We start from the raw sequence: 121,896 nt of genomic DNA on the forward strand, positions 1-121,896 counted from the left end.
GCTATCAATTTCACCATCATCCTTGGCCTCCAGCGCTCCTCTCTCCCGGGGTCAGTTTTTATTTTTATTGAGCTGAAATTCACATAGTAGACGCCGGTTTTGGGATGTATGCTTCTGACTCCGAATCCCCACTCCTCGGACATCCAACCCCACCCCACCCCCCGGGCCCCCTGAGGTCCCCGTGGCTCCTTTTCCCCGTGTTTCCTGCCGGTCTTCTTTCAATGCCCGTGGGCACATGGTCCTCTCTGCACCTGCTTCTTGTTTGTCCTCACTACAAATGTAATTCGACACATCGTCAGAATGAGGGCAAGGGTTTTGGTCTGTCTCGGTCACTGTGGTGTCCCCTGGTGCCTAGAGCAGCCTGGCACACAGGGCTTGGTGGGAAGTCAAGATGTCACCAAAGAGCCCTCCAGGGCCATCCAGTCTACTCCTCCGCATTACAGTTGGTGAAACAGAGACCTAGCAGGGGGAAATATCTTGCCTAAAGGGACACAGCGAAGTAAGATGAGAGTCCCTTTTGTCTTTGAAGGGTGGGGGGGGCGGCTTGGCTGGGAGATGTCTGACTGGGACTCTGCAACTTGCCATCCCGTGGTTTTACGGTTCGTCAATCCTCGGCTGGCGCTGTTCTGCCGCTGGCAGGTCCTCCAGCCCCAGAGGATCAAGGATAATAATAGTGTTGGTGGAACATTTATTGAGCGCCTACTGTGTACCAGGCACTGTGCCTCACATACATGACCTCTTTGAACTCTCACGTCGCTGCATGGTCAGCACTCTTCATACGTGCGCATTTCACAGAGCAGGAAAACGGAGTCCCGGCAAGGGGAAGGGATTCATCCAAAGGGGAAGAAGAAAGAGAGGGCGAGCAGATAGGAGACATGGCTCATGCCCAAGGCTCACAGCCGGGTCTAGCAGAAGGTGCACAAATTCAGGAAGAGCCACATTCCCTGGGGGTTGACTCCGAGCCAAGTCCGGGACTGAAGGCTCCCACACGTGGTCCTGATGATCGTCCAAGAGCCCAGGAAGTCCGTTTGACAGGTGAGGAAACTGAGTCTTGGTCTAGGGAAGTGATGCGCCCAAGCAGAGAAGCAGATCTGAAGGGGGGAGCAGAGGGAGGGGCTCCAGGTGAGAGGCCCGGGGGCCCATCTGGCCAGGAGGGAGGGAGGTTCTCTCACTCACGGTCCACATCACGGAGAGGTGAGGGTGGATCATGATAAATCTTCCCGCATCCAAAATTAATAGGGAGACATTTTATCTCAGCGGTGCGTGGATGCACCTCTTCCTTCTCTCCCTCCTCTGGGCCCCGCACAGGGTAGGGTGGGGGGATCTGAGAATAGGGAACGAAGAGGGAGCCCAGATTCACCCACGTATGGGATGTTCTCACTAGGACGGCAGAGAAGAAAATAGAGTCCCATACTCTGGTGGAGGGAGGGGAAACTGAGGCACAGGGCAGTGGGCACAGACTCACCTCACCTTCCCGGTGCTACCGACAGGGTCCTCCATGTGGTGCCCATTCATTCAGGTCAAGCCCGTGACCTTGGCCAAGCCCCCATCTCCAGACAGAGACTCTGACCCTGGATGAGCCCCATCTCCAGTTTTGCACATAGTCACCAATTCAGTGGATCTACTTGTTAGGACAATCACACACACACACTCACACACACACACACACACACACACACACACGCCAGTTTACATGGGAAGAGACTGGCCCAGGAAGCTCAGGTGGGTGACATGCCCAAGGTCACTCAGCTGGGGGTGGTTGGCAATCTGGTTGGCTGAGACCAGAGCCTGTAAATTTTCAGCTGCATGTAGCTCTCTCTCTCTCCCTCCTTCCCTCAGAACCATTTAAACGATTACAAAGATGCTATTTTTATCTCAGGGAAAATTCAATTATAGACATTGACCTTTACGTGTTTTTCCCAGGCTGACGTGCTGCTGGCCCGGGGTGCAAAAGGCTTCCGTGAATATTCTCAGAAGAGAAAGTTCCTCAAAGTCAGAAACCTGAGGGGTGAGAGGGGGGTTCAGAGGCCAAGGGTGGAGGTCCAAGTCCATGGAACGGGAGGTACGTCTCAGGCCTCAGCCCTCTGGGAGAGCAGGGAGGGCAGGAGTTGCCTTCCGCTGCCACATTTGGGGGCTGAGGTCAGGAAAGTCTGGTCTACACTGGTCATGGGCTTACCCACCTGTCCCCAATAGTGTTTTCTCTTTTCCTGGACACATCTTCCAGGGTCTGGAAATAGTGGATACTTATTCAATGCGTTGGGACTTCCCTTAAGTATTTAATTATTCAACAAATATTAACTGCGTGTCAGACGCTGTCCTAGGTGCTGGGAGGAAATGGTAAACAGAACAGAATGAAAATCTCCGTTTTCAAGAGCTGACGTTGTACTAAAAAGTAAACAAGTAAAACAGACAGCGGGTCAGATGGTGGTGAGGGCTAAGGGGAAAAAATCAAGCAGCAAAGGAGGATGAAGATTTGTGGGGAAGGGCTCACCACTGAGACTTAAAACAGAGTAAATCTTAAACAGGGTGGTCAGGGGAGGCCCCAGCGAGAGGGTGGCATTTGAATAGACACCAAAGGAGGTTGGGGCGTGGGAGGAAGGCAGAGCGCACAGCCTGTGTAAAGGTCCTGGGGCAGCACTGTGCCTGGCTTGTTGGAGGAACAGTGAAGAAGTCCATGTGTCTGGAGCAGAGAGATGGAGGAGGAGGGAGGGCAGGGAGGGCACAGGGCAGGTCCTTCAGCACCTCGGGGACTGCGGGGAGGATTTGGACTTTTCCCCCAGGGAGGTGGGAATCCCTGGAGGTCTGTGGGCAGAGGAGGGCAGGACCTGACTGAGCTGCTCACAGGCGCCCTCTGGTGGCCGCTGCCGGGAGGGCCGACTGTCGGCGGTGAGGCCGGGAGTCTGGGACTTGAGTGGATGGGACTGCGTGGGTCCAGGCTGACAGTGTTGGAGCTGCACCAGAGGATGTAGACGAGGGAGGAGGAGGGGCACCTTCTGGATAGATTGTGAAGGCAGAGTCAATGGAATTTTTTAAGGAACTGGTTGTGGGATGTAGGGAAAGGAAGAGAGCCGAGGACGATGCCAGGGTGTCTGCCCTGGGCACCTGGAAGGGTGGAGTTGCCATCAGCTGAGATGGGGAGGGTGGAGGAGGGGTGGGCTGGTGGGGGCGGGGTCAGATTTGAAGTTTGGCTTTGGCTTGTTATTGGGCACCCACATGCGGATGTCAAGGGGCCCTCTGGACATTAGAGTCTGGAGTTCGGGGGAGCGATGCCCTCTGAAGACAGAAATCTAGTGGTTCATGATAGAAGAAGGTATTTGAACCCATGGGGATAGACTGGGGGGGGGTCAGGGGGGAAAGGAGATGCCCAAGGGCTGTCCTGTATTTGGAAACTGAGCAGCAAGGGGGAGAAGCTGACAGAGAGATTGACGGGGTCCAACAGAGAGGACAGGGGGAAGCCAGGTGAGGTGTCGGCTCCAGGAGGAGGAGGGACTGGCCAGGTGCGACGCTGCTGGGAATGAGTGCAGGACGGGGGCTGAGAAGTGATTGCTGGATTTGGACAATGGGAGGTCACCTTGGCAAGGACAGTTTCAGGACAGCAGCAGGAAGGGCTCTAACTCTCTGATCCTCAGATGCCCCAGCTGCGGAGTGAAGGTATCAGTCTGAGGACTTGGTGGGGTCATGTGCTCAGTATGCACTCTGCTTGGTAAGGCACAACCAGTGGACTACCATTGGCTATTATCGTTACAGTTAAGACTGCTGTCTGTTCATCCAGCCATCCGTCCACCTACCCAGCCAGCCAGCCGTCCAAATACTTTACTCCCCGTCCACTCATCCATCCAGCCATCCGTCCAACTACCACTCTGCCCATCCACCCATCCCTGTAGTGTCTACACATGCGGGGTCCTATGCTCTGCTCCTTCTCAGGTCTGCCCTGCTCCCTCCCCTGCTCCCTCTGGTTATTCTCCTGAGATCCTCAAAGTAGTGCTAAGGTTTGCCTCCATAGTTCCCTCCCCCATTAGCCTTGCTCACCATCATCAACCTGAGTTTATTGAATGGACCAGAGCCAGCCAAGCTGTGCCTTCCCGCTCCCTGGCTGTGGGCCATGCTCAGGGTTGGGCAGAGCTCCATCCAACTGAGCCCTTCTATGATGGATCGGCTCTGGGGTTCAAGTCTTGCGGCCCACAATATTCACGTCAGCTGAAAAAAATCCCTTCAGGGGGCTTTTCTGGCCCTGGGGCAAGGTTGGAAAAGCCAACCACCTCTTGCCCCATAAACTCTGCTCCCTGCCATTCTCCTTGATCAGAAGACCCCTTAGCACCCGTACCAAACATTTCTTTGTTTGAACTGTGACTTATTTCTGTGTCTCTCATTCCCCGAAAAGCGGACAGAATTGGACAGTTGGGGGATGTCGAAACCCTCACAGAGACACCTTGTCCCAGCTCTGCCCCACCATATGCTGTGTGACCTTCAGACACGTCCCCTCTCTGGGCCTCAGTTTCCTTGTCTGTACAATGGGGTCACCATCACCCCCACCTCAAGACTAAATGAGTTCTGCACCTAAAGCATGGAGCACTTGGTAGTTGCTTAATATGTATTATTATCAGATTACTATTATTTAATTAGTAAGTTACAAGTGTTATGTAAAGTTTTATATAATTATTATAAAACATTAATAATACTTATTCTTTACATTGCAGCTGTAGGATGTGACCACTACGGACATTGTGGTGTGTGTTCCTCACACGCTTTGCTATGCATGGAAGTAGAGTTTGGGGATCACAAGTGGGGTCATATTTAAAACCACTCTCTCCCAGTGAAATAATTAATCACAGCCACAGTAACTCCCAACAGCCCTAGAAAGGAGATGATTTTATTAGTCCTCACTCACAGAAGAGGAAGGGGGCTCACGGCAAGAAGAAAGTCTGGATGGGAACCCAGATCAAGCTGAGTGTGGAGGCTGAGTGGGCAGTCCAGGCCAGTGGCTGGTGGGAGGGGGAACGGGGTTCCCCCTGGGGCACCCCAGGGCCAGACTCCACCCCAGACCACAACTTCCTCCTGAAGTCATGGCAACCAGCTCCTTCAAGATACTAATTAAGGCAAATAGGAGCCGATTCCCACCCTCAACCCTCCTCTGAGGACAAAATGCCAGGAGGGCCCTCCCTCTCCCCATCCCCTGTGCAGGCAAGGTGTTGCAGGAGCACCTGTGGCCAGAGGGAGTCGGTTTCCCCGGGTTGCGTCACTTGCTCTAAGTCTGGGTCCCTGGAGGCTGAAGGTGGGAGCAGGGAGGGAAAGGGGTGAGCTCACCAGCTCAGAGATTGCAGATGCCAACCATGGGCTGGGTGCCAGGCACTAAGCACTCTCCACGCACCATTCAATGTTCAAAAAAATTTAGTCTTGGCGCACCTGGGTGGCTCAGTCGGTTGGGCGTCTGCCTTCGGCTCGGGTCATGGTCCCAGGGTCCTGGGATCGAGCCCCTGCATTGGGCTCCCTGCTCCGCGGGAGGCCTGCTTCTCCCTCTCCCACTCCCCCTGCTTGTGTTCCCTCTCTCGCTGTCTCGGTCAAAAAATAAATTTAAAAAAATTAAAAAAAAGAAGCTAAGTCTTCCAATCTTTTCATTTAAAAAATTTAAAAAAAATTTAGTCTTATGGATTTCTTTGTTTGGATTGGTCAGGATGGAACAGGGTATACAAGTCAAGAACAATGATTTGATGGCACCTGCCTTATGCCAAGGCCTATTTCCAGCACCTGATTGTTGTCAATTCATTATATCCTCATCTGAACAGCCCTCTGAGGTGGGTCTCACCATTCCTGTTTTGTAGGTGAGGCTACCAAGGCACAGAGAGGTTAAGTGACTTCCCCAGTCACACAGCGGGTGTTCTGCCTTTCAGACTGCAAAAGGGTTCACAGGCAAAAAAAGAAATCCTCCTCCCCACGCTGGCCCCAGTCACCCAGCCCCCAGCCCCAGAGGCAGCCACTGTTACAGATCCCTATGTGTGTTGCACGGACCACACATGCACACGTAAGTGCCTACGATTTTCCCTTCCCTACCTGCTGTCCTCAAGCACGTGCGTGTGTACTCACATGCTGTCCTGTGCTTTCCTCGCTATCATTCAGTGATCCGCCTTTGAGAGAATGTCTTATGGGTACATGATTCTTACTTTTTCTGCGGCTGCCTACCACTCCTCTGAGAGACCAAACCACGCTTTTTTCTTTTATTGTGGTAAAATACACATAGTATAAAATTCACCATCATAACCATCTCTAAGTGCACAGCTCAGCGGCGTGAAGCACACTCACACCGTCCTGCAGCCACCCCCACCCTCCGTCTCCAGAACGTTCCATCTCCCCACACGGAGGCTCTGTCCCCACGAAGCGCGGACTCCCCACCCCCTGCCCCAGCCCCGGCTCCCACCCTCTCCTCTCTGTCTGTGTGGACGGGACTCCTCTGGGGACCTCCTGGGACTGGGGTCCTCCTGCGGGATGTGTCCTTCTGGGTCTGGCTCCTCTCGCTGAGCCCGGTGTCCTCGGGGTCCCTCCGCGTCGTGGCGGGTGTCGGGATTCCTTCCTTTTTAAGGATGACTAATATTCCTGTGTGTGGACGGACCGCATTGTGTTTATCCAGGCCATCTGTCAGTGGACATTTGGGCTGTTTCCACCTTTTGGCTACTGTGGATCCTGCCGGTGGGAATATGCGTGTACAGGTTTTTGTTGGATCACCTGTTTGCAATTCTTTGGGGGTATTAAAGCCGACTGTTGGAACCAGTCCCTGGGGATGGACATTTAGGTTGTTTGCATTTTCGTTCTGTCACGCAGACAGCACATCTGTATACAACCTGCCCAGCTCTGGGCCTCAGGCAAGACGCCGTTCCCTCTCTCAGCTCATCACTTTCCCCACCTGGAACGTGGGGCTCAGAACACTCCCCACCCTATAGGACTGTGGGAGAATTAAATGTGGAGACCGGAATAAAGGGCTTGGAACAGGGCCCGGTATACAGTAAGTGCTTAATTAATGTTCGCCCTCTGGGGACGTTTGGATGAGCCTCGCCCTTCCACCCAGATCCAGATCAACTGTCCCCTGGCTGACAGCATGTGGGGAGGCGGGGAAGGAAAAACATGCAGGGGGCATGTGAGTTGGTAGTTCAGGGGGGCGGGGGAAGGGGCAGCCCAGGCACCAGCATGCTCGAGGGACCAGTCCCATGTGCTCCCACATGTGCCCTCTGACGAGCGGGCAAGGCGTGTGCCCACACAGGGAGTCCCTGGACATCATGGGATCCACCTGTCTCTGCTCACAGGCAGGAGCAAGACACACTTGGGGGACACAGATGCCTTGTGCCTCCTTACTCAGACCCATCAGCCCCAGAGAGACGGAGCTTGGAGAGGCGGCCAGAGGGGCCCGGCAGGATGAAGTTGGGCCGCCCACTTGGTCTGCTTGTTCATTTATCCTTTCATGTGCTGGGCACCTACTGTGTGCCAGGCGCTGCTCTAGGTGCTGGGACACAGCAGGGAACAAGGTGGCCAATTGTGGGCTCAGTGTCCGGTGGCTCATACCCTCCCCCTCTTGACAAATCAACAAACTAAGGTTCAAAGGAAGGCAGGGGCTTGCCCAAGGTGACACAGCTCTTGCAAGAGAGATGTACGTTGAACAGGTAAATAATTCCTGGCAAATGCAGGGATTTTTACCAGATGGGGGTTGGAGGTAAGAAGGAAACGGACAGGGACAGAGAATAATTGAGTGTATTCTCAGGGCAATCAAGGAAGTCTTCTCAGTGGAAGTGACATTTAGGCGGAGGGTTCAGTGATAAGGAGAAGCTGGGAGCTCAGCCAAGACTTTGGGAAACTATCAGCCTGACACAGCACATGCAAAGGTCCTGGGGCAGGACCATGCCTGGTGTGTTGCAGGAGCAGTGAGGAGGCCTGGGTAGCTGGAAGAGAGTGAGAGAGGGGGAGAGAGGTAGGAGGTGAGGGCAGGGAAGGGATGGGGCATGTCCTGCAGGGCCGTGTGGGCAAGCAGGGAGGAATGCAGACTTTATGGAGAGAGCATTGGAGACCTATGAAAGAGTTTGGTTCAAGAGAGCCTTGATCTTCTGAGTCAAGTTTTAAAGAAACCTGGCTGCCATGCGAAAAAAGGGCTGACAAGGGCAATTCATTCATTCATTCATTCATTCATTCACTCACCCATTCATTCTGCAGTCATCCACTGAAGGAGCCTTGCCTGTAGCCCCTCTCTACAGATGAGGAAACAATCTGAGAGAGCTAGAACCCCAGATCTAAAGTCACGTGGCATGTGGGTGTCACCCCCAGGATTTGAACCCAAGCCTGGCAGGCAGACCTTCCCTCAGCCCCAGGTCTGCATCTGAATCATGGGGACCCCCAGGGAAGCAACTCCTTAAGGTGACGGGAATATCACTGAAGAGGCACACGTGAGCGGGGAGCACAATGGGCAGTAGGAGATTCGATGGCAGCCACACAGGCAGCAGCAGGAGCCCCAGGCAAGGGCATCAATGGGGCTTCCTTGGAGAGGTGACATCAGGGCTGAGACCTGAAGGTTGAAGAGCCAGCCAGGTGAGAGGGGGAAGGAAGAGTATTGGAGTAGAAGGAACAGCATGTGCAAAGGTCTGGAGGTGAGACCAAAGATGGCCCGTGTGTGGGGAGCTCAGCACAGAAAGAGGGCCAGACAGGGTGGGGCAGTGGAATGAGAAAGAAGAGGGTGGCTCAGGGACTGGGGGGTACCTCCTAGGCAGTGTGAAAGCTTGGATTTAGCCTGGGGACGAGAGAAGCCACAGATGGAACTAGGCAGCCCAGGGACAGAGTAGGCTTTGTGTTTTGAACTGTTCCCTCTGGCTGCTGAGTGGAGGATGGGGTGTCGAGATGGGAGGCAGGAGTGGGAGTTGAGGGGCCAGGCAGGGCCTGGGGAAGCTGGGAGAGGCCACCTCTGCCTTCTGGTCCCCAGATTGCTTCACCTCTGTACCATCCTCCACACGCATTGCTTTCCAAAGTCACCCCTGGGTTGGACACCAACCAGATGCTTTTGAGGGGTCCCCCTCTTCACGATCCCCCGAGATCCCTGCAGTCCATGCCAAGTAACAGAGGAGGCAAAGCGGTCCCAGCCACCTGCAGACATAAACACCGATGATGGCACAGCAGGCTAAGAGCTGGGGGGCGGTCAGTTAGAGGGACAGTCCCCACTCTGGTTGGCAAGGAGCACCCTCCCTGGCAGGCCCAGGTTGAGGGAAGCAAGTGGAGGCCAGGTGTGAGACCCACCCCCCCCCACCCACATACACAGTGGAGTCCAAGGCCCATCTGTCCCTGTGCCCACTTTGTTCTGTGTACGCCACCACCAGGTGGGGGTATGATGGTGGATGGTGGACGCCAAGGCTCTGGCAGTTCTGGAGACAGAACCCAGGTGCAAGATGCAGCCGAGGGGATCTGCCAGGTCTGGAGGGCAGAGTTGGAACCAACCCTGGAGCTGGGTCTGGAGATAAAACTGATTTGGTCTCAGACCCTGGGGTACAGCAAGGGGGTCTGGGGAGGCCGACATCAACCGTGGCCGAGCCCTATTGCATGCCGGGCAGGTCACACATACCACTTCATACAGTCCACAGCATAACTCCTGGAGGGCAAGATTTCTGTTCCTTCTTTGCAGAGGAGGGATTGAAGCTCTGTGGCAGGGAGCAACTTAACTAAAGTCAACACAAGGAAGAAGCAGTCCAGCCAACATTTGAACCCTGCTCTGAGTCCAGGATCTGTCCTGCTGTCATTGCCAGAAGGGTGTGGAGGATTTTCTGTGGGCAGAAGCACCCTTTCACTCTGGGATGGCACACACATAACGCACAGACCAAGACAGTCTGTTCCGCGGCCCGTGACAGGCATCACTAATCAACAACAGAACTCTTTCCCCAGGAGGCAGGATCCAGGCATCACTAATAGACTGCAGCATCTCTTTTCACGGCAGAACTGGGACACAGGCTCAGAATCTTTCTCAACACAGCCCCCAAGCAGCAACTCCCCATCAATGAGCAGGTGTGCAGTTGGAGTTGTGGGGTAAACACAGGCTGACTTCTCTTTTCAGGGAACACTGCTCCTTCATCTTCCAGAATGACATTTTTAAGCCACAAATGTAATCCTTTCCCTGTTAAAAATCCCTTCAGTTTCTTTTCATTACCCCAAGGATGAAATCATGAAATCCAAACTCCCGCCCTACCTTTGCCCTTGCTGCTCGCTCTGCCCACTACGGCGTCTCTTAGCTCTTCAGGGAGATCTTCTGCCTCCAACCACACCCTGGCTAAAGTCCCCCCAACACCTCCCACTCCATTGTGTTACCACGCTTTTATTTCTTTGGAGCAATTGTTGCGATCTACAATGATCATCTCTGTTCTTCAGTTTGCTTGTCCCTCCCACAAGGCAGGGTGTGGTCTGCAGGGTCTGGAACATGCAATCAGCGCTTTGGGGTCCTCTCTCCAACCCCCCAGAGCAAATAATCTGGTTGGCTCAGCCTGTGCCCCCGTCCAATCTGTTAAGACAGGAGGGTGGGGTCACACTGCGAACGAGGCCGGAGGCGCTGTGTTAGTGGGGCAAAGGGTCAGGGGCAATTCTTAGGAAAAGCACATGGGCTGGGCAGCCACCCCAGAAGAGGTATTATAAAAGCAACAATAAAAAATAAGTAGAGTGAATAATAATAGCCAGTAATGATAGCTAATATTAAATTTTCAATATTAAGTATTATCTATACGTGGCAGGTGGGGAAACTGAGGCACAGGGAGGCATGCAACGTGCACAGGCTTACACAGTAAGTACCCGGGTTTTCACTAGAAACTTCCCTCCCCAGGAGGATAAACATCCGCACAAGACCAGACCGAGACAAGACCCCGTGTAGGATTGACAACAGGACATGAGAATCCCTTCTCCCGGGGGCTGTGGCCCCGCTCTTCCTATCTTCCTCCCAAGGACGATTCTTTCCCCACAGCATCTCACATCCTCTGTGACCTTCATTCAGTCTTGGCATGGCTCCACGAACACGAACACGTAGGGCTTTAACTCCGGAGCAATTACGTTCTCTTTGTGGTTGCCCTGCCCCAGCCTCTCTCCAGGGCCTGGCACCCACAGCTGTGGGTGAAGTTTGCGTGTCGAGGACAGGAAGTGTCTATCTTTATATTCTGGCATTAACTGAGCCTCAGTCTCATTGAAATGGCATTTTCTTTCTTCTCCTAATAAACGAGAATGTATTTTTTTTTTTTTTAGCTCTTCCGCCATCACTTGATTCTCAAGTCTGAATTGTCTGAAGGCTTAAAACACTTCTGACTACATCAACACATTTTAACATTTTCCTCTCCTGAATGAGAAAAGCAGAAAAAGGGGGGTGGGGGTGGAAAGTGAAAACATTTTGATTGTATTAACAGGAGTATAGAGTGTAAAAATAGGGAGGTGACTGTGCCACATTCTCTGCTTGGAACCTCACCAGGAGGAGTGTATTTAATTCAGAAAACTCTGATAAACTGGAGCATAGGGAAGAAGCAGGAGGACTTGGTATATAACATGTGTCATTCATTTCTTCATTCACAAGCATTTATTGAACACTTAATGTGTGTCAGGTGCAATCCAAGGTGCTGGGGACACAAGTGTGAACAAGCAGATAAAAAGCCCTGCCCTTGTGGCACACAGAATGTGTGTGAAGACAGATGTTATGCAGTTAATTACACAGTTAACTATCACAGTTAATGATTTAAACACAAACTGTTGCAGGAGGCAGGAAGCCGGGAGGAGGACGCCATCCGACTTCTTAGCTACCGGATGAAGCAGGGGAAAGCCAAGTGCCTGGGAAGAGCATTCCTAGCAGAAGGAACAGTACCGGTAAAGGCCGTGAGCCAGGAAGGACCTCACTGTGGAGAAGGAGAAGACAGAGCAGGGAGAGGTTGGCTGGGCCTTGTGGGTCCTGGAGATGGAGGGGATGGAGAGTCACCCCGTGGAGCCCTGGGAGACCTTCTTGAGAAGGGTCAGGTTTGGAGCGTATGCAGAATAATCAATGGACCAACACTTGAATGGGAAAGCACTCATTTGACAAACATCGATGGAGCATCTGCTGTGTGAGCTGGGTGCAAGGCCACAGGGGCAGCCAAGACAGGGAATATTGCCCTTATTTATTTATTTATTTTTAAAGATTTTATTTATTTATTTGACAGAGAGAGACAAAGCGAGAGAAGGAACACAAGCGGGGGGAGTGGGAGAGGGAGAAGCAGGCTTCCCGCCGAGCAGGGAGCCCGACGCGGGGCTCCATCCCAGGACCCTGGGATCAGGACCTGAGCCAAAGGTAGATGCTTAACGACTGAGCCACCCAGGCGCCCCTGCCCTCTTTGTAATAGATGGGGAAATCGAGGCTCAGAGACATTACATGACTTGCCCGGGGCCGCGGAGCTGCCAAGTGGCGGGTGTGTGGTTCCAAAACCTGGGATGCATCTGTTTTCCAATCCAGCTCCTGAGAAAAAAATCTGAAGGGCTGCCTGGAGGAGGAGAGAAAGGGGGGAGGGAGGAGGGGAGAGGGAAAGAGGAGTTGGGGGAGGAGGGAGACCTTCTGATCACCCTCGAGGCAGCAGGACCAGGGCCGGGGAGAAGATGTAGACCAGCCAGATTAAAGGAAAGTAGCTCTTAGCAATGCCCCAAACAAAGGTGGCTCTCCCAGATGGGGAATGAGGGTCCCATCACTGGAAGTGTGCAAGGCCAGCCTATGTCAGAGAGGGATTTCTGCTCTGGGAAATCCACCGTCCTCCAAGGCCCCCTTGACTCTCTGGGAGCCTGCGATGGGAGGGCAGAGGGCGCCCAACCTGAGACCCCAAGGCAACCATGGCTTAGCTCTACTCAGTGTCACCAAGACTCAGTTTCCAATTCCAGCTCTGCTGTGCAGGCCTGGGCTGGTCCTCAACCTGTCAGTGCCTCACCTGTTAAATGGGGTCATAACAGTCCAGACCTCCCAGGGTGGCAGGGGGCCCCCGGGAAGCACAAGGACCGTGTCTGGAACAGACAGTGCACTCAGGAAACATGACTTCTGGTGAGATCTCTAACTCTGGCCATCAGTGGGACTGTGGTTGTCACTGGGGCCTTGGCGGGGCCTGGCACACGCTGGGAGTGCCTGGCAGCATCCGACAGGCCACTAGGATCGATGGCATCCGTGTCTCCAGCTCAGCCCTCTGGGGACTCCTGCTCAAATGCCCAGGGTGGAGCGGGCGCCCCTTCACTGAGTCATAGGGCCTAGAGTGGGGGGGGCTCACACACCTCAACCTTGTCTCCTAGCACCTGGGCCTCTGTCATCACCCACCTGGATCAGCTCCCGCTCTCCCTCCTCCGCCCCGTGGTCCTCCCCTCAGCAGTCAGAGGGCACCTGTGAACACCTGAATCAGGAGCCGCCCTCCTCTGCCTCTGCCCTCAGCCCTCCTGGGCTCCTTCCTCTCTGGAGTAAAAGCATGAGCTGAAAGCCCACAAGGCCCTGTGTGACTCTTCCCGCTCCCTCCCTGCCCTCCCCTCCTCTTTCTCTCCCCATCTCTCACTTTGCTACAGCCAGAGGGGCCTCTTCCTCCAACATGCTAGGCCCTGCCCTGCCCCAGGACCTTTGCAGAGCTGTGCCCACTGCCTGGGATGCTCTTCACCCGCTGCCTTCAGGTCTCTGTTCACACGCCATAGTGAGGCCTTCCCTAACCACCTTATTCATTCATTTATTTAAAATTTTATTTATTTATTTGACAGAGAGGGACTCAGCAAGAGAGGGAACACAAACGAGGGGAGTGGGAGAGGGAGAAGCAGGCTTCCCGTGGAGCGGGGAGCCCGATGCGGGGCTCGATCCCAGGACCCTGGGATCATGACCTGATCCGAAGGCAGACGCTTAATGACTGAGCCACCCAGGCGCCCCATAACCACCCTGTTTAAAAGCACACCCCCAGCCCTTCCCCTTTCCTGCTTCATTTTCTGCCCTAGCGCTTCCCACCGTAAGTTTATTTGTCTGATATCATGTCTGTCTCTCCTATTAACAAGTCAGCCAGGGATTGTTGCCTATTTTGTTCCCTGCTGTGTCCCCAGGGCCTGGCACACAGTAGGTGCCCAATAAGTATCTGTCAGATGCATGGATGAAACAAGGAATGAGCAAAGTCAGACGTGGGGCCCCAAGCCCCGCCCCGCCTCCCCCAAGCCCCGCCCCGCCTCCCCCAAGCCCCGCCCCGCCTCCCCCAAGCCCCGCCCCGCCTCCCCCAAGCCCCGCCCCGCCTCCCCCAAGCCATATGAATGTCAGTGCCCCCTTTCCCCTCTGAGCCTCGGTTTGCTCTGCTGTAAACAGGGCAGACATCAGCAGTCCTCTAGCCAGGTGCTCATCAGATGGAAGTTTCTATTCTCTTGGGTCGGTGACCTTCCCCCTTCCCTGGGCCCCCTGCTTCCAGCTCATGAACGTCCCAATATTTCAGGTTTTCTTTCTTGTTCCAAGAAAAGTCATGACAATATTGGGGGAACGAGGATAGTGACCACAGGCTGGGGGGCCCATGTGCAGCGTCTTGGAGCTGCACGGGTAACTGGGACGCCAGGCGAGCAGATTTATTTAGCACTTCCCGTTTTATCTTGCGCAACATCTTCGCTGCCAGGACGATCCCACTCGCAGCCGCGTGGTCGGGTGGGAGCTTGAGAGAGTGGCAGAGAGAGCGCTTCGGAGGTGAGGTGTGAGCTGGCAACACCACCACAGTCTATCAAGTACCTACTACGTGCCAGGTGCTTCCATTTCGCAGAAGGACACAGCACCCGAACTGCAGACTAAGACTAGCTTTGCAAGTTTCCGAAAGGAAAAACATATTTCTAAAGGCCTGCACTCCACCGGCTGGCTTGTCATGGGGAGAAAGGTTGGCACCCTGACCCACCCCACCGCAGTAAGGGTGATCTGTGCCTCATCCTGCCCACATGCCCCGGCTCAGAGCCTTCTCTTTCCAGCCAGAACAAACCCTATCCCCTTCATCTACCTGTCCAGGGCTAGCCTCCACCCCACTGCAGCTGGGCCAAAGCCTAGTCCCAAGATGCACCTGGGCATGGTATGCAAATGAAGTGAGTTAATCCTTTTACACAAAGGGGAGGTCCCACATACTCAGCGGGTGTTCAGCTACACCATGGTGGGCTTGGCTCTGTGGGATGGGTTGACGAGCCCCCCCCCCACCCAGCCAGCTTTCATAGAGACTTCCATAAGTAAGTCATAAGTAGGACGAAGGGCTTGGACTGGAAGGGTCAGGAGGGCAAGCCTGGCAGCCGGCAGATGCAGGGAAAACGTCCAGAGGCAGGACTGGCAGGGAAGAAAATGTTATGGCTTCTTGCAGTCAGGCTGGTCTTTGTTCCAATCTTCTCCCTGAGCCGGTGATGTCACCTCCTGGAGCCTCAGTTTCCGCATCTGTAAAATGGGTCTCAGGAAGGTCCATCCTGCCTGGGCATCACCAAGTTTCAACAAGATAATTCAAGCTGTATTTGGACTTCAGCGCCTCTCAAACAGCAGTCTCTGGCTAGTGCTTGACCACTGGTTACTTAGTATTTTCCTTAAATCTGCTTGCTTCAGGGTAAGTAAACTTACCTCTCCAGCCAAGTGAAGGGATACACAAAGGCAAGTAAAAATAACAAGTTAAAGGAGTCAGGCTGAAGTTTATAGAGACAAAAAATGAACTTAACAAATGTTCATGAGTGAAATTATCAGATTGGAGCAGCCGCCTGGGTTCTCCTGCAGAGACTGCGGGCCAGGCCGGTCCTCTCCTTCTTGGGAAAAATGCTGAGCAAATATTAGCAGGCAGGCATTCAGGACCCACCTAGCACCCGCCTAAGACATTCTCCTGGAAAGAAAATACAGGGGAATAGCTCTGGCAGTCAGTGCTTCCGTGGTTTTCCATGCTCTGTGTGAAGCACCTAAAACACCCCGTGTCCTCCCAGAGGTCCAGGTGCGAAGCGTGGGTCCTGTGATAAAAGTGGGGGGAGACCCCTGGCTTGGCGTCTGGATGGCAAGGTTGGGTGCGTTCCTTGGACCCTGGATGCTGCCCTAGGGCAGCCCCCCACCACACCCCGCCCCGTGGAAAATCCAGGACCCTGTCCCTGAGAACATGTAAGACAGGACGTCTGTCTGCTCCGGCACCTGGTAGGACATGACCGAGGCCAGTTTTAAGAACTGTCATTGTGTCCCCAGGGAGGTGGTGCCATAAAGGCCCTTGATCTCTCCATGTGCCTGGCAGTTATGGGGTCCCCCAGCCTTCCCCAAAGCCCCAGAGCCTGGATCTCTGGGTGCTGATGATTTAATGGTCCGGGGTCCGGCGTCTCCAGTAGCGTGTCTCGGGGATGCCAAGCCCCTTAATTATCCAGGAGCAGCAAAGCGCTAGATGAGTTTAAGCTGACTCACCTTCTGGGCAAGGTTCCTTACAGGTTGAATTGTGCCCCCCTAAAAGAGATACGCTGGAGCCCTAACCCTCCTGCCACCGCAGGGCCTCAGAATGTGATCTTATTGGGAAGTCGGTTCTTTTCCACAAGTCATTAAGTTACAATGCAGTCGTGCACATGAGCCCTAATCCACTATGACTGGTGTTCTCATGAAAAGGGGGAATCCGGATGCAGAGAAGAGGATGGTGTGAGTGATCCAGGGGAGAGAAGGCGGCCGTCTAAAAGGCCAGGGGAGGGGGCCTGGGACAGACTCTCCCTCGCGGGCTCAGAAGAAGCCAGCCCTGCCCACAGGGCTCTGACTTAGGGCTTCCAGCCTCCAGCGCTGGAGACAGCACATTTCCATTGTTTAGCAGCCCCAGGAAACAAATAGAGGCTCCCAGTGCTGGGTGACATGCGGGGTCTGGACCCTGAGTCCTGGGCTCCACCCTGCAAATGCCTGCTGATCTTCCTGCTCCAAAGATTTAGGGCTGCCTCAGTTTCTTCTCTCGCTAACTGTCCGTAAGAGCATACATGGAGAATGGTGGGGTCTGACGGAGAATTAGGGAAAGCAGCTCACAAGGATGATGTGAGTCGGAATATGGAGCCTGGTATTGTTCACAGGCACCAAAAATCAGAAGCAACATTCATGCCCAACCACGGGGAGCACCCTGGACACACACAGTGTGGGGTGCTTCTTCGCCTTTAAATATGCTCCTTTAAAAACACTTGATTTTGAAATGATTCTGGATTCAGAAAGAGTTGCAAAAAATAGTACAGAGGCTCGTGCACCCTGTACCCAGCTTCCCCCGATGGTCACATCGTCCAAAATCGGAGAACACCATCAACATCAGGAAATTGGTGTTCTACAATCCACCAACCTCTTTCAGACTTCTGAGGTTTACATGTGTGTGTCATTCTTTACCATTTTGTCACACAAGCAGCTTTATACGACCATTACCGCCATGGAGATGCACAACTATTCTGTCACCACAAAGACAGAAAGATGCCATTTTAAGAAAGAATTGTTTGCAAGACCCATCAATTCTACTCCTCATTTAATGTGGATGGGGGTGCTGACCTGGGTTTATAAACATGCAAATATATGCTTTTGCTCATGTTAAAATAATGGAAGAATAAGCGGAAAACTTCGATAAAATGTAGAACATGATCATCAAAGCTCTCCACTTGCACCTGTCACTAACAAATTATCCTGGAGATCCTTCCCCATGGGTTCATGCTCCTAATTCTTTTCCATAGCTGTATGCTACTCCACCATGGGGTTGTACCTGATTAATTCAAACTTGTTCCCTCCTCTGGGATATTTAGATTCAATTATTTATTTACACTTCCCAAAATAATTCCCTGTGTCATGGCTCTGGTGACCCTCACAAAAAGACTGAGTGAGATCGCTTCAATTATACCTAATTTCAAGACAAAGAAACTGAGGTTAAAGAGGGACATATGTGTGGTTTGTTCACAGTCATATGACACAGAAGTGGCATAGCCAAGAATTTTATGACAGTTTTATTGAGATATAATTTACCCTCCAAACAATTCACCCATTTGAAGTGTATTAATTCAATCATTTTCAGTATATTAACAAACCATCATCATCACCACCCACCCACAATCTAATTGTAGAATATTTTCATCACCCCAAAAGAATTCATTGTCCAATCCAAGATTATAGAGATCAATGCCTGTGTTTTCACCCAAGAGTTTTAGCTCTTATGTTTAGGTCTATGATCCATTCTGAGTGAATTTTTTTATATATGGTGTGAGGTAGGGGTCCAAATTCATTCTTTTGTGTGTGGATATGCAGCTTTCCCAGGACCACTTGCTGAAAAGACCATTCTTTCCCTCACTAAATTGACAACCTGGTTGAAAATCATTTGACCCTGGGGAGCTTTGGTGGTTCAGTGGTTAAATGATTGATGCTTGATTTCGGCTCGGGTCGTGATCTCAGGGTCAGGCTCCCAGATCAGCAGGGACTCTTCTTGGGATTCTGTCTCCCTCTCCCTCTGCCCTTTCCCCCTCATTCCCCCTCAAATAAATAAATAAATAAATAAATAAACCTTTAAAAAACAAAGAAAAAGAAAGTCAGTTGACCCTACATGTTTATTCTGAGCCCTCAGTTCTATTCCATTGATCTGCATGTCTATTCCTATGCTGGGATTACAGTGTCTTGATGAGTGTAGCTTTGTCTTTTGTTTGTTAAGTAGGCTCCATGCCCGCTGTGGAGCCCAACACAGGGCTCGAACTCATGACCCTGAGATTAAGACCCGAGCTGAGATCAAGTCAGATGCCCAACCGATTAAGCCACCCAAGGGCCCCCAGTGACTGTAGCTTTGTAATAGCATTGGGAAATTGGGAAGTGTGAGCCCCCGCCTTTGTTCTTTTTCAAGATTGTTTTGGTTATTCTGGGTCCCCTGAATTCTCATGTGAATTTTAGGATCAGCTTGTCAATTTCTGCAACGAGGCCAGCTGGGATTTTGCTAGGGATGAGATCGGAATCTGCAGTTCAATTTGGGGAATATTGCCATTTTAACAATAGTAAGCCTTTCAACCCCATCCACAAAGGAGCTGTCTTTCCTTTATTTAAGTCTCCTTTAATTTCTTTCAGTAACACTTTGTTGTTTTTATAGTATAAGTTTTGCATCTCTTTTGATAAATGCGTTCCTATGTATTTTATTCTTTTTCATCAGTTGTAAATGGAATTCGTTTCTTCACTACATTTTGTTTGTTCATTGCTACTGCATGGGAAGTACAATGGATTTTTGTGTATTGATCCTATGTCCTGCAGCCCCAAGGAACGGGTTTACTAGTTTTAATACTTTCTTAGTGGATTCCTTAAGATTTTCTAAATACAACATGATGTCACATGCAAATATAGCTAGTTTTACTCCTTCCTTTCCAAACTGGGTGCGTCTGATTTCATTTTCTTGCCTAATTGCCAGGTTTTCACTTCCAATACCATGTTCAGCGGGAATGGCGAGAGCAGACATCCTCGTCTTGTTCTTGATCTTGGGGGGAGGAGATCCAGTCTTTCACCATTAAGTTATGATGTTAGCGATAGATGCGCTTTGTCAGGCTGAGGAAGTGCCTTCTATGCCTTGAGTGTTTTTATCACACAGAGATGTTGAATTGCATCAAATTCCACAGCCAGGATTTGAAGCTATGTTTCTCTGACTCCGGAGCACCAGTGTTTACCTGATATACTAAATTAGTGGACACCCAAAGGAGCCCCACATGGAACCCAGTAAAGAGCAGGTGGTCAGCAAATGGAGTGTTCCCATCTGCCCCTTTTCTCTTTGGCATTTGAGGTAAACCTACAGAGAGAGAGAGAGAGAGAGAGAGAGAGAGAGAGAGCGCGCATAGGCACAGTGTTTAATTGGAGGGGATGTAACACCACGGTGAAATTGCTGGCATAGGGGCAAAGTTGCTGGGGAGATGTTTTGGACCTGTCTTGTAGGGATTTAAGGCTGGTTCTGTGCAGACAATCCTGAACTTGGCATGAGGAGTCCTGTTTATATACAGTAATGGACAGCTGATGGTTCTCTTGCAGTTGCCTCGACAAAAACACGACGGAGCTAATTACCAGGTTCTGGGAGACGCTGGGGCAGAGGTTGGGCTGGCAGGGAAGGAGGAGGCCCTCCCCACCCGCCTGCAGAAGAAGGTGGAAGTGTTCATGGGCTGAACTTTTCACCCAACAAACAATGAGTCACACCTACAGCATGCCAGGTGCTGGGGTCTGCAGACACGAAAGAGACCCAGAACCCCCCAGGCCCCACCTCCCAATCCTACCGCTTTCCACAGTGTGGAGCTTTGAGGCTTAAGCCATGGCCCTGGGGAGAACATTCCCTCCTGGTTCTCTTGGAGCTTTGGCTTACGGGAACTCTTGGTTTGGTGTTACTGAATCCTTAACACCTTCCTGACACTTGTCAAGCTCCTGCGGCTGCCAGATAGCTGTGACAATATCAGACTAGAGTGTTCTGTTCTCCTGGTATTGATTTTTCGGTCACCTAGCTAGCTACCCTGGTTTCCCCATTTCCCATGGCCCCATTTATCAAGAAACCCTCTTCTAGGTTAGGTGTCAGGTGTTTGACATGATGTAACTCATTTTTCCCTCCCAACGGCCCTGGGAGATAGAGACCATTACTACCCCCCAATTACAGATGGGCAAATGGAGGCACAGCTCTCATGGGGAGACAAACAAAAACAAGCAAACTGACCAACATATAAAGTCAGTCCAAATTGGAATAAATAAACTGGTACCGAGATGATGATGAACGTTAGCAGGATGGGCAGGGAGGGTCTCTTGGAGAATTGAAGGAAGAGGGGGATCCGACCTTGGGAAGAGCAGGAGGAACAGTGTGCTAGGCAGAGGGAACAGCCCATGGAGAGGCCTCGAGGCTGGACTGCGCCATTTGCAAGGAACAGTGAAGAGGAGGTGTGGGTGGAGTGGAGTGAGCAAGGGGTACAGCCGGAGGTGAGGACAGGGAGGTGACAGGGGCAGGTTGTTCAGGACCTTGTAGACTGTAGGGAGGACTTGTGTTTTTACCCTGAGTGAGATATTATCTATCTCCTTCACTGGATTGTTAACTCCTGGAAAGCAGGAGATTTTTTAGCCTGTTTTGTTCACTTCTGTGTCTTCAACACTTAAAACAGCACGGCACACAGAGTGATGGCCTGAATGGATGCGTTTCCTGGGCATATGCTGCGCTGGATCTTACGCCCTTGCCTCTGCTGGTCGCAAGAACTCTGAGAGGTAGATGTGGTTGCCCCTTTTGTAGATGGGAACAGTGAGGCTGGGTGGCTCTTTCAAGGTCCCTCCCCTAATAGGTGGCAAGGTGGGGGTTCCTGACATATCCAGCCTTCCAGAGCTAGCAGTCTCATTTTGCTCTGCCTTCATTGGGCACACACAGCTTGAATATCTACTATGTATGAGAAACCATCACCGAGATGGGGTTGGGTCTCCATTGTGGCGATAAGAAAACCAAGGCCAGATTGTCAATGATTAGGTCAGGGTCATGCAGCTAGGAAGGGGAACCAGATAGGCTCCTCCAACCTGGCCGCTGCACTGGCCACCAGGAAACTCCGAGCTTAATTTAGGTTCCTTGTTTAATTATTCATTCTTTCCTCTCTCTTCTCCTATTCATGACTTCCGCCTTCTCATTTTGTTCCCGGGGTTAATACTTTTTGTTTATATCTGCATCTTTGGCCTGGAATGAATGAATCAACGATTTTGGAGGAAAAACCCCAAATTCTAAACTTGTGTCCTTTTGTGGGCACAAAGCCGTCTCCAAATACATACCTTGGCGAAATAAAATAACTTCAGCGTGTTCAGAACTCATCTGGAAGTGTGCAATCTTGTTTGGCGTCTTTGAGCCCCCCAACCTCCTCTGTCTTTTTTTCTCATCCCATTTTCAAGCACCAACTACAAGCTAGGCAGCACATCCTCAACAGTTCATCCTTACACTCTCTATCTTGCCCCATTTCACAGACAGGACACTGACCCCCCCCCAAAGGGGCAAGCCCACTTTGCAGGTGGGAAAAACTGAGGCTCAGGGACCTACACAGCCAGTCAGTGCCTGAGCTGGGGTTCCTAAGGTGATTCGTCCCGACTCCAGGCCAGTAAGGAACGGTAATGAGGTGGGATGTTTGTAAAGTGCTGACTCGGTAGGAAATGCTCCCTCATCCATTCAACCCATACGAAGGGATGGACAGGCCCTTTGGAGTCACACCCTAGTGTGACCAAAATAGCATGATGGATTAGAGAATGGAGCATCAGTGGCGGTGATCAAGGAGGGCTTTTTCCCAGGAGCTGCCACTTGAGCAGAAATCCTAAGGAGAAGGGAAAGATCTCGGGGGAGCACTATTCCAGGTGAGGAACGGCAGAGGCAAAGGCCCCGAATGAGGAGGGAGCCGGGGTGGAGGAACCGTAGAGAGCCAGCTGGGGTGGGGCATGGGCACCCACCGGCAAGTAGTGGCTGCAAATGTGGATGCATTCGAAGGGCGCTGGGGGAGCCAGCGCAGAACTGAAAGCAGCGCCTGGCAAGCACCACACCCTAGGTGCGAAGTGTCCTGCGTCTCGGACGCGGAACCGTGGCCGGAGAAGTCCCTCGCGCAGACGCCACCGCCCACGCGTCCCGCATATCCCAGAGCCCCGCGCCCCACGTGCTCTCGCGGCCCTTTAAACTCCCCGGGGCCACCTGACCAACCCGCGCCGTCTCATTGGCCGGGGGGCGTGGCTGCCTCGCGGCTGCGCAGTGACGCGCGCGGATCGGCCCCGCCCCGGCCCCGCCCCCGGCCGGCGGCAGCGGCGGCGGCGCTGGCGGAAGGGATGACGTCACCGGCTGGGGGGGCGCGCGATCCGGCGCGAGGGGAGCGCGAGCCGCAGTGAGTGTCCTCGCGCCGCCCGCCCGGCAGCCCGGCCGGCGCGCGCACGCCGCGAGCCGCTGGCTCTCGGGCTCCGCTCGAATCCCATGCAACAGCCAGGATGTGAAGCGGGGCAGAGCCGGGGGAGCCCAGCCCAGCCAGCCTTCAGGTAAAGGGGGGGAAAAAAACCTGGTGAATTCGATTAAAAAACAAATTGCAGGCGCTCCAGTGGGGGTCTCGGAGGCAGCGGAGTGGGCAGCGCGCCGGCTTTGTGCCGGGAAAGCCTGCACGGCCATTGTGCTCGGAGGATGCTCCGCTGCAGCCGGCTGCACGCCCAGCCGCTGCGCCTGGCTAGCGGCGTCCGAACAATGCCCCCGAGGGGCTGGGCCGGTGTGGGCAGGGGCCGCGGGGAGGGCTCTGCGGGCGGGGCTGGGGGGGCTTCGCCGCGGCGGGGGAGGGGGCTGGGCTGGAATCGCCCGGAGCGCGGCGTTGGAAGCTGCCCAGCGCCGCCGGCTGCACCACCCCAGGCTGCGGGCGGGGCAGAGGCGCGGAGGGGGGACGCGCGTGTGTGCGGAGGGGCTGCTGGCCCCGGCGGCTCCCGGCCAGGCTCCCCGGGCGGGTCCTGGAGGCAGGGGGCGCTGTGCTGGGGGAGGGGGGGCTCGCGGGCGCCCCGGAGTGGAGACCAGCCCCGGACGGGTGGCTCCAGATGGGAGCGAGGGTGGACCGGCCGGTGCGCCCAGGGCGGCTGCTCTGCCCGCCGCCTTCGCTCTCCAGTCCCCCTCCCCTGGAGACCTCCGACTCAACGCCGTCTCACCCTAGCGCCCTCCCGGCCTCGTCGATCCCCGGGGAGGGGGGCCGCCCCTCCAGCACCCTGGCTTTGCCCCACCCTTCTGCGGCCCCGGCGCCCCCTCCCAGCCCCCCAGGCGGGGCGAGGCTCAGCCCCTAGCCCCAGGGACTCTAGTGGACAGACGGACTGGCTCGCGCACCGGGCACCCGACCTCTCTTCGGCGCTGGGGGCCCCTTGGGGATCCCGGGAGAGGGGAAGCCGCCCCTTGAGCCACCAGCCCCGGGGGTTTTGCGCGCCCCGGGAGCCCCCTTAGGGACGGGGGGGGGAGGGGAGATGACGTCATCCGGGGGGGCGGAGCCGTCGGAACCGGGTGAAGGGGGCGCTGGGGGGGGCGTGCCCTGAAGAGAGCTCCCGGAGTTAGGGTGCCCGAGCCCTGGGCGCAAGGGTTTCGGCCAGGTTGCGACCAAGTTCACAGTTCCTTATGGAAATTTCTCCCAAATTTAGGATTCCCCCTTAGCACCACCCAAGTCCTGGACACTTCCCTCCGTGAAACCCCCCTAAATCGGAGAGGTCCCCTTCAGCTGCTTTTCTCCAGAATTCTCAAATCAGGGAACGCTTTCCGCAAACTGGGGTTTTTTTTTCAGCCACCGTCCGCACCGCCCCCCAATCTGGAACCTCTTCCTTGGTGACTCTTCCCCCCATTTCAAATTCTCCTCTGGTAGCCCTGTAAATGGGCTTGAGAATACGCGTTCCTGAAATTTAGCCACCCCCTAGGGACCTCATCTCCCAAATTAAGAAACCTCCCCAGCGCCTCCAACTGGGGGATACCTCCCCTCCCCTTCCTAAGGCTCAACTGGGATTCCCCTGTTCCCCCCATCTCAACCTAGGGGAGTCCCCATTCTGAGCATGGGCCCTTCTATCACTGGCCAAACCCCTGAAAAACCAGCCTGGCCAACATAGCTAGCGAAGGGGGGCGGTGTTTGAGGTGTCCAGGTTGTGTCTTAGCACTCTAAGAAGCTCGGACAAAGCTGGAGGGTCCCCGAGAGTCCCCAGGACAGGGACCCACCTGCTCTGAGCCCCCAGCGTCCTCCACCCAGACTTTGGCTGCTGGGGTTCTGGCTTTCCCTCCACGTCCCCCATCACTACTGTTCCTGGGGCACAGGGGCAAGGGCTCCTTTTGTTTGGGGCACCCTGCTTCCCCCTCAGAGCTGCCTCCCACCCAGGAGAAGAGAGAGCCAGTCCGCGCCTCTACTCCTGTGATACCAGCTGCTGCTGCTGGAGCTCTTAGTAATGGCCGAGGGATTCAGGCGAATCTGCCATTTGCATAGCTCCCCTCCCCCTCCCAGGGTCCCTTCCTTTGTGCCCCCCTCCTCCTGCCAATCTCGCCCGCCTTCTGTCCCTCAGCTCTCTTCTTCCTCTGCCAGCTGACACTTTGGCTGCGGAAGGAGGCAGCTGGGGCTGGGGGCGGCTGCTTCCCTCCCCCACATCCCAGAGCCCACCAACTTGGACCTGAGTCCCCAGCTGCAGCCCCCTGCCCTCTACAGTGCCCTCCGCCCAGCCTCTCTTGCTCCCTGCTGTCTGTGTGTGTCTCCATTCTTCTTCTCCAGAAAGCTTCGTCCTGCCCCATCCCCTGGGCCTGGGGAGCACCTTCACCATGACGGTGCACTTCTGCTTGGGGCCTGGGCCCCCCACAGCCCCCTGGGGGATGCCACCCGCCATACTCAATTGCCCTGAGGCTTGGTATAATTGGGCTCAGGCAAACAAAACGTCGCGGGAGACCCGGCCTGCCTGGTGAGCTCATGCGCTTTCCTATTCCTGTCACCCCAGCCGATGACATCGGCCCCCCAGGGGGTGACGGGGGTTGGTGCTGTCATGCTAGTGGCTGTCCTGAGAGGGGAGAGGCAATGGCCTGGCCCACTCCCCACCCCCTGCAGGAGACCGGATGGGGCATTCTGGTGTGGCCGGGTATGGCCTTGGAGGACGCTTCCCCCGGGGTGGTCGCTGGGCTCCCTGGGGGATCCATCCTCCCCCCAGGATCCCTTCCAGGCCCCTGAGCTGGGCATATGCTGGGTGCAGGGAGAAGGGGTACCGAGAGCCAGGCCCCCGTCTGCTGCCTGCACAGGTCATGGCCCGTGGACCGGTGCTTCTGTTTCTGTCCCCTCCAGCGGAGATTCCGAGCGCCTTCCCTGCTTCCCAGGGAGTTCCGGGTGTCTCCATGTGTCCCTGGGCCACCCTTGGAGACTTGAGGCATTTTTCACCCAACACCGGGACCATAGCTCTGGACCAGGGTGTGAGGAGCGGGTGCAAGGGGGAGGAGCTCCCCGGACGTCAGGGACTTAGTTGTGGCATCTGGGTGGGCAATTCTGGAACCACCACCATCCACCCATTTGCTTCTTCTTTGGGTCACACAGAGCTTGGGGCTCTGCCTGGGGTTCCCTGGACCCGGGGCCGGTGACGGAGATGGATCTGTCTCTGCTTGTCCACTTTCGGGGTGTGACTCGGTTTCCCCTCCTGCCTTCTGGGTCAGCACCGAGGAACGTGTCGCAGGGGTTGGAGTGCAGCGCTCCCCTCGGACTGCTGCTTCCTGGAGCGGGGTGCCAGGAGACCTGTGGCTCTGCTGATTACTCCAGCAGCCGAGTGGCCCGAGTGATGGTCAGCGAGGTGGCCCGGGAGGGAGGAGGGACGAGGGATGGGCGGGGATGCTGAGGCTCCAAGGCGCAGTGTGGCATTTCCACCCAGGTGCCCTGCAGCCCTGCGTTCACCTGCTTTCCGTGACTTTAGTACAGCCGCCATGCGTGGGGCGCAGGGGGGGGCGTGTAGAGAGTTCGGGATTGGGAGGAAAACCCTAAAAATAAAGGTGGATATTTATAAACCCAGCGGGTTTGGGGGATAATTGACAAAGCTTAATGTTTTCAACTGAGAGTGGTTCCCCCCCCCCCAGACTACATTAGTTCCATTTGTGAAGTCATTTGGAGACAGCGGAAGGTTCTTGAAGTGTAGTGGGCTCCGTGGGCAAGTTGTGGGCTGTGGTCCCTTTCCAGGGCTCTTGTGCTTCTGGAGGGAGGCAGGGGGCCCAGGCAGGGGTGCTGAGACTCCGGAGGCTCCAGCTTCCCAGTGCATCCAGAGCAGCCTCCCAGCATGCCCTCCCACGGGTGGGCATCCCATTTCCCAGAATTTGCGAGAAGGAGGCCGCCCCTCTCCTGCGACGCTGGTACACGTTGCCCTTGCTCTGTCCTTCCCCGCAGCAAAAATGCCCGGGTAGGTTATTTGGAGAGACCCCAGCTGCCTGCCGGGCAGGGTGGCTCAGCCTCCGGTGGGGACAGCAGGGGAGGAGATGAAGGCATCGCTGCCATGCCTGTGTGGGATCCACGTGCCGATCCAATGGGAAACCTGCCGTGGGTCCGCGGACAGAGTTCCTCGGACAGAGTCACACAATTGCCCGAACTGGGAGGGGGCGGGGGAGGAGGGTTCACGGGCTTTTCAGATGTTTTTAAAATTTTGTCTTCTCACCTGACTTTGGTCTGGAACGAGAAAGCTGCCGGCTTGGCTTGCAGGGTGGAGGAGAGAGGGTGCTGGAAGGGAATGGAGGTTCAGGTGCGTGTCACCCTGTCACAGGGAGGAGGGACAGCCCCGGGACAGGCCCATCCTAGCTCTGAGATGCACAGCAGGTGCTGATACCCGGGTCTCTCAAGCCCTCAGTCCGGGGTGTCACCCGCCTAGCCTTCTAGAAGCTCCAGGTATCAAGTGTAGTATGTGGGTTTTTTTTCTTTAAGGAAAGAAAAGACACTCAGGAAAAAAAAAAAAAAAAGAAAAAAAGAAAAAAACCCCGACGTACCATTTCTGTCTTGTCTCTGGCTGATATTTCAGAAGCGTGGGGGGGGTTGTGCGTGGGGAATATGAAAAATCAATTGGCTTACACTTCTGCAAAGGCGAAAATTAACGAGCGGGCGGGAGTGACTCATGGACAGGGCCTCGACTTTCTCGCACTGCCTCATTTTCGTCTTTCCTTTCCCCTGCCCTCCCCCGAGGAGACGCGGGTGCCCCCACTCCTCCCGGGGCCTGGCGAGGCCGGACGTTGGGGTGGGGGGATGCTATTCTGAGCTCCCAGGAATTCCCTCTTCTGTTGCCCGGGATCTAGGTGTCCTCAGTCCTGCGGAGGCCAAAGGGATTCTGTACCTGAAAATACACCCCGGGTCTTGCCTGGCATTTGTGTTTTCTGATCATTCCCACAGATTTCACCCTGGTGTTGGGGGTGGGGGTGGGGGTCTCGGAGCTTGGGTCTAAGGATTGCAGTGACCCCGCCCCCGAAAATGCCTGAACTGGGGCTCCATCGCAGTGTTTTTCTTTCTTTCTTTTTTTTTTTTTTTGAAGGGGCTGAATTTGTCGTGAACTCCCCAGGTGGTGTCTGCGGCTTTTGAGTTTTATATTTGTTTGGTTTTTTAAATCTTTGCTGTTAGCCGCTTTGAGGAAGGTCAGAGGTGTCCTACTGGGAGAACTGAAAATCCCAACTCCTCCCCCCACCCCCCACCCCGCCAGGTTTTCTCCTTTCTGTCTCCCTCTCTGGGTGGCCTCACCTCTGCCCTCTACCCTCTCCGTATGGGAGCCTCCTTGCTTGCAAGATGAGGTTATGCCTTTGGCTTTGGGGTCCTGACTTTTGCGCCCCTCCTCTGCTGGAGCTGTGCAAACTTGGAGGTTGCTTGGCCTCTCTGTTTCTTCATCTCTGAGATCAGGACCCCTTCATGGCGAGCCAGGACACGAGATGCTTCTGGTAAAGCACCTCCCTTGGGTCTCGGATGTGACCGCTGCTGGCTGTGCATGCCCCGGGACACCCACACCCCATGTTGTCCGCCAGCCACAGCCCCAGAGGCTTTTAGAGGCCTAGGACTCTGGGATGGAGGCAGGCCGGGTGCACAGAGGCTGGGAGGATGCTCTATTGTCATGCTTTTGCGTGGGTAGAAGTTCAGGGGTTCTGGGGAAGCGAGGTCGACGCGTCTGTGTGTGTATAATTTAATGCCGCTTATAATTAACCCCGTGATCAGCAAATGAGGGGATGTCGGAGGGGAGATGATAATAGCCACTCCGCCTTATTTGGACTTGGCACCCGTGCCAGGCCCTGTGCTGAGCAAGCATATGAGGAGCATTCTCATCTCCTTTAACCTTCACGCCCCGCCTCCCGCCGTTTGTGCAGTGTTCATGCATGGAGCCCCATTTTGCAGAGGGGGAGACTGAGGCCCAGGAAGGACCTTCACTGGCCTGAGGTCACACAGTTGGGTGACAGAGCAAGGAGTCTCATCCGGGGCCAACAGACGCTAGAACCTGAGATCTTAACTCCTGGGGGCAGGGACCTGGCTCTCTGTCCAATTGTCCAAGAAGTCGTTTTGGTGCTGGTTCACCTGCTGGGGCTGCTGAGGGTCGCTGTGGAGACACTGGGGCTCCCAGCTGCCTTCCTCGAGGGTGAGAGCTTGGGGCTCGCATCCCCTCTCCGGCTGTGTGATGGGGGCGAGTTGCTCAACTTCTGTCCTCCCGTTTTCTTGTCTACAGAATGGAGAATAATGGTACCCCTTGCATGGCATTGTTGGGGGGATTAAGTGAGTGAATACATGGAAAGCGCTGCGCTGATATGTTGGCTAGACCCGCCCGGCGGGGGCTCCCCAGCAGCCCCCCGATGGGGTCCATCATGGGAGGGATGTCAGGATGACTCAGCCACTGCAAACTGGGGCGTTCCCCGTCACTGGCTGTCTAATCAAGGCCGCCCCACTTCTGCGGCAGGATCGGAGCCACAGGAGGCCTGGCGAGGCAGGTGGGGAGGGCAGGCAGCTGCCAAGCGAGACTTGGGCACTCCTGAGACCCCGGGTGGTGGCCCCCCGGCTTCCAAGGCCCAGGGTGGGTCTGAGTGAGCGCCACCCCCCCCCCCCCCGGGGAGGTCTCAGCTTTGATGGCGGCCCCGCAGAGAGGTGCCCTGGAAAGGGGTCAGTGTGCAAGGTTGGCTCCGGGCCATTCATTCATTCACCAATTCATTCATTCAGTCAATTAGCCTTTGTTGAACACTGGCCGCTAGAGAATGCAGGAGCCAGACTCTGGGTTCGAATTGCATCCAGCTCTGCGACTCACTAGCTGTGAGGTCTTGGGCTAGTTCTGTAGCCGACCCGTGCCTCAGTTTCCTCATCCGTAAAATGGGGGCTTTTGCACTGCCTCACTCACGATAGGGGTATTGTGTGGGCTCTAGGAGCTAAGATCTGCCTGGTAGACAGAAAGCTCTGTGTACGTTTTTTTCCTTTTATTTTTTTAGATTTTAATTATTTATTTGACAGAGAAGACACAGTGAGAGAGGGAACACAAGCAGGGAGAGTGGGAGAGGGAGAAGCAGGCTTCCCACTGAGCAGGAAGCCTGATGCGGGACTCGATCCCAGGACCCTGGGATCATGACCTGAGCCAAATGCAGACGCCTTATGACTGAGCCACCCAGGCGCCCCCTTTTTTTTTTGTTTTAAATGAAAGCAAATTGAATTTAAATTCTGGGGATATAGCAGTAAACCAGGCAGGCTTGGTCCCGTGTTCCTTGGACCCTGCAGCTCATTGGGGGAGGCAGTGAGTACATAAATAAGCAAGGTAGGGTTGACTGTGGTCGGTCCTGCTGAGACCGGAAATGCGGGCAGGACCTGGCAGGACACTGGCCACTCTTCTTCTGTCTGGGGGGGACACGGAGGGCCTTTCTGAGGGGCCAACCCCTGAGCTGAGACTTGAAGGCAGTCAGATGTGCAGGCACTGGGGACAGCAGTTCAAAGCTGGGAGGGGCCTCCGGGAGGGGAGGCGGGAGGTAAGGCAGCCCGGGCAGACCGCACGGGCCCTGACACTGAGCAGTTCCTACTGTATTTTAAACATGTGCGGCCAGAGTTTGCTGGAAGGCCCCCCTCACCACGCCGCTCCGAGCTTGGGTGTGAGTATCGTTGCCGACAGAGACCCCTGTGGGGAGATGGGGAAACATCACTTGGAACAGCCATCAGGCCGAGGCCCAGAGAAGGAGAGGAACCAGCCTGAGACCACACAGCCACGCCTGACTGCTGGGCAGGGCCGGGCCTCGACCTCCCACCAGCCCAGAGCAGGAAACTGAGGCAGGAGGATGTAGCAGGAACGTCCTTCTCAAACCCCAGTGCCCATTCAGGCTGGGCAGGTAATGCCTGTAGGTGATGTTCCCCAGGCGGGACCCCCTGGCCAGATCAGAGAAAAAGCAGAAAATCCCGATTTTACATGAAATTGCCCCATTTTACCTGCTTAGAGCATTCTTTTCCTGAAAACACCTGCCCTTGCTGGGTGTGACCTGGACCCCTCCTTTGCCCTTCCCTGAGCCTCAGTTTCCCAGGCTGTCCCATGGGTTTGGGAGTCACTGCCACCTGGACAGGTTACTCAGGGGCCCTGGCGAGAGAACTCACGGGGAGGGCTGAGGACGGCCTGGGCCAGTGTCGCGCTCGATAAACGTTGGCTCTGATTATATTAATATTGGTCATAAGATAAACTTGACTTAGATGAAATGCCGCACGGAAGGGAGCATGCTCGTCCCGAGGGGCAGGGATGTGAATTATCTTCTGGCTGCAGGACCCGTTCCTCAGACTCTCGTCTTTTCCGGAACATAGCTCTTTGCGCTTGGGCCGGGCCACCGGTCACAGGCATTATCTGGAGAGTTCGTTGTAGTGGTTTGTAACCAGGGGCGGGTTTGCTCCCCCTGGGACACAGGGCCATGTCTGGGGATGTCTGTGGTTGTCAGGACCGGGGGTGCTCCTGGCATTGGGTGGGTCGGGCCAGGGATGCTGCCCAGCCCCCCACAGTGCCCAGGATGCCCCCCGAAAATGATCCAGGCCTAAATGTTAATAGTGCTGAGGTTTAGAAACCCTATTCGTGCTCCAGACCTGTGGCGGCCGCAGAAATGAGGCAGGATGGCTTTGGCTTGCCCATGACCGTGCGCCTCCCACGCTAGCCGGACTGGAACGCCGGGATCACGGATGGGATCCCGCCACACACCTGTCCTGGCCCCGGTGCCCAGTTGATTTTCAGAAGTGGGTAATTGCCCCTGACGTGTGGCTTCTGGAAAGCGTGGCCGGCTGGGGTTTCTGGCGGTGGTTCTGGGTCTGGAGCATGGAGGGGCTGCCTCGTCCAGACCTTTTTCCTTCTGTTTCACCTGGCCCTGGGAGCCTGCACTCTGTCCCCACAGGAAAGGGCTTCGGGAGGCCTGAGCACCCAACGTTGGAATCCTGGCACAGGCCCTCCCGGCTGTGTGAGGTGACCCGTTATTCTCCCCCACCCCGAGCCTTGGTTTTCTCATCTGTAAAATGGGGGGGACACATCTTGCCTGCTGTGTCGTGGGGATTAAATGGTGTCATGTTGATGCAGCCCCGGGCGGCCAGGTTGCACACGTAGGGGCTCAATGACTGTGCCCTCCCACTGGTCATCATCATGAGGAATTGGAAGACCCCAAACCTTCAATTTCCCCGACAACTGCCACAGAGGGGACATTGCCCAAACAGGCGTTAAAATCCCCGTCACAGGGCCCAGCCTCACGCCCGGCCCTCCAGCTCTGCTCCCCTTTGCTCTGTTCACCCTGAGAATGGCCCCCAAAGGGGTGGCAGCCATTGCTCCCATCTTGCAGATGGGGAAACTGAGGCCTGGGGTGGGGATGAGAAGCTGTAACTGGAGCCTTTTCTTGGGGGTTTCGTTTTGCACTGGGCCCTACAGTGATGGAGCAGGTACGTAGCCAGAAACCTGCTTCTCCCAGTGACCGGGAGGAGAGAGAGGTACATTGCTGTTGGCCAGTCTGGGTTCCAGATCTGTTTTGGCCTCTCACGAGCTGTGTGACGTGAGGAAATTTGCTTCACGTCTCTGGATGGCACCCCCAAACTCCCCTTTTGCCAGCCCAGCCCCTGCAGGCTTCTACACCCCCCTCCTGCTTCCGTCTCCCTCACTCATTCCACACCAGCTACGGGGACCTTCCTCGCTCCCACCTCCAGGCCTCGGTCCTTGCTGTTCCCTCTGACAGGAGCTCCGTTTCCGGCCAGGCCGGCCCTTCTGCCCATGTCCCCAGCGCTCTTGGTTTTCCTTTCTCAGTTGCTATTGTGTGCTCTGCCTGCCTGCCCTTTCCGGAATGGGGGTTCTACCGGGCTCTCCCCGGACCCGCCTGCCTGGCTTTTGAGAGCCACTGCCATCCCCCACGGGCATCAGCATGTCTAATTGTCCAGACTGGGCAGGTCATAGGGGGCGAAGCTCCCTCCCTGGGCAGGGGGGCTAGGAGAGCAGCTCCCTAGTGGAGATGCTGTGTTACTTCGGCCACTTGCTTGCCATCTCTGAGTCTCTGCATGTCTCAGTTGTCTGGCACAGAAACAGCGATGAGGTGGCTGTTGAGAGCCAGGGGTCCTGAGGATGGGTATCAAGGGGTCAGGAGACCCTGAGATAATCTGTAAGGTTTCCTGTCTCCTGGGGAGAAGGTAAGAAGTTCAAAGGCCAGGGACCCCCAAAAATGCATGGTAGCTGGGCCAGGGGGGTTTTAAGGCTCAGCTGGCCCTGATGTTCATTTGATACCCTGTGTTCATTTGATACCCTGGCCAGATGGGTAGAGAAGTTGCCAAAGAGACCCCAGGAACAGGCCAGGCTTTCTTTTGGGGATCGTATTTGGCATTTTGGAACCCACATTCAGGGCTTGGCTTGGCCTCATGAGAATTGTGTCCCTGGGCCGGTGGATTCACCTGCTGGGGGCTCTGTCTCCTTGTCTGTCAAATGGGAGTGAGCCGGTTTCTTGGGAAGGGTCCCTAGTGAGCGTGTTTGGAAAGTGCTGGCATGTCAAAGGCCCCCTCCCCCCCCCATACCTGGCTAAACATTATCCAGTACTCTATGATGATTAATACCTTCTGGGAGCAAACTGGGGGAGCTGCATACAGAACTTTGCTGGACAAAGGCTCTGGGGTTGCTGGAAGGTGGTTGGGCTCATGTCTGGCTTCTCCCAAGGGTGTCGAGTCAGGCCTGGAGCCTCCCCGCTCTAGTGCCAAGAGCAGGCTGGTGAGAGCTGGGGGCAAACCCTGGGCAGATGTAACTGATGTGGGCAGGAGGCTGCTCCAGGACCACCTGAGCCGCGGTGGGACAAACCCATCACGCCAGCTTGGCCGGAGCCCTTGGCGGGCACGGGGGAATGTCAGTGCTGACCTTGTAGAGCTATGTTTTGGTCACCCTTCAGGTCGCATCGAGATCTTTGGACTCCCTGGCCAGTGATCCGCGTGGCACCACCCAGATTTCAGCTACCCACTGTGATGTGTACCTTTAGCTCCAGCTGCCTGGTCCTCCTGATGATTGTTTTCTTTTAACCCGATCTCTTTTAAAACTCAAAAGAGAAAACTTTGTCTTACTCTCATGAATGGGGAACCTGGTATGTCCTTGACATAAGTAGGTGGAACCTTAAAAGTAAATGTGATGAGAGGTAAAAAAAAAAAAAAAAACACAACCTGACATTAAATTATCCTGCTGCCTCTGCAGGCTTACACAGAGGCCAAGGCCTACTGAGGCGTTAAAGCTGCGTTAGCGCCCACCGGAGACTTCCAACCTTCCGAAGGCCGGAGGGAGCCGAGGACAGGGGGGCCCCCATGCTGGTGGCATCAGCGTCCCTGAATTTGGCGGAACGGCGTTGGGGGGGGTGTCTCCCGGCCATGCTGGGCGGCTGAGTCCCTTCCCACCTTCCGACAAAGGTGCTCGGACTTGCCCATGGCATCTGAGTTTTCTTTTCCAACGGCCTGGGGAGAAGGTTATTTCTCCTTGAATTCAATTAATGAGCCTATTAAAAACTATTTATTTTCCCTGACAGTTGTTTACTGAGGAGAAAGAGATGGATTGGCCAGGTGGCCTCCCCGCAGGCACGAGGCAGGATGGGGGAGGCCGGGGGCCTCGGGCCCTGGGGCTTCAGGAGTGCAGACCGTGGGTGGGGTCCTGCTTTTGGGGAGCTGTGGAACGCAGGGTCTGAACTTGGGCTCTGGCCGCTGTTTCTGACCTTGGAGTCGTTGGGGAGGCAGATTCAGGGATGAGTGAAAATCATGCCGGTCGTGGAGGCAGGGGGCTGGCTCCCATGACCTTCCTCTTCTCCATCCAGGCTAAAGTCTCTCGGATGCACTTGTTTGAAACCTAAGGCCTAGGCCTCACCCCCTCGGGCCACATGTTTGTGGTGGGGTCTCCCCCTACCCCTTCTCCTCCCGACCAAGGCAGTTGAATTCTATGACTTATCTGGGCACATGGACACCTGGTGGGGGAAAAAAAGGAAAAAAAAAACACCTTTCCCGGTATACGTTGCTGCGGTCTGTGCTCCATGATTCAGTTCCATCCAGTGGGATAGATGAATGGCATTTCCCAGAAATGCCTTTGAAGGGAGTAGCACATGACCCTTCTACCCCCCAGCTGGAATATGGAGGTGATGGTAGACGTTCGGGCAGCTGTTTTGGACCATGAAGCAGGTATCATGGGCTAAGAATGGGGGAACAAAAAGATGAAGGATCCTGTGTCCCGAAGATTGTGAGGTGGGCCAAATAGCCCTGAAAGGCCAACCTGGGAGCTTCCTTTACGTGAAGAGAGAAATGACGCATCTCCTGTGAGTTTTTTGGCACCCGAAGCCCAACGTGGTCCTAATAGTGGTACTACGTGAGCCTCCAGACACATACTGTCCTTCAGGTCTCTGCTTATTGCGAAGTGAGGCTTTCTTGACCTCCCTATTATTAAGATTTGCAGAATTACTATTTGCAAAAAAATCAGTAAAATGATCACTTGCAAAATTTGCCTCTCCCCCACTCCCCATCTGTCCCCTTACCTGCTCTGATTTTAGGTGAAGCACCTGTCCCCGGCTTCACGCTGTACGCATCTTACTTATCATCTGCCTCCCGCTCTGGCTGGGACTCCCCGGGGAGGCGTTTTTGGCCTGTCTCCTCTGCTGTGTCCACAGCGGCACCTGTGCGTGCACAGTAGGGCTCAGTGCCTGTGTTTTGCCTAAACAGGTCTCTGTTCACAGCGGGAGACATGAGGCTCCCGGACGCCCGAGGTTTTCCAGCTGGCTGGTGGCTCCCCAGCTCTCCCCTTTCATCGCCACCCCCCAGAGTCGGTCAGTTCACCGGCAAGTCTGTCCCGGCGTCCCAGCGGCTGCTCCTGATCCTTCCTCTCGCCCCCGTGTTCTCACCTCGCCTCCAGAAATAGCCCCTTTAAAATAGCCGTGTCCCCGCGTCCCCGGGCCTCTGCCTGCCCACGGTTGTGACGCCGTGCTGACGGGCCGGCCTCCTTATTGCTGTGGGATTTTTTAAAAATATAGTTGGTGTTAGGTGTTTTTTCCCCCCTTTTATGCCTAAAGATGCCCAGCCATCCACAGGGTTGCTGCCGCATCCCCGACGCTCGTCCTTTAGGTTTTGTGCCATGTGTCACCAGGGATGCTCCCTTGAGCCACGGCTCCCGAGGGGTTTGTGCAGCTGGGGGCTTCCCCTGCAGGCTGACACCAGCCAGCCCAGGTGGCCCTGTGTGGCCCATGGTTCCAAGTCTGGCTGGGAAGCCCCAGGTTGGAGTCCCAGCACCACCTCTTGCTGGCTATGTGACCTTGGGCAAGTAGGAGACCTTCTCTGAGCCTCAGTTTGCTTTTTTGGAAATGGGACATGTCTGGGGTTTGGTCAAAAGGAACTTGTCTGAGCCTCAGTTTACCTGCCTGTGACATGGGGAGGTCTCGGGGCTTAGGCAGATGGCTGAATTTCTCTGAGCCTCAGTTTATCCATCTGCAAATGAGACGCCTGAGGGCTTCCCCTCGGGGCCTGGCCCACTGGGTTTTCTCGAGATGTGAGCCAGCCTCGTTACACCATTCAGTCCCTCTGGAATGACCGCCACCATCCCTCTGAGGGAAGGATGTAGTGAATTTAGCGCCAGCTCTGGGCCTGCCACTTCCGGGAACCCTCGGGAAACCACTTCCTCCCCCCGGGGACTCGGTTTTCCTCATCCTTAAAATGGGCCCATTTCACCAGCATGTCTGCCAGGAGGCAGCTGGGAGAGGAGCCTCCTCCGCGGTCCCCCTCGCCTCCTGGCTGAGTACACAGCACATGCTCTGGAGACATCACAGACGCTTTCCTGCCATGTTTATTCTTGTCACCGACTGAGACCGTGGAGACTGTGGTTAAGAACCAGACGGCCTGGGTTCGAGGCCCAGATGTTTCTTGGCCTCTCCCAGCCTCAGTGTCCTGCTGTGTAAAGTGTGGATACTGATGACCGTGCCCTCCCAGGGTCCTTCGGAGTGGCCAACGGGTCCGTGAGGGTGAAGCCCCAGGGCAGTGCTGGGCTCCTACAGCCGGTGATGTGGACTTCATTCACTAAAGGCCAGGCACCTTCCACGTGCAGCGGTGCCTGGGGGCGGGGGCGGGGAGAGGGAGTCTTCTCTAGTGCATCTGTTTGTGTGCCTGGCTTCGGGGTCCTGACTCCACCCCTGGGCCCTCCCGCCCACCGGGGCTGGGATTATATGGCCCGAGGGACGTGCCTGGCCCGGGCCACGGGCGTTGCGGAGGCTGCCTCTGCTTCCTGCATTCGCTCAGCAGGTGTCGGGCTGCCGGTCTGGATGGCACAGAACGGGGCTGGCGGCTCAGGAAAGGGCAGGGGGGCAGCGTCCAGGGATGGCTCAGAGATGGGGACAGGAAAGGGGCCCCCTGGGAGGAGGCGTGGAAGCTTCCGCTGCCGGCCCCTGGTGGCCCCGCGGCTGGTTCAGCTGTAGCTCTGCCTCCTTCGTGTTTCTGCCCTCAGTCATCTGGGCAGGTTTCTCGGACCCCTCCTGGGTGCCGGGCTGTCTCCGGGACCCAGCATGGGAGGAAGTGCATGCTTTTGTGAGACTCAAGGTCTGATCGGGGAGATGCAATAAGCAAAATAAAATACTTGTCACATTAGATGGTGGTAAGAGAAAGCAAGGAGAAAAGGGATTGGGGAGTGGAGGAGAGAGGGTGGTCATTTAAGCGGGGTTGTAGGGATGGCTTCACGGAGGAGGTGACAGTTTGAGAAAGCCCTGATGGAGGTGAGGGAGGGAACCGAGTAGATACGTGGAGGAAGAATGGTCTGAGGGCACAGTCCATGCAAAGGCCCTGGGGCAGGACCAGTCCTCATTCATTGGAGGAGCAGCAAGGGGGCCCGTGTGGCTGGAGCAGAGTGAGCTCTGGGGAGAGAGGGAGGAAGGGAGGGCCTCGGGGACCCCAGGTTGGACTTGGGCTTTTACCCCATTGAGGCGGCAGGCCTGGAGGGCTGTGGGCAGAGGAGGGAGGGAGGCTCTGACTCGGGTGCTCACGGCGCCCTCTGGCGGCTGCTGTGGGAGGACCGACTGGGAGGGGTGGTGTTTGAGTTGGCCTTGGCGGGGAGATCCTGCTGCTGGACCAGGTAGAGACAGAGGAGGGGGAGGAGTAGGCAGATTTGGGGTAGAGTTTGAAGGCAGACTTCGTGTTTTTCATCTTTACGGTAGCTCAGTGAGGCACTCCTGTTGCCATTTGACAGGTGGGGACACTGAGGCCCAGAGAGGTCAAGGCATCTGCCTGGTGTCGCACAGCTGGCTGTCACGTGGAGGCGGGGTGACCTGTGGGGCCGACTCACTGCTGGGATGCAGCCTGTTCCCCAAGCACTGACTGGCCATCACTTTTTCCTCATTTATAGATTTGACCACATGCGTTTAAAGGCTTGTGTGAGTTTGAGTTCTCTTAGTGGAGCTGTTGGGGTGGGGGTCCCTGCCCCGCCCTATTTTGGGAAAATACTTTGTCAGGGCTGTCAGCTGCGTGAAGCTTGGGGACACTGGGGATTCTGTTAGATATGGATCCGGGTTGGAAATCTGCCCCCACCTCTTACTGAGCTGTGTGATCTCATGGCTGTTGCCTGACCTCTCTGAACGCTCATTGCCCGTGGAAGCGGACTCAGCTGTTCGTTCATACCGGTAATGTCTGCTGCATGCCTGCCGTGTGCCAGGCAGTTTTAAGCAGACCGGTCATTCCTGCCTTGACCCCTGCAGCCCCCAAAGTGTCAGGCGACAAAGCACAGGCTTCGAGCCACATGAGGCTGGGTGGGAGTGCACTGAGGGGGCGTCAGCTGCTTCGAGGGTCGCCCATGGAAGATGCTAGGTTCTGGGGCTTGGAAGCCCAGAGACCCGTGCTGTGTGCAAAACCGCAGCCGGACAAGTCTGGGGTGCAAAGCAACTCAGAAGACCTGGGCTTGGGACACAGAGGAGTTTCAAGTCGACCCTTATATTTTACTGACATTTCCCACTTAGCTAAGTACCTAGTTTGGGAGAAAAAACATGATCAAAGTCTATGTCTAACGAAGTTTAGAAAGCTCTTTCGGTTGCTATCAGATACTTCTCTGTGATAAAGGAGTTGTGTCCAAATCAGCTGGTGCCATGTTTTCCCTGCCTTGATACTTAAAATAACAAAGCATCTTAAACTCAGTTTAAGAAATCACCAGACCCGGAACTGGGACAGGGGAGGGGAAGAGAGGACAGGAGGCTCTGGGAGTGAATGATGGGAGGGGAGGTCAGGGAAGGCTTCCTGGAGGAAGTGGTAGCAGATCTAAGATGTGGAGGTTGAGTAGGGGATAACCGGGTAGAAGGGATGGAAGGGTGTCCAGGCAGAGTTGAAAAGTCACCTTTTCGAATATTTTCACCTTGTGCCTCGCACTGGGCCTAGCCCATAGTAGGTGCTCACTAAATGGATCATGGTAAATGTTAGGTTAATGGGTCCATAATAGGCATTCAGTTGATGCTTCTATGATAGGTGTTCAGCAAACAGGCACTCCCCAAAATCCCTGATCTGGATGATGCCATGTGGGTGTCACTTTGTGGTGACTGCATTCTGGAAGACCTGGGGCCCAGAGGTCCCAATTTCTGTTGAGCAGAGCAGGAATAACCTTCAAGATTTCTTTCTTATCCTCAGCTCCCTGCCTCGCTCCTGATGAGGCCGCATTGTTGGGTGCACAGTGGGCCTGCAGCTTGAAAGGAGGAGAAACTCAAGTCAAGCACATTATTTAAAAAGCAGATGAACTGATTGGCTCTTATAACTGAGAAGGCTGATGTTAGAACAGCTTCAGGCATGGCTTGATCCGGGGGCTCAAACAAGGCATCTTTAACAGATGAAAAAAAGCAGACCCAGGTGGCTTAAACCACTTGCCTGAGGCCACACAGCTAGGAGGAGGTTAAGCCACAGTTCAGACTCAACGTTGCTCTGTATCTAAAGTCCATGACTTGGGAAGGTTGTCCCAGGGCGGTGACAACTCCCATTTCCCAGATGGGAAAACTGAGATTCATAGAAGGGAAATGACTTGCTGAAGTAAGCAAGGAGCAGAGCTTGGGAGCGAATTCAGGGTGAAACTCATGGTCTTGGACCGCACACCACGGGGTTCTCCATACACACAAGTTGAAAGGTGGGTTGGTCCAACCGAGGCAGAGGAGGAGAACAGGTTTACCATTGACCTTGGGCCAGCCCTCCCCTCCCCACCCAAGAAGCACCCACTCAGGTCCCTCCTGCCAACCTCCCCGGATGGTCATGACGTTCTCCTCGCTCCTGATGAACACATCATGGGTGACAGGTGGGGAGGTCCCTGCCGACCCTGGCTCCGCGCCAGCCGTGGGCCCCGGCCAGGCCTGCCCAGCTCCGTCCAGCTCTGTCACAGGAGGAAATGAGATTGGCAGCCAATTGTTTTCCAAGCCAGCCGCCTCGTTCCCCGATGCCCAGTTTCCTACATGTTGGCACTGATTGCTCGAGCCCTTGCCCCTTCCCCCCCATGGTCGCCTGCCTGGCTGCTCGGTACCTCCTGCTGTCTCCACCTGGGCACAGCCCTGCCTCTCCTGGCTTTGTCCTTGGGCATCGTCAGGGCATTTATTGGGAACCCACTGTGTATCGGGTGTTACGCTTGGCTACTAGCCGACTTTGTCATCCCACATCTCTCCCTCTGCCACCTCCAGCCTGTGACCTTGAGCAGGAGGCCCGACCTCTCTGCGACTCAGTTTCCTCATGTGTATGATCGAGAGAAGTAGGCAAGGTTGTGCGCGTGAAGCACGTTGAAGGGAGCGGCGCCTGGCACACAGTCCGTGCTCTTTAATATTAGCGAGTGTTACCGCTGTGACTGTTTTCGCGTTAGTAAATATAGGTCCACGGTTCTCCTGTCTCCCTTTCCACCCAGCCCGCACCTGCTGTCCCATGCGGTGCCCTTCCGCTAACAGACCCCGTGTACACAGCTGGCACCTCCTTTAGATCGGAAACTTTCTTCCCGGTGCCTGAGAAGAGCTTTTGAGTGTTGAGAACGATCATAGGGTCTTTCTGGGACACTCACCAGTGGATGTTTAGTGAGCGCCTTCTGTATGCTGGGCCCTGATCCATGCGCTGGGAACCGAGTGGTAAGAAGACAGAGCTCCAAGCCCAGCCCTCGTTGGAGTAGAGCGGGGAGAAGGACAAGAAACAGATAGAGGGATGAAGGATGTAATTAGGGCTTTGCACGGAATGCCATGCTTTTAAGAGAATGAAAATTTTAAGAAAATGAAGCCAGGGAAGGGCAGAGATGATAAGTAGGGGTTAATTTAACTGTGGAATCAAGGCCGGGCTCTCTGAGGAGGTGACCTTTCAGTAAAACCAGCAGGAGGTGAGAGAGTGAACCCTGTGGCGTTCTGGGGGAAAAGTGTTCCTGGTAGGGGGAACAGTCTTGGCAAAGGCCCTGGTGCAGGACCAGGCCCGGTTCACTGGAGGAGCAGCAAGCGGGCCCCTGTGGCGGGAGCAGAGTGAGCCCGGGGAGAGAGGGAGGCAATGGGGCAGCCCGGAGGTGGGAGCCCTGGAGGGCTGTGGGCAGAGCGTTGACCTGACTCCGGTGCTCATGGGCGCCTTCTGGTGGCCGCTGCGGGAGAGGGACCGTGAGGGGCGTGAGGGTCAGAGAGGGGGAAGGGCCACGGCATTTGTCCAGGTGAGCAGTGATGGGCGCGGGACCAGATGGAGAAGACAGTGGGAGAATGGATGGATTCTGCAAAGGATTTTTAGGAGAACCAGTGCAACTGACCAAACAGTGGATGCAGGGTGGGGTTGAGTGAAATTAAAGGTGATAGCTGGTTTTCCAGCCCCAGCATCCAGGACAGGAGGGGCAGGTGAGGGGACTCCCATGTTACTGAACACTCGCAAACTTCCCAGAAGGCAAAGGGGCGGGCTCTTCCTGGAGGCATTGGATAGGTCCTCCTGGAGGTGGTGGCTCCTGGCTCGGGCAAGGCACATGCTTTGTTTGTTCAGCCTTCTGCACAAAGCGCGTGGAACAGGGGCCAGCTATGCACAGGGAGTTGGATGCGTGTTGGATGCGGCTGGGATTGGAGTCGTGCCAGCCCCGAGTTCCACCCGGGTCCTGGGGTTGAAATTCGCTGGAGGCCTACAGGTGGGATCAGAAGCGCAGAGAAATTAAGGTGCTTGCCCAAGGGCGCACAGAGCACGCGGCGGCGGCAGCGGGACCCCACTGCTGGGCCCACGCTCCTCCCGGCTTTTCCCTTCTCTTTCCGTATTTCCCACCCCCGGGACTGCCAGCTTCAGTTCTTGGTGGTTTCCAGGCTCTTCTCAGCTCTAGGTAGGCACTCACCTCCCGCCTCCACGCACCCGAGGCCTGGTGCTATGGGGGTTTGACGGACAGGGGTCTCGGGGAGCACCCTCCTCCCTTATACACCCAGGGTTTCCTCTGCCCCTGCCCCCGCCCCTCCCCCCACGCTCCCGCTAATGATGGACGAGGAATGGGAGGGAGGAAGCGAAATTATATACACACGTACATATAAAAATTAGTTTAGGATCTGGGCCAAGAACCACTTGCGCTTGGCCGGGCATTGTGGGTAATTCATCGCCGATTACCATAAAAGCCAGAGCCTGGCTGACAGGCGGCTGCGGGGCTTTTGTTTAAGATTCTGATGAATATATAATCCCTCTCCCAGCCTGGAGCCCGCGGTCTCCCCCACCCCCGCGTCTATAGGACCCCCCTTCCCCTGCCCCCCACTGCTGAGCGCAGGCGCCCCAGGAAGGCTGTCAGGTCCATGGGGTCCATGGAGGACGCTGCCTCGGTGGAGCTTGGCTTGGCATTCGATGCCCACCGCCATCCCCAGTGACCCCAGGCCTTGTGATGCCGCGTGGCCCTGGGTGCAGTTCCCTCAGCCCTTCCTCCGTTCAACATGCATTTATTGGGCGCCGACTCTGCGTGACCCCACGTGGGTGCTGTGGGTGCCGGGGATGCACCGCTTTCAGAGTCTGGGGGGCTCACGGCTGATGAGTAGACACGCATTTATCCACATTTTGAAGATTCCCCCATCTCTTGCCCAGGACATGCAAATTAAAACAAGATCCCATCTCTTGTCCATTCGCGTGGCAAAAAACGGTCTGAAGCTTTTGTAACATCCAGAGTGGCCACGGCAGAGGGACCATGCCCTCTGGGCGCCACCAGCAGGAGAACGCATGAGCATCACCTCTTTGAAACATCTTTTCTTTTTCATTTATTTTTCTGGCCAGATAGCACCTACATGTGGGACACAATTGAGGAGACATCCAGAAGAACGCATAGTGGAGGGTCTCTGTACCCCTCCCCCAGATCCTCAGTTCCCCTCCCCTCCTTCCCTGGAAGCAGCCACCAACCTCCTGCTAGGACAGGGGTTGTAGATAGACGTTATGCGAAGAGCCAGACAGTAAATCATTTGAGCGCTGTGGGTTGGAGGTCTCTCTCTGTTGATACTACTCAATTCTGCCATTGTAGCGTGAAGGCAGCCAAATTCAATAGGTGAATGAGTGGGTGTGGCCGTGTACCAATAAAACTTTATTTATACAAACAGCCCGAGGGCCCCGTTTAGCCTGTGGGTAGTAGTTTGCCCTGTCCCCTGCTCTGCCTCGGCGCTGTCCAGTGTAACGCGTGATGATAGAAATGTTCCCGCCTGCATTTTCTAATGAAGGAGCCACTAAGCTGTGTGCACTATTGAAATGTGAGCAGTTGAAATGTGGCTTGTGTAACTGAGGACTGGAATTTTACATTTTATTCCATTTAAGTGTAAACAGCCACAGGCAGCACGCGGCTACCATTTTGGACAGTGCCGTTATCTGGAGATCTGGGAGCGCGTCGTGGGCGCGTGGATTTGTATCCCTTTGTCTCACCAAATGGGAGCATGTTTTACATGCCGTTCTGCACTCTGGTGTGTGTGTGTTTCCCCCCACTTAAAAATATAGCGTCTTCAAAGTAATTTCATAATTGTACATCTGGCTTCCCCGTTCCTTTTCACAGCTGCTATACTAATCTCATAATACTAAGAGATAACGAAACTCGTAAATCACTCTTTGGGCCCTTGTACTGTTACATAGTTAACCGATCCCCTATTGGTGAGTGCCTAGGTTGCTTTAAGTCGTTTGCCATGGGAACTTCTTATGTGTGTCATTTCACGGGGATGTATCTATCAGATCAGTTCCTAGAGGTGGTGTTAGCAGGCCCAAAGGGAATGCACAACCCCCTTCCCACTCCCCAGCCCCCCTCAGCATCGCGAAAGAGACATGCTTTCCCGAGGGCTTGGGAGGCACTGACACGATTCACCACTGTGTTGGATGAGGTTGAGAAAAAAAAAAAACGGAGCCAACCTAAATGTCCGTCACCGAGGGATGGGGATAATGGGAGGCAGCCTTATGGGGAAGATGATGCAGCAGGTGAAAAAAAGAGTGTGGGGAGGTGTGGGCTCAGTAGATAACAGTGTCATGTGAGAGAGGTGCCGGGGGCACGTGATACACACAGGATAGTAGAGTTTCGCTCTGTTCGAGCGTTACCTCTGGTCTGTGACCTCATGGCAGAGATATGCAGAGATTGGCAGAAAGCAACACAGAGGTGGCTTCAAGGGGCAGAGAAGAGGGACTCTCCCTTCCTCCCTTCCACAAATGTGTGTGTGGTGTACCAGCTGCTCTGTTCCAGGCAGGAAGAATTAAAAAAAAAAAAAAAAATTTCCTGCCCTCTTGCAACTAGGACTCCAGTTGGGGACATGAAGAGAATAAACAAAGCACCGAAGAAGAAGAAAAAAAGAAAAAACCCACATCAGATGTCAGGGGGTGTTGTGTTGCTCTAGGGAAAAAAAAACAATCAGGGAAAGGGAATGGGGAGCACCAGGGTGGGGCAGGATTTTACATAAGGGATCTGGGAAGTCTTTGTTTGAACAGAGGTGGGGAGGGAGGGAGCCAGGGAGGTTTCTGGGGGAAGAGCATTCCTGGCGGGTGGACAGAGAGCACAGAGGCCCGGCAGTGAGACCTCCCCAGACGCTTGCTGAGCCCAGGCTCCTGGCCTTCTGCATGCCCGTGTCCCCTCTGTCACTGCTCCCCATGAACACCTCTTGTCAGAGGCAGCTGCTGGGGAATAATTAATAACTAATAATACTAATACAGTGGTCTGTCCTTATGCCTCCAAGTGGCGGCCAGCCCCTGCCCGTGTGGAGACGGCATAGTCACAGACGGCTCAGTTAGAGATGCTGTGGATTCCAGCACCATGTGACTTCTAGGTGGGGCAGGAGAGCAAGGGCTGGGGAGGGGAAACTGAGGCCCAGATGAGTGGTGGGAGAAGTTGAGAACCAGATTAGGTTCAAGTCTCAGCTCTGCCAGTCGTTGGTGGTGAGAATTTGGGTGCCACTCTCGTGCCTCAGTTTCCCCAACTGAAAAGTGGGAGAATAATAAAACCAGTCCTTGAGGGGATTCGGGGAGCTGCTTCATGTAGGCCCGGCCAGTGGCAGAAGCCAGGAATAGTGGGCAGTGGGCTCGTCGAGTATCTACTGTGTGCCTGGCTCAGTCCTGAGGGCTTTGCACATACTAAGTGCTTACCGAGCATTTGTAGGTCTTGGGGGAGGTGGGGTTCGGTCCACATCCAAACCCCTGTCCAAAGATGTCCCCCTCTCCGGGTCATCCAGCACTTGAGAGCTTTGGGAGCTGCCCAGAGAGGTTGTGCGAGCTCTTGAACTCACCCAGCAGAGAGCCAGCCCTGCCTCCCCACCCCCCTCAGCAGGTGCCTGGTCCTCCTGGCTTCTCACCTGTGGCCTGGGACTTGGCCCAGAGTTCCTATCCCTGCCTCGCCTCTTCGGTTCTGTTCAGTACTGCTTACGCTTCCTCTCCTGGTTTTTCCTCTTCCTTCACATTCTTAGATACCACCTCCTCCCAGAAGCCTGCCTTCTTCACAGGTGAGCTCCCTGAGGTTGGGTGGGGGCTGCCTGGGTCATCCAGTGTCCCTTCCCTCCTGCTCTGCTTGGAGTTGGGGATACAGTAGGTCCTCTACAAATGCAGGTGTGTGTGTAAAAGGAGCATTGTTACCAGAGTATGATGATTGTTCACTCCTCAAATATGTTCAGTCTTCAAATGACATACCCCATCCCCGTACCCCGAAAACCCTGTCTCCCAGCTATATCAACCCCCTCTTTCCCTAGATCTGAGTGTGTCCCCTTCTACCTCAGGGCCTTTGCACATGCTGTGCCCTCTGCCCAGAACTTCCTCTATACTCCCATCTTTGCATGGCTGCCTTTTGTCACTCTCCCTCCCAAGAAGAGAATCTTGGGAGGTTGTCTGCCTTGGTCACTGCCCTGTTCCCCAGAACTCAGGATAGCACCTGGCGTGCAGTGACCAAGACTGGGTCCCACCTTCACAAGGGAAGTCAGTCAGGGGCTGCACCCAGCTGTGCCTCGGGGACCTCGCTGGCCTGTGCCTCAGTTTCCATGATCTTCAAAGACCTGGAACCCACAAAACTCAGCCCCAGGCACCAAAACGGCCAGCCCTCCTCTCTGCACAGGTGGGAAAACTGAGGCCCAGAGAATGGCAAGGACTTGTTTAGGACCACATAGGGCTCGGGGGACACACCCCTAGGGGGAGGCTGTTTTGGCGGGAGGTGGTTGCGGAGGAGGCATCCAGCATCACAGACCAGCGATGACTCCCCTTTCATTTTGTAACCGTTCAAGGAGAAAGGCTCAGTGGGGTGTGGGGTGATCTTTAACACCAACACCTGCCAGTCTCTTTATAACCATTGGGCTGCTGGCTTTAGCAACAGTATCCAGGGAAAATGGAAGAACTGGGTACATATTTTCATTGTAACATTTTTTTCTGGCGACTTTCAAGGCTTGGCAGTTAGAGCCCTGCATTATAGAGTTAGTTTCTAAAGTAAATTAGTTTAAGGGAAAGGCATGAGCCAGTTGAATGAAAGATTTAATGAGGGATTTAGGGATGTGGCAGAAGTTGTGAACAAGGAGGGGAGGATTTTTGGGGAACACCAGGCATGTCCTCAATGGGGACCTGGTGAGTGCGGAGGCATCTCGCAGAGAGGATGCGGCCAGATCCATTAAGGCAGCCCCAGTGGGTTTAAGGTGGGAGATGGCGCGCCTGGCGGGGACCCCAGCCCAGAGGCCTGGGCTGGCTGGGGGACTGCACCTTCTGCTGCTTTCTAGCTGAGTCAGCACCCTGGCGCCGGGATGCAAAGTGGAGGCTGGCTTGTGGTTGGGGCAGCTTTTTACACATTTCTGCCCTTGGGGCTGGAGCAGCATCCCCTAGTTGGTGCCTCGCTGGAAAGCCAGGGAGACCCAGGTTCAAAGCACAGCTGCATGAGCTTTTCTGGCTGCAGTTGGTGCCTGCCGACCTCTGCCCTGCCCTGCCAGTCAGCCCCTCCAGGCCTCGCGAAGCCTCTTCAGCCATTCATTAGTTCAGCCATTCATTTAGAAAGCATTTACTGAGTGCCTACTGTGTGCTGGCTGAGGGACCCAGCAGTGACCAGAACTGACACAGCCCTGCCCTCCCCGCCCCCACGGTCTCCTGCAGAGCCCCGCAGAACTCCCTGTGGTGATAGACAGGTGCTCTGTCTGCACACCTCAGTACTGGAGCCGTGAGCCAGGCTGGAGACTTGGCCAATGTGACCGAGGAACTGAATTTGGAATTTTAACTGCATTTCATTTCATTTTATTTTTATTTTTTTAAAGATTTTATTTATTTATTTGACAGAGACACACAGAGAGAGGGAACGCAAGCAGGGAGAGTAGGAGAGGGAGGAGCAGGCTCCCCGCGGAGCAGGGAGCCCGATGAGGGGCTCGATCCCAGGACCCCGTGATCGTGACCCGAGCCAAAGGCAGACGCTTAACCAGCTGAGCCCCCCCAGGCACCCCTCATTTCATTTTAATTTAACCAGTCACATTTGGGTAGTGGTTGGACAGTGGAGACCTAGATAGTAAACGAGTGATACTTCCAGTTGAAAATACGTGCCCAAAAAGAAAAAAAAATTAGAGGAATATATGACAGGGGTGCTACTTGAGCTGGAGTGATTAGCCAGGGCATCTCTGAGGAGGTGGTGTTTGCAGGAGACCTGAATGGTGAGAAAGAAACAGCCATGAAAATCTGGGGGAGATGTTCCAGATGGTGTGGACAACATGTGCAAAGGCTCTGGGGTAGGACTGGGCCTGGCACTTTCGGGATGCTTTTGAACGGGGTTGGGCTGGACCTGCCTCCGGTGCTAATGGGCGCCCTCTGGTGGATGTTGTGGGGAGTGAAGGCGGTAGCTGGGGGACCAGGATACAGGTGACTGCGCTGGTCCAGAAGGGCAATAATGGGGGCAGTGGGAAGGGTGCATGGAGAAAGGTGGACAAATACACAAGAAATTTAGGGGGGAAACTTGAGTATATTTCCAGATTGACAGTATGTGGGGAGGAGTCAAGGCTGGCTCCCAATTTCCAGCCTGAGTCCATGGCAGGATAGAGCTGCCATCAGCTGATAAGGGGAGGACGTAGGAAAACAGATTCGCTGGATCCAGCCACACCTGAAGGCATCCTGGATTTGTCCAGAAGGAAAGGAAAGTGGGAGGCCTGGGGGAACCAGCAGGTGAAAAAGGCAGAGGAGGAGCCAGGGCGTGCCTGCGGTGGGCAGTCTGCCGGCTGCTGTGTAGCTGGCAGACAGACACGGCGCCAGGAGCGTGATGTGAGTGCAGGGGAGGTGGGCTTCTGGCTGGTCGGCACACGTTCATTGCCCTGGGTCATGAATGCCATGCTGGGTGGGAGGAGCTGTTGGGCAACCCAGGGCAGAGGAGTCCTGGGGCTTAGAGAAAGGAGAAAGCTGCCTAACCAGTTTCTTCTCTTCCCTCTGGAAGCGAAGGATGTGGGGCTTGGTGATTGCCCCTAAATGAAACTTTTAGTAATTTTGGCAAATGTGACAAATGTGAGGAAGCTGGGACAGCTTGGGGGGAGGGCTGGGACTGGGGGTCCTGCCCAGGTATGCCCATGGTGCAGTTTTGTCTGCATCCATATGATATAGGGCACGTTTCAGAGGCTTGAGAACATCCCAACGGAGTCATCCGTTGCTTGGAAGTTATCTGCAGGAAATGATGAGCCACAGCTTCATCTGGGGATGTCCCTTTTAGTGTTGTTTACAATGGAGATCAAGTGGGGACTGATTAAACCCAGTGGGCAAATGGTCTCATAACATTGATCCCCACTTGAAAAAGGAAAGTGCCCACTTGCACACATAGGACAGTCAACCTCAGGACCTTTGTACTTGCTGTTCCTCCTGCCTGAAACTCTGTTCCCATCGTGTTTGTATGTCTGATTTGCTTACTTCATCCGGACCATCTGAGAGATCCCTGCAGACCTCTCCAGGCTTTCAGATCCTTATAGTGAATCTTATTTTTTTTTGGCATCTCTTATAACTGCCTGGCATTATGTTATTGACAATGTTGGTTTCCCTATGGGTGTCCATCTCCCCCGCTTGTCTGTGAGTCCCGTGAGTATAGGCGAGCTGGCTCTATCATGCCCACCGCTGTGCCTTCAACCCAGCACACAGTAGGTGCTCAATAACTGTTCATGGACAGAATGAATGAAAATGACCACATGCTGATGGTTTCTCTCCAGGCGAGGGGTGGATTGTGGGCAATTTTTATTTTCTTCTTTATGCTGATTTCCCCTAATTTTCTGCTGCACGCGCCTATTTTATAATTAGAAGAAAAGTTATTTTGAAAAAAATTACCCCCAAATGTCCCAGCTGTGGGAGCTGACGTGATCTAGCCCCATGCTCCTCCCCAAGGGCAGCTGCCTTCTGGGTGTATACAGAGGACACATCAGCGGAGCATTCGGGGGCTCCCAGAGTCAGCCCTCAAGGGCGCTGGGTGGGGGGAGCAGTCAGGTAGGTGTTCTAGGAGTTGACTGCCCTAACCTTCAAGGTGTCCGGGCTAAAGACTCTGGAGTCATCCTTGAGCGCCCTCTTTAACTTACGCCCCGTTTCTCTGCTTCCACCTGGTCTGAGCCAATGCGATCACCTCCTTTTCTGGTCCTCGGCCCCTGCCCTCGCCTCCTCCCGTCTGTCCTCCCTGCAGCAGCCACCAGAGGGCGCCTGTGAGCACCTGGGTCAGGGCCGGCCCTCTGCCCACAGCCCTCCTGGGCTCCCACCTCTCCTGGGTTTCCCCCAAGGCCCTACTCAACCTGCCCCGTCCTCTCTCCGCCCTCCCCTCTTCCCTCTGTCCCCCTCACTCATTCTGCTCCAGCCACATGGGCCTCTTCGCTGTTTCTCTGTCATGCCAGACACAGTCCTGCCTCAGGGCCTTTGCACTGGCTGTGCCCTCAACCTGGAGTGTTTTTCCCAGCCATCCATACATGCTTTGTATTCACTCAGCTCTTTCAGGTCTTAGCTCAGATGTCACCTCACCCCCCCCGCCGCCCACACACCTCCCTTTAACAATGCATACCACCTCAGTGAACATCCCCACACACATTTTGCTCATCTTTGTAGCACTCACCACCAACTGACCCACAGTGGGTTTTACTCTTTTATTTCCCATCTGTTGCCTGCACCAGAGCGTCGGGTCCATAAGGGCAAGGATCTTTCTCAGTCTTCGTCGCTGCTGTGTCCCCAGTGCCTCAACCAGGCCTGGCACACAGTAGGCATTCAAAAATGTTTTAAAAAAGAGTGGGTGAAAATTTTCGTACCACGAGGGTGCCGCGCCACACAATGTGGCCTTTGGGGGAGAATAAGGTTGGAGAGGGCTCTCCTGGGTGAGGAGGATCCTGGCTATTTATGTAAATGTTTGCCGAGAACCTACTGTGTGCCATCAGGCCTGGTGCCGGGGATGTGCTCTGCTCCAGACAGGAACAGTTCCAGCCCTGCCCCCTGAGGTCACAGTCTGGTGGAAGAGGCGGCCCTGTGACCAGGCTGGTAACGTGGGGTGATCAGGTGGTGAGGGAAGTATCGTGGGTCACTCAGCTGGGAGAGGCCAGGCCTCCCTCCTGCCTCCCTCCTGCCCCAGATCCCCCACCCTGACCACAGAGGTGGCTATGGTCACCACCGTTGCATGGAGGCAAGAGGTCATCTCCAGGGAGACATGGGCAAGAGACCCAGATGGGGCAGGACCAGTTGGGGAGGAGGGTAGCAGGGTCCCCAGGCGCTTTTGCCCCAGATCACACAGCCCTGGGCGTCCTGACAACTGGATTCATCGAGTGCCTGATGTGTGGCTTATATTACAGATGGGGAAACTGAGGCCCAGAGAGGTGCAGGTTCTTGCTTGAGATCACATGGGGAGTGCCTGGATTCAAACCAAGGTCGGCATGAGCCCTGTGCCTGGGCCATCAAGCATGCAGATGCAAGCAAAGCACCTACTATGCTCCAGGTGGCCTTTCCTGAGGGCCTGCTGTGTGCCTTGCCGAGCCGGGGGAGGTTATGCTGCCAGATTCTACACCCATGTTGACACAGGGTACCTCCTGTATGTCCCACGGGGTGCTGGGGTGCCAGGTGCCCCACCTCATAGAACACCTACTGTGTGCCTCCCAGGTTTGGGGCTTTGGTAGAGAGATGGCAGAGCATCCATTTAGCAGGACCCACTGTGGGCTCCTTATAAAGGGGGCAGGTGGAAAGTCTGTGTCTACACATTCACGGAGTACCTTACGTGTGCCCAGTACTTTGGGGACTCCAGTACAGGCCTCCCCAATGCCAGAGGAGGTGGGATTATATGCTCCATTCTGTAGAGGAACTGAGGCGCAGGACTTCAAAAGGGGCAGATCACCCAGAGAGGGTGCAGGGGACAGGCGTGGGGAGTGGTCGTCTAGGTCTCCCCTGGGCTCCTCCAGCTGCCTGTGTGTCCCTCCTCTGAGCCCATCTCCTTCACTCCACTGGGCAGTGAGCTGCTAGAGGGCGGGGCCTGTCTGTCTCCTGCGCAGCCTTATCCCCAGGGGCTTAAAATTGTAGCGGTTTTTTATTTTTGGGCCCCAGGCCTCCTGCAGCATTGTGGGTAAGGGCTCAGCCCTCTGGACCCAAACCTTAGTTCGCATCTCTGTTCTTTCTGACCTTGAGTAAGTGCTTTTTCTCTGTTCTTCCTCTTCTTGCTTTGGAAAGTGGGGGTGATGGTGGGGGGACGGGAGCACGTTAAGCGCATGGTATCCAGTAAGAGCCCACTACACTTTGGCTATGGGATCATCCTAAGCTCTAATGGTGGAACGGGAAGCATTTTCACCCGGGATCCGGGCAGATGGGGAAGCCGGCCCTCCTGCGGCGGTTTCTGGGTCTCCCATCAGGGGCCCTGGCCCTCCTTGACTGCTTCCCCGAGCTTCTTGGACCCGCTGGGCCTCCGCCTTCCCTGCGTCTCTGCTGGAGTTTTCAAACCCACACCCGGCCGCAGCGCTGGCCGGGATTGGCTGCCTGCGTGCGGCTGCCCCTCCTTTTCGCGTTTCTCTCCAGCCGCCCCCCCCCCCACCCCTGGGGTGTCTGGGACCTGGCACGGTGGCCCCATCTGTTTCCAATCTGGCCCTGCGTGCACTCTCCGCCCCCTCCTCAGAGTTGTGGCTAGCGTGGGGGACTCTGCCTTGGTGTCGCCCATTCATCCTCCCAGACCCCTGCCGGACTCCCAGGGGGAGGGAAGCTTCTTTGTGCCCGCACCCCTCCCCCAGCCTCTGGGTCTCTGTGTGTAGGGGGCGCGGCCTCTGTCATCCAACCCAGACTGGGAGGGCATCTTTCTGCCCCTTCTCCGACCTCCTGTATTTGGGTGTGTTTGGGGAGCCCTCTGCCGCTGTGTCCGGCATCCAGCCCCTTCATCCGTTGCCATGGCCACGATCAGCGCCTGGAAGAGAAGGGGGGAGCAGGGTAGGGGCTCCCTCTGGGATCAGGCTTACGAAGTGTGTGGGGGAGTCGGGCTCCGCCTCTTGGGGCACCCCATCATGTGTGTGCACGTTGGGGGAACACAGTCACCCCCTTGGAGGCCTCCCCGTACTGGACCCCCATGTGGGCTTCCAGTGCCCCCAGATGGAGCTCCCCACTGGTCCCCCTCCCCGCCCCACTTCCGGCCAGGGCCCCGCCCCGCTCCGGAGCCGCCTCCCCAGGCCCGCCCCCTGGCCTCCCCGCCCGCAGGGCCCGCCCCCGGGCCCGCCCCCCGGCCGAGCTCGCTGGGCCTTGGCCTCTCCCTAGTCCTCGCTGCGCGCTGCGCTCCAGGCAGACGGAGGGACGGGCTGCAGCGGGCCCGGCCGAAGGGGCCCGGGCCCGATCTCCGAGCCAAGATCCGCGGGGTGAGTGCGCCCGGAACCCCTTCTGCCCTGAGGCCCAGTGTGCCCTGGGCTTTGTCCCCGCTCCTTGCCCCCCTCCAGGCTCCCGGGAGGGGGGACCCCCGCGTTCTCCCCCACCCCCGCTCCGCTCGGGCCAGTCCAGCCACCCTCCAGGGACAGCTCCAGCCCGCTTCTGCCTGGCATCCCCCCACCCGGACCCCCATTCAGGCCGGTCGCTGGGACTTAGGAAAACTCCGGACCGTTATGCTCCGCGGGGTCCCCTCCCCGCCCCCCCCCGGCCCCCAGCCCGACCTCCTCCCCCACCTCCCGGGGGCGGAGCCAGGCCTTGGGCAGCCTTCTGCCAACCCAGGGGCGCTCTGATAGGGGGCTTTGGCATCCTTCCGCTGGGAACCCAGAAAGCGGTGTTGGGATTGGGATCCCTGTTCTTAGCCACCCCTCCCCCTCCAAACTCACAGAAAGTTTCCTTCTTTTTATTTGTCCCTATACCCCTCGGGTCTGTGGATCCCAGATGAATGCTGTACCTTGTTGGGGGGGTTAATAAACTGGGGGATCAGGACAAGTTTATCAGCTCCCACCTTTCTGTTTCCTGTTCCTGTCCCTAAGCTCCATGCCTCTATCCCCCATCATTGCCCACCAGACCCATACCTCAGCACCCCCTATTGTTGCCTCCAGAGTCCAGTGCTTCCCAGGATTCCTTCTCACAGTCTTGGGCAACAACCCAAGGTTGGGTCTTCCTGTGACTTCCTGGCCAGGGGTCCCAGCCACCCAAGTCCTGCCTGTGCTGTCCTGAGTCTCATCTCCATACCTTAAAGGCTCCAGCAGACCCTCAGAGCAGATGTAAGTCCCAGCTGGAGGCCGTGCCCTTGCTGGCCTCCCCTGCATGTGGTGGCTCCCTCTGGCCTCAGTTTCCCCCTCTGAAATGGATGTGACCACCGGAATGATGTGGGTAAAGTGCCAAGTGGGGCTGGGCATGCAGTAGGTTTCTGATACATGTAGGGGCCTTGCCACATTGCCAGGGTGGGGAGGAAGCTACCATCTTGGAAAATGACAGGCCTGTGATGGGAGACACACAGAGACCCCGAGGGGGCCCTGATCCAGGCTGGGACATGCGGGGGTGGGGGGGCGCTTCTTGGAAGAGATAACAGCTCAACGGAGACCTGCGGATGAGTGTGAAGGCTGAAGTTTGGTGGAGGAGGAGGAAGGGTGTGCTGGGTAGAAGGAGTAGCGCGTGCTCATACCCCTTTGTGAGCCAGAGGGCGGTGAGTAGGGGCACCCATGGGGTGCACAAGGCGCTGGGGGCACAACATGGTGGGGTCAGCCATGCCGAAGACTGGGGTTAAGAATCTGGATTTTAACGATATTGGTGGGAGCCACGGAATGTTTGAGAGCAGAGGAGGGACAGAGTCACACTGCCACTCCCAGCCCCAGAGTGGCAGGTCAGGGCTGGGTGAAGGAGGGGTCCCGGGATGGGGGTCAAGAAGGGTCAAGATTCAGTCTAGGGTGGGGAGATCTGTGGCTTTGCCTTGGAGGATGAGTCCACAGGTGGGCCGGCTGGGGAAGGGTGTACCTGGTCCGGGCACCCCTGTTAAGAAAGGCCCAGAGGCCAGGGGCAGCTCAGTGCATCTGGGGAATCACGGTAACCTGTTGGAAGAGGCAGCAGGGTGGGTCCAGGGTCCCATCCTTCCGGGCCCAGAATGCCGAGCACAGGAGCTGGGAGCCCTGGTGGGTATGAGTGGGGCAGGAACGTACAGATCTTGGCATCACAGGCTTCTCCATGGAGCTGGTGTGACAGACACACTGGCAGGGGCAAGCCTGGCAGCCCGGGCACCTAGGAGGTTGATTGAGAGAGCTGGTCTCTTGCCTCAGATCTCAGCCCAGCCCCGTCTCCCCGCGCTGCCTGCCCCTCACTGGGCAGCTACCTCTCTTTGAGCTCATGTCCTCATCTGTCCAATAGAAGGACTTGTGGGGAGCGTAGAAGAGGGCTCAGCACATGGTGGGGGCACCCGTCTGGCATTACCGTTTCCTCCCTCTGGGACTGGGCCTGGCTCCCCATCCACACCTCCCATCCACTCCTGGCTGCGGCGACCCTTGGGGACAGCACCCAATACATATCTATGGTTAATTAAAGGCGGATCTCTTGGCCGGTGTTAGCCCATTCTCGGAAAGTTGGCAGGGCTGGCCCTGCCCTGAGCCCTTTTCCTGGTGGTGGGGGTGGGGTGAGGGAGAGGACATCAATGCCCCAGGAGGGAGAGGGGCTTGTCTGGAGCCACTTTGAGCCCACCAGTGACTACAGAGCTGGAGCTCGGACCTTCCTTGACCCTTTGGGTGGGGACACAGCGATCCAGGAAGCCTGGAAGCCCAGGTCCTGCCCTGAGGGTCTGCCTTGGAAAAGCCATTCCAGGCAGCAGGACCGTCTGTGGGCCCAGAAGGGAGGGAGTGTGGGGGTGGAAGGTTGTGCAGGATGCGGGGGGGCTTTCCCCTAAGCCCCCACTGCCAGTGTCACGGGTCTTGCCTTCCCTGGCCCGGGGCTGTGCAAGTCCCCTGAGGGTCGGGTTGTGCACCGGAGCCCCTGGCCCCGCCCCAGGATAGGACAGACCCTGAGTTGGGGGCAGGCAGAGGCACTGGGGTGTCCTCAAGCCTCAGGAGACAGTATCTTGTGTGGGTAACACAGAGCCTGTTTGCTGCCCAGCCCTGGGTCATAATTGCCCCTTTATGCCTCCTGCTCCGCGTGGGTACACAAGGCTGACTCCAGGATCTCGTGACCCACGCCCTGGTGACCGACTAGCATGGGTACCTTCCCACCCCCTGTTATCAAGGCCTCCGAGCCCCCAGAGGCTGCTCAGCAGTCTGTACTGGGCCCAGAGAGGATCATCCACTTTACTGGGATCACACAGTGGCCGGGGAAGGACATGGTCATGTGAGGAAATGTGGGCTCTGGACCCAGGGTCCCGCCCAGCTGGGGGCCTTGGGCGAGTCCCTACTCTGCTGTGAGCCTCAGTGTTGTCATCTGCGAAAGTGAGCACGTGCCTCCCACCAGCGGCCAAGAACAAACGGTGGACAGTTCGGCGCCTGCCCGGGCGGAAGCTCGGTCACTGATGGCTGGACAGCGGGCAGGGTCCCTCCCTGGCCCCGGGTTCCAGGTCCAGAGGCCATTCTCCACCTTCCCTGAAGCCCAGACTCATTTGCCATCCAGGTTATTCTCTGCAACTCCCACGGGTGGCTGCTCCCTCGTCAGTGGCTGCACCATCGTCTAGGAACTCTGGGATTGCTGCATCATGTGGCCCCAGTGTGCCTGCCTCAGTTTCCCTTTCTTGGCAGTGGCAGGGGTGGTGGCCCAGGCTGCTTTGCTGCAAGACGGGCAGGGAGGAAGCTTGGCCAGGGTCAACCCAACCATGTCCCTCCCAGCCCAGGGCTGCCTAGAGCTCCTTGATGCCCTGTGGGTCCAGTCCATACCTGCCTCTCTGCCCTGATCTCTCTCCTAGAGTCTCTGGGTTCTGCTTCTTGCCCTTCCTCAGGCTGCTCCTTGTGTGGAGACACCCTCCCTGTTCCCATTCACCCTTTCATTCTCAGCCACATAATATTGAATCTGGGCAGAGGGCACAGCACATGCAAAGGCCCTGGGGCAGGAACAGTGAGGGCTGTGTGGCTGGAGCAGAGTGAGGGAGGGGAGGGCAGGGAGGAGACGGGGCAGGTCGTGCAGGGTCTAGGGGGTCAGGGGAGGACTTGGGCTTTTACCCCAGGGAGGTGGGAGCCCTGGAGGACTGTGGGCAGAGGAGGGCGGGACCTGACTCAGGCACCCTCTGGCTTCAGAGGGAGGACACATTGTGGGGGCGAGGGCAGGAGATGGCTGCATTGGTCCCGGTGGGCGATGATGGGGCTGGACCAGGTTGGGATGGATTGAAGAGGCAGGAAATGGGAGGAATCGGGCAGAGCTGAGAGCATTTATATTCTTCCCTGAGGCCTTGTAGGAGACCCCGCCCAGAGTCCTCCAGGGAGAGGGAGGGGCCTGCCTCCAGCATGGCCAGTTCCTCGGGGAGGAGAGGGTCCTGAGAGACCCCAGAACTTTTTCTCTTCCGTGCGGTACATGACCCTCTCCTCCTCGAGTCTGCCTCCACCTCCCGCCCCTGTTCCCTGTGGACTCTCCAGGCCCTGGGAGCCCCCAGTGCCGAGCCCTCCCCTCCTGCAGCAGGCTGGCATGGCAGATTTGGAGGAGCCTGCGTCTGGATCAGCCCCATCCTGACCAGACGTTGAGAAGGCGTGGGCCCTGCGAGGCGGGGGCTCTGGGAGCGAGGGGGTAATTAGGGGCCACTCTGTTCTGAAGGCGGCTGCCCCTGGCTCTCTTGGGGTTCGGGGAACGGGGGAGGCGGCGGTGGCTGGAGCAGGAGGTCACCTCTGTGCAGGTGGCCCCTCCCCATGCCTGCATTCTGGGGGAGGACACAGAGGTGGAGCAGGAGGTCCCCCTACTGGGGGTCCACTGTGGGCCTAGCAGCCCTGAGTGTGAGCCCCCCTGGGCTGCAGGCTTTCTGTGTGGCCTCAGTTTCCCCAGAGGCTCTCTGAGGGCCTGCTCAGCTGATCCAAGTGGTCTGGGCCAAAGCCCCCTACTCAGATATGCCCAGCAGCTGTGGTCACCCTGGCCCCAGCTGGCTTCAGGCTCATTTCCCCATCTGGGGTTTCCAACTTCCTCTTGGGCCACTTTCGCTCTTAAAGGGCCCATAGTGGGGGTACCCGCTGGCAATAAGGGGCTGTGCCCTATAGGCTTCTCTTTCCCACCTGCCTGGTGTCCGGCTGGTCATGTCTGAGTATGTTCCTGGATTGCAGCTGTGCGTGCCGGTCTGCGTGTGTCCTTAGACGAGGGGGTCTGACTTGTGTCTCCGTATTTATTGTCTGGCTGATCCAAGTGTGGCGTGCTCCCTACATGGCCCGTCTCCGTGGCCTGACTGCGTGCACACATCTGAGTCTGAGGTCCGTGCGTTCTGGTTACCTGTCTGCGCACTGTAGACCTCTGATCTGACTCCGTGTTTCTATTCGCCTACAGCCCAAGGGTGTACGTGTGTCATCTCCCTGACCACGACCTGTGTGTGTATCTGGTCGTGCTGTTTACCTATGGTCTCTGCATGGACCCCCATGTGTCTCTGATCCATCCGTGCCTGTGGTCTGACTGCGTACGTGGATTGTTTGCCCCGTGCTGACCATGTATGCGTGTCTTATTTGACCCTGTGTGTCCGGGGTCTGATTTTGGGCCCGTTGGTGGTCTCTGTGCAAGCTTTATTTGTCTGACTATGAGTGTGGACCCATCTCTGTTGCCCGGCTGTGCAGATATATCTGTGTCTGGTCTCCCTGTCTGTCTGTGGTCTGACTGTGGGTCTGTCTGTGGCCTGTGTGCAGGCACCCTTCTCTCTGTCTGGTTTGTCTGTCTGTGGTCTGACTATGTGCAGGTTGAGCACCACTCCCCCCCCCACATCTGCAACCCTCACCCTCCCATGCTGGCTTCCCCACCCTCAACCCTGAGCCATGACCCGGCTGCCACCAGCCCAGCCTTCTCCTGGAGCCTCTCTGGGGCTGGGCGAGGTGACCGCAGCTGGGTATTTTGGGAACCAGAATCACAGGGGCTGCCTCATCATTATGTGGCACCCGTCCCTGTGGTCATGGCCTGGACCCGCCCGGGGCATGGCCTGGCGTGGGTGTGGGGCTGACCCGGCCGTGGAGGCCTCGTCTCTCCCTGCCTCTCCCCGGCCCCCTGCCCCGGCTCTGGCCACAGCGGAGATTGGGGAGGGGCTTTGGCCCCTGTGATGAGGGGACTCTTCTACCCTAGAAGAGTTTAGATTCTTGTGGGAGAAACAGACTCTGAGTGATTAACATTCGCATGTAATTTGCAAACTGGGCTGAAGTCGTGGAGGTTGATGTCTTACTCATTTCTGAGGCTGTGGGATGTGGAATGGGGGGTGGGGGTGGGGGTGCGGTGGGGGGAGCTTCTGGAGGAAGTGACAGCTGAGCCGAGAGCCGTCACACAGTGGTGGGGGGACAGCAGTCCCGGCAGAAGGCCCAGCAGGGGCAGAGGCTGGTGGGCAGGACAGCTCAGGCAGTGTGGCGACACCTCCATGAGAGGAGGAAGCGAGATCAGCAGGAGCGGCTTCCTCTGGGGGCAGCGGGAGCCACGGAGGCATTAGAACAGGGCAGGGGGCAAGGCCAGGCAGGTGTGTTTGGGGAAGATCTCTTTGCGGGCTGAGCAGGGGCTGAGGCGAGGTGCAGAGACGTCCTTCCAGAGGTCCAGCCTGGGAGGGGAGCAATGGGTATTCAGAGGACCCCTGGAGCTGGTGCTCAGTGCTGGTTGTGGGCGCTCGGTGGGGGTCTGAGGTCTGGGCTCCATCAGAGCGGAGGCTTACCTGGGATCAGCAGTCAGCCAGGGGCTGGGGGCTGTACAAAATACCGTAGGCCGGGTGGCCTAGAGACAGCGGACATGTATCTCTCACGGTGCTGGAGACTGGGAGTCCAAGGTCAAGGCGCCAGCAGAGCTGGGGTCTGGGGAGGGCCGCTTCCTGCTTCCCAGCTGGCCCTCCTCCCGCCCTGTGGGGTCTCTTTCACAGGCACCATTCCTGAGGGCTCCACCCTTGTGGCCCAGTCCCCTGCCGAAGGCCCTGCCTCCTAGAACTGTCACAAGGAGGGTGGCTTTCAGCACAGGGATGTGGGGGGACACAGGCCTTCAGCTGGGGCTCAGCACTTTCCTTCTGCCTCATCATCGCCCCGTGACCCCCCATTGTCCTGCGACCCTTTCCCCCAACCCCATGACTCTCCTCCACACTTCTGTGAGCCCCCCGCTGCCTCCTCCATGAAGGCCCCCAGATTGCCTCTCTCCCCTCTCATGGTGCCTCCGTTGTCTCTGCAGACGCTGCCCCGTCTGACGCTTGGCTCGGCTGGCTCGAGGCCTCTTTGCGAGGGACCGGGGGGGGGGGGCCCGTCCCCCTCCAGGGCGGAGGCCGGAGGCTGCAGGTAGCTGCCAAGCATGGCGCCTGCCTGGGGCCCCGGCGTGGCATCTGTGGTTGGTCCCATGGGCCTCCTCGTGGTCCTGCTGGTCGGAGGCTGCGCAGCAGAAGGTAAGAGTCTGGTGCGGGACATGTGGACGTCCGAGTCCGTGTTTATGTGTGTGTGAGTGCACGTGTCCCCACCTCCTCCCCGGGGCCCCTGGTGTTGCCAAGCAGAGCCTCTGTGCTCCACGAAGGAGGCCGAGCGAAGTGCCTACTGGGCGCCGGTCCTGGGAGGCTCAGAGGCCAATAATAAACGATGGTGTTAAAAGCAGTAACAGGAACGATGGTGATGGTGATGGCTGTTTCCCCAGAGTCAGCTCTGTACCATGGCCATTGCTTAATCCAGACTTTGCCTGTGTCGCTTCTCTCCAGCCTTCTAACACTGAGCCGGCTGGTTCCATTGCCTTCCACATTTTCCAGTGAGAGAAACTGAGGCTCAGAGGGGGCAGGGACTTACTCGAAGTCCCTCCTTGAAGCCGCAGAGTTCACCTTCCCTTGCCACACGTAGAAGCACCAGGGCCTGGGTGGCAGATACACAGGCAACCAAACCTTCCCAGGTGGAGCCAGGAGAGGCTTCTTGCGAGAGAAGGCATTGGAGCTGGGGCTTTGTGGGTGTGTAGGAGTTTGCTGATGGAAAGAGCGTTACTGGTGAAGGTGCTAGCCCACAGAAAGGTCTGGAGGTGAAGAAAGAGGTTGGTGTAGTTTGGGGTGGGCAAGGCTTTGTTTCTGGCCATCACATGGAAAGGATGAGGGTCAGTTCTGGGCCCAATACCAAGACGGAACCTATGACGGGAGGCCTAGAGGAGGTGTCACTCGGGCCCATGGGGACACACAGAGTCAGGCCAGCAGGAAAGAAACTGGGATCTCTTAGTTAGTTTGGGTTTAAATCCTGACTTGGCCATCAACCTGCTGTGTGGCCTTCAGCTAGTGACTCAACCTCTCTCAGCTGCCATTTCCACCTTGACTGAACGAGACTCATAACGTTATCCACACCCCAGCATTCTTGAGGCAAAGACACACAATATTGCTTCCCGGCACATGGTAGGCCCACAATCCCATGCTCCCATGAGCACAGTAATTATGGCTGCTGGGCAAGAACACCAGCGACATGCACGCTTGTCTCAGGGATTCTTGCTTTTTCCCGTTTTCGTGTTGTTTTTTAGTAGATGCCGAACACATTCAGATCAGCCAGCACAGCCTGATGGGATGAATGCTGTTCTCATCGTTCCCATTGTACAGATGGGGAAACTGAGCCACAGCAAGGTTTCACGACAGCCAGGAAGTAGCCACACTGAGATTTGAACCCGGGCCACGTGGTGTGAGAGCCCAGGTTCCTGACCATCACACCACACTGCCTTCCAGGCCGGTAGCCAGCCATGGCTGGGCTGTGATCTGCCCAGTCACTTTGCCAGGCCTGTGCCTTCCTGGGCTCTGTTCCCCACAATGGGAACAGCAAGCCGAAGGCGACAAGCATTTTAGCGTTTCATTCCTTCATTTAATGCAGGGTCAGAATGTTCACTGGGCTGGGGCATCCTGGGCACTGTGGGGGGTTCAAGCAGCATCCTGACCCCACCCATTCCATGCCAGGAGCACTCCCAGTTGTGACGACCACAGACATCCACAGGCAACAATGCCTCACCCACCCCAGGGTGAGACTCGCTGGCTTAACTTACACTGGTTGAATAAATAATATGTTTACTCCTTTGATGTCTTGCTCCAGGCATAATTTACCAGCCTTGGGGAAACTGAGGCTGCCAGACCCGGAGGCCCATTGTGGTTGAGAGGGGCCACAGGATTTGGAGACTGCCTTGGCCTGGGTTTAAATCCCGGCTCTGTCGTGTGACCACGGTGACTTGTGGTCTCATTCATGCAGTGCATCTTTAATAAGCATCTACTTTGTGTTGGGCACTGGGTTAGCCACAGGGGATGGAACAAACATCCCACCCCTTTACGGAGCTCATAATCTAATGGGGGAGAAGCACTAAGTGTGTCGGATGGTGGACATGCTGGGGATGTGGGTGTGAGGTGAGTGTTGGGGGCTGCATTTTAAAAAGGTGTGGGAGAACATCAGGGAAGGTCACAGTGAGGTGGCATCTGAGCAGAGACCTAAAGAAGCTGAGAAGTACCCCCTATGAGTATCTGGGGGGAACTCCCAAGCAGAGGGAACAGTATGTGCAAAGGTCCTGGGGCAGGAACTGGGTGTGTTGGAGGAAGACAGGGGGCTCGTGTGGCTGGAGCAGAGTGGGTGAGGGGGAGAGAGGGAGGAGGAAAGGGTAGGGAGGGGCTGGAGCAGGTCGTGCAGGGCTTTGGGGGCTTCAGAGAAGACTTGGGCTTCTGCCCCAGGGAGGTGGGAGCCCTGGAGGGGCAGTAGGCAGAGGAGGGTGGGACCGAGATTCGGGTACTCACTGGCGCTCTCTGGTGGTCGTTTTGGGGAGCACAGCCCAGGGGTCAAGGGCCTGAGCTGCGGGACCAGGTGAGCAGTGAGAGAGGGTGGCCCAGGATATTAGCACCTGGTGTGCAGCTGGAGCAGGCCCAGTGGGTGCCCCTGCAGTGAGCCCAGGAATTATTATTGCTGTACTACTTTAGGTGCCAGTACTGCCCTATACGCAAACCCAGATCGGCCTCTCTGAGGCCGCGGCATCTTGCCTTTGAAGGCGGGTCTGTGTCACAGGAGCTCCGTCATCTGGGACCCACCATGATTTGTGTGGCCAGCTTCAGGGAATGGCCCCAGCCCTCAGGGAGCCGTGGAGGGTGGGGGCCTTCGGGCCACAGAGAGCCCACGTGGGCAGCTGAAACCACCAGCCAGCGCCAAGAGGAACGATTTCTGCTCTAGAAAGGGCCTTGGGTCCTGTGGTGCTTTCCCAGGATGCTGTGGGGCTGGCCCAGGCAGTGTTGGAGGTGACAGGCGGGGCTGGAGGGGACAGGCGGGTAGGCTTCCGGCGCTGGCGCTGGATTCTCCTCTGCAGAGTCTAGAGTGGAAAAACAGAATTTGGGCCAGGGCTCCCCCAGCCTCCATGCTGGTGGCATCACCACTCTGAACTAAGACCAGGAGCCACCTGGGATGCACTCTCAGTGATGAGGACCCACAACCCTATTTATCGAATGTGCCCTTCCCTGGCATAGGTCGCTGGATCGGGCCCGGGGGGAATCCTAGCTCCCGTCCATCACGAGCTGGGTGACCCTGCACACGTCCCTCACCCTCCCTGACCCCTCATTTTGCTTCTCTGTGTCTCGGGTGCAAGAACAGTGCTGAGTGCCACCTGGCCCAGGACAGATGGGGTGGTGGCTCCCCACAAGTGACTGCCATACCCCAGGGTGTCTTTCTTGGGTCAGGGGCCTCTTTGCCAAGAAGAGGAGGGGAGGGTTCGTCCCAAAGGAGAGAACCCAAGCATCCACAGGGAATTTTCTAATGTGGGTGCAGGGAGCGGACAAAGCTCTTCCAGCCTGTCTGCGACCCCGGAGCCACCTGGAGATGGGCTGAGAAGACATTTGCCCTGCAGAGAGGGGGGTCTCAGGAGCGAGTGGGCTGTTTCACTGGGTCTGGTGTTAGGTGGCCGTCAAGGGTCACCAGAGAGGTGTGGTGGGGTCCTGAGGACCCCGTGCCTCCCCTGAATGGCACATAACCGGCTGTTTCAGCGCAGCATGATCAAGGCTGTGATGGGGGATGCCCAGGCAGTGGTGGGGACCAACCGAGGAGCTCCTAACCCAGCCTTTGGTAATCTGAGAAGGCTCCCCGGGGGAGGTGCTGGCCTAGCTGAGGTGGAAGCTGCCAGATGAAAGGAGGAGGAAGGGACTCCGGCAGGAAGGAACAGCAGGGGCTCCCGTCATGTCTCCTCCGGTCATGTCTCCTCCCCCGGATCGGTGGGTGCTGGGGGTGCGTCCCAGCTCAGAGCCATAAACAGGCAGCTCCTGGAGCTCACTTCTGCCTGGAGCTCACTTCTGCCCTTCCTTCCAGGGGCTCCTGAGAGAGGATTTTCCCTAAGGAAGATTCCTGACCCGGCCACAGTGACTTTCCTCCATGACATCGGCTGGGGACACGCATGGCCCCAGTCGCCATTCCTGAGCCTTGGAGGAGGGGGCCGCCCAGGCAGGCAGAGCCAGGGAGGCGGGCCCAGCCCAGGGCTGGGTGCGCAGAGCAAAATGTCCCCATCAGGCTCAAGGCCTAAGACACGTGCCTATGGACAGAAAGACCCAGGTTCAAATGTGGGTGCTGTCCCCCGGGGCCGTGTGGCCTCATGCAAGCTTCTCCACCCTGAATCTGCACATGATTAACCTCCACGGCTTTGCAGGGGTGCACAGGAGCGGAATGAGGCCGCACATGCCTGCGCACAGTGGGTCTACTGATTTTAGAAGAGATGGACCGCCAGTAATACCTCACAGGGTCAGATCGGTGGGAGCGGAACCTCGAGGAAGGGAGGCGAGGCCGCTCAGGCCACTGGGATGGGCTCCCCGTTTTGTTCAAAGAATGATTTGAAGAAATAATTTCTATTTACCTTTAAACAGTTGCAAATCTCACCAAGTTACCAAGTTACCAAGTTACCAAGTAGGAAGCCTCCCCCCCCCCCCAGCCACCCGGTTTCTCTCCCAGGGCAGCCTTCACTTCTACGCATGCGCATGCACGCACTCTCCCCCACCCCCACTGTCCCCCTGTTCTCTGCCCCCCCCCGATTTTTCTTTTCATGCGAACAGTAAACATCCTCTATACTCTCTACCCCTTGCTGTTTTGCGTCTTACACTATCTAGATCTTGCTGTTTCTGCGCTAGTAGTTAGGAAAGCGCCCTCATCCCTTTGTGCTGCCTGGCGTCTCGCGCTGGGGCAGCCCCGAGGACATGCAGCCCGTCCCCTTTCGTTGGATAGCTAGGTTGTTTCCAGAAGAACCTCGCCAGCCCACTGCAGCCCTTGAATCTGTCGGTGAAAAATCTCAGGAGTCGCTGAATTCACTTCATGGGCCCCGTTGTAGCCTCACCACGAGTGGAGATCCAGTATCGCTTTGGGCCATCCAGTGGTCACTGTGAAAAGTCAGTAACGACAGAGCAGCGGGAATGTACTTCCACAGGAGTGCTACTAACGTGCAGGGTGGAGGCTGTCAGGGGTTAAAGACCCGGTAGGCTCTACTCGAGACTCTCCGGCAGAGACTTAATACATCAGCTCTCTGGGAAGGGCCAAGATTGTGGGCACGGGAGCCAGCCCGGTTCAAATCCCGGCTCAGCCATTGGGCGGCTGGCTGTGTGTGTCCATGCAAAGGCTTTGCCTCTCTGTGCCTCAGTTTTCTTGTGTGTCGAATGGGGACCCTGGGGCCCTGTGCACAGCGCCGTCAGAGAGTCACATGTTACTGAGCTACACCGCTGCATACACTAGGTGCTCAGTAAGCACTTGCTTTCATGGTTGTCAGCATCTTACGCCTGGGGAAGCTGGATCAACTTTTCTGAGCTCCTGCCTCCAGCACTGGCCCCTCGAGTCTGGACGCCTCCCATGGATTAAGAGGCTGGAGCCCTGGGTTCCAATGTGGCCTGTGACCTCAGATCCCTTGGTCGCCCCCTGCTTCCCTGTTTGATGCCTCTGTTTCCCTACATGTCCCACCAGGGGATTATCTCCTTGCAAGTCTTTTCCAGGCCAAGGACGTTCCAGGGTTTGGCTGGGCACCCCACGGGGGGCTTCTAGGCACAAAACCTGAGGACCCCAGAGTCTTGGGGGAGGGCTCCCCTTCCACCATCCTCTGCGGCCCATGTGAGGTTGGAAGCACATGTGAGCGTGTGTGGCTGTGGTCTCAGGGCTGGGCATGGGGAGGGAGGGTGTGTTTGCATGGGCCCGTGGGCTCCTGGCTGTATGCCTGGGGCCCACCAGACCCCTCCTCTTCCTGCTCTATCTCTAGAGCCCCCCAGGTTCATCAAAGAACCCAAGGACCAGATTGGTGTGTCGGGGGGTGTGGCCTCCTTCGTGTGTCAGGCCACAGGCGACCCCAAGCCACGGGTGACCTGGAACAAGAAAGGCAAGAAGGTCAATTCCCAGCGCTTTGAGGTGAGTCAGGGGTGAGGGGAGACGGTCTGGGGCCAGCAGCCACTCCCCAGATGGGGCCATAGCGGCTCAGTCATGCTCAGCCACAAACGTCACAGAAATGTCTCCCGGCTATAACACGGGGCCGGGGGGTGGGGGGGGTGGGGGGGGCGGGGCTCAGGCCAGGCTGCCACTGTCTGTGGCCCAGTCAGCTCTCACCCCTTCCCTGCCATGCGTCCCACCTGCCTGCTCGGGGAGGGCCCGGCCAGGCTGGGTTGCTCTGCTGTGTGGCCTTGAGCAAGGCCACACCCTCTCTGTCCCATCTCGCACGTGGAACCTTACACAGAACTCCAGAACACGCACACGATCAGATGTACACGTTTCTATGGCCGACGTGCCTTCACATGCCTGTCACACAGACTTGCCTGTGCTTCTCACACACCCACATACGCACAGGCCCTCCTACTTGCACGGACCTGGGCCCAGTTTCTGCCTGCAGTGCGTTCGCACAGGACGCCCACCCACGTGGACGGTACGGCCCCCAGCTCCTCTGCCAGCCAGCCCGGGGACCTCAGCCTCACCCTGCTCTCTCTCCCCTGCCCGTGGCAGACAATCGAGTTTGACCAGAGCGCGGGAGCCGTGCTGAGGATCCAGCCGCTCCGGACCCCCCGGGATGAGAACGTGTATGAGTGCGTGGCCCAGAACTCCATCGGGGAGGTCACGGTCCATGCCAAGCTCACTGTCCTCCGAGGTACTGGGATCCTTGGGTTGGGTCGGGGAGGAACGAGGCCCCGGGTTTTAGAATCACTGAAAATGTTGCTTTGGATTTTCTCTTTGGGGGACCTTTACACCAGTGCAGCCCAGAGCCTACCAGTAGGGATTTATTGAGCCTTTGCAGGAAAGAGCAGCATTAAGGGACTAGTGTCATCCCCATTTGTCATCTTTTTATTTATTTATTTATTTTTTAAAGATTTTATTTACTTATTTGACAGAGAGAGACACGGCGAGAGAGGGAACACAAGCAGGGGGAGTGGGAGAGGGAGAAGCAGGCTTCCCGCCGAGCAGGGAGCCCGATGCGGGGCTCGATCCCAGGACCCTGGGACCATGACCTGAGCCGAAGGCAGACGCTTAACGACTGAGCCACCCAGGCGCCCCCCCCCCTTTTTTTTAAAGATTTTATTTACTTGACACAGAGAGAGAGCACAAGCAGGGGGAGTGGCAGGCAGAGGGAGAGGAAGAAGCGGGCAGGACTCGATCCCAGGACCCCCGGGATCATGACTTGAGCCAAAGGCAGCCGCTTAACCAGCTGAGCCACCCAGGCGCCCCCCCTTTGTCATCTTAATCATGCTTCTCTGATTACAAGAGCCTGATCCACCTCAAACTGGTTCACGTAGGAAAGAAAATTCATGGATCCATGTAATGAAAATGTCCGTGGAGGTGCCAGCTTCAGGTTTAGGTAGATGCAGGAACTCATGCAGCATTCTTAGGTCTCACCCTCTCTCTGCCTCTGGGTTTGTTTTCTTCCGTAGTGACTGTGTCCTCAGTGGGATGACCCCCAGTAGCTCCATGCTCACAGGCCCCCACCCCAAATAGAGGACCAGATGATCCGGGACTACAGCTCCTTGCCCCAGTTGGGTTAGATAGCCATCCCTGAGCCGGTTACTGTGCCCAGAGGAACAAATACTCCCATTGGCAGAGTCCTCCCTGGAGTCAGGGATGTATCAGCCCACACAGACAGGGTCAGCAAGGGGCGGTTCCCCCAAAGGGACAAAGGAGGAATAGATGTTGGAGAGGCGGAAACAGCTGCCCACCACCTCCCATGCATTCACACAGATCCTTCGGGAACACTGCTTTGCTGGGCTGTTGGCTAGCCTGGCTTGGGTGGGCTGGGGGCACCAGGAAATCACATTCTCCTTGTAAAACAGCACCCTTCAGACAGCCTGGCCACAGACACCCCCCCCCCCGACAGCTGCTCCCTCTTGCCTGCTCTGTGGCAAGGGGGTGTTAGCCTCTGTAGCTGTGTGGCCCTGGGCAAACTAATAAACCTCCCTGAGCTGTGGTTCCTCACCTCCCGAGCGGGGAATAATGAGGCTCACCTCGAGGAGTCACGTGATCCCGGTAGGTGGCGCATGCGCGGGAGAGGCTGGGGCCCCAGGCAGGGACCAAGCGCTTGGCTGACTCCAGCTACCCAGCGTCATCGTTCGCGCTCCGAGTTTAGTGGGACGACTGCCACCAGCCGTTCTGTGGCGCCCAGGGTGGCATTCTTCAGCCTCTCCCGGGGCAGCAGAGCCAGGGTGGGCGGCATGTTGGCCCCAGGGGGCACTTGGTCTCGGACCCGGGGTGCAACCTCTACGGGGTCCCTCCTTCCGAGCGCTCTGTCCGTTTGACAAGAGGCCTCATAGTTTCCTCCGCGCAGGTCCTGGAGCCTGTCCTACTGGGGGAGGGAGGGGGGAAGGGGGCAGGGAGCCCTCTCGGCCGGCCCGGCCCGCCCTGCCTCTTCCCAGCAGATATTCTTGCCCTGACCTTTCCCGGGCACAGACGGAACAGCCTGCCTCCCGCTGCCCCGTGCCAGCCTCCATTGTAAGCGCTCAGAGAGTTAAAAGGACATGCTGTGAATCTATTAGCCGCCCAGTCGCTGGAATCTGGGGAAAGATCCGTCTGTGCTCCCTGCCGCCACCCCCCCCACCCCCCCCACCCCCCCCCGCATCAAGGCCTCCTTGGCTTTGCTCTGTTCTCGGCCGCCTGGAGGACGTGGTGCTTGGGCTGGATGCCCAGCCCAGGGCCTTTGACCCAGGAGCGAGCGCCTGTCCTCCGGCGCCCCGCCCCGCCCCTCTCGGGGCCCTGAGGCCCAGGGTTCTCCCGGCCCGGCAGGGAAGGGCGAGGCTGTTGGGCCCAGCTCTCCCCGCCTCCCTCCCCTGGCCCCTGATTGTGGACCCTGCTCACGCCTCCTGTGCTGTTGTTTTAATTAAACTCCGAGGAATCGGGCACAATGTGGTACGCGATGAACATTTTTGTTTAATTAGGAGCTCTCGGTACTGTCGGGCGGCCGCAGCCCCTGCCAGCCCCCCGCGACGCTGGCTGCCACCCACACGCACTGGCGGGGACCCCCGAGGGTGTGTGTGAGCGCGCTGTGGGGCGTGGATGCATTCGCGGTTGAGCAGGCGCATACCTACCAGCCTGAAGCCCCAAGAAGGGAGGCCGGGTTTTTCGGCCTTAATCTCCAGTGACATCATGGGTAGCCAGTCAGAACCATGTCTGGGCTTCAGGCCTCAGGCCCCAAAAACCAACAGGGCCTGACCCACCTTGGACAGGGTCCAGCCACCCCTCCTCAGACTCGAGTAGGTCCAGTCTGGGGGTTTGGGGGTGCCTCAGCGGGCCCCTCCCAGCTTCCTCTGGGCTTAGCCAGGCCTGGGTACGAATCCCAGCCTGGCTGTGTCCTGGCTGAATGATGTGGAGCAGCTGTGTGTCCGGGCCTCAGTTTCCCCCTCTGGGAAATAGGTACCATCTTTGAAGAGGGCACAAGAATGTGCCTGCAGAGTGCCTGGTACATAGTGTTCAGGACTTGGGACTGGGGCCACTGGCCTTCCATGCACCCCTGGACTGAGACCGCAGTTCTCTCATTCCACTGGAGGAATGGGATGGTGCTGCCCCTGCTTCCATCTCCCCTGCCCCATCTTGGCCTCCTGTCTCCCCCCGCCCGCCCCATGGTGTGCCCGGAGCCCCGATCTGTCTTGCATGGTGGTCTCTCGCCCACCTCTTTTCCAGTCCCCCAGTGCCGGGCCTCAAAGTGCCCACCATGCCCATTGCCCCTTCTGGGCCTTTGTAAGCAAACACCTGTGTATCGTTTCTCTTCACACGGATAACAGCAGCATCTGTTCCAGAAGGCAGCAAGCTTTTTCTGTAAAACACCAGGGAGGAAATATTTTTGACTCTTCAGGTCAGTCTCTGTTGCAACTACTCAGCTCTGCTGTCAGAGCCGGAAAGCTGCTGTAGATGACATGGACACAGAGGGGTGTGGCCATGTGCCAATAAAGCTTTATTAACAAACACAAGCCAAGGGCCGAGTTTGGCCTCGGGGCGGTAGTTTTTGATCCTTCTTCTATACCATCTTTCACTCTGAACCCTGTCCACTTAACAGTGTGTCTGGACTTTGTGTCGCGTCCCCTGGGTGGCCCAGCGTGTGGATAATGAGTCCCCGTTGACAGCTGGTTAGGTTGTTGCCAGCCTTTAGCTGCTCAGAGCCGCTCTGCATTCCTCTTCTAGGGCATGGCACGTGGGAACCGTAGCTGCAGAGCGGAGGGTCAGGGGTCTCTGGCAGGTGGCCCCAGGGCACCCCTCCTCGTAGGGTTTGTACCCCCCGTGTTTCCTGCCTGTTCGCCTTCAGTTTCACCAGCCCCCACACATGATCAGTTTTGTTGTCACTTGGCCATCACGATCAGGGTGGGGACCACGTAGGTTTGCCAGGGCTGCTGTAACCAAGTCCCAGCATCTGGGCGGCTTAAACGACATATTCTCTCCCAGTCCTGGGGGCGGGAAGTCTGAGATTGGGGTATCGGCAGGGCCGGTTCCTCCAGGGGGCCTCTCTCCTGGACGTGCAGACGGCTGTCTTCTTCCCCTGTCCTCACGTGCTTGTCCGTCTGCGCGTCTGTGTCCTGGTCTCCCCTCCTTCAAGGACACCAGTCAGATTGGATTAGGACCCACCCCGGTGACCTCATTTTAATTTAATCACCCCCTTGAAGACATGATGTTCACATTCTGAGATCCTGGGGGTTCGGGCTCCAGTATGAACTGGGGGTGGGTGGAGTGGGGCTCCTTTCGGCCTGTAATGGGGTGAGTGGCTGTTTAAATTCGTACTGAGGAGCCTGGTCCCTGGCCCTGGGGAATCCTTTGTCCGTTGCGGAGGACAGGCCAGACTGGAGCTAGGGGTGTTCGGGGTCAGAGCAAAAGGCATCTGGAGTCCAGTTGCTGGAGAGGGAGAGTGGAGGTTGGGGAACAGGTGGTACCCTTTGGGAGGCCCTTGAGGTGCCTCCCTTCCCTGGCGTGACGCCAGCTCAGTTAGGCCCCAGAGCCCGGTAAGGTTCTCAGACGGGCAAGTGAAGGCCACCTGCCAGTTACCTGGCCCGCCTCGTCGCCTCCGCCCACGACCACGTTCCCGCCGGGCACTGGACATCAGGGGCTGAGGGCCTCCAGGGAGAGAGGCGTTTTCTCCTCCCGGTGGCTCTCCCACCCCCTTGACCGCGGACGGAAGCTAGACCTTGGCCAGTGAATGGGGACACTGAGGCCTGGAGGCATGGTGACTCTCGTGGGTTAACAGCAACTGGAACTGAGCTTTTCAAACATTTATTGGGCACCTACTGTGTGCCATGCCCTGCGTCAGGCAGTGGGGACGTGGGGGCAACAGAGGTACGTCATGATAAAGTTGAACACTCAGATAGTTGGACTCTCAGACTGGAGTCCAGGAGGATGTGTGGCTCGGGTGTGTGAGCCAGCCTGAGGGGACGTGGATACGTAGACAGAGGCCAAGGGGCACGCAGGAGGGAGCTTGAGGCCTCTGAGGAACAAGGAGGTCTGTGTGGCTGGACAGAGAGGGTGAGGGTGGCTCGAAATGGGGCTGCCGAGGCTGGCGGGGCAGCGTGGGTGAGGATCCGGGGTCCCCCCAGAGGATGGTGAGGACCACAGTGGAAGGGTGTGCAGCACGGGGGTAGTGGGTTTCAGTTTACATGTGTATGGGTTTATTATTTTTTAAAATGGGGGGAGGGGCAGAGGGAGAGGGAGAGAGAGAACCTCAAGCAGACTCCCTGCCGAGCGCAGAGCCCCATGAGGGGTTTGATCCCACGACCCTGAGATCATGACTTGAGCCAAAATCAAGAGGCAGACGCTTCACCGACTGAGCCACCCAGACGCCTGAGTTTACGTTTTTAAAGCTAGCTAGCTCCTGGATGTTCTAAAGGACCCCCAGCGTCTTTCCCCTTGGGCACTGCTGACACTGGGGCTGGGTCATTCTTTGGGGCGGGGGGAAGGGGGTGTCCTGGACATTATGGAGTGTTGAGCAACAAACATCCCTGGTCCCCACCCCAGGTGTGACTATTAGAATCCCCCCCACCCAGACCTCTCCAGTTGTCCCCCAGGTGGCAGAGTGGCCCCGAGCGAGAAGCACTGGTCTGGCCCTATCCTTCTACCCTGCGCCCCCCGGTATAACCCCCCCCCCCCCCCCCCCGGCACTACGTCCTGTGGGAGTGATGCAAGCAGGAAGCAAGCCACAGAAGCTGCCCCGGGCAGGCAGGGGCTGGACCCGCCCCCTCCCCGCCCTTACACCTTACAGCGTCATCCATGTGGCAACCAGGCCCCAGCCCTGTTCTTCCCCTGTCTGCACCCTCAGAGGACCAGCTGCCCCCCGGTTTCCCCAATATCGACATGGCCCCCCAGCTGAAGGTGGTGGAGCGGACACGGACAGCTACTATGCTCTGTGCTGCCAGCGGTAACCCCGACCCCGAGATCACCTGGTTCAAGGACTTCTTGCCTGTGGACCCCAGTGCCAGCAACGGTCGCATAAAGCAGCTGCGGTCAGGTGAGCACAGGTGGCCGGGAGGATGCAGGAACCACGGAGGACAGCAGAGGGAGGGCGGTGTCTCCAGGGCCCAAGCCCTGGGGACTAATGGGAGACAGAAAGGCAGAGGGGATGCGTAGCCATGGGGAGGGCATTGGCGTGGGGAGAGTGTCTTCAGAGCTGAGCCAGCAGGGATATAATGGGGGCATGGATCGGCAGGGGTAGTGGGGAGCTATGGCAGATGGTAGGAGGGGAGTGTGTCCATGCCTGAGTGGGGTTATAATGGACCCCGGTATGCACAGGGATGGGGAGCTAGAGAGATCACGGGGGCAGTGTCTCCAGTCCCCAAGCAGCACCATCCTAATGAGGCATAGATGTTGCAAGTGATGGGAGAGCCACAGAGGTGGGGGGTATCAGCAGGGCCCCAGCAGTGGGGACACAGTGCGGTTCAGACAGGCAGAGGTGAGGGGGGCCATGGAGAGTGGTGAGGATGGCCATCTTCAGTGCCTAACCACTGGGTGTGTAATGGGGCACAGACGGTCAAGGTAATGGGGAGGCATGGAAGGTGGCGGAGGGAGAGCGTCTTCTCTGCTGAAGCCATAGACCTGTCCAGTGAGGATATAATGGGGTCCAGACAGGCCCGAGTAGAGGGGAGATGTCTAAGGCAAAGGCAAGAGAGTATTTCCAGTGCTGATGCAGTGAGCGTTTACAGAGGAGGTAGGAGGCCCTAAACAGGTAAGGTAATGGGGAGCCGTAGAGAGCTGCAGGGAGAGAGTGTCTCCAAGACCGAAGCACTACGGACGTGACGGGGCACACAGATAGGCAGTCCAGCTTGTTTGGACAGGCCCTGGCCGGGCCAGAGCACAAGGCCTTGGCCACCTTGGGATGGGTGGTTCCACGGTTGTGTCTCGGCATAACACCCACGTGCCCTATCTGTGAGTCTGTCTGTCTTGGGGGGCTGTGTGTGTTGTGTCAGTTGTCCCACTGCTTCATGACAAGGCCACACGTGCATGTCTGGGCTCCCTGTGCCGACCTGACCTGCTTCCCGCGTGAGGTCCAACGCAGGCCGTGCTGCCTGCACGTGGGTTTGCCTTCTCCCTCCCAGAGCAGAGCTTGTCCACGTGCGTCTTGGCTGCACGCGCACCCACGTTACTGTCCTTCCCGGGTGCGTGCACGCGTCTGAGGCCACGCCCACAGTCCCCATGCGTGCAGACGTGTGGTAGGGATGTGCCCGCATGCACCTCCCGCGTGTTCTCCTCCACTGTGATTACACATGTTGGGGCACACCACTTTGCTTTCTCTCCCCCCTTCCTCTGAGGACCCCCCGCCCCCCGCCCCGGAGCCAGCCCTGCCTGAAGGCTTCCCAGTTGTTCTTCATGCCCCCACTCACTGTCCGGTCCCATTCTCTGAGGGGTCTGTCTGCCCATTCTCTGCTTTCCGCTTCTCCCCGGCGCAGACCCAAGCTCTGAGAAGGGACAGACGTTAAGCCCAGAGTTTCTTTCTTCCCTGGAGAGACCTGGACCTTGCCCTGGGGCAGGGGCCGGGGGGGGGGGTAGTAGACAGCCTTCCCCCTTCTGTCCTGTCTGAGGATACTTGCAGCTTTGGGAGTTCAGCCGGGGGATGATGGCAGCCTGAGGGTCCAGTTCCTTCCCCGCTGGCTTCTGCCCTCACGGGCCCCGATGGGGCTGATGAAGAGCACGGAGCCCGGGGCCCAGCTGCCTGGGCCCATGTCCGCTGTGTCCTAGGGCAGGTCTTTTCCTCTGGGTCTCAGGACCATATCATGCACCTCCTCCTTGGCACTGGTGCGAGGGGCTCGTGACGGAATGCCTGGCACAGCCTAGGTGCTCGGCACGCGTGTGAGCTGCTTTATTGGTCATAATCTGATTACTCTTCCGACCTCCCCTCCCTGCCCCGCCCCAGTGAGGATACAGGCCTTTGCATAACACCCATTAATGATCCTGTTCTCTTTTCTTGTCCCTCTGTTGTAAACGTTCAGAAACCTTTGGTAAGTCTCATTTGTTCACCACGTCAACAACTAACGTCCCCTCTTCGTTCCCCTTCCCGCCCCGCCCCCTCCCCGCAGACTAACAGCCACTGTGACAGTAACGGTGACCCACTCCACGTGGCATGTTTACTAACGACCCCCCCTCCCCCACCAGCCACCCAGCCCTCCCCTGTCAGGCACCAGGGGGCTGCAGAGAGAGGAGCCCAAAAGGAAAAGAGGAAAAAAACACAAGGCCACAAGGGGGCTGGTCAGACCCCAGAATGGGGGCTAAGGGGAAATTAGGGGAATCCTAGAGCTAGTGGAGTTTTGCACCTAACAGTCCCCCAGCCTTGACATTGCTGGAAGATGAGGAACTTGCAGAAATTCGGGAGCTGGGTCTGAGAGGGAGAGAGGACTTTTCCAGCTGGGCTGGCACTGGGCACTTCCCTGTTTTACCAACATCCAGCCTAAATGCCCTGAAACCAACTGCAGGGCTAACTCTTACTAGAGTGAGGATGACTGATGTTGGCCCGTGAAAGTTCCTTCTCCTCTTGCTCAGGTTAAGCAGTAGAACCACCTTTAATACCCAAGAGACATATTTTCTCCTCTCAATATAGTGGCCTTGGGCTGTTTGGCCATCTTGGGAGGTCCCGTTCTTTGGCCTCTGGATCCCCACCGACCTAGGTTCTGGTCGTCATTGCCACCTTAAGTGAATTCCCATTTCGTCCCGAGTAAAGAGGAGAAGGGGGCCTTGTCGGTTTGAGGATTTTGTAAGAGGTAATACAGAGGTCTGGGAGGCTGGAGAGCTGGGTTCAGAGCCCACCCCTGCCTCTGACTCATGGTGTGACAATTTGCTGGCCCCTCCGGGCACTCGTTTGCCCATCGGTTTTGCCTTCACTGTGCGGAAGGAGCTGTGTTCTGGCCTCAGGGTTTCCGGGCTCCACTTGTTCTTGGTGGGGTTATCGGCTGTCCGTCAGCAGAGAGAGAGGGGGCTGGATCTCTCCCGGGAAGATGAGCTGGGGGTATAAATCTCCAAGCCAGGACCGCTTTCTTTGTGAGTCCTGAGTTGTCCCCTGCCCCCAGCGCCCGGGTCAACGTGCAGATCGCCCTTTCCTCTTTTCCTTTTGGAGGCCAAGGAGGCGGGAGGGCCCTCCCTCCCTCCGCCCTCGCTCCCCCTTGCTGCTCTCCCCTGTCCCCCTTACTTGGCCTGTCTGTAACGCCTTCCCTTTGCTTTATTAATGTCCAGCCCTGGGGCACTAACCCCTCTCCCCCGTCTCTAACAAGACTCCCAAGACCCTCCTCGCTCCCTGTCCCTTCCAAGAAGGAAAGAAGAACGGGAGGTCCATGACCTCCCTCCCTCAGCCCAAAAGGAAGGCAGCCAACAGGGCCAGGCCAGGCCATAGACCTCCCTGGGCCATAGGGACACCCCTAAGAACAGTCTAGAGGGGCTTCTGGACTCAGTCCCTCCTTCCCCAGGAGACTGTCGCCTCCTGTGGGAAGCCTTCCTGACTGACAAGCCCTCAGACCCTGCAGGGTCCCTAGGCTCAGGGCTGGCTCAGTCCCCCACCCCCCTGGGGGCAGAGTGGACAGGCCTGGCTTGTGGCCCAGCCTGGCCTCCCTGGGGCCCCCCCGGCCCCCCAGGACTGCCTTCTGAAATTCACCTGACTCTCTCTGCTTCCCTTACAGAAAGCACTCCGATCCGAGGTAAGAGGCTCTTTCCTCACCCACCCGCCCACTCACGCTCTCTCTCGCTGCCCACCCAGCCCCCCAGGCTCCATGGGGGGCTACACCCAGGCCCCTTCCACATATTTCCCCCTTGCCACCCTGCCCGGTGTCTGTCCAGTCTCTGTGTCTATGTCACTGTGCGTGGCTGGGGGGCCGAGTGTGGCCATGGCTGCCCCTCAGGCCATCTGGCCTCAGGAAGGGGCAGTGCCTCCCGTGTCCCCCCGGAGCTCTGGGAAGCAGATTCTGATCGCTGCTCTGCACACAGGCCTTGTGTTTCTCCAGCCTCAGTCTTCCCGTCCTTTTGATGTGAGGGTCCTGCCCGAGGGAGCAGAGAGACAGGCAGTCTCAAAGGCCAACTCCCCTAGTGCTGACCGGAGTACACTAGAATAGGCCTGAGTGGGAACCCTAGGGAAGAGTCGATGTCCTAGGGATGCTGTGTGACCTAGAGCAGGCTCCCTGCCCTCTCTGGGCCTCCATAGTAATGCCTGCCTGCCTGCTATTCAGAGCCTTGAGGTTGGGGGAAAGTAGGAAGTGTGGGATATGGGGGAAGAACCTGCTTCTGTAGCCCCCAAAGAAGCTAATCTGGGGTCCTAATTTGTGGGTCCATGTCATTTCCATGGGACAGCCATGAACAGCTGGGTAGAGGGGACTTCTTGGGAGCTTGGACTGGATTTTTGGACTCCTGGTGCCAGGAATTCTAATACCTGTGATTCACACACACTTGGAGATGTTCACTCATCTTTCATTCACTCATGGTCAACAAGCATGTGGCTTCAGGCCTGTGATTCAGACATACTTAAGAGATGTTCGCTCAGTTTTATTTAGTTATGAAAACGAAAACTTTGATCCAGGCCTTTGATTTCAAACATACTTGTGGAAACATTTGCCTCATTTTTATTTACTCACGGGTGTTCAAGTATTTTTTGAGGTCTGTGATTTTAAATATACTTAAAGATGTTCACTCAGCTCCATTTACTTGTGAAAATGAGGATTTGTTCCAGACTTGTGGTTTCGGATATCCTTGGGGAGTTGTTAGCCTCATTCTCATTTACTCATGGGCACTGCGGTGTTTGATCAAGGCCCGTGCTTTCATATATTCTTGAGAAGCTTCATTCATTTTTATATGTTCGTGGGAAGTAACATATTTGATCTGGGCTTGTGATTTCAAACATAGGGAGGGGAAACCAGCCCTATTTTCATATGCTCATACGCATTAAGACCTTTGATTTGGGCCTATGATTTTAAGGATACTTGAGGAAATTGGCCTCTTCTTTAAACTTTTATTCACTCATGACCAACAGATTCTTTGATCCTGGCTTGTTATTTTCCAAACACACTTGTGGCACTTCAACCTTCCATTTTATTTGTGGGTATTAGAGGTTTTCATTCAGATCTCTGATTTCAAACACTTGAAAAGTTTCCCCATTAACCCAAGAGTGCCATGGACCTGGGTCTAGGACCGTAATTGCAAACGCACTTGAGGAAGTTCATTAATGATTACTCATCAGCACCAGGATCCTGAATCCAGGCCTGTGGTTTTAAAACAGGTGGGTGAATTCAGACTTGCGTAGATGACATTAGGGGCATCCATGGGGGAAATTCAAGCTCCTCTTCAATTAATCTCAGGTACAGGGGGCTTTTAATCCAAGTTTTTTTATTTCAAACATACTTGATGTATATATATCAATCTCAACATCCTTTACCTTAGCTAATGTGAGAGGTGTCCCAGTCCTAAAATTTCAGTTGGTCTTAAAGAAAGACAAACTTGTCTCTGTTTATGGGCACTGCAGGCTTTGAGACCTGTCATTTCAAACACGCACGAGGAACCCAGACCCGTGTTCATTTACACATAGGCACTGGTTGAAACCAGCAGGGCAACCACCAGCTTCCTGAACTTGCACATTCCTTGTGGCCGCCCCCGAGGCCCCAGGGTCTCGCAGATGACTGCTGTGGGTTATGAATGCCCATTGCCTAGAGAGCATCACTCGGTGTTTTTGCAAACACCCCTCTGGCACATACCTCTCTGGCTCTGTAGTTAAACCTGGCGGTCATTTCTGAAGCACCAGCCAGACATCCACTGGATTTCCCAGTGAGAATGGAGGACTTTTGCAGGGGACATGCAGTGTGTTTGGGCTGGTCTGGGGCTAGACTTGGATTAGGGCGGGGGGAGACGAGCCAGGGAGTCCCCCCCCCCCGCCCCCAGCCCAGCCAGGGTTTCTAGACTAACTCCTCTCTTTTGTCTGCCTCTCTCTGGCCCAGACAGGACAAGAGACAGGTGGAACGGGGCTCTGGGACAGCCCACCCAGCCCAGGCCCAGACCCTCCCTGACTGGCCAGGCTTTCTCCCCTCTCCCCGCAGGGGCCCTGCAGATCGAGAGCAGCGAGGAGACGGACCAAGGCAAATATGAGTGCGTGGCTACCAACAGCGCTGGCGTGCGCTATTCCTCACCCGCCAACCTCTACGTGCGAGGTAGGGAACGCCGTGTCCAGGTCGAAGGCAGGGACCCGTCCTATCTTGTTCCCCCTTCCTCCTTGGGCTCACAGCCTCTGGGCTCCCCTGTTCCCTGCAGACCCGAGCAGGAGGGCCCCCCCCACCCCCCTGCTCACAGCAGGACCTTGGGTGAGGCGGCATCCTTCTCTGGACCTCAGTTTCTTTACCTCTAAGATGGGGGCTGCTTACACCCTCCACCCCCACGCCTGTGACAGACACCCCATGGGCTGCAGGACTTGGTGGGGGAGGCAGGAGGGAACGGGGCAGGGCCAATGGGGTCAGTCTTGGGCCCACAGGGCTGGGGGAGCCTGCAGGCCTCTGCCCCGCCCTGCCCGCCCACCCGCCCACCCGAGTCGGCTTCTGTGGTGTGTCGTGCCGTGCCCCCCACCCTTGCTGTGTGCTTGCTTTGCTTCTCCAGACTCCGTGGCCTCTCGTAGCTCCCTGCTTCACCCACCCCCAGCACCCTCAATCTGAGAGCTGGGGAGGGGTCTTTGAGGCCGCCCCCCGCCGGCCCCTGCACCTTCGGCTGTCCCAGAGCCTGGTGCTCTTTGTCTCCTAGTCGCCCTCAGGAAAGGACGCGTGTTGGCCCAAGCGAGGCCGGGGCCACAGCAGGCACGCAGGCCTGGGGCTTGGCACCCCGTCAGGCCGCGGCAGGCACGGCACGCCAGCGAGGCTTGTCGCTCTCGTCATGCCCGGAAGCCCGGGTCCTTGCCCCAGGGCCCCCCACCCCCACCCCCCAAGGTGGCCCTGGGGAGCGTCTACACAGACTTCCTTCTCGGTCCCTTGATGTCCCCTCAGAGGCGCCGGGGGGCTCCCTTGTCCCCAGAGGCCAGGGTTGGCCCCTCTTACCCTGTGTTGGTTCTCTTCAGTTCTTCCAGAAATTTTAATCTGCCTCCTCCTCTTCCATTTGCTCTCCTCCCTCTCCCGCCTCCCAGTGGCTGTGTCTGATCAGATTCGGGGTAGAAACAGCCTCTGCTGCCAGGAAACAGGGCCCCCTTCAAACCCTAGGGCTGCCCTGATTGGCTCTTATACTTGACTGCACCCACACTTCTCCGGGCCTCAGTTTCCCCCACGCGAGGCACCAAGCCCCTGCTGTTCTCCAGCCGGGAGGCGGGGCAGTTCCTCCCTCCCCCACAGACCCTCCCCGCTTGGTCCCCACCAAGCACAGCCCCACCGGCCCCGAAGCAGCTCCTTGGTTCTGCACCTTGGGTTTGACATCCTGTCTCTGAGGAGGAGGCCGCGTGGAGGGAGGGAAGGGGGACGTGGGTGTGAGGGTGGGCAGGGGGCACACACCGATCCGCTGCCACGGCACCTCTGGTGAGTTATAGCGCGTCCAGGACTCCAGCTGACTGGTCTTCGTCTAATCTGCTTATTTCTCTGCAAACATCTGGGATGGGGGTTTGTAAGTCTGGCAGGGTTCAAGGAGAGAGCGCGGACAGCAGGCATGGGGTGGGGGGGAGGCCTCTAGCAAGGGTGCAACGAGGGAAGGGGACCCCCATGTCCTCAGCCCCCTGGAGTGGGGTCCCCAGCATGAGCCTCTGATCTTTTGGGGGTCCAGCCTCCCAATCTTTGCCTGGGTCTCAGACACTCCAGAAATGAATTAAAAAAAAAAAAAAAGAATCGTGGAAGACGAATGTAATATGTCAAGAAAAGAAAAAAGGTCATTGCTGTTCTTTTTTATTTTTTAATTTTAATTTTTTTTTTTTTGGTTTAAAGAAAAAAAAAAACAACAAACTATTGCAGCTTTTAGCCTTGGGAAGTCCTCTTTTTACTCTCTGTATCTCCCCTATTTTTTCTCTTCTCCCCATGTCATTGTGTTCTGCATCAAACCCCCTTTACATCCCTCAGAGCTTCGAGAAGGTTGGTGTGTTTTTTTCTTTTTTACTTTCTTTACCCACATTTTTACATTCTGAAAGTGACACGCACACACACGACACGCACATGGACATGCACACGCGCACACTCAGACACACACACGGAAAATAAGAGCGAAAGAACTAATAAATAAATAAACGATGGAATACGAATAGTAAGCACAAAGCGAACAAAACAAAACAAAACAAAAAAACCGCCAAGTGAGAGCAAAAACCCAGAAAGACACGAAAATTTCAGCCGCGCCCAGCCCGGCCTAGGGCCGGCCGCACACATGCGATGCTTGCATTGTGGTCGCCTCTATGCATCCGTTGGTAATGTTGTTGCTAAGTTTTTTGCACTCCTCGTCGTCATGGTAACTTGGGCCTGATGCATGCCGGGAGAATGTAAAAATTTCTCTGCATGCCACTCTTGTCGGTTTGGTGAATTCCCAGCGCCTTCTGTTGGAGTGTTTCTCGTCTCCTGTTCTGTTTTTCTCCTTTGGTTTCCTTCGTATTTCTTTCTTTCTTTTATTTAATTATTATTACTAATTATTTTGGTTTGGTTTTGTTTTGGGGGGGAAAAAACCGATCAGTTCGTTTTTTTTTCCCCCCTCTCATCCCCGTTCACCCTGGTCCCCTTCTACCCCAAAGCGTTTCGTCTTTGGTTCTGTCTCTTGTTTCCGTGCTATTTGCTTTCGGTTTCTTGGGCTGAGCTGTTCTGTGGTTGTTCTCCAAACGCATTGTGATTTAAAAGCCAGTGTTCCTGTCCCAGCTACCATCCAGGAGGGCGGTAGGGGTCCCACAGCTGGGATGCTGGGGCAGAAAGTGACCGCCCAGGCTCAAAGGCACAAGGGAGGTGACATAGACAGATGGTGGGGGGTGTGGGGGAGAGCAGCCCCATTTGCCTGGCCTCGCCAGCCAGGCCCCTTTTCCCCAGAGGTGGTGCCTCAGCCCCACAGCGCAGCCATGTTGGAAGGGGGCGTAAGCAGGCATGTTCCTGTCTTTCTGCCTCAGCATGAGACCACCTCCCACTCTCCCAAACGACCCAGAAAACAGGCATTTGAAGTGCAGCTAAACGGGCAACAACCAGCATTTCGAGTTCTTGTTCACTAGAGCAGCAGTCCAAATGGGGGAAGTGGCTACCTTACCTTGGATCAGCCTCCCGAAATGACGCATGCTTGGCACATAGGCAGCGCTCAAGATGGCAGCTGGTGTGATGACTTTGGCATCCTGGCTGGGTACAAATACAAAACTCTCTGTCAGAAAACATAGCATGACCGACTTTGGAAGAAATACGCAGGCAGTTTAGCCCGCCCTACAGTGCTATGCCTCCGCCTCCCAGGCGATGTTGGCTGTTCCCTCCACCCCCTCACCTGCTCTGGGCCCAGTCACAGGTATCTTGTCCAGCAACACAGCATGGTCACTTTCTGAGTACCTAAGCATCAGAACTGTGGAATTCTGGAGAAAACCCAGGGGAACTTTGGACATAGCCTCTCCCCCCTCTCTCTCTGCCTCCCCAGCTCTCCCACTGCCTGCCTCTCTCCCTCTCCCTCTCTCTCTCTCTCTCTCTCTCTCCCGCCCTCCCTCCCTCCCTGTCTCCCTCTCTCCCTCTCTCTGTCTCTGTCTCTCTCTGTCTCCGCCCTCCCCCCCACCAAAGTGTCTCTCTCACTCCTGCAAACCTTCAGAGATTCAGAGATGCACGCTGCCATCTTCTTCTCCCTCCCTGAAGGAAGTCAAGCCCTTGAGAATACTACTCCAACCCCAAATAAAAAAATTCATTTAGGTTTCTAGCCCCTGGACCCTCGGCTGACTATCCAACATAGGTGGGAGTTGAGAGAAGAGGCCAGCTTGTTGGGGCCACCGTTTTTACCCTCTTTTCCCTCAACTTCCTTCCCTAATTTCCCAGTTATTGGGAAGTCCGGGGCCAAGTTGGCAAGAGGACTTTAGATGCAGTAAGAGGAGATTGCTTTCTCCTGTCTCCTTTTTAGCCCAGGGTGAGAGCTGCCAGGCCGACCTGCAGAGGAGCTCCAAAAAGTAGAGGAGAGGTTCTCCCAGCCCCTCCACCAAAGCTGGGTCCCAGTGAATTAGAGCTGAGAAGTGGCTCAAGGTCTTGGACTCCGGCCCACCTGGATTCAAACCCTGCCACTGCCCCTCTCTGGCTGTGTGACCTTGGGCTAGTCACCTGATCCCTTGGGGTCCCATTTCCTCATCTGCACAAGAAGGGTCATCCCTGCTCAAGCTCACAGGGGAGTTGGGAGGATTCCATTGAGCTAATTACTGCTCAAGTGCCCTGTGTTAGTGCCCGGCGTAGAAGAGATCACCTAGTGGGATTGTTGTAGAGGGGAAGGAAAGAGTTCAAGCGAACACTTCCCTTCTTTGGGGACCTCATCTGGCCCATTATGTACTTCGCAGATCCACCGTTGGAAAAAGATGGCTGTGGCAAACTGCTTTGAAAAGAACTGTAGGGCAGAAGTGAACTCATGTGCTCAGATCTCGTTTTTCGCTGGTGCTTTTTCTGAACCCATCCCATGATTTCATTTTCTCCTGGTTCCGACCCAATTCCTGTGAGATCAGTGGCCGCCCTAGAGCCACATCTTTCATCTTTCCTCCTGTCACTTTGCCAGGGAGTTTGGTGGCCACGGAGTCCAAACAGGCAAAAAAACCACAAAAAAACAAAAAACAACGGGCCCAGCTTGGGCGCTGAGCTACCTTGCAGAACAGCCCCAGTCCACCAGAAGAGGGGACCACCTGGCACGTTCCACCCTGAAAGCTACAAGCGTTTACATTGTTGCTAGGGCAGGCTGCCAGGAGTCCCTACCCCCAGCTGGACTCCTTTAATTCCCCATCACCAGCTTCTGCTGCCCCTGGGAGGTTCAGGGGGCGGGATATTCAGACGGGGCCCTTCTCCTCTTGAAACGGATCTCTCTGAGATGCAAAGGGCCAACGTCCAAACTGAGCCCACTTTTTAATACATCTGGCATTCCCAGTCCCAGAACTCCCCTGGGGAAGATGCAGCTCCGGCTTTTGACAAGGTGGGAAGGTGATCAGATTACATTCTCCCTGGCTGTTAATTTTCTTGTTTGTCTCTTTAACATTGTAAGGCTTTCCGGTCTCGCTTTGGTGGCTAAAGGTGGCACCTTCACCACTTGACATTTGACATAGCGTCATCAACCCATGGTGCGCGGGACCCAGTTAAATGGTGCACCACCCGCCTGATGGTGTGAGGGCTTGCGGGGAGAACTTGGAGTGAGCTGGAGGCATGGGGAAGAGCGGTCCACCTTCCAGGGACTCAGGATACCTTTAGGATTTGGGAGGAGGTCAGATGGGGCTGGGATACTTCAGTGACAGGTCTCGAATCTTGAGCTCAGGAACAGGACTCGATGCCCGATGCCAGTGGTGGGTCTATATTGCCCCGATTTCTGGGTGCTCCCCAGAACTCTCTGTGTCTTGTCCCCAGGCTTTTGCAGATCAAACCATGGCGTGGGATTTTTATGGGACAGATGGTTTTTTAAAATTAAAACCTCTGGCACCAAGCCATGTCAAATTGGTGGGTCTGACTTCTAGGTGTTTTCCTTACTTCCACCCCCAGCCCCAAACAGGATTAGATACAAATATTGGGCCTGGAATCCGCCCCCCCAACCTCCTGTATCTCCAGAAAGATTTGCACTGGGGTGTGTTGGTGAGCCCCCCCAGTTCCTGTTGATCACGCCTGGCCGTGCCTCTCCCTGCCCTGCCCCCAAGGCCCCTGACATGACCCTGACAGGACCCAGCCCTTCTCATCCCACCCTCATCCCAAGGGGAGAGGGGGCTCCAGGGTGGGGCGGCAGGGAGGGGGCGTTCTGCAGGAACACTGAGCTCTAGAACCTCTCGCCTGCTGCCTGCCTCACACCCTTTGCATTGCTGTTTCCTCTGTTCTGGGGCGGGGCGGGGGGGAAGTGAGGGGAATATTAGATTACACCTTGTCATTTGGAAAGCCCCACATCTCTGGCGGCCACAGCGGGGGGGGGGGTGGCAAGGAAGTCATTCGATTGGCAAGATGTCATCCCATTTTCTGCTAGAACCAAAAAAAAAAAAAAGTGGGGCAAGAGAGAGGGTACCAAAAAAGGCAAATAAAATCAGTATCGATAGTGCAGCAGAACATCCAGCTAAAAATGCTAACAACTTGCCAAGGCCGCTGGTCAGCCGGTGGGCCGGGCTTCAGCCAGGTCCCTCCAGGCCATGCACGCTATCTTGATGGCAGAGGGAGCTGTTGGTGGGAGGGAGGAGGCAGGATGGTAGAAAGGGGTCAGGAACAGGAAGATGCCCAAGGCAGGCCACGGGGCAGTACCACCCCTCCCTGGGCCACTGGCTGGGGTTCAACAGAGGGGCTGAGAACCAGGCCTTGGAATCAGGCTCGGACCCCCCCCCCTTCCCTGGACAGGTGTAATCTAAGCTTCAATGGGCCCGTGGGGGCTGCAGAACTTCTTGGCATCTCTCCCCCCCCCTCCCCTCCCCACCCGCATCCTCATTTTGGAGTCTGGAGGAGCACCCAGCAGCTCCTCTTACCCCAAAATGCCAGGCAGAGCTCCCCCCTCCCTCCCTTGGAGCTGTGGCTTGCCGAATCGTTGAGATGTCTGACACTGTCGAGTTCCCTACCTAGTGCTTCAACCAGATCACCTCACTTTTGAGTTTTCCCTCAACCTTCCCCACCCTTTCTCCCCTGAACCCCTCCCCCTTTTGGTTTTTGAGTTTCTGCCTCTTCCTGCCTGGGGGAGGGGTCGTCTCCCGGTTGCTTTGACGGTTTTTGAGTTGTTTTTCCATGTGAATCGGGGTTTGAAGCGACCCACCCCCCCCCAACCCGCCACCCCCCACCGCCCACCCTCCTGACCCCCTCACCCATGCGGGTCCTCCCCGCTGGGACCCCCGGCTACTCGGTGACGAGAAGAGCTGGAAACGAGAGCCAGCTGGAGCGTGCTGAGGACCAAGGCTGGTGTGGTCCCCTTATAACCTGCCTGGACCCTCCATTCAGGTCGGTAATTGGGGGCGGGGGTCCCGCGGGGCCACTCCGTCCTGTGGGCTCTGTGCCCACCTTACTTTCTAACCCGCACCTCAAGCTTGCAGCCAGGGGTGGAAAGATGTCGTGGGTGGGTGTCAGCACCAAACTGGGCAGAACACAGCGTCAGCCACCCGCCCTTGCTGGCTGGGAGGTTGCCCGGAGGCCTAATGAGACTCCGCAGGGGGTTCTGAGCCACCTAGTGCTGATGGGCATGATCCTCCCCAAACTTGTGGCAAACCAGCCCTCTTCCTACAGCACACCCTTAGAAGCAGATGAAGCGAATGAGAAAGCAGGTAGGCAAAGTTTCTCAGCTGTCGGCGTTTACAGCATATTGGCAGATCCATTTAACTGATGGCTGCTGGCCATGTTCAGGATTGTGAGCACTAAAATTACTGTTGTTGATAAATGCCCTTCCACATTTAACTGACTTATAATTAACAATCCTATACTGCAGGCTTTTTACATATTCAAGATAGATGCTTGTCCCTGCCTCTGAAAAAAGTTGGAGGTATCTTCCAGATCTCCCCAAGGAGAATTATTTTAAGTTCAGATGTGAATGGGCTCTCTGGGGCGAGATGTTGAGCCTTATTACACAGGGATAAATTTGGCTCATATTTAACCTTTCAGTCCTAAAGCTAGCACTTATTCCCTTTGATATTCCAATAATCCCTTTCTGTATAGGCATCTTCCTAATGGCTTCTGGACATTTGTTATAATGACTGCTGGATAGCATTCAACTGGTGGTCACTGATTATTATTCAGTTGATAGGTATATATAGGTGATGGGGTACTTTGGCCCTCTTTGTTGTCCCCAGAAGGTAAAGACACATGAGTTTGAAAGAGCCAGGTGCCAAGAGGAGACACTTGGCTGTAATTCTTGCTACTTGCCGTGGTGAGAGAAGACTCGCTTTACCCGAGAGGCAGGGACCAGGCAGTCCTGGCTTTGAGCTCTGGCCCCACCACTTCCTTGGTGTCTTCCAGCTAGCCCTATCACATCTCTGAGCCTCCGCTGCCTCATCCACAAAATGGGCAGTACAGATATTTGCCGCACCAAGTTGGAAGAGATAAAGGGACATGGGGATTCTCCTGAAATTCTGTTTCCTTTTTAACTAATTCATCCCAAACTCCCTTAAGGTAGAGAATCTAGCTGATCTTCCCCCACCCCCCAACCCTGGGAGGCCAGAAGGAAACTTCACTGGCCCCATGCCCAGGCTGAGTACCTTCTGTGTGCTGGGTACTGCCTCAGTCAACCTAATGGCCTTCTGAACATGTCCCCAAATATCCCCATTTCACAGAAGAAGAAATCGAGGCACCTGAGGGACCTTCCCAAGGCCCACGGGTCTTATTCCACCACATCATCGCTCCCGCCTCTGCCTAGAGAGGTTCTCTGTGAGACTCCGAGCTCGTGAGGAATTGCCTTGCTGTGTGCTCAGTGTGTCTGAGACAAGGGCTGTTCATCCCGCCCTCAGCCAGGGGCAGGGTGTCCCCGAGAAGCGGGGCTGGGCTGGTTTGCCCCGAAGGTGGTTCTGTGAGGATCTCACCTCCGTGGCCACCTCGAACCCGCAGCCCGGGTTCTCGAGTGCCGGGTGGGGAGGCCAGACCCTGTGTTCTGCCGCGGGCGGGGGGGGGCACCTCCCTGGGGAAGTCACAGCCCTCCCCCTTTTCAGACCCCGATTTTCAGCCCCACACATTCCATGTCTTTTTGTTTTGTTTTGTTTTTGTTTTTGTTTCCTTTTTGCTTTTGGGTGTTTTGTTTCGGAGGGGATTTTTGTTTGGTTGTGGTTTTTTGGGGATTTTTCCTTTTTTTAATTTTTTTCCGCTTTGTTTTTTCATTTGTTCCTCCTGGTTTGGTTTTGGACGTCGATGCCGTTTTCTGTCTTTGATTAATTAGCTCCCCCACGCTCATCCCCCATCATGTTCTGTTTCCATGACAACGCAGCGTCGGGCATCCCACTTGTGCCTCGCTGTGGATGCCGGCGGCTGGCCTGGACCGCGTCCGCTGGCTGGCCGGACCCCATTCCCCCCCGACTCCCCCCCACCCTCCACCCAGCCCTGTCAGAAAGCCGCCCCCCACCCCAGCGCCCTGCCCCGCCCCCACCCCCAGTCTGTCTGCATGGCCCCCCGTCTCCCCTCGCCCGCACCCCCACTGCTCCCCTCCAGTGATACCTTTCACTTCCTCCATCCCGTCTCCAACGTGACACTGGACTTTTCGTGGGGCTTCCTTTTCTGAAGGGCTGCCGCTTCTTTGCCCTGCCCTGCCCCCCCACCCCCATGGAGCTGCCCCCCTCCTCTTTGCCTCTGGCCATCTGGATTCAGGGAGCAGGGGTCGGGATTTCCAGTTTAGAAGCCAGGCTGGAAGAGCGGGGTTCCCAGGCTTGCTTCCCTTTCTCCCCTGGAGCCCCCTCCTCTGTAAGGCAAGCCAGACCCCCGACAGCCACCCCCCCACCACCAGTAGCGTGTGGAATCAAAGGCAGGTCGGGGTGCCAAAAGTCATTTTGTGGCCCTCTTGAGCCTTGTTGAGTCTCCAGTCTGTCATCTCCGTAGTTCGAGACAAGACTCCTTGACCCATCCAAAACTGGGGACCCACGAGGCCCCAGGGTTTTAGCCAGGGATACCCTCTTTCTGGCTCAAAGGATCTACTAGGTCATCCCAGGTCCCGCCCGCTGCAGTGAAACATCTCCTGTGGGGCAGCCACGCCTTTTGGAAGTTCAGGTGCCATTAGCGTCCGCCCCCCCGCCCCCGAAACCTGTCCGCCTTCCGAAAATGGAGCCCCCGAAACGCATCCTGCTGCCTTCACGGTCTGCGAGATTGGGACAGAAGGCTGCACCCGCTTCCCCGCTGAGAAACGCACAGAACATGTCCCTGTTTTCTCAACGTTCAAGCTCATTCCCTTGTTTTATTATTATTATTATTATTATTAATTAATATCCTATTTATGATTCTGCCAGGGCTGTGATGTGACAATGTGATGTGTCACATTGGGTCACATCCGCTAGAATTAATATGCAGCATTGAAGTGGGCCCCCTCCTCCCTCCTCCTCTGTCTTTGCCCCCCTCTCTCTGGGCCTGTCTTCCTGTTCTCTCTCCCACAGCTCCTCTCTCTTCTGTGGCACCCACGAGCGTGCACTGAAGGCCCCTGAAACCCAGGCCTCTTCCCTTGCATTACCTCTCTCTCTCGGTCCCGCCTTCTCCCTCTCTCTCTCTCTCTCTCTTTCTCTCTTTCTCTCAACCAACCTATTTTGCATGCTGTTTGTGACTCTGAGAGCTGCATCTATCAATGGAAACTTGTCAGATCCGACAGAAGCTTTTAGAAGGGTTTCTCAACCCAAAAACCACAAAAATTTCATTAGAGTTTCTCATCTTTTCCTCGAGGGCCCCCCGGGAAGTGGGCAGGGCCCCTGAGTCTCCGGAAGGGACGGGGGGTCGGGGGCCGAGGTCCTGGTCCCCTCTGCCTCCTGGGGCCGGCGGATTCCGTGACCTCCCCGCTCCCCGTCCCGACTTCCCCAGAGCCACGCCCCCCACACACCTGCACCCAGAATCTTCTGAAGCTCCCCACTTGGGAGAGCGGGCGGAGGGGCTGCTCCCTGAAGCCACGTCTGTCAGCAAAGATGAGAAACAGCTGATAAATTTTTGTGTTTGTAACTGTGCTGTGACCAGCCACTCTGGTCTCTTGAAACCCTGTTGCTACGAAATAATGCTTCATGTCTCTTTTTATTATATATCGATATATCTCTCTCTATATTGTTTGTGAAGTACCTTACTTTGAAGTTTTGATTTCTTTGTGTTGGAATTTGATTTTTTAATTTTTTTTTTTTTTGGTTTTCTTTTCATTTGGAAGAAAAAAAATTTTCAGCTGGGGGGAAGAAAACAGCCCTGTTTATATTTAAATTGTTTTCCACTTTTTTTTTCTGTTTTTCTTTCTTTCCTTCCTTTCTTTCTTTCTTTCTTCCTGCTTTTCTTTCTTTTTCCCCTCTGCATCCCGTCTCCCCACCCCGCACCCCGCACCCCTCCCCCCACCCGCCGCCGCCCACCCCCAGTCCGCCGTGTGGCTCCACGATTCTCCATCTTGCCCATGAGCCACGAGATCATGCCAGGTGGCAACGTGAACATCACCTGCGTGGCCGTGGGCTCGCCCATGCCCTACGTCAAGTGGATGCAGGGGGCCGAAGACCTGACGCCTGAAGACGACATGCCTGTGGGTCGGAACGTGCTGGAGCTCACAGACGTCAAGGACTCCGCCAACTACACGTGCGTGGCCATGTCCAGCCTGGGCGTCATCGAGGCCGTGGCCCAGATCACAGTGAAATGTAAGCGGGGCCCATGGGGCCCAGGAAGGCAGGTCATCTCTTGACACCCCTCTCCTGGGGGCGCAGGTTGAGGGGTACAGGTGGAAAAGCTCCGAGTTTCCATTCTGGCTTTGGTCATTCATGGCTGCAAAGGGGACAGTTGTTTTGTGAACGGGGATTATTGGTTACATGTTATTCTGGGCCCAGCCCTTTGGGGTGAGGCATGGTCTCGTTCTGCCAAGCTTAGAGTCCAGCGTGGGAAACACCCGCATAGCCAGGCAGCTGTGATACAGCCTGATTGGGATTGTGACGGGGGTCCCGTGGCACTGTTCAGACCCCCAGAGTAAAGGTCGCACATCCGAGGAAAGTTAGGTCAGAGAAAGATTAAAAGTTGAACAGGAGGGCGCCTGGGTGGCTCAGTCGGTTAAGCGACTGCCTTCGGCTCAGGTCATGATCCTGGAGTCCCGGGACCGAGTCCCATATCGGGCTCCCTGCTCAGCGGGGAGTCTGCTTCTCCCTCTGACCCTCTTCCCTCTCGTGCTCTCTATCTCTCATTCTCTCTCTCTCTCAAATAAGTAAAAATAAAATCTTTAAAAAAAAAAAAAAAAAGTTGAACAGGAATGAGCCAGAGAAGATGGAGAACACTTCTAAGGGAAGGAAATGGACTGTCCAGACTCAGAGAGATGGGGCCAGGATGGAGGACTATAGATTCTCCTGACGTCTCAGGTTTGTGGTGAGATTCAGAGGAAGGTGCCCCCAAATATTTTTCTAGCTTTAGAACAGGGGCCTGCAAACTATAACCTGCAGGCTGGATCTGGCCCTCCTCTAGTTTTTCTAAATAAAGTTTTATTGGCACATAGATGAGCCACACCCATTCCCCCATGTCTTGTGTGTGGCAGCTTTTGGGCTGCAGGGGCAGAGCTGAGTAGTCTCAACGAAGACTCTCTGACCTACAAAGCTGAAAATAGTTACTGTGGGGCCCTTTTCAAGCAGTTTGCCAAGCCCTGCCCTCGGGCCATAAAAAGTGTCAGCTCCAGCTGGTTGGTTGGTCGTTTTGCAGAGGGATCGAACTTCTCCTGGGGCCTCTGTGGCGTAAGAACTTGGGACGAGTGGGAAAGTCACGATTATCCAAGTGCTAGGGACAGCTGTGAACAAGACTCTGGTCCCTGCTAAGCACTGGGCAAGGGCGCCTCTAGCCAGGGTAGTGTGTGGGAAGCTTTAAGGAATGAGAAGGAGCTGGCCATGTGGCCCTCTGGAGATGGAGCATTTCAGGTACAGGGAACAGCAGGTGTTACATGGGAACACACAGTGTGGCTGAGCAGAGTGGACCACAGAGAGAGAGACAGACCTCTCAGATTCTCAAGGGTAAATATTTTTCTTAAGGAGTGTTTTTTTTTTTTTTTTTAAGTCACCCGTTTTCAGCTTTACGGGCCGTCTAGTCTCTGCGACACCGCCCCCCCCCCCCCCCCAGCTCTGCCAGAAGCAGCCATCTGCAATACGCAGGCACTGCTGTGTTCCAATAAAACTTTGTTTACAAAAACAGGTGCTGGTCCTCAGGCCATAGTTTGCCGCACCCTGCTATAGATGATGGCACGGGGGTCATTAGGCCTGTGGTCACTGCCAAGGAAGTCGAGGCTCAGCGAGGGCAGTGGTCGTGTAGCTGAAAGTCACAGAGCCTCCGGGGTCTGCAGCCAGTGTGCCTGACATGTGACCCTCCCTCCCACCCACAGCTCTCCCCAAAGCCCCGGGGACTCCCGTGGTGACAGAGAACACAGCCACCAGCATCACCATCACATGGGACTCCGGCAACCCAGACCCTGTGTCCTACTATGTCATCGAATATAAATCCAAGAGCCAGGATGGGCCCTACCAGATCAAAGAGGACATCACCACGACGCGTTATAGCATCGGTGGCCTGAGCCCCAACTCGGAGTATGAGATCTGGGTGTCCGCTGTCAACTCCATCGGCCAGGGGCCCCCCAGTGAGTCAGTGGTCACCCGCACGGGCGAACAGGCCCCAGCTAGCGCACCCCGGAACGTGCAGGCCCGCATGCTGAGCGCCACTACCATGATCATCCAGTGGGAGGAGCCCGTGGAGCCCAACGGCCTCATCCGGGGCTACCGGATCTACTACACCATGGAGCCCGAGCACCCCGTGGGCAACTGGCAGAAGCACAACGTGGATGACAGCCTGCTGACCACCGTGGGCAGCCTGCTGGAGGATGAGACGTATACCGTGCGCGTGCTGGCCTTCACCTCCGTGGGCGACGGGCCCCTCTCGGACCCCATCCAGGTCAAGACGCAGCAGGGAGGTGAGCTGCCCGTGGGCGGTGCGGCTTCTGTGGGACAGCAGGATTCGGGTTTCGTGGAAACAGGAGGAGGCGGCGGGGCCGGGGGGGTGGGGGGCAGTCATGTATCTCGTAGCACGCAGCTAGCTGATCTTGCCTGGAAGCCACAAAATGGTTTGTTCATCCTGCATGGTGCTTTAAAATATTTTCGTGCTAGCATTTCAAACGCAGGAAGTTGTCCCAGAAAACCCACGTTTCTGTCTTCTCTTGGGAAATTCGATTTGGCAAGCCCACGGGGCTATGACTGGACATCCAGACAGATCCCGGCAGCTGTGTCTGAGTTTGAGAAGCCCTGCTCTCCGTTCTCATCGGAGAGATTGATGCCACCTCCTTTGAAATTATAAAGGGAAAGCGCTTCTGCCCAAAGGCAGCGGGCTGGCCTCCTGCCGGCTCAGGTCGAGGGGCAGAGTGGGGGTGGGGCATTTAGGTGTGTGGGGCCCCAGCTCTCCGGGTTTCCCGTCCTTTCCCGTCGGCCTCAGGCTTCAGAACCTCAAAGCCAAGAAGACTCAGCAGCTGCCCACACGAAAGGGCAGGGTCAGAACTGTGCTGCTAGAGAGCACACACAGGATGGGGAACTGGTGTTTTGAGACGTAACCCCCACAGTCTCTCTGCCATTTAATTTGGAGGAAGCAGAGAGGGTGGGGGGATTGAGGTGGGCCCCCTGACAACAAGGGGTGGCAAGGGGCCCCCCCGGGAAAAGAAGAGAAATGAGAACAGTGGAGAACATTCCAGGAGCGTCGGGGAACAGGCAGCCTTACCCCCAGGGCAGCGCTGAGCTTCATGGGGCTCTTCTTTGGGAGAATGGGGACGCCTGGTGGGTTGGGCACCCCATGTGGAGTGGACCCCTCCCCGGCCACCCCCATTTCTCCTCCTCTCCCCCTCCCCCACAGTGCCTGGCCAGCCCATGAACTTCAGGGCCGAGGCCAAGTCCGAGACAAGCATCGGGCTCTCGTGGAGCCCCCCGCGGCAGGAGAGCATCATCAAGTACGAGCTCCTGTTCCGGGAGGGCGACCACGGCAGAGAGGTACGGGGTCGGGGGGCGCCGGACAGGGTGGGGGGGGGTCCGCGGGACGGGGGGGGGGGGGCAGCGGGAGGGGGCGGGGCGGCGCGCCCTCAGGTCTCACTGACTTGGTGCCCGGATGTCTCTCTTCCCCCTGCTCTTGGCCACCGGTGGATTGCGCATCTCTCCATCTCTCCCGTGTCTCTGTCTCTGTGTCTCCGTTTGTCTCTTCTGCCCTTTTTGTGTCTTTTTCACAATCTCCGTGTCTCTGTCTCTCTGTCTCCCTGGCTCGCTCTCTGTCTCTGCCTCTCTGTCTCCACCGACCCCCCCCGCCCCGCCCCCAGGTGGGGAGGACCTTCGACCCGGCCACGGCATTTGTGGTGGACGACCTCAAGCCCAACACGGAGTACGCCTTCCGCCTGGCGGCCCGCTCTCCGCAGGGCCTGGGCGCTTTCACCCCGGTGGTGCGGCAGCGCACACTGCAGTCCAGTAGGTGTCTCGCGGAGCCCACTCTTCCCTGCGGGGGGGGCCCCAGCGCACACTGACCCTGGCCGCACCGCCGCAGCGGGGGTGGGGGGGGCGCCTGGCCTCGGACGTGCCCCCCTGAGCTGCGCTGGGGGTTCCCGCAGGCCCTGCTTCCCCCCGGCTTCCCTGGGCCTGGAGCCCTGGGCGGGGGGGGCCCGAGGTTCGCCCCCTAGGTCGGGGACACGTGTCCACTGCACCTTCTCTCTCCTCCCCCTGCTCCCCGTCCTGTTCCTGAGGCTCATGGAACAGCCACACTGTGCCTGATCCTAGGCATGGGGCGGTGGGGGGGGGGGGCGGCTATGTGAGGCTGTCCCAGATCACACCCCATCATTCCCAGAGAGCACAGCGCACAGAGACCAACCACTTCCCCAGATGGCCCTGCCCCCCCAGACAAGGTCCCCCATTGCCAGGGGCAGGAGCAGACGGGGAGGCGGGTGCAGGCCCCAGGATAGGCTCTTGAATCCCTGGAGCTCTTTTCCGGGCCTGCCCTGCCTCCCTGTCACAGGCAAGTCACCTTTTGGCCAGAACACTGCACCCGGCAGCTGGCTCTAGGCCACGCTGTGGCCCCTACCACTGCCCTCCTTGCCTGCTCTGAGCTCAGGGCCTAGGCAGGCCCCTGATCCTGCTGTCTCCCTGCCTCCCCTCCTCTCTCTGCCCCTCTTCTGCGCTCACCCTGGCCCGGCATGGCTTCCACCACCGTGGCCCCCTTTCCCTCCCTTCCCCCTTCTCAGTCAGTCACAGTGCACCACCCCAGGCCTTGTTCCGGAAGCAGCCTCGGTGTTCAGACCTTCAAGTCCCCCCCCTCCCCCCGGTGTGTGCACACAGGGGGTCACCGGTCAGTGGCAAGTGATGGCAGCTTGGGCCTGGGTGTCTGAGCCGCTGGGATCAGGGGCCTCGGAGACGCAGCACCCCTGCCACCCCCAGCCCCCTTCCCTCCTCCCTACTCCCTTGCGCCGAGCCGAGCGCTCTGCAGCTCCCAGGCGTCTGGGCGTGTTTGTGCGTGAGGCGATCAGTGAGGGTGTCCTGTGGCTTGGGCGGCCACGTGAGAGAGACTGGCACAGGTGCCGCGAAGGTGAGTACGCGCTGGTCTCAAGCAGGTTCACAAAAACGGCCCACCCTGCGTGCTCCCCAGCCTGTGCTCCAGGAGCTCTGGGCTGCAGAGTCCAGAGCCCAAATTGAGCAGCCCCCCCAACTTTCTACTCCACGGTCAAGAGCCACGACTGCCCAGAAATGGGGAATCTGGAACTACCTGCCCACCACGCCTGTCCGTGGGTCCGTCACACCTTCCTCCCATCCCCCAAGATGTCACGCAGGTTGGGCCGGATTGTGAAGGAGGCGGCCTCCATGGTCGTCAAGAAAGCGGCTTTGGCCCAGCCACTCGAACCTCCGGGGCGGCCCAGGACAGGGAGTGGGGGAGAAGGGACTCCCCACTTCTCGCGCCAAGACGGGTGGGGCCCGAGAGAACTGGCAGCAAGACTCAGGGCCAGGCATATCCCCCTGGGGACTGCAGGCTTCTTAGGCTGAACTCAAGGGTAGGTGGAGGCCAGACCACTCAGCCGTGGGTCTCCCCACACCGTCTCACCTTCCCGCCTCGTCGGCACCAGTCTGGATCTGCGGCGTGCCCACACTGGGGGCCGGAGCAGGGCTTGGGCCCGCTTGCATCCAGAGACCCACCCAGAGCTCGGTCTGGCCTTATAGCTCAGCACTCGGCCACTCCCTCCCTCGTAAGAAAGTCTTATAAGTTAGCAGTTGAAGAGTGGAAGGTAGGTAACCAGACTGGGAGTTTTCTGGAAGGCGTCTTTCTTTCTTTTATTATGGTTTTTCTCATCATCATCACCATCACCGTTGTTTCTTATTTTATTATGGTTTTGATTTTATTTTTCCTCCCTCTTTCTCAGCGAATCCATTCCTTCCGGCACATTCTTTGGTTGGTTTTCCCCCTCCTGCCTGATTCCCCCAGGCACTTTTGGTTGGGGTGGCTGGTCAAGAAATGGGCGGAGAGGGCCCCAAGTGTCTGGTATCAGGAGAGGGGACGCCGGCATTTCGCTTTAGTGAGGCCAGAGGGTCATTCTATTTGAAATAAGCCATTGGAGAGGCCTCTGAGGTATCTGGTAGTCTGGTGTCTTTCAGGAGAGCAGCCTCTTTTTCTTCTCTGGGTGGCCCCGGCATGGGGTATGCACGAGACAAGTACTGTCTAAACACGTGCTCAGTGAACAAATGGGGCTACCAGCATGGTAAGGGTTCTCTGTGCCCTGACATGAAGCAAAGCCAATGGTCTCTCTGGGCCTCCCTGCAGGCAAGGCAAATTCTGGAGCCATGGGCCGTCGAAGTAATGTGGCTCCAGCCATCCTCAGCTGGCCTGAGGTTGAGGTCTGAGTCCCCATTCTCAACTCAGGACAGCCCCTGGACAACAGTTGAGTCTGGGTTCAAATCCTGGCTCTTGCCACATGCCCTTGGCAAGGCAACTTTGCTGTTTCCGGCCTCAGTTTCTTCATCTGTAAAGTGTGAGGTGATATGCAAAAGGCACCCAGGGTAGGTGGGGTCTGGCACCCAGTAGGTACATAACCGATGATCATAGAAAACCAGGCAGCTGGGCTTTCAAACTGATTTCCCACGTGTAACATGGAATGAGGCTGGAGGGGTGATAATTCTGGCCATTTATGCGTCTTGAGAATTAAATGATGTGTCATCGGGGGACACATTTTGAGCATAAAGGGCTTAGGGTATGGGGTGTGCAGAAGATGCGATGCAGAGACTCTGAGGTTTATTACCAGGAATGGCCTTAATACAGCCTCATAGTAGGTACTGAGCAGATGAGGACGTAATGTTATTCCCATAAAGCCCTTAACACACACCGTAGGTGCTTAATACGTGCGAACTATCATTGTTATTTAACAAAGCCCTTAGCACGCTGCCTGGCACACAACAGGTGTGTCCTAAATGCTCTTTTAAATCTAAGCACGGATTGGCATGGTGCGAGGCACATAATTGGCACCCATGAATGAAAGCCATTAGTCGTTTATAACAAGTATTCCCTGGTGCCCCATGCACAGTAGGTGCCCCAAACACGGGGACGATGAGTATTGTTCTGTGAAGCCCTTGACAGAATGGCTGGCATACAGTAAGTGCTCAATAAGTGGCGCTTTCTTGAAGGAGGTTGGCCTGGCTCTGTGCACATAGTAGGTGCTCAGATAAGAGCCATTGTCCATCTGACAGGTCCTAGTGTGGTTTCGAGTATACAGGTTTTGCTCAAAACGTGACCTTGTTATCTGCAAAGCCTTTGGCACTGGGTGTGCAAACAGTAGGTGCTCAAGAAGTGAAACCTGTTACCATTTATATAGAAGGCCCTTAGCACAGACCTTGGTACACAGTAGGTACATAAGAAGCGAGGGCTATTAATGTTCTACAAGGCCCTTAGCACAGTGCCTAACACATAGTAGGTGTTTAGTAGGTAGGGACGGTTGCTGTTTTTTCAGTAAGGCCTCTAGCACAGGGCCTGGTACGTAGTAGGTCCTCATTACGTGGGGACTGTTACTGTTATCTGATAAAGTGCCTGGCATGGAGTAGGTTCCGTGTAAACGGCAACTGCTGTTTTTATCTTTGGAGGGCTATTGATGCCCAGCCCATGGTAGGCGCTCAATAAATAAGAGTTGGCCACCATCCACGATGGCCTTAGTGTGGTGCCAGAGGAACTATGATCTGTAAAAACCTTGGCACACAGTAGGTGCTAATCGGGGCTGTACCATCTGTAAAGTCCTGAGCCTGGGACCAGCCCAGGAGGTGCCCGGCTAACAGGCACTTGTATTATTACCATACAGAGCCCTTGGCATGCTAATTGGCAAACGGGAGGTGCTCAAGACATGGGCATTATTTTGTCTTCCAAGTGAGGCTGAGAGGGTGGTCCTAAGTTGAAGTAAGCCATGGGGTGGCCTCCGGGGCCCCTCAAAGAACAGGTGTTCAGTACATAGATGCTTTTACCGTTAACTTGTGCAACTCTTACACTGTGTCTAGCACACAGCAGGTGCCCAATAAATGGGACGTCTACTGCTTTTACCCTGGCAGTGCCACTCCCCTGGCACACAGTAGGTGTTCAGCCAATAAATGCATTTACTGTTATCCTATAAAAAACTCAGCGCTATGCCTAGCACACAGTAGGTGCCTGATAAATGGGGCTTTCATTGCAATTTCCTGGCATGGTGCCTGACACACAGTAGGTGCCTGATGGAGCTTTCGCTCTTCCTCTGGCACAGGGCCTGGCATACAGTAGGTGTTCAATAAATAAGTCCAATTACTGGTCTTCAGTGACGCCCTTGGCGTGGTGCCTGGCACATAGTAGGGGTTCGATAAAGAGATGCTTTTACTGGTACTCTGTGATGCCCCAGCACCGTGCCTAGCGCATGATAGGTGCCTTATGAACGGGGATGTTACCGCTATTCTGCAGGGCCTCCTACGTGCCCAGCAGGTGCAGCCCCAGGCGCTGAGCGCAATGTTCTTGGCCAGCCCTCCCGGCCCCACCCCCACCCGTCCATCTCACCTTTGGTTGACACCCACTTCTTTTGGGTTCGACTTTCTCTTTGGTTTGGTTCTGTTTTGTTTGTTATCATCTTCTGTTTTATTTTCTCTTTCCCATCTTTTGTTTCCCCGTCCCCTCCCCTGCCCATCCCGCCTCCCCTCCCCGCCCCCACGTTCTCCCCCCTCCAATAGAACCGTCAGCCCCCCCTCAAGACGTTAAATGTGTCAGCACGCGCTCCACGGCCATTTTGGTAAGTTGGCGCCCACCGCCGCCGGAAACGCACAACGGGGCCCTGGTGAGCTATAGCGTCCGCTACCGACCGCTGGGCTCGGAGGATCCACAACCCAAGGAGGTGAACGGCATCCCCCCGACCACCACTCAGATCCTGCTGGAGGCGCTGGACAAGTGGACCGAGTACCGCATCACGACTGTCGCTCACACAGAGGTGGGACCAGGGCCCGAGAGCTCGCCCGTGGTCATCCGCACCGACGAGGACGGTAAGCACCGGCCCCGGCCGGGGACCCCGCAGGCCCCAGCCCACCCCGCGCCTCAGCACCTTCTGGCTCTGCAAAACAGGGCTGGCTGGTGGTCAAAAGGTAGAAGCCACAGTCTTGAGGGCGAGACATGAAGCAAGCAGCCTTCCCATGGAATCCTGGGCTCCTTGATCCTGGAATGCTCCATCCTAGACCTTCTGGGCAGTGTTTTCTCCCGAGCCTTGTGCCTGGGAACTTAAGCTGGCAGCCCTGTATATGTTTTGGTCCAATGGTGGAAGGAATGGAAACAGTGTGGGAAACGGCCAGCAGCACTTGCAACAAACGTAGGGTCCTTGACCCCCAGAAACCTAGGTTTTAGACTCTGGGGATAAGCCGGGATCTGCAGCGTCCTTGGTCCGAGCCATCCTATCTGGCAAGTAGGTGGGCTGCAGCGCGCTGGTGAGGTTTAACAACCAGCTTCTGGGGCACAGAGCCCGATTTGTAGCAATGGCCAGTTTCTGCGGTGTCAGCCTCCCCACTGTTGGCTGACTTTCCAGCTAGAAAGTTTTGAGCTGCAAAGTGAGGTGAGGCTCTGGTCTGGAGTCAGTTGGTAGAAGCTGGGGCGTGGGGAGAAATGAAGGCGAGCAGCTTCTCCAACAAAACTGCGATTCCTTGGCCTTGGGAACCCGGCTTGCTTTCCGAGCCATGGCCTTGAAAGGTCCGGTCAGCGGCCCCACATTGGGCCGGAAGAGTGGGGAAGAGATGGAGCAGTTGTTCATGCCAGACTGTGCGGTGTGGCTGGGTAGGAAGAGCTGTGATCCGTGGGGCTGGCCGCATACTGGGATGCATGGGAGCATGCGGCTGGACTGCCTGGGTTCAGACCCGGACTTTGCTTCTTACTAACCGTGCGATCGAGGGCCCGACTCTCGGGCCTGTTTCCCCATCCATAAGATGGGAATAAGAGCCCCTGCCTAGAAGGGATGCTGTTAGGATGGAGGCAGGTGGGTAATGACCGTGGAGCAGGGCGTGCAGGGCCCACTCGTGTCATGTGGCCCTGGGCAGGTGGCTTAGGCTCTCGGGGGCTTCAGTTGACCATCTGTAAATGGGGCACACAATCGGGCCCCCTCCCCCCTGGGCTTGTGGGAGCCATGAAGGAGGCATGCCCTCCCGGCTGGTGGTGAGCGCCCAGACCACCAAGTTAACCGGCAGCCACTTGGCACCCTGGCATCGGGCAGCGCTGCTGCCCGGGGGCAGGGCCAGGCGTCCCAGTAACGGCCCTGCCCGCCCCTCCCCTGCCCCCGCCAGTGCCCAGCGCGCCGCCGCGGAAGGTGGAGGCGGAGGCGCTCAACGCCACGGCCATCCGCGTGCTGTGGCGCTCGCCCGCGCCCGGCCGGCAACACGGCCAGATCCGCGGCTACCAGGTCCACTACGTACGCATGGAGGGCGCCGAGGCCCGCGGGCCACCGCGCATCAAGGACATCATGCTGGCCGATGCCCAGGTGGGCGGGGTTCCGGGGCGGGGCCTGGGTGGGCGGGGCTCCGGGTGGGCGGGGCGGCACCCAGACCCTGCGCTCCTGCCTTCTCCCTGCTTCTCTCTCTCTCTGGCCACCTGCTCACCTACTCCTCTCTCCCCTGCCGCCTCTTCCCACGCTCAGTGGGAGATGGACGACACAGCCGAATATGTAAGTAGCACCCCTGCCCGGCCATTGCAGTGTTCTCCCACGGGCCGTGCAGTGATGTGACACCCCCCCCACCCCACCCCCGCACGTCTCTTGTAAGAGGATCTTCTCCCCTGGGCCCCAGATGCCTACTGGTTACTTGAGCTTGTAGCCTCAGTTTTCAATCAGGCAAATGGACATAGGAGCCCTGCTGGGGCCCTGGACCCGGAGGATATACTTTAGCCCTCTTAACTTGGATGGGCCCTCGACCCACCCGGCTCACACGGTGCTCCTCCTGCCCAGCCGTCAGCCTTGCCCTGGCCACGATTTTCACCGCCACACCTTTGCTCAAGATTTTTCTGCAGCTCCAGCCCATCCCTGCACCCCACAACCTCCCCTGTTGGACCCAGGCCTGGCAGATCCAAACTAAGCCACTTTCCAGACCAGACCCTTTTATCACCTGTCTCAGCCTTCTCTGACCTCGAAGTTTCTCTCTCTGGCCAAAGCAGCCATTTCATTGTGGCCCTTGAGTGGTGAGAGGGTCAGTGGGCCCTGGGGTAGGTGGGGAAGGAGGCCTGCAGGACTGTTTCCATCACTCCCACCCCCCCACCCCAGCTTTCTCGGGAGGCCCTGAACCAGTCGGCATGGCTGTGTGGCACTTTGGGCAAATTGCTGCCTCTCCCTGGGCTGTCTTCCTGCCCTAACACAGAGGGGCGGTTCTTCTGAGATCCCCAAGTCTGATGTTTTTTTTTTTTTATTGTTGTTGTTGTTGTTTTTAAAGATTTTTATTTATTTTTTGACAGAGAGAGACAGCGAGAGAGGGCACACAAGCAGGGGGAGTGGGAGAGGGAGAAGCAGGCTTCCCCACTGAGCAAGGAGCCTGATGTGGGGCTCGATCCCAGGACCCTGGGATCATGACCTGAGCCGAAGGCAGACACTAAACAGCTGAGCCACCCAGATGCCCCCCCAAGTCTGATGTTAAACTGACACCAGCCCCACTCACCCACTCACATAGGTTTTGCCTTTTCCCTACCCCTGGCTGGAGGGGTGAGTTCCCACCAAGGGCTCCAGCTCAGCCCTTCCCACCCACCAAGACCCTGGGAGGGACTGAACGTGAGGCTCAGGGGCAGGAGACCCTCTCTTCGTGCCTCCCTGTTCCCCTCCTCATGCTCCTGACCTGGGCCCACCCTCCCAGCCCCCAGGCATGCTGGACCGTGTTTGTGGGTGTGCATGCGTGGGGACCTGGGCACACATGCGACTGTGAGGGCAGATGCCGAAACGTGTGCAAGCTTGGGTGGCTTGGACATTTGTGGGACAAGCCGTAATTTCCTGAGGACAGACCTGAGCCCACCCTCCTGGGGGGTCAGGACAGCTAATTGGAACAAGACACAAATACACTTGGCCCTTGGACGGCACGGGTTTGAACTGCGGAGGTCCACTTACCTGCCCATTTACTTTTGAGAAACGCAGTACGGTGTTGTAAATGTACTTTCTCTTCCTCGTGACCACCTCTTTGTTTTCTTTAGCTGCTTTACCATAAGAATACGGAATCTAACACGTGTAACGTGCAAACTATGTATTTGTCAATTATGTTATTGGTAAGACTTGTGGTCAACAGGAGGCTAATAGTAGTTGAGTTTTTGGGGACGTCTGAAGTTCTATGCAGATTTTCAACTGCATGGGGGTCGGCGCCCCTGGCCCCCACGTTGTCCAAGGTCAACTGTAGTGTCCAGTGATGGCTCGGGCTGGGGCGGCGTCTAGACGGTGGTGTAAAGGTTTACCGATGAGCTCTCTGGGCTGGGGGGTGGGCAGTCCTGATCTGTAGCTTTCCCCCCCTTTCTGGGATGGAAATTCTCCCACCGTGTCAATTTCGAGTGCCCTGTGGGATGTGCAGTAGCTCATCACCCTGTAGCTTTCTGCCTCAGACACTAGACAGAATCACTTCCAGAGCATCGATCACAGGGAAATGTAGTAAGACAATTATCAGAGGGTGGGTTTTGAGTTTTTATTACCTTTGTTCTCCCTTATCAGTATGTTTATATAATTTACTTTCTGATAATGGCTGTGTTTAATACTGACTTGCAAAATTCCTGGGAATTTAATGTTGGCTCTCTGGCCTGGTAGAGGGAATCTCCAGCACACCAGCAGGTGTAGTGGAGGCAGAGGGCACAGCCCATGCAAAGGCCCTGGGGTGGGAGTGTGCCTGGAATATTGGAGCAGTGAGGAGGCCCGGTGGCTGGAGGAGAATGAGCGAGCGAGGGGGAGAGCAGGAGGAGGTAGGGGCAGGTAGTGAACCACTTGGGCTTCTACCCCAGGGAGGTGGGAGCCCTGGAGGGCTGTGGGCAGAGCAGGGTGGGACCTGACTGGGGTGCTCATGGCGCCCTGTGGTGGCCTCTGCGGGGAGGACGGACTGGGAGCAAGGGCGGGTGCCAGGGGATGGGAGGCGGAGGGGACAGCGCTGGTCCAGGTGGAAGGTGATGGAGTGTGAGGCTTCGTGTGCCCGTCTTCGCATGGACGTGCGGTGTGTTGGGGTCTGTGCATGAGCTCGGATGCACGCCTCTGCCTGCAGACCAGGCCCCACGTCCACCTTGCTTGACCCCAGCCCTGGGAGGGGGTTGGGCAGGGCCGGTCGGAACCCCGGTTGCATCGCTGACCCCCATCCCTCCCTGCAGGAGATGGTCATCACAAACCTGCAGCCTGAGACCGCCTACTCCATCACGGTAGCCGCCTACACCATGAAAGGTGATGGTGCTCGCAGCAAACCCAAGGTGGTCGTGACCAAGGGAGCAGGTAGGAGATCCTCCCCCCGTCCCTGTCTCACCCCCCCGCCCCACCATGGCCCTTTGCCCCCAGAGCATGCCACGGAGCTCTTGAGCTCATGCAGGGAGAGAGTGCTGGGGCAGCGGGGCCAGTGAGATCAGAGGCTTGGGGGCCACTCAGGAGGCCAGCCAGTCCCACCACCTCCTCCTCACCGGCTTCCCTGCCTGCTTAGCTCCAGCCGGATGGAAACCATGACCAGGCCTCCGTCCCGTCCCGGCTTCGCCCGGGCTGTTCCTTCTGCCCGGATACCCTTCCTCACCCTGCCCCCTGCCCACAGTCTAGGTCCAGTGCTCCCTCCTGGGCAGCCCTGGCACCCCCCTTCCCCCATCACAGCTCTGATCACCCGGGGTGGGTTGTTTGGAGGTGGTGTGCCCATCGCCCCCACTGCACCATGAAGCCTCTTCTCCGAGCAGCCCTGCCTCAGTTTCCCTTTCTGGCCCCACCAGGCCCCTACCATTAGTCCCAGGGGACTGGTTTTTACCTCAGCCAACGTTGAGGAGGGGGTAAAGCAGCCGTGAAAACGTAAGGGGAGGGTGCTGTGGACAGATGGCACAGCCCAGGCAAAGGTGTTTCAGGAGTGATAGGCCCCGAGCCCTCCACCTCACATCCTGCACCCACCCCTTCCCCAGGGACCCCCCCCTCAGCCCACAGAGCCCGACATTCCAGGCCAGCTGGACACAGCCCCTCCCCGTGCTGCTGCCGGTCTGTGCCCATGCTGTTCCCTCCGTCTGCCCAGTCTCTGTATCCTTCGGTGTCCAGCACCCACGTTTCCTCCTCCAAGAAGCCTCCCCGATCTTTCCCTCTTCTCCCGGGGACATTGCACTACAGCCGTGCTTGCCAAGCAGACCCTCTGCATATGCTGTGACTGCTCAGAGCACGGTTTCTGAAAGGTCCTGATAAGTCCTGCAAGAGGAGAAGACTGGTTTTATTTGTAGGGCTTCTCTCCTGCAGGACTTAACCGGGGCTTTGGCACATTGATTACTACCCAGACCGTGAGAACCATGGGGCAAGGGCAGGGTTTTGAAACATTCCTGTGTCCCATGGGTATTAATCATGTGCCAGCAGGAGGCAAGGGGCAAATCAGTGAGATAAGAGATGAGTGACATGAATGAGAAGAAGAGGTAAACCTATGAGGGCCTGCTTTGGCATCTGAAAACATTTTCCTTTATCGGGTTCTCTGAGTCCCCAGCCTCCTCACTCTGCCTTCCACTCACCCAGCATAGTGCCACCTCGGGGCCTTTGCACAGGCTGTTCCTTGCCTGGAACACCATTTCCCTCAGGTCTCCCTGCCTCCCTCGCTTCCTTCAAGTCTTTGCTTTGGAGCTCAGCGTCCCTGAGACCTGCTTTTAAAAATTGCAGCCCCAGGGGCATCTGGGTGGCTCTGTCAGTTAAGCGTCTGCCTTCAGCTCAGGTCATGATCCTGGGGTGCCGGGATCGAGCCCTGCATCGGGCTTCCTTGCTCAGCAGGGAGTCTGCTTCTCCCCGTGACCCTCCCCCTTCTTGTGCTCGCTCTCTCTCTCTCTCTCTCTCTCTTGCGCGCGCGCGCGTGCGCGCACACTCAAATAAATAAAACCTTAAAAAATAAACAAAAATTGCAGCCCCACCCCCTGCTGCCCGACTTGGGTGGGCCACGTGGCCCTGACACGCCCCCTGTCTCCCCGCAGTGCTGGGCCGCCCCACCCTGTCGGTGCAGCAGACCCCCGAGGGCAGCCTGCTGGCACACTGGGAGCCCCCAGCCGGCACCGCCGAGGACCAGGTGCTGGGCTACCGTCTGCAGTTCGGCCGTGAGGACTCGCCCCTGGCCACACTGGAGTTCCCACCTACCGAGGACCACTATACGGCGCTGGGTGTGCATAAAGGGGCCACGTACGTGTTTCGGCTGGCGGCCCGGAGCCGAGGAGGCCTGGGCGAGGAGGCGGCCGAGGTCCTGAGCATCCCCGAGGACACTCCCCGTGGCCACCCGCAGATCCTCGAGGCAGCTGGGAATGCCTCTGCTGGCACCGTCCTGCTCCGCTGGCTGCCGCCTGTGCCCGCCGAGCGCAACGGGGCCATTGTCAAGTACACGGTGGCTGTGCGGGAGGCCGGAGCCTTGGGCCCCGCCCGAGAGACCGAGCTGCCGGCGGCGGCCGAGCCGGGCGCCGAGAATGTGCTCACGCTGCGGGGCCTCAAGCCCGACACGGCGTATGACCTCCAAGTGCGGGCCCACACGCGCCAGGGCCCCGGCCCCTACAGCCCCCCCGTCCGCTACCGGACATTCCTGCGGGACCAAGGTAGGCGCGCGGCGATCCCCGCACCAGAGCCGGACCGGGCCTCGTGCCCACCCCTACCCCAGCCCCCTCCCTCTCCCCCGCCCAGGTAAGTGGTCACTTTTCTGCTTCCTTGTGGACACTCGAGGCGAGTCCGGACCCCGAGGCTCCGGCGTTGGCAAAGGTGGGACGTGCCTAGGTGGCACCGCCGCCCCCACCGCCCCCCCTCCCCCTCCCCCCCCCTCCCGCTCCTCCTCTCTGCAGCAGCGCCGTCTCCCCCCACCCCGGCAGGGACCTGGGACAGGGCCAGGCAGGGCCAGGCAGGAAGGCCATGGGCACAGGCACAGCGGAGGACAGGGAGCGCCTGGGCCGCCCCACCCCACCCCACCGGCCTGCCCTGCGCTACCCCCAGCATTCACGGGGCCTCTTTTCTGTTCTCTCCCACTCGGCTGCTGCCCGGCACAGTCTCACCCAAGAACTTCAAGGTGAAGATGATCATGAAGACATCAGTCCTGCTCAGCTGGGAGTTTCCTGACAACTACAACTCACCCACACCCTACAAGGTGCAGCTCCCCCCATCCCCGCCCCCGGGGCAGGCAGGCCAGGTTAGGGGTTGGGAATCAGCTGGACTCAGGGCTGAGTGGGATCAGGGCTCAGCTGGGATTGAGACGCAGGCTGTAGTCAAAACTTAACCTGGGATTGAGGCTCAGTTCGGTATTAGGGCTCAGTCTGAGATTAGGGCTTCATAAGGATTGGGGCTCATTCAAGGCTGGTTCTCAGTCGGGTCAGGGCTCAGTTGGGATTGAGGATCTGCCTAGCACGGAGATTTAGCCTAGGAGCCAGGCTGAGGTCAGAGCTCAGTCGGGATTGGGACTCAGTCTGTGATTAGGGCTTGGTCAGAGTTGGGACTCAGCTGGGATTGAGCCTCCCATCTAGGATGGGGGCTCACTCTGGGATCAAGGGTCAGTCAGGATTGGGACCTGCTCGGAGCTGGGCCTCAGCTGGGATTGAGGATCTGTCTAGGGTCAGGAGTTAGCCTAGGACTGAGGCTTCTTCTGGGATTAGGGCTCAGTCAACACTGGGCTTAGAGTTGGGGCTCAGCTGGGATCACGGCTCCGTCTGGGATCAAGACTCAGGGTCAGGGGCTCAGCGCAGACCCCCCACTGAGCCAGCCCTGGCCCGCAGATCCAGTACAACGGGCTCACACTGGACGTGGACGGCCGTACCACCAAAAAGCTCATCACGCACCTCAAGCCCAACACCTTCTACAACTTCGTGTTGACCAACCGAGGCAGCAGCCTGGGTGGCCTTCAGCAGACCGTTACTGCCTGGACCGCCTTCAACCTGCTCAGTGCCAAGCCCAGCGTGGCCCCCAAGCCTGACTCCGACGGCTTCATCATGGTGTATCTGCCTGACGGCCAGAGCCCCGTGCCTGTCCAGTATGATCAAAACCACCCCACTGCACCCAAGGATTCCTCCCCCCCCCCATTAGCCAGCTTTGTGACTGGGGCCAGCCAGCCACCTGAACTCTCTGTGCTTCAGCGTCCTCACCTGTGTCTAAAATGTGGGTCACGTCAGCCCCAGCCTGTGTGGTTGTCCAGATGCTTCTCATGGGCACCGTCACTAAATGTGGCCTCTCCTCCAACATTTCTGATACCCCTGTGTACCTGACCTTCGTTGGGGTCTGGTTTCCTAGGCTGGTGGGGAGACAGAACTGGAAACAGACACTTTCAGACCTGTGGTGTGATAGTGAGAGGCACCAGGGTTGAGAGTCCCCAGTGGGGAGAGGAGGACTCTGGGAAGCAGAGAAGAATTAAGGACTACAAGCATGTGTGGCTGTGGAAGCTGGGGCTTTGAAGGATGTGTAGGAGTTCAAGAAATATAATTGGGGTAGCCTCTCTAGGCAGAAGGAACCACATACTCAAAAGCCTGGAGGCTTGAGTCGGGAACTGTAGTCCCATATGGCTGGGTTCTAGGGGCATAGAAGCAGAAGGGAAGATTCAGAGCACAGGGACTCCCCCACCCACCTCCAGCAGGCATTCTTTGGATGTGGCCCCCGACCCTTCATCTCCCTACAGGAACTACTTCATTGTGATGGTGCCACTGCGCAAGTCTCGTGGTGGCCAGTTCTTGACCCCTCTGGGCAGCCCGGAAGACATGGATCTGGAGGAGGTGAGGTGGGGCCCAGACCTGCCTGGCCCAGACCCTGTCCTGACTTTTGGAAGCCCTGTTGCTGCCGGCCGGCCTCTGAGCACCCCATGCCTCTGTTCCCACAGCTCATCCAGGACATCTCACGGCTGCAGAGGCGCAGCCTGAGGCACTCTCGCCAGCTGGAGGCACCCCGCCCCTACATTGCGGCTCGCTTCTCGATGTTGCCATCCACCTTCCACCCCGGCGACCAGAAGCAGTACGGTGGCTTTGACAACAGGGGCTTGGAGCCCGGCCACCGATACGTCCTCTTTGTGCTTGCAGTGCTGCAGAAGAGCGAGCCTGTAAGTCCCAAAGGGTGTCTGCCCTCGTCCAGCCCCACCCTCCGAGTGCACTGGCCCTGACGTAGCCTCAGCCCCCGGGGCCACGACCTCAGAACCAGACACAGACCCTGCCAGTTTCCCATGATCAGTGCTGGGCAGGAGGAAGGACTTGAGGTTGGGGGTACCCCAAGGGGAAGGCTTTAAAAAGACCTCTAAAGAGGAAGGGACTTGGGACCTAGGGCTTTGGTGGCTGTGTAGGAGTTCAACCAAGACAAGATGTCTTCAGGATTTGCACGCGCAGAGGTCTAGAGGTGCCGTGCGAGAGGAACAAAAAGGACCTCAGAGTGGCTGAAGCCCAGGGAGCAATGGGGAGAGCAGAGGTTGGCAAAGGGCCAGGCCAATGCAGGGTACCAGGGTCAGCGTTCTCGGGAACCACAGGATTTAGACTAGGGGAGGGACATAGGTTTGTGTTGGAAGAAGACTCCTTTGGCCACCGTGAGTAGGATGGACGCTGACGGAGGCCCCTCCCATCCTGTTCCCGCAGACATTTGCAGCCAGCCCCTTCTCAGACCCCTTCCAGCTGGATAATCCAGACCCGCAGCCCATCGTGGACGGCGAGGAGGGGCTCATCTGGGTGATCGGGCCTGTCCTCGCTGTGGTCTTCATCATCTGCATTGTTATCGCCATCTTGCTCTACAAGAAGTGAGCCCCTTTGCACTCCCCACTTGATGGGAGGGAGGGCTCCCTGGAAAAGGAAGGAAGGTCTGGAAGGCCCAGGGAAGGCTGCTTGCACAGGATGACCACGGAGGTCCTCTGCCGTACAGATAGAAAAACCCTGGCTCAGAGGGGTTAAGCTACTGGATCAAAGTCACGCAGACCAGGCCAGTGACTTGACTCCTCTCGAGGTCCGCACGCCACTCGGCAGGATGATTTGGGGTGGAGGCCACCTCTGTCCAGTTTAGCAAGGAGAATAGCTGTGGTGGCCACACGGGCCACGTCTCACCTTAGAAAGGAAAGGCCGAGACATTCTTCCTTGTGGTGGGGGCCCAAGCAGGAAGGATTAGCCCCATTTTCCGGAGGAGCCCAAGGCTCTGGGAGGTTAAGAAAGCCACCCACCATCACAGAACAGGTGCCTTGTGGCCAGCACGCCCTCACCTGTCTTCTTTTCCCTCCTCCTAACCTGTGTCTGCTTTCGGGAACAGCAAACCCGACAGGTAAGAACCGGCCCTGTCCTTGGGAGGCTGCAGGCAAGAGGCTGAGGAGGGGGATCGGGGTGGTGCCGTGCCCGTGGGGTGAGGGGGTGCTCAGCTGTGCCGGCAGGCTGCACACGTGTCCATGTGCGGTCCCGGGAACCCCAACCGTGCGGGTACACGGCCCCTTTCCCCCTGGCTGGGTGACTCGCTTGCGGTACCCGATCGGCGTTCACGTGTGTACACATGCGTCTTTGGACACACGCCGGTACTCAGGGAGTCTTCTGCTTGCTCCCACAAAGTAAACGCAAGGACTCAGAGCCCCGCACCAAATGCCTCCTGAACAATGCTGACCTCGCCCCCCACCACCCCAAGGACCCCGTAGAAATGAGACGCATTAACTTCCAGACACCAGGTACGTGTGTATCCCAGGTGCCAGGATCAACACCACGGGGGGCAGGGAGCATGAGAGATGAGGAAGTGGCCCCCTCGGTGGAACCTCGTCTGCCCCTGCTGAGTGGTTTGGTGCAGCGAAATGCCCGATTCCCAAATCCCTCTGTGGATCTAGAAATTCCGTGGACCGGTTCTGGTTTACAACCAAGTGAGGCTTTTGCAAAGCTGCGTTTCACTGGTGGTTGGGGTCATCTGAGCAGAATGGACTCCTTAAAAATGAAACAAGCCAAAGAACCCTCCTTTCTTCTAGCAGAAGAAGCTATGCTTCCGGTGCCCACTGGTCTTAGGGACACTCAGGGGTGGGCGTTCAGGTTTTTCCTTGGCCTTTCCCCACACTCCCGTGGGATGTCCCCCTGGCGAGGTACAGAGATTGTGCCTCCCCCGTGCCCTGCATTTCTCTCGTCCACAGATGCTCATGCTCGCCTACCTCTTCACTGTTCCCTGTAGATTCACATGAGTCCCCTAAGGTCACCTGCCATGCCTGGAGGGAGAACTGAATGAACCAGGGTCTTGTCCTTGATCATTTTCACGTACAGTGATCCACATACTCTCTCATCTTGTCCCTCTTAATGGGTTCATGCCGACTACTTCCAACCAAATAAGGAGGTTTCCATTTAACTGATGGCTGCTGTTCTCCTTATGAGGTCACAGCATGGTTCCATCTGTCCCTCTCCCTGCATCCAGTCTCTACTTCCTGTCTCTGAACTTCCTGTCTACTTCCTGTCACATAATAATTGTTTCCAACCAAACAGAGATTTTAAACATATGTATGTTACCGATGGCTGCAGTCCTCCTTAAGGGCTCATGCATGGCCTCACGTGCTGTTCTTAATATACTCCTTTCTCTTTCCTGTTGCTGGACTGTCTCACATCAGTTCTGTTTTTATCCAAATGAGGATTTTGGTCACTTGTATTTAACTGATGGCTCCTGTCACTTCTCGGCCTTCTGGCTAAGATCAAGTGTAACTGATGGCAGCAGTCTGCCATAAGGGATCACGAAAGGTCCCATATGGCACCCCTAATGTACTCCCTTCTCTTTTCTGTCTCTGGACCAGGTCATGTCAGTTCTGTTTTCATCCAAATGAGGGTTTTTAACACCCATATTTAACTGATAGTTTCCGTCCTTCTTAAAGCTCATGGCATGGGCCCGTAGGTCCTTCCCCTGCCCCCAGGTTTCGCCCTCACCCTCCTGCACCTCATCTGAAATCTCCTCTGCTGACCCCAACAGGGGACCCAAGGCCAGGTTGGTCTGAGGGGACACATTGACAAAAGGCCGAGAGCTTTGGGATCTTCCCGAAGTCACAGCTGAAAACCAGGACTGGGTGCAGTCCGGTAGGAGGGATCCACAGCAGCTCCCGTAGGTCCTCGGGGTGGGGCCCGGGCAGCGTGCGTCCCCCATTGCAGTCGCTCTGCCCTTTGCGTCTGTTGGCCGGCCATTGTGCGTGCATCCAGCGAGGGATGGGGGAGGCGGGGGCCCCCCCGTGTGTTTTCATTTATTTATTGTTTGCTGTTTCTGCAGATTCGGGCCTCAGCAGCCCCCTCAGAGAGCCGGGGTTTCACTTTGAAAGTTAGTTCCTGTGTCTCTCTGTTCTCGGCCTCCTTTCGCGCCCCCCCCCCACCCCCTGTTTGTTTTCATCTTTGGTTCTCCATCCCGCCTCCTGATCTCTGTCCACCTGTCCTGCGCTGGCTTCTCAGGGGAGTCGGGGGTCTGGTCTGTTGGGCCCTTAGGTCGCTGGTTGTGACTGCACGTAGGTGGGGGTGTGGGGGGGTCATCCTGCGTGACAGGACCCCAGCTTCGCTCCTTTAGGTAAGGGCTCCTGGGGAGCGCCCGGGGGGGCTGGGGACGCTGGTGTTTACCAGCTGGCCCGGCCATGTTGTACTTCTGGGCCGGCACGTAGCTCAGCCCACTGTGCCCCAGGGGAGGAGATGGGTCTTGTAGACCCAGACGTTGGGGAGAAAGAGCCAGGCCCACCCCACGCCATCCCGTGCACCAGTTGGAGAAATGATGCAGGCACACAGAGAGATGGGGAACCCCCCCAGCTCACACACAGACACCATCTCCCCTCCCCAGTGCCTCAGCACTCCCTGGCAGCAGATCTTGCAGACCCTCTGATCCCAGAGGGTCAGACAGGGGTGTCCATCACCGGCCCGTGCCCTGGGGAGAGAGGTTTCCAGAGGCCCAGCCAGCCGCCTCTGCTTCGTCATTTCTGTGTCACCTGCCTCCTCCTTGCCACGAGGCACTAGGAGCTTGGAGTCTTCCAGGGCGACCCTTCCCCGGGCCCTGCACCCCCAGCTGGACTGGGGGCACTGGGATAGGCGGACCTCACGAGCCGGGGGTGTCAGACTCAGCCGGGAGCCGCTCCTCGAACGCTCCACCTGCAGACAGACCCGCAGGCCTGGGCTCCCGGCCCCAGCGTGGGCCGTCCCGGACCCTCCCCTCCCCCGCCACTCGCTCTAACCACAGCGCGTCCATCACAGACTCACACTGTAGAACGCCCCCCGCCCCCCGGACCCCAGGCTGGCTCCCGCATGACCGGCCGCACCGTGGGGTCTGCTCTCCCCACAGGCATGCTCAGCCACCCCCCGATCCCCATCGCAGACATGGCAGAGCACACGGAACGCCTCAAGGCCAATGACAGCCTCAAGCTCTCCCAGGAGTACGAGGTGAGCTAGCCCCCGCCTCCTGCCCCCACCCTGGCCCCCCAGCACCCCACCCTGATACCTCCCACCTCACCTTCGCCCTACAGTCCATTGATCCGGGCCAGCAGTTCACGTGGGAACATTCCAACCTAGAAGTGAACAAACCCAAGAACCGCTATGCCAACGTCATCGCGTATGACCACTCGCGCGTCATCCTCCAGCCCATTGAAGGTAGCTGCCCAGGCCCCATCCCGCCCTTCCCCAGGCCAAAGAGAGCGCACGGACACCGTGCCTCCACTTGGCCACGCAGCAGGGCCAGTGTGGACGAGCGAGGGCACAGATTAGGGAAACTGAGGCCAGATGCTGCTCACAGGCCCGGTCCAACTCCAGCTCCAGCCAGAAGCTACTGGGAAGTTTTGGATACGTGGTTAACTAATGGTTGCTGTCCATAACACGTTTCCATCTGTCCCTCTGCATCAGTGGTTCTCAGTGCCCAGAGACCGTTGGGCGATGTCTGAGGGCATTTTCGTGTTCGTGTTCCGGGGGACAGGGAGCTAACTGCATTTAGAGATCTGAGACGCCGCTCAGACCCTGCAGTGCACAGGGACAGCACACACACACACCCCCGCCCCCCGCCCGCCCAGGGAGCAGTCTGGCCCCCAGTGACGGTAGTGCGGGGGCAGAGAAACCGCAACATTCCAGCTCCATGGTTCCGGTGGGGGCAGCTTGGGGCAGTCCAGGAGGGCTCCCAGGAAGCGGTAGACCAGAGAGAACCCATGTAGGGGACAGCGGCACCCCCGCTAATCTCCAGCGTCTGTCCCTGCTGTAGGCATTGTGGGCAGCGATTACATCAACGCCAACTACGTGGACGGCTATCGGCGGCAGAACGCGTACATCGCCACGCAGGGGCCGCTGCCGGAGACCTTCGGCGACTTCTGGCGTATGGTGTGGGAACAGCGCTCGGCTACCATCGTCATGATGACGCGGCTAGAAGAGAAATCACGGGTGGGGCCCGGACCCTGCGGCCCCCGCGCCCCCGGCCAGCGCCAGCCCATGCTCACTTCCGTTCTCCCGCCTTCTACAGATCAAGTGTGATCAGTACTGGCCCAACAGGGGCACGGAGACGTATGGCTTCATCCAGGTCACGCTGCTGGACACCATCGAGCTGGCCACGTTCTGTGTCCGGACGTTCTCTTTGCACAAGGTAGGGCCCAGCCTGGGGCTGGGGCCTGCGGGAGGGGGTAATGGGGGCAGAAGAGGCAGACAGAAGGCTCCAGCTTCTGTCCTGGGAGCTCCCCATCGGTGGGGAAGCTGAGGCTCAGAGGAGGGACCTCCTGTGTCCAGCCACATCAGGACAAAACCAGCAGAACCCAACGTAGCAATGAGCCTGTCGTCCCCTTGCCATCAGTTACGTCCCAGGCCTTCCCTCCCTCCTCGCCCTCTGGCCTCACCCAGCCTAGGCCCGTGATGGGTGGGAGACAAAGCTAGAGAGTCCCTGCTAGTCTGGGCAGTCAGGCCTGGGGCAGAGGGAATCCTTAGACGTGTGTTTAACTGATGGCTGCTGTCAGTTACATGGGTCCATCTGTGTTCTATGTCACTGGTTCTCGACTGGGGCAGTTTGCCATCCGGAGGACATTTTTTCATTGTTAGTATGGGGAGGGGAGGGTGCGGACACCACAGTGTTCCCCAGACTCCAGCCAGGTCCTCTGTCACACTAAGCACCCACCGTGTGTCAGGCCCTGGTTTGAGCACCAAGACACAGCAAAGACGAAGACAGACAAAATGTCTTGCCCTTTTGGAGCTTGCTCTAGTTGACAAGGCATTGACAGTCAGTATGTAAAAGGACAAATCTTACACGTAGAAGGAGAAAAATAAAGTATATGTCAGGGGACCTAGAGATGGTGAGGAAGGGAGCCAAGAGGTCTGGGAAAACAGCATTCCTGGCAGAGGCTCAGCCCGTGCAAAGGTCCTGGGGCAGGACCGTTCCTGGCATGATGGAGAAACAATGAGGAGGCCTATATTATGGTTGTAGCAGAGTGAGTGAGGGGGAGAGAAGGAGGAGGGGAGGCTGGGCTTTTACCCTAAGGTGGATGGGAGCCCTGTTGGGGTAGGGGGGCGCTGACCTGACTCAGGTGCTCCCCGGCGCCCTCTGGTGGCCACTGGGGGAGGGCAGACTGTTGGGGCGAGGGCCAGAGGAGGGGGTGTCCAGGGTGGAGGGGACTGGACCAGGAAGGCCGCCACGGAGAGGGTGAGAAGCGGGCAGGTTTTGGGATAGATGAAGGCAGAGCCGGTTGGATGTGGGAGGGGCAGTGAATCAAGGGGGACTCCTGAGTCCTGGCCAGAGCGCCTAGAAGGATGGAGCCGCCTCCAGCTGAGATGGGGGCGGATTTGGGGAGAAAGTCGGGGCATGATGTTGGCCACACTGTGATACACCCGGTGAGGGTCTCTCCCCGCCCCTCCCCGCCCCCCCCCCGCCCCCCGCCGTGTACGTGAGGCAGCCAGGCCCCTGGGCGTGAATTTGGCGTCCTCTGTGCCTGCACGGAGCGCTGCTGTGACCGGCAGTGTCCCTGTGACCCCCAGAATGGCTCCAGTGAGAAACGTGAGGTCCGCCAGTTCCAGTTCACGGCGTGGCCGGACCACGGGGTGCCCGAGTACCCGACGCCATTCCTGGCTTTCCTGCGGAGAGTGAAGACCTGTAACCCGCCGGACGCGGGCCCCGTGGTCGTGCACTGCAGGTACCGCCGGCCGCCCCCCGCTCCCGCCCCGGGGCCTCCCTCGGGCTTCCTGACCGCGTGCCCGTCCCCGCAGTGCCGGCGTGGGCCGCACCGGCTGCTTCATCGTCATTGATGCCATGCTGGAGCGGATCAAGCCAGAGAAGACGGTGGACGTGTACGGCCACGTGACGCTCATGCGCTCGCAGCGCAACTACATGGTGCAGACCGAGGACCAGTACAGCTTCATCCACGAGGCGCTGCTGGAGGCCGTGGGCTGTGGCACCACGGAGGTGCCCGCCCGCAGTCTCTATGCCTACATCCAGAAGCTGGCGCAGGTGGAGCCCGGCGAGCATGTCACCGGCATGGAGCTCGAGTTCAAGGTTGGGGGCGTTCCCGGTGGGCGTTCGGGGCGTGGCGAGGACCTGGAGGTCGGGGCTGTCCCCCGCCCCCCACCCCCACACGCTCCACCCTCCGCGCTGCGGGGCACTAGGAAAACACACAGCCCCGCCGGCCCCCCGCTGGGGGCCGTCCCACTGGTGACCCCCGCCTCCGCCTTCCTCTGTCCCCACAGCGGCTGGCCAACTCCAAAGCCCACACGTCCCGCTTCATCAGTGCCAATCTGCCTTGTAACAAGTTCAAGAACCGCCTGGTAAACATCATGCCCTACGAGAGCACACGGGTCTGTCTGCAGCCCATCCGTGGGGTGGAGGGCTCCGACTATGTCAACGCCAGCTTCATCGATGGCTACAGGTACCCGCGCGTTGCCCCGGCGGTCCCCAGCCAAGCGTGGGAAACAGAGCTGGACACCCCACCAGCCTCCTATGGTCGCCGCTGAGGTGGAGGGAATCTTGAGCTGCGTATTTAACGGATGCCTGCCATCTGTAACGTGGTTCCATCTGTCCTTTTCACATCAGTGGTTCTCAGTCTGGGCAGTTCTGCCCCCCAGGGAAAATTGGGCGGTGTCTGGGGACATTTTTGTCATAATGGGAGTGGGGGCGGGCGGAGGCCGAGGATGCTGCTCAGCACCCCACAGTGCCCCTCACAGAGAACGATGCAGCCATGAACATCAGTGCCCAGGTTGAGAACCCCTGGCTGAGGGATGGTGTTGCAGCAGAAGGCCCCACCTGTGCAAAGGCTGGGGGTGACCGAGAGCTTAGCCCGTGCAGACGCCTGGAAGGAGTTTACTGGCCCTCTAGGGGGTCGAGGGCAAGGCAGGAGAGGTCAGGGGACATCCTGCAGCCTCCTCAAGGTGCTAGAACTTCCCCTGAGGCCGATGGCTTCCCCGGGTGCAAAACAGGGTTATGGAGAGGCTTGGCGAGACGGGGAGGGGGACGGGGCACCGGCCGGCGACTCCTGGGGAGGCAGGGGCTTGGCAGGTGTGGCTGCTGGGGCCCTGACCCGCCAGGCGGCATCAGGCCGGCCCCCCGCCTGGCCCTGCATCTGCCCGCTGGCCCTGGTCTCACACGCCCCACACCATAGGCAGCAGAAGGCCTACATTGCGACGCAGGGGCCACTGGCGGAAACCACGGAGGACTTCTGGCGCATGCTGTGGGAGAACAACTCCACCATCGTAGTGATGCTGACCAAGCTGCGGGAGATGGGCCGGGTGAGCCACGGACCAAGGGGCCGGAGGGGGGCGGTGTGCCAGGGGAGCCATGGATGGGGGGGTGGGGGCCAGGTGAGCCACGGAGCAGGGGCGGGGGTGGGGGTGGCGGGTGAGCCACAGACGAGGGGCGGTGGGGGCCGGGTGAGCCACGGACTGGGGGCAGGGGTGGGGGTGGCCGGTGAGCCACAGACGAGGGGCGGGGGGAGCCAGGTGAGCCACAGACGGGGGTGGGGGTGGCCGGTGAGCCACGGACCAGGGGTGGGAGGCCGGTGAACCACAGACCGGGGGCAGGGGTGGTGGCAGTGGGTGAGCCACAGACGGGAGGTGGGGGTGGTGGGTGAGCCACGGACCAGGGGCGGCAGGTGAGCCACGGACCAGGGCGGGGGCTGGGGCTCAGGCCAGGCTGACCGCAGCTGCCATCTCCTCCACAGGAAAAATGTCACCAGTACTGGCCAGCCGAACGCTCCGCCCGCTACCAGTACTTTGTGGTGGATCCGATGGCAGAATACAACATGCCCCAGTATATCCTCCGGGAGTTCAAGGTCACGGATGCCCGGGTGAGTGTGGGGAGGGATCGCTGGGAGATTCTGGAATCCTGGTCCTGCTGCTCAGAACCTCGTGATCTGGACAGGGCTTCCCTAGTTGGGGGTAGAAGCAAAGGCCCGGGGGTAGGAATAAGCACTGGGGGTTGGGTTGTCAAAGTGGACCAATCCCTCCAGCACCAAACGGGTAGGAGAGAGCACTGCATCCCGGTGCTGACCCCACAGTGTACCCCTGGGGGCATGTGCAGCACCCCTCACTAGGGGGCAAGGTCCAAGGGGATGGTGTAAGAGGGCGTGAGTAAGGGGTGTTCCCTGTGGAGGATGGCGTGGCAGCGCTGCAAGCGGGGTGGGGGAGACGTGACAGAGGGTGCAGGGGTGGGCCGTGGAGCCGTGGGTTGGAAGAGGGTCTTGAATAGTGGGGTCGGGTCGCAGCACGCAGCGGGCAGAGGGGAACGGAGGGTAGGCGGTGTTGGCAGGTGAGGATTCTGTGGAGAGGGGGGTTGTCTGCCGGCAGCTGGTGGAGACTGGCGGTGGCAGGTGGCCCGGTGGGAAGACAAAGGATCACTCTGAGGTGGGAGAGGGGGTGGGTCAGTCACGACGCTGCCAGTGGGTGGCGAAGCCCGATGAACCACCAGTGTGGTTGGTCACGGCACTTGGGTGGGGCAAGACGGTGCCATTGGATCGGTCGGACGTGGCACTGGAGAGTCCGTGGATGGTGCTGATGGACGCGGCGGAGGGAGACAAGCATGGACGGTGTTGGGTGGGAGGCAGGCAGGATTGGAGAGTGAATGCGGGTGACAGAGGGTGGAGAATGCCAGCGGAACGTGGTCCCCCAGGTCGGCAAAGGGGGAGGTGTTCTCAGCCGCGGGCGGGGGAAGAGGAGCTGGGAGAAGGGCAAGCATTTTGGCCCGTGGTAGGTGAGAAAATCCATGGAAAATGACTTTGGGTAGCAGGGAATGATGAGCATTCACTGACCAATGCTACTCGTGCCGTTGATGGTACAAGACCAAAGAAGGTGGGAATGGAGGCTGTCGGGGTGAGGGGGTGTCGCTGGATGGCACCATTTGGGTGGAGAGAGCCTGACTGGGAACCCAGGGAGCGAGTGAAGGATGGAGGAGGTCCGTGGAGGACCGCGCCCACAGATGGCGAGGGTGAAGGCTTACTAGTGGTGAACTGCGGGACATGGGGCCATTGGGTCGCCGTGGCTGGAGCCCGGCAGAGAGCGACGGTGTTGACGGGCACGGCCGGGGAGTGGGAAGGGGGGATGGAGAAAGTCCGTGGAAGGTAGGTGGTGGTGGCCACGGGTTAGTTACCGGCTGTGGGTGGTGAGAGGCGGGATGATGGCGTCAGGTGGTGCTTTTTAAGTGACAGACGAGAGTGAGTAACGGGCAGACAGTGGTTGACGGCGTGGTGTTGGGTGGTGAAGGAAGGGGACGGAATGGCGTGGAGCTCCGGATGGTAGAGTGGAGGAGGGTGTAGGAGCACGGAGGCAGAGAACGGCACTGAGAAGGGCAGGTGTCGGGTGCACCGCGGGACGGTGGCCGACGGTGGTGTTGGATGTCACTTTGGCCGCGGCAGATGGCACCGGACATGTGGACTGGCGGGCGGTGGGCGGTGGCATATAAGATGGCATCGTTGCTGGCTGCAGAGGTTGGTGGATGGGGAGGAGTGTGGCGTTGGCGCCCTTAGATGCTGACAGACAGCGAGTCCCCAGGGCAGGCGGCAGGAAACGGGGCTGAGGATGGGGAACGCTGGAGGGTGGCGTTGGCTGGAGACAGAGACGGGACCAGAGGCCGGCCCGGGCGGGAAGCCGACCGTGACCGCCGCTGATCTCGTTCCAGGATGGCCAGTCCCGGACGGTCCGGCAGTTCCAGTTCACGGACTGGCCGGAACAGGGCGTGCCAAAGTCGGGGGAGGGCTTCATTGACTTCATCGGCCAAGTGCACAAGACCAAGGAACAGTTCGGCCAGGACGGCCCCATTTCCGTCCACTGCAGGTGAGCTGTCCCTCAAGCCCAGCTGGGGCAACCGAAGCCCGGTGAGCACGGCCTCGAGCCTCCGCCAGGCTCGTGAGTTTGGGCTCCCTTCGTGCCTGAGGAGTCGGGCAGTCCCAGGGGGCTGTCCGGAGCACCCAGCCCTGAACGGCTGCGCTTGCCCCCAACAGTGCCGGCGTGGGCAGGACGGGCGTCTTCATCACACTCAGCATCGTGCTGGAGCGTATGCGGTACGAGGGCGTGGTGGACATCTTCCAGACGGTGAAGATGCTGCGGACCCAGAGGCCGGCCATGGTGCAGACGGAGGTGAGAGCCGCGGGCGGGGCCCCAGCTGCCAGGCCCCACACCGCTGCCCCCCTGAGCCTCCGTTTTCTCTTCTGTGAGATGGGCGCAGTCCACCTCGACTCTGAGTTGTCGCGGGCAGGAGTTCCTCGACAGCCGTTTGGGGCCAGAAGGGGATTAGTCATACCTTTCGACCCAAGATTGGGTGAAATCCAGAGCCGAGAAGCAGCCCACAGAGTGGGCAGAGAGGCGTCCGTCCTAGCTCCAAAGTCACAGCAAGGTCATGGCTCAGCCAGGACCCTGACACGGGCCAGAGTTCCAGCAACCCACCCCGTGCCCAGATGGGGAAAGTGAGGCCCAGAGCTAGAAGGGACGTCCCTGGGATCACGTGTTGGGCATTCCAAGTGTCCTCAAGGCTGTCCCTTTCCGTCACTAGGGAGGCAAAGCTGGAGTCGGACCCCCAGCCCTGCGGGCCCTGCTGAAGGGGGCGGGGGCTTCCAGGCAGGTAGAGGGGAGGCCGTTCCGGGGCCAGAGCCCAGCCTGTGTGACGCTGCAGCGGGCTGGCTCCTGAGGGCGATGGGGAGCCTCGGGAAGCCACAGGGCAGCGGGGGCCCTGACCGAGCCCCTGCCCCCTCCCTCCCGCAGGATGAGTACCAGTTCTGTTACCAGGCCGCGCTCGAGTACCTCGGGAGCTTTGACCACTATGCAACCTAAAGCCATGGTCGCCGCTGGCCAGACTCCACCGGCCCCGGATGCCTCTGCCCCTGCCGGGTGGGCCCCCGGAGGCCTGGACCCCCGGCCAGGGCGGGAGGAGGGAGCGGCCACGTGTCTGCACGACCTCCAGGAGCAATGCGGCCCCCCGAGCCCCCCGTGCAGTGCCCAGCAGCCTCCCTGGCACTGGCAGCCGCCTTCCGATACTTGGCACATTCCTCATTTCCTTCCGATTCCGAACGAGCGATTCCTGGGTGGGGGGGGTGGGGGGCAGTGAGCAAACAGGGGTTCTCCCCGGAACCAGAGGAGGGCAAGGGCCGTGCGCTTGAGCCCCAGTCCTGCCCCCCTGCCCCCGGGGGGGGCCCTCCTGCTCTGCAGCCTGCGGGGCGCCGCCGGGCCGGGGGGTGCAAAATTCAGCTTTCTTTTCAGACTCTGTGTAACTGTATCCAGTGACATTTCTTTTTTTAAATAGTGTATTTTTTTTCATTTTTTTTTTAAAGAAGAAACAAACCGAAAAAGGAAAAAAAAAAAAAAAGACTCGCCAGTCAACAAATTTAAAAAGAACTTTGCTTATTCCTGTTCCGTTCACAGACAAGTCTATTTTTTCACCGTAGAGAACGCTCTTGTGAGGCGGCTGCACTGGCAGGTGCGCGGGCCCGCGACCCGCCCCGGGCGGCCTGGCTTCCTCCCGCCACCGTCCTCGGAAGGTGTGCCTCGCTCAAGAACAGGAGGCCCTTGTGCTCCTGGTTTCTTCCCTTTTTTTGCATTTTTCTTTTTTTCTTTTTTTTCCTTTTTTAATTCTGAAACATATCAAGGACCAGTCTGAGGGTGGGGTGGCGGGGCGGGGGGGTGGAGAGAGGGGGCTCCGGCCCACCAGCGTCAGGTTCAAAGACCCACTGGCGTGGCTGCTACCGCCGAGGAGAGGGCAGTGACCCCCACCCCGAACCCCGCCGCCTGAGCCCCCCCAGTCTCCCACCCCCGAGGAGGAGGACTGAACAAAACGGGGGGTCCTGCTTCTTCCGGGAGAGAGAGGCCATGTTCTGCTCGGATCAGGGACCCTTTCCCCTTGGGACTATGGGACAGTTTTGGGGCAGAAGCAGAAGGATGGGATTCCCGCCCCCACCCCTGAGCAAGTTGAGTTTTTCTCTTTGTACAAGAGCAGATCTGCCGTTTGCTTTCAACACTGTTTATTCAAACGGAAGCAGCTGGGTGGTTTTCCCACCTCTGCGTATGTAGATATATCGACTTTGTATTAAAGGAAGATCGTCTGACCCGGCCGATGGTGGAGTATTTGTCCTGCCTCCGTCCATCCCTGGGGCGGGCGGGCGCCTGCAGGGCTCATGCGTTCTCGTTCCGTCGTGTAAACAGTCTGGTAAGGAAAGTGGCCCAGAGAGGTGGTGTTGCTTGTCCGAGATCACACAGGGCCTGAGGGGCCATAGTGGGAGTGGAGCCGCCCAGAACCGAGGCTCTGGTCCTCCAGGGGCCGCCTCACGTCCTCAGTGATAATTGTGACCATGGCTGGCCATCTGCCGTGGGCCACCTCTCTCAGGTGTGGGAGTCATCAGCCCAAGCTACAGATAAGGAACCGAAAGCTCAGAGGGGCGGCCACCACGGAGTCACACAGTGGGCTTGAAGTGGGGCTGGGATTCATGTGACGAATAAGCTTAGTTAAATAGATTGATCAAATCCTA

General features: G+C 57.2%; 1 protein-coding gene across 1 annotated transcript; it reads left to right on the top strand.

Moving 5' to 3' along the window:
- Window positions 1-53,002: 53,002 nt before the first annotated feature.
- Window positions 53,003-121,476, top strand: PTPRS (protein tyrosine phosphatase receptor type S). Its single transcript, XM_028126232.2, has 34 exons — window positions 53,003-53,087; window positions 59,968-60,175; window positions 65,980-66,125; window positions 66,711-66,852; window positions 72,481-72,669; window positions 78,716-78,826; window positions 89,773-90,042; window positions 91,752-92,333; window positions 93,260-93,393; window positions 93,714-93,858; window positions 98,599-98,904; window positions 100,186-100,379; window positions 103,211-103,328; window positions 105,023-105,628; window positions 106,070-106,167; window positions 106,790-107,043; window positions 107,683-107,776; window positions 107,881-108,096; window positions 108,620-108,777; window positions 109,278-109,289; window positions 109,568-109,680; window positions 111,237-111,284; window positions 112,284-112,381; window positions 112,465-112,588; window positions 113,187-113,362; window positions 113,442-113,561; window positions 114,938-115,092; window positions 115,166-115,451; window positions 115,643-115,821; window positions 116,551-116,677; window positions 117,109-117,234; window positions 119,061-119,215; window positions 119,383-119,518; window positions 120,140-121,476. The coding sequence occupies exons 2-34, from the start codon at window positions 60,085-60,087 to the stop codon at window positions 120,206-120,208; spliced, it is 5,778 nt and encodes a 1,925-aa protein (XP_027982033.1). The 5' UTR covers window positions 53,003-53,087; window positions 59,968-60,084; the 3' UTR covers window positions 120,209-121,476.
- Window positions 121,477-121,896: the final 420 nt, after the last annotated feature.

Source organism: Eumetopias jubatus, unplaced genomic scaffold, assembly GCF_037043125.1.
Source record: "Eumetopias jubatus isolate StellerSeaLion01/CBP00866 unplaced genomic scaffold, mEumJub1_p1.0 scaffold_1, whole genome shotgun sequence".
Lineage (NCBI taxonomy): Eukaryota > Metazoa > Chordata > Mammalia > Carnivora > Otariidae > Eumetopias > Eumetopias jubatus.

Coding starts and splice junctions, on each gene's coding strand:
- PTPRS (XM_028126232.2), top strand. CDS start 60,085: ATGGCGCCTGCCTGGGGCCCCGGCGTGGCATCTGTGGTTGGTCCCATG. Junction 103,329..105,022: donor GGTCGTGACCAAGGGAGCAG/GTAGGAGATCCT, acceptor GTCTCCCCGCAG/TGCTGGGCCGCCCCACCCTG. Junction 113,363..113,441: donor GGCTAGAAGAGAAATCACGG/GTGGGGCCCGGA, acceptor CGCCTTCTACAG/ATCAAGTGTGATCAGTACTG.